Source organism: Phaenicophaeus curvirostris, chromosome 6 (genome assembly GCF_032191515.1).
Source record: "Phaenicophaeus curvirostris isolate KB17595 chromosome 6, BPBGC_Pcur_1.0, whole genome shotgun sequence".
NCBI classification, from domain to species: domain Eukaryota; kingdom Metazoa; phylum Chordata; class Aves; order Cuculiformes; family Cuculidae; genus Phaenicophaeus; species Phaenicophaeus curvirostris.
The window spans coordinates 16,565,230-16,709,408 of record NC_091397.1 but is presented as its reverse complement, the minus strand read 5'-3'; the positions used below and the strand labels follow the sequence as shown (position 1 = coordinate 16,709,408).

General features: G+C 44.0%; 3 protein-coding genes across 5 annotated transcripts in view; 2 read left to right on the top strand and 1 right to left on the bottom strand.

The window, feature by feature from the left end:
* The window catches only part of MAP3K8 (mitogen-activated protein kinase kinase kinase 8), an 18,748-nt gene extending 12,379 nt beyond the window's left edge, over window positions 1-6,369 (bottom strand). Inside the window, exons 1-3 of the mRNA XM_069859435.1 lie at window positions 6,279-6,369; window positions 3,715-3,839; window positions 2,447-2,807 (exon numbers count right to left, since the gene is read on the bottom strand). Coding sequence (XP_069715536.1) covers window positions 2,447-2,807; window positions 3,715-3,749 — 396 coding nt within the window. The 5' untranslated portion in view covers window positions 3,750-3,839; window positions 6,279-6,369. The remainder of the gene's footprint in view (window positions 1-2,446; window positions 2,808-3,714; window positions 3,840-6,278) is intronic.
* Window positions 6,370-10,010: 3,641 nt separating this feature from the next.
* Window positions 10,011-26,351, top strand: MTPAP (mitochondrial poly(A) polymerase). Its single transcript, XM_069859434.1, is given in 10 exon segments — window positions 10,011-10,155; window positions 12,567-12,739; window positions 13,262-13,495; window positions 13,808-14,032; window positions 20,201-20,412; window positions 22,375-22,601; window positions 23,728-23,820; window positions 23,920-23,993; window positions 25,727-26,039; window positions 26,042-26,351. Coding segments are annotated over 10 exon segments (1,743 nt in total). The 3' UTR covers window positions 26,089-26,351.
* A 49,592-nt stretch (window positions 26,352-75,943) lies between these two features.
* JCAD (junctional cadherin 5 associated) lies at window positions 75,944-141,377 on the top strand. Of its 3 annotated transcripts, XM_069859431.1 has the most exons (4): window positions 112,073-112,152; window positions 124,846-125,204; window positions 131,932-135,557; window positions 139,530-141,377. In XM_069859431.1, the coding sequence occupies exons 2-4, from the start codon at window positions 124,906-124,908 to the stop codon at window positions 139,562-139,564; spliced, it is 3,960 nt and encodes a 1,319-aa protein (XP_069715532.1). In that variant the 5' UTR covers window positions 112,073-112,152; window positions 124,846-124,905; the 3' UTR covers window positions 139,565-141,377. The 3 variants fall into 3 exon arrangements, with proteins under 3 accessions (XP_069715531.1, XP_069715532.1, XP_069715533.1); XM_069859430.1 differs by lacking the exons at window positions 112,073-112,152; window positions 139,530-141,377 and adding an exon at window positions 75,944-76,072 and having other exon boundaries at window positions 131,932-135,797; XM_069859432.1 differs by lacking the exon at window positions 112,073-112,152 and having other exon boundaries at window positions 125,034-125,173.
* Window positions 141,378-144,179: the final 2,802 nt, after the last annotated feature.

Sequence of the window (144,179 nt, the reverse complement as noted above, 5' to 3'; positions counted from 1 at the left end):
TACCCGCCTCTTGTTATTAGGTTTACCTGCACATGTTTGTCCTTCCTGTAATCTGCTAACTTGTTATGCCACATACCTGTTACTCAGAGGCTACCTTATACAATGTGAGCAAGAGTTTCAGCATTTCCTAATATCACATGCCCTGCTAGGGGAACACATTTTAATTTGCCATCTTTTATCAGAATTTCTGCTGTCAATTAAAAGGTCAAAGAAGTCTGCTGCTATTCTATCAGCCATCTTCTTCCAGTTTTATACTGTAGTTCAAAAAGAAAAAAAAAGTGGGAGACACACTGCTTTAGGTGGGCAATGTTGGGAGCTGTGGTTCTCTATACTATCAACAAGGAAAGAAGCAATTCAGAGCATCTAAGTCAGTATCTTGGCTCTAAATCTTTCCCCGAAACAGCTCCCTCCCTCTGCAGATAAATTCCTAACTACAGCCACGTGAGTCCTGCTTGAGGTTTGACGTTATTTCTTCAGTCTCGTAATATTTTCTCAACTGAAGAATTAACAATGTTTCCTATGAATGTGCTTCAAAATAATTCATGGATATACAGTATTGTCAGTATCTGGAATATCATTAACTTGTTTACTGCTGCTTTATAGAGATCCTTGAAGATCTGTAAAAGCACATCAAGGACATTTCTTGCTTCATGTATGTCACATGCTCTCACGTACAGCTCATCAGCTACACTTTTTAAGATAACAACACATTAGAAAGATTATTTGGTTTAGATTTCTTTTTAAGATGTAATACACACAATCTTTGCGAGCTTTAACTACCTTCATGTTTTTCAACAAGGAAAGTATCTTCTTGATTGCTAAAACTATCATTTGTAACTAGCATCCACATGAAATAATTCTTAGACGTTCTTAATTTTAGGGAGGACAAGTTCTTAACTATTGGGGAGAGCACATGTCTTTTGAGTGTTTCAGTTAGGATATGCAGAATGAGCCTTCTCTCTACTTAACAGAGCCAAAATAAAAACTCTCACAATTTGTGCATGCTCATTTCTGCATTTCAAGGGTTTGAAACTAGCTAATCCACATGGGTTACACCTATCAAGGAAAACAACACACACAGATTGGAGTGGATTTGGAGAGCAAGAGAGCAATAACCACCACACTTTTCACATTTTCAGGAGGCTTTCAGAACTACTTGCTAGCCTGGTCCTGTGGAGTGACCACTCATTTGTGGCTGTAATGCATCTTCCAGTTTAGTTTCAACTGAAAGAAATCCAGCTTGTGCACTCCAAGACTCTCCATGACGCAAGCCACAGTGCAGTCAGTGGGGGTCACCAGGCTATCAGAAACACTCTTAATCATAATCAAAATGCTGTAGCTATTTACAAGGTAGATGCACCTGCTGAAATGCATGTACAGGTAATGCCCTGCCTCCAGTCCTCAGATGCTTAATGGGATCATGTGCACCTAATGGTACTTGGTTCATACCAGTTCTATGCATCTGTAGAAATAATGTGTAAACAAAACAACCACCAGTATGTAGAACAGTGCCTATCCTGAAGTATAGGAAACATTTAATGTTAGCAAGTATCATTTCAATGCTACACAGTTTAAAAGCGACTGTTCTGCAATACTGCAATGCTCCCTCCAAATCAAAATAAAGCAATACCCTGTGCTATTTCACATCGGCATAACCAGTAAGTCTCAAGTAACCAATGTTCACTTATAACACATAATATATGCAAGATATTTAAGATGCTAGATGTAAAACATCCTAGGGAAATAAAGCAGCAGGACAAACACACGAATAAACTTCCGTTTCATGATTGCTTCCAGACCAACTGGAGTTACACTAAAAACTAACAATGACACCAATATCTACAGATGCTTGCAGAACAGTAATTATTTCAGGGAAAAAATGATCATATCTCAAAACAATGCATCTATATTTGAATTTAGAAATGTGACATTACTTAATACTGTAATTCTGTAAGTCACAGTTGATACTACACACTTTTTCTCCTTACACTACTACTTCTTCTTGTGCAGATAGAGTGAAATCAGCAACTACAACAAAGTAGTTCCTAGACCTTTATTTAGGAGTTTTCATTAATGACCTGCATGAACACAAAACACTGAAAACCCCTTACTGTCTCCTAGACCCCTAACCCATCACAGTTGTAGCTTTTGCTTTTTTATTGTGTATCTCAAGCCTGTACTCAATGTTGGGAAATGTTTTCTCATCTCCAAGGATACCAAGAGGCAACATAGAGTGGATCTTTCTAAACAAAAGATCTTTCTCTGTAGCTGCCTGAGACTGCAGAAGCTAGACTTGATAGCCTCAGAGATTCCCTCCAGTCCCAGGTTTGCACAATGAACAACAGCCTGACTGTTACTCTTGGAACTAAGAGAGATCTTCAGATTCATTAAGAACTTTTAAGTCCTAATGTCCACTAATTTTCAAGTAAAAATAACACAGACATACCATATTCAACAGGATTCCGGATTCTTGCTGTCTGCATCCTTTAAATTGTTTTGCAGTGTTAGACACCTGATTTGCAAATGCAAGCAGGTCTTCCACGGTCCCGTATTTGACAGAGGACATCAAAGAAACCTCCCTTTCACAGAACAGTAAAGATTCTGCACGTTCTTCATTTTGATTTGCCTCTTCACACACTGTAATTAAGCTGTCTTCATAGACTGCAAGGTCTCCATCTGGATAAAGGTTTTCCATGATGTCTATCACCTCAGACATATTTAAATTAGTTAGGAACAAGTCAATCTCCTCTTTGCTATCACTACCCGTGCTCATATACTCCATTACTGTCCACTTTGCAAAACCACTCCTGAAAAAAAAAAAGGCACAAATCTGAAAACGCTTCTCACCTAAGTATGTTCTAGCAAAGTAAAAATGAAAGGAAGTGATCAGGGTGATAGACAACTTATCATTATACAGTTAGATTTAAAGTTATTAATTTAGATAATGAAGAAAAAATTTGATTAGCAGACTGGGTGAAGAGGAAATGAAGAAAAAGTCTTTGCTAGTGAAGTTCTGTTTAGAAGTTACCAGTGAACCTTCTCTGTCATTCATTCTTGGATATTAATTTGATAAAGCTTTTCATCAGAGGCACTGGCATAGCAAGGAAGCACCAGCCTAGTTACATTTTGCTGGACATGCAAAAATGAAGGAGCACCCTCAATACAAATGAACAAACTGATTATTTGGAAATGAGAGACAGAGAGATAAAACCTAATCAATTGGTTTATCTCCAAGTTTGTATGAGTAATTAACGTGATGTGTTCAGAAACAGAAGATCATGGAGCAAGATCATTCCCCTAGTAATAGGCATCTGTTATTATCATTGCATAAAGCAGAGGTCACTACCTGAGACACACAACCCATCGTTTCTGCAAATAACTGACCAGCACCAGGCTTGAGAAATTTTCACCACTTTCAGAAGAAATTCAGAAATGCAGCTGTCCTAAAAGCAATGAGTTTTTGAAGCAGTTTCCAGCAGATTGTTCGACACTCACTATTCTAGCAATAACTTTTATAAAAAGCCTTGACTGTTTTGCTGAAGTGGACTTTCACTACTAGAAACTGGATTCAACATCCCAACAAGACCTTTCCCAACCCAGGTTCCTACTCTAGTCCAGAGAGAGTTACTCTATTCAAATTAAAAACATTTGCATGGTTAGTCATTAAAATACTTACACAAATATTTTTTAACACAAACGTCTAAGAGCACTTACCTTGTATTTATCCTGGTTACATCACACAAAACCATCAAAAACGTCTCAATATAATCCCCAAAGTCGTCATGTTTCTAGAACCTGTATTTATCACCGACGATAATTTCACAGTGTTCTGTAGCAGTCTATTAAAAAAGAAAACAAATAAAACCATGGCATACCAGCTCAAGCAGAAGGACTGGTTTACACTCATATGATCGTCTGCTTCACAGGCTTCATGGAAAGAAAAACTAGTAATCACAAGGCTGAGATAACAGGGGATTTTTTTTTCTTCCAGAAAGACAAAAAGATGACAGCTCAAACCAGAATCAAGCTACTGTATGATCATCCAGATTTCCAAGTAGTAGTGAAAAATAAGTTTTCCATGGTTCAGTCCCAAGTTTTATTCTGTCTGCCTCATGCTTGCCAATAGCAAAGAAGAGAACCATCCCCTTTTCCTCTAGCAGAGCATTGTAAAGCACATCCTCTTTAGAGAGCTTCCACTTCCCCTTTTCATAATCCACTGTAACCATCTAGCTTGGGCAAAAAATAACAATCAGACAAAAAGACACTTAAAAATTAAAAAAAAAAAGAAAAAAAAAGAAAGAGAGAAAAAAGAAAGGCAGCACGCACAACCAATTTATCTCAAGGACAAGCAGCAGACTCGGTCCCCTGAGGCCATGAAGCAATACCATTTACCCAGGTACAGTTTCTGGTTATGATCATTATCTTTCCTACCCTCCCCGCAGAGACGTGGAAGCTTTGTGGCAATATTTCTCATGGGTTAGAGTATTTACGTCAGCTCCAACGTTGAAGAAAACCAACTAAAATGACGCGGCTGACTTGGCAAAGAAACTCAGGCCATGTGCTGCGAGTTCGAAAGGCAGGACAGGACAGTTCAGGAGATGCAGCGTAGGAAGAGGCAAGGGGAGTGCCTGCAGTGCCACGCACTCTCTTTCAAACCCCTGGGGTGATGGCAGCAGAACAGTACCATGCCTCCTTTGCCCCCCTCCCCGCTGGATTCACACAGTGACTTTCACCAGCACTCTGCACCAGCTCACCCAGTCTCAAGTGGACCTGACAGCACCTCGAGCACGAGGGCAGCTCGGAGGGAAACCTTGTGGTCACGAGTGCTATTCAAGCGGGGAGCTCCCAGGCTATTTATCTGGGGTGCTGAGAAAGGCCGGGTTTTTCCAGCCTACACAAAAAAATTAAAGATGCTACGGGTGTTTTCTAACCCCTAGCATCCCACCTTCCTGCTCTATGCCCAAGTTAAGGCTGTTAACAAAGTCTGAAATTGTTTACTCATTTATAAAAAAGAAACTTCTATTTTTCTCCATTGCAGGACTTTAATTCATTGCTTTTTCTCATGCTGAATTAAAGGGGTTGGAGAGAAAAGAAATAGTCCAGTCATAAAAGGAACTGAGAGATTTCATCTGTAAAATCAGGTATAGTTAGAAACGAGTCCTGAGGGACTTTCTTAAGAAAAACACGAGCCTCTAGATGCTCTAGTCTTTCGTGGATAAAGACAAGTACATACCAAAATTAAACTAGTTCACTCTCTGATAACATTTTCATGCATAAGGCATGTTATACATTTAAGACCAACTGCAGCTTTCCAAAAGTGCCAGCTCTGCTCTGTTCCTCAAAATGATCCCAAACTACAGCACAATACTAATATACTCAACAGTTTCACTACCACCCCAAAAGCCCTGCAATCCAGCTAAATAAAGAAATTACATCACTAAGTATATTTTCAGTTAAAAAACTTACTACCTACCGCGGAAAAAGAAAACTAAATGTAAGCACTTAAGCCAGTTGCTAAAGCACAAGGCTCTTTCACCAGTTCCGCCATTATTTCAACATCATCACATGAGTAAATTGCAAGCCAAGACATATTTCTCTATTTATTATGAGTAGCTTTTCCTTAAATCCCTTTTTCTGAGAAGTGTGCTACTTGAGAGCATTGTTAAATCCACCATATTAAAGTAAGAGTAACTGGATATCAGCCTTCTGAGCCCCTGTGGGATTTTTTTGTGTAAAGGATCAAGAAAACAAACAATAAAACCCCCCAAAAAACCTACACACACACAAGCAAAATAAAAAAAAAATCTAAAACCTGCATAGATTGGCTCAACACAATCACACACCCATAATAATGATTACTTGTGCTGCTTTTAGGAAATAACGTTTGGGTATAATTAGGAAGCATTTGTCCAACAAGAATAGAATAGAATAGAATAGAATAGAATAGAATAGAATAGAATAGAATAGAATAGAATAGAATAGAATAGACTAGACCCTTCATTGCTTTTAAGAAAAGTTAAAAGTAGACCTTGAAAACCACAGTCCCTTCGACAAACAGTTCTGCTCTGAAGGGCTAAGACACACCAGCAATTCCAGTTTTACATCACTGCAGATCTTCACTTGGGGATAAGGACCCCCCAAGCTCTGTGTGCGGCAGGAGCCCCCCCAGCAGCGCGGAGCTCCCCCCGCCGCCCCCCGGGACAGAGCAGGCGGCGGCGATTAAGCGATCCGAGCGGCAACCCCCCTCCCCCCCCGCCGCAGCCCCCGGTCCCGCTCACCCGCGGGGCGCCGGCAGGGAGAGCCGCCCGCCCGTCCCTCCGTCCCTCCGTCCGTCCGCCCGTCCGCCCGTCCGCCCGCCGCCTCCCGCGGGGAACTCCCGGGGCGGGCAGGGGGCGGGCAGCGCCGCCCTCCGCGGGGCGCGGCTCCCGCGCGGGTTTCTGTTTCGGTTTCCTGCGCGTTCAGGGCCCGGGGGGGACGCGGGCCGAGCTCTCCCCCCGCCCCCGCTGCCCCGGGGCGGCCCCGCGCCTGCTGCGCGCCCGCAGCGTGAGCGTCATCCGAGCAGAAACCGCCTGAAACTCGGAGGTCTGGGACAACGGTGTGAAGGATTTAGTGGCAGCTGGGTTAAGATAGAAACATAGAATCACTAGGCTGGAAAACACCAACTGAATCATCGAGTCCAACCATTCCTATCAAACACTAAGTCCCTCAGCGCCTCATCCACCCGTCCTTTAAACACCTCCAGGGATGGTCACTCAACCACTTCCCTGGGCAGCCTGTGCCACTGTCCAATAACCCTTTCTGTGAAAAATTTTTTTCTGATGTCCAGCCTGAACCTCCACCATCAGAGCTTGAGGCCATTCCCTCTTGTCCTGTCCCCTGTCACTTGGGAGAAGAGGCCAGCTCCCTCCTCTCTACAACCTCCTTTCAGGTCGTTGTAGAGAGCAATAAGTAGCATGAGTTTGGCAGTTGCTAAAGTTGGGTAGGGCTACGTTTTATTCCTCATCCAAAAGGCAGGACTTTGTTGGACAATGTTGTCTGGAAGGACTGCGCTGCCCAACAGCTCCTCTTCACTGAATTAGGCTTTGTTTAAGGAGAGAAATGGCACCTCTAGATCACCAAAACCAGTTGCCACAGCACTAGGAAGTGAGGAGTTGAATCTGTGTCCAGATCTTGTGAGACATGTGCTGTGTTCTCTGTTCGTTACCTCCACTAGAACAGTGATGTGCTTGCTAAACTCAAGGGCAAAACTTCCCTTACAAAGTTTGAGGTCAAACTCTCCCCTTAGGCTTCAGTGTATATTTTCTGTATATAACTCCTTTTTCCGTTTACTTTTTCCAGATAAGCTGACCCCCTTGTTTAAAAGCTGCATCTCCTTTGTTGTTCAACATTGTCCAAAGTCTCACACAAATAACATGCAGAGATTCAGACAGAGTCACTACTTGATCTCATTTTCCTTGACATCCCAATTTAGTATGGGGAACACTGCTACCACAGCTGACCTCTTCTCACACACAGTTTCTTCTCCAAAATATACAGATGATAAATACTTTGGTAAAACTCCGTAAAGAACTGTGTGTTGTCTTTGTTGCATTCAACGTTGTTCAGTTGCACTGCTCAGTGCATTTCCTAAGGAATGTGTGAAAAAATGCAAGAAAGCTGGAGATGATTAATGAAAGAAAAAACAGGAATGAAATAAAAGGAATTGAGGGAGAAAGTAGGCTACAGGAGAGGTAAAAAGGAGAGAGGGCAGGCCTAGGAGAGGGTGGAATTGGCAGCACCTTGAAGGTGGGAAGCTACAGCTGAGTAATACATCCTTAATGTGTGGCAGTTCTCACGCAAGGATACTTTACGTACCCTTTTCCAGGAACTTGTTTTGGTTATTAGTTTTCCTAAACCCACAATTAATTTTAATGAAGTAATTTTCCTTTTTTTAGACTGGCTTCAAAGTGGAAAATGGGAGTTTCTCCCTCTCTACATCAATAACATTTAGGAAGGACAAGTCATAGAATTCCAGAGGAAACTTGCATACTTAGGATAGAGAGGTGGAGGAAACACAGGTTTCTACTCTGTAACAGAAACATAGGCTATACATTGAAATGTAGTATTTTAAAAGCTATCTACTTTCTCTCTTCTGGATCATCCTGGGATAAAAACCAAAGATGATAAAGTTATAGCAATTACCTGCAGATGCTGACTTACCCAGAGGCCACCAAGAGTGCAGCTCAGCAGCAAAGACCTGCTGACACACAAAGTGGTCACATACACTACAGATATACCCACAAGTTTTATGTAAATGTCTGTTTTTAAATAGTAAAGAAAACAATGTCTTCTCCATACCACAACCCACGGGACTATGCAGCAGGCCAATGACAATTCCCTGGGTGCCCAGCGTTTCTATGACTCAACTGCTGCCTTTCTGATTCCACAGGTCTCAACAGTAACCCTGATTTTGCATCCTGGGCATGGGACTAGAGTGTTTTATTTGACTTCCAGGTTCCTCTCCACACCCACTGTGCCCTCCTGCCCTCAGTCGCAAGTACGAGTGGTTCCCACGGGTCCTGGCAGCCACACACCAGAGGCCCAGCGGGATTCCTCGCATCTCCCTGCACCGAGATACCTGGGACATGGCCTGGGAAGCTCGGTTTGTTCTCATTGCCTGGTGTGAGCAGCTGCCTGTGATACGAGAAATTGTTATTAATACAGAAAGTGGAATATTTTTTATTTAAGCTGAAGTACAGTTAAGTTTTGCTAAGTAATTGTGTTCTTCGAAAGTTGGACAGAATGTCCCTCTTATAGCACGTTTTCTTTCTCTGACAGCATGAGGAGAAGGACCTGGGGGTGTTGGTTGACAGCCGACTAAACATGAGTCAGCAGTGTGCCCAGGTGGCCAAGAAGGCCAATGGCATCTTGGCTTGTATCAGAAACGGCGTGACCAGCAGGTCCAGGGAGGTTATTCTCCCTCTATACTCAGCACTGGTGAGACCGCTCCTTGAATACTGTGTTCAGTTCTGGGCCCCTCACCACAAGAAGGATGTTGAGGCTCTGGAGAGAGTCCAGAGAAGAGCAACAAAGCTGGTGAAGGGGCTGGAGAACAGGCCTTATGAGGAACGGCTGAGAGCGCTGGGGTTGTTTAGCCTGGAGAAGAGGAGGCTGAGGGGAGACCTCATCGCTCTCTATAACTACCTGAAAGGAGGTTGTAGAGAGGAGGGTGCTGGCCTCTTCTCCCAAGTGACAGGGGACAGGACAAGAGGGAATGGCCTCACGCTCTGCCAGGGCAGATTTAGGCTGGAGATTAGGAAAAAATTTTTCACAGAAAGGGTCATTGGGCACTGGAACAGGCTGCCCAGGGAGGTGGTTGATTCACCTTCCCTGGAGGTGTTTAAGGCACGGGTGGACAAGGTGCTGAGGGGCATGGTTTAGTGTTTGATAGGAGTGGTTGGACTCGATGATCCGGTGGGTCTTTTCCAACCTGGTTATTCTATGATTCTGTTGACTTTTAGACAGTGTTTTTTTCCAGACACTGCTCATTTTTTGAAGATGATAATGTGTGAAGCATGCTCAGTGCTGAACAGACGCCTCTTCTTCTGTCATCACCTCCGCACTACTTCCCAACCTCAAATGGAGGGTCAAGTAGAAAGCTGGAGCCAGCTCCGAATTAGCAAGTTTTGACTGTTGTGAAGTTCATAAATAACATTAAAATTAGAGTTTGGTAAGTAGTAGAATATGCTCTCTTGGAAAATTTATACATACGCCTGTAAGCAGGGAATATATTCTGTCCCGGCTCCCATCTCGTTGCACACGACTGACGGGGATCGTTCCCTCGTGTTGCTGATAAAGGACGTTCGCTTTCTAGAGCCCCAGAACGAGTCTCGGGGAGTTTTACCGGCCAGCGTTTTCCGTGGGCTCTGGAAGGGACGCTCGGGTTGTTCGGTCTGCGCGGACGGAGGAAGCTTGATCCTCGGCGGCCGCCGTCGCGGGGCGGGGCGGCTGCGGTCGCGGCGCTGCCGGTGATGGCGCTGGGCGCGGGCGGGCGGGCGCTGCGGGCGCTGCGGGGCCGGCTCCCTCCCCCGCTCCATCCGCGGGCCCGGCTCGGCTCCTCGGGCCCCGCCGCGCTCAGGGCGCCCCGGGAGGCCGGCGCCGAGGAGGCGGGCGAAGGTAGGGGCCTGGTTCCCCCAGGGGGAGGGCGAGGCCGTGTTTGCCCGGGCGAGAGGCTCCCTCGGGCCCCGGCGTGCCCGGCCGCGGTGCGGTCCCGGAGCACGGAATCCGCCGCCGTTGTCTAGGACTCGGGTTATTAAACGTGGGTGTCGGCTAGAAGTAAAGAAGCGACCGCGGTTCTCCGAGAAACCCCTTACAAGGCCATAGGAAACGTGTAGTGGGTGCCGTGTCTGCTCCAAGGAACAGATTATAGGACTAGAGGAGATAGCCTGGAGTTGCGCCAGGGGAGGTTTAGATTGGATATTAGGAAATGTTTCTTTATTGAGAGAATGATGAAGCATTGGAACAGGCTGCCCAGGGAAGTGGTGGAGTCATCATCCCTGGAGGTGTTAAAAAAACTTGTAGAAACGGTGCTTTGGGACGTGGTTCAGTGGGAATGTTGGTATCGTGTTGATGGTTGGACTTGATCTTAGAGGTCTTTTCCAGCCTTAACGATTCTATGATTCAGTGCAAGCCAGCAAACAGCGAGGACTGACTGCGTTGGTGTGCTGTAAGCTGCGTGTACCCTGTGACTTACAGCTGGTGCAGTTGTGAGCCTGAGGTCTCTGCTTATGCTTAGGTTCGTGTTTCACAGTTTGAAAAGCATGAGTTAGAAACCTTTTTTCTAAAGAGAGGAGAGGATCAGGCTGTATTGCTACAGTTTAACAAGACCAGCACTTTTTGCAGTCCATATGCTTTTACAAATACACAACAAATTAGATTAAGGAACAATTCCACATTTTGGTTTGGTGTATAAACTTGGTCATTAGTTTTACCTGGTTTGCTATGTGACTACGTGGATGCTTACACTAGCACTAGGGTGCAGATGGCAGCACTGGAATGTGGATGAACACCATGTGGAGGATGGGGCTGTTTCTTCCAGCAGCAGTAATATAAAAAAATAAAAAATAACTGCTTAAAATAACTGTGAAACTCTTGGCAGTGGCTGGAATTGCAGTATGGAACAGATGAAGAAAGCAAAGTGGACTGCTTTCCATGCAATTAAAATGCTTGTAGCCTGCATTTGGAAGTGATCATCTGCATCTATGCTGTGCTTAGACTGTGCAAATGACAGCAGAGCTGGGAAGAACTATCAGCACATCTTCTGCTATAGTAACCAAGTACATACAGGTAGTGAATCAGGCAAGAATCACATAGCTACTCTGGCCTAATGCAGTGTGCTGTGGGAGTGAAAAGATCTAGGCTTATCTCCTGTTTGTGTCACTTGTCTGTGGGACTTGCCCTTTCTGCATCTCAGTCACTTCATGTTTTTCTACTTCTACAGAAAATAGATTATCATTTTTATTAAGCATTACTTTGGTGTTCTGATGAAAAATGCTATGTAAAACTAAGATATTGAAACAACTACTTTGGGGAGTTATTTTTTGCAAGCCTGTGTGTGAGAGCACATTAAACTTGAAAAACAAAAGATTTTTTTGGAAATAAAAATAAATGATAACAGGTGTCATAGGATGACAGTTAAGATTTTTTTGAGGCTGTATCCCATGAGTTCCTCAAAATCAGAAGCGTAAAATAAAGAGTAGATAATAGATGGATGGGAAATAACCACATGTTCTCTGGCTTTCCAGTCTGAATTATGAATGGCAGCATTAACAAGGAGCAGGTTCACAGGCTCTGGAAATGTGATGTGGTTGATGGATTAGCTTGAGAGTTACGTGGAGAAGTGACTGTGATTTCACACTGGGACATGACCCATTTGTCTCTATGCAATCAAGAAAAAAGTTTGTGTTTCTGGGTGTTGCAACATGTTTCATTTCCATGTCAATTCTGTAGGCTGCCAGCAGCCATACTAATTGCCAGTAGTGTGGCAAGATATGACTGATCTGTGGGTTTATTGTAGTAAAGTAGAAGGAAGTATAGCACTAAACAAAAATTTTAAGTAGGAGTTAACTGTAAAAGAAGTGATGAGTTTTAAAAACAAGGAAATCTTGAATTGTTCCCAGGGTGGAAGTGCTGGTTTTGTGGTTGCTGAAAGAGTTTATCTTTTCAGTGCAGCTTGGTATTTCCAGACGTTTGTGTAGAGTCCAACAGTGTGTACTGAGTTTTTTGATGTTGAACAGCAAATCAAAGAGCAAAGATTCTTTTTGTCAGCTTCCTGTGGCATCACAGGAACTCAATATTGTTTTCTTCCTACATTTCCTGTGCGTTGCTCTTAGAGGTGTTTGCATTTATGAGAGAAATACACTTACGTTTGTGTCTTTCATTCATTCTTGATTATTTTCTCTTTTGCTGTAACCATGATCCAGGACAAACCTTTGTTCAGTTGCGCAATCCAGAGGAAGAGATCAAGCGTACGTTTTAAATCTTTCCGTTTATACAGAAAAAAACTAGGTGCTCATTTCTTCTCACAGATGCTGAACTCAATGGCAAAAAGAAGACATTCACTGAAGTTCAAACAGAACGACTAGAGCAAGCAGACCGGACTATTTTAATTAAATGTCCTCCAAAACTTAATGAAAAAAAACTATTGCAATATTTATCTGGTCATGGAATCATTAAGAGTCATTTCTTCTTTGAAAATCGTGTAAGTAATTAACAACATAATCTAAAATCTAGACTTAGACAAAAAGAAATAGTAGCATTTGGTTAAGGCCATGCAAGTTAAGCAAATTATGTATAATTAGTGTATTAAATAAGTTTTTAATCTTTGTTAACATTTACAAATTTCTAAGCAACACCTCCTCAAAGGGAGAGCTAATGAGCTGTTTTTTGCTAAATCTTTGCAACTTTTACGTAGCACTGTTCATTCTTCCAAAAACAGAGGTAACTCTTACTTTATGTGTTTCTTAAAGTTGTGAAGATAAGAAGATTTTATGACTTTTATGTTTAGTGCTTACTGCCAAGAATAGAATGTCTTAAATATTTTTGACCTCTTGTGGAAAAGCTTCTAAAGAGCATTGGGGTACATAACCTGGTATTCAGTTTCAGGACTGTCCAATTAAACTGTTTCAATACTCCCATGAACATCTGAGTAATATCAGTACAATCAGTTCAGAACTTGTATGAATTTACCTAACCCTGTCTGTTTTCGTTCTTAATGTTTTAGGGTATCCATGCTTTAATAGAATTTTTGGAAAAGGACAGTATAGTCTCATTGCAGGATGCTATTGGAATCCCAAGTGCCGCAGAGCATCATGTCGTCCCATTTAAATCTAGACTTTTTACTTTCACACTGAAAAACCCAGTGAGTCAAGCTGCTGAAGAGACACCACTTCACCTTTCTCCTCAGTCTCACATTCCAGTGAAAGAGCTTATTCAAAAGCTTTGTTGTGCAGACAGTGTAAGTAGAAGTTTCTAGATCTCAAGTAAAAATAACTGTGTGTATTTCAGATTTGCAGGTGGTCATGTACAACTTAATAAGCAGTTTATTTCTATTTATAAAGTAACCCTGTTAGAATTTTGTGTGAATGGCTCTCCTACCCTGAGAGAAATAAATGACGTTCATAATTTTAATTGTCAAAATCATTTTTCTGTATGAAATAAACCTGGTTTAGATTAAAAACAAATCTTCTGGTATTAAGTAGATAAAAATATATGTTAGTAGGTAGAAGATGGATCGTTGTACTTTTACAGTGTTTATTTTCTTAACTAGATAAGCAGTCAGATGTACATTCTACTGAATGAGTATCAGCTTACAGAAGAAAATATCAAGCTCCGATTTTTGGCCTGTTCTCTGGTTCGAGATTTCACACGTGCATATTTTCCAGACAGCACAGTAAAGCCATTTGGTTCTTCAGTCAACACCTTTGGCAAATTAGGATGTGATGTGGACATGTTTTTGGACTTCCATGACCTACAAAAGCATGCTACAAAAATGGTAAGATTATGCTGTGTATCTTCAGTCTGTTTATTTCTTTAACAGAGCAGCTGATTTGCTGTTTCACGCGCAGGAATCAGTTTATTTATACTTAGTTTTTACATGAGTTCATACTATAGACTGCGAACAAGTTTATTTGGATGTTTGGATTTGTAGACTTTCAACAGCTGGATGTGACATGACAGAGATCTTCCTTGCAATAAGAAGAAAATTATTTGGTATTTACTTAGGCTTTCTACTGTTAGGGTGAATTTCATGGTGAAAACCCCCTTCATGTTCCAAAAGTGATTCAGCATCAGACCTTCCCATTCTACTGTTGCATTTTCTTCTCTAGAACTGCTGGGCTTCATCCATGATGCTTTAAAGCTTGATTTTGAATTTTTAGGGTCCTCCATCTTCTACTGCTTAATAATTGTATGTGTGTGCGCGCATGTGCACTTTGGGAGGGTTGTCAAGTTCTTTTCCTTAGTTTAAAGAGTGACTTCTTGATACAGAAAAGTTACTGAATTGTGTGCCAGGGTGCATATATACACACACAAATAAGCGTGTAGAGATGTGAAACTTTAAGACTTCAGCTAGTATAGGTGAATAGTTGCAGGTAACACACATGTTTGTGTTGTCTGTCCAGAGAAGATTATCATGTTAACCTCACCTGATTTACATTGTGAAGGGAATTGATTGGCTTACTTCTGAAAGGAACCTGTGGATAAGCTGATATATGTGACATGAAGATGTTTTGGGGACTAAGTCCCAGGACTGAAACAAACTCAGCGAGATCAATAATGCAGATATTGCAGTTGTCAGACTTTCCACAAGATCCTTGATAATTATTTGAGTGCCCCATTGATAATAGAACACGAAGCACCAAGTGGTGATTACTGAGCAAGTATAGAGGCTTGAAATTGAAATATACTTACTTGAATTTGCTGATCAAAGTACAGAATTTGCATCAATACCTTGGGAAGCTGGAGGATTACAAGACTTCTAGTAAGCAATATTCAGTCAACAGTATCATCTTTTTCAGTGCACATGTTAAATTTCATCTTAATCATGTCTTGACTTGTACTATGATTTGGAAATCTGCATTACGCATCGAAGTTCACAGTTCTATTATTGGGGTTTAAGTAGCTTCAAGTTGTAAGGGTTATTTAGAGTAGGTTGCATCTCAGTCCTTATCTGTGTAGGCATAAAGAATGGGAAAGGACTTGACAAGGAATTTTTGGAAGCCTCTTACCTCTTGTGGCTGTGAACAGTGTAAATGTCCTTTCAGATTGGAGAATGAAATATGAAAGAAAGAGATGAGAGTGGGGATAGGAAGAAGGGAAGGTTAGCTCAGAAGTACCCTGTGAAGAAGTTGAAATTCTTCATGGATTCTGAATAGGTAATGAAGTAACTGATTCTGGTATTTTGAAAACGTTTTTATTTGTCTGGTGACAAATAGTTTTGGGGAAAACTAGCTTTGTTTTCTTTAAAAAAATAAATGACAGTGGGTTTATACTTTTGAAGACAGAAAATCTGCTTAGCTTTTCTGTGCAATTTGTGTATTGCCATGTGCTTTATTTTTAAAGAAATATTTCTTCAAACCTATATAGTGTAGTACTATTGCTACAATCAGTGAAAGCAAACTGAAGAGGAAGAGGAAGATGGAAGAGGAAGATCGTGCATGTGTATGAAGTGTTAAAATCTAGGAACCCTTTATATTTAAACAGTAAACTTGCCAGTTATTCTCATCTTTCAAGTATGAAACATCTGTTTTCAAAGCATATTTTGTAACTAGCTGTTTTTTTAGTATTCATTCTCTGTAGAAGCAGGAGTTCTATTGTGAAATTCAGAGTCGTTTGGTGATGGACAGGGTGACTAGTGGTTGTGATTACTTGTGGATGGTTGACAGACCTAATACCGTGGGGAAGCTGCAGCAAAAGCCAGCAGGCATACTGTCTAAGCCCATGTCTTTAAGTTATGTGACAGGTTAATAGGCTGTGTGGCACACCTACAGAATTATAGAATAGTTTGGGTTGAAAGGGAACTTTAAAGGTCATCTAGTCTAACGCCCCCTGCAGCAAGCAGGGGCATCTTCCACTAGATCAGGTTACTCGCTGCCATGTCCAACCTGACCTTGAATATTTCCAGGGATGAGGCATCCACCACCTCTCTGGGCAACCTGTTCCAGTGTTTCACCATCCTCACTGTAAAAAATTTCTTCCTTGTGTCTAGTCTGAACCTACCCTCTTTCCCCTTGACCTATAGCAACAGGACCTGCTCAAAAGTTTGTTCCTATCATTCTTGTAGACCCTCTTTAAGTACTGAAAGGCCATAATAAGGTCTCACCAGAGCCTTCTTTTCTCCAGGCTGGACAACCCCAAATCTCTCAATCTTTATAGGAGAGGTGCTCCATCCCTCTGATCATTTTCGTGGCCCTCCTCTGGACACTTTCCAACAGGTCCATGTCTTTCCTGTGCTGGGGGCTCCAGAGTTGATGGACCCTGTGCTAGGTGGGGTCTCACGAAAGCAAAGCAGAGGGGGAGAATCATCTCCTTTGACCTGCTGGCCACACTTCCTTTGATGCAGCTCAGGATACGGTTGGCTTTCTGGGCTGTGAGTGCACATTGCCAGCTCATGTCCAGCTTCTCATCCACCACTACTCCCAAGTCCTTCTCCACAGGGCTGCTCTCAATCCCTTCATCCTCCAGCCTGTATTGAAACTGGGAGTTGACCCAACCCAGGTGCAGAACCTTGTACTTGGCTTTGTTGGACCTTCTGATGTTCACATGTGTCCATTTCTCAAGCTTGTCCAGTACTCTCTGAATGGCATCCTGTCTCTCAGATGTGTCATCTGCACATTTACTGAGGGTGCAGATCCCACTGTCTATGTTGATGAAGATATTAAGGGCAGTATTGGTCCTAGTACAGACCCCTGAGGGACACCACTTATCACTTATACCCTGAGTGGTGCAGTGGGACTTACGTTTTGTGCGCAAACACAGTCCTAGTACACTAGGATGATTATCTTGTTGGTTTTGTTGAAATTTTGGAGCACTAAAATGTGGGCATATCTGCTGCATCGGTGTGAAAGTAAGTACAAAAATAGAGTACATTAGAGCATTGTCCTGTGAAGTAGTGTAAAAATCATTAGTGCAACTCTCATATATTGATTTAAGCATAGCCAGAATAGGAAACTTGAGGTGTGAGCACCTAGAGAGCTTCATACTTTGTAGGTGTGGTGAGTCAGCCTCCAAGTGCCCACCCAGTTGCTCTTCACTCTCCCCTCCTCAGTAGGATAGGGGAAGAAAATAAGATTTAAAAGGTGATGGGTTGAGATAAAGACTTACCAATTATTATCATGGACAAAACAGACTCAATTTATTGCCAGTTAATATCAGAGTGGGATAATGAGAAATTAAAAAAACCCCAAAACAAACCGACAAACATACAAAACCCCAAACCAATTAGAAACACCTTCTGACCACCCTACTCCATCCTCCCCTTCAACCCCTCTTTGCTTCTCCCCAGACTTGCCTTCACTCTCAGTACTTCTACCTCCTTTCCCCTGGTGGTACAGGGAGATGGGAAATGGGGGTTGCAGTAAATTCATAACACTTTGTTTCTGCTACTCCTTCCTCCTCATGCTGTTCTCCTCTAGCGTGGAGTCACTCCAACAGAGTATAATCTTTCAAGAATGGACTACTCCCGTGTGAGTTCCTCATAGGGTCATAGGTCTTGCCAGAAAGTCTGCTCCAGCATTGGCTTCTCTCTGTGGCCTGCAGCTCCTGCCAAGAGCCTGCTCCTGTGCGGGCTCTGCACAGGCTGCAGCTTCCTTCAGGATGTACGCATCTGCTCTGGTGTGGGGTCATCCACCAGCTATGGGTGGATATCTACCATGAACTTCCATGGGCTGCAAGAGGACAACCTGCATCACCGTGGTCTTATAAGGAATCTGCTTCTGTGCCTGGAGCACCTCCCCCCCTTCTTCTTCACTGACCTTGGTGTCTGCAGGGTTGTTTCTCTTGTATTTTTTCTCACTCCTGTCTCCCATCTAGTCTGCAATATTTTTTAGTCTTTCTCTTAAGGGTGTTATTACAGAGGTGCCACCAGTGTGACTGAGCAGCTCAGATGTGGCTTACAGTGGGGTCTGTTTTGGAGCTGGCTGGAACTATCTCTGTCCAACATGAGGAGCAGCTTCTAGTGTCCTCTCACAAAAGCCACGCCTGCAGCCCTCCCATTACCAAACCCTTGCATGTAAACCTAGTACAGTAGGAAAATAAGGTGCTGGGTATATCTCATGTAATAGCAACAATCAGTACTTTAGAGGAAGGCAAAAGTCTCATGGTTGGAACTGTGATTTGTAGGGATGATGATATTCTCCCTCTTCATAAGTTGACAGTCTTAAAACAGGGGAAGACAAGGGGAGGTAGCTTTTATTTTAAGATGATACAGCAGCAGTGGACATGGCATCTTCTGATTTCTGTGCTATTGCAGCCTTTCAGGAGGTACCAGGAACTGAAGAGGACCAGGCAATAATATTTCCTTATGGCAAACTGTTGGCTAATAGTGAATTAAAAAAGCAGGAAAAGTGGGGCAACGCAGTGTTTGACCGCAGGTACAGTGTTTTTGCCTGGGATGGGCAGTTTGGGAAATTGGTGAATGACTTTAAAAGAGAGTTCTCTGATATTTTTAGAGTAACAGTTTTTGTGTTAAATCAGTTATGCCTCCTGCTGGGGTACTACATCAGTTTACCCCAAATTAATGGTTTATCTACATTTGCTGTATTGAGCAACATGGCAAGAATAGGGGCAGAACCACAGGGTTGGGACAAGTGTCTAAGTGCGTTATCTCCCCGAGGTGACACCAAGGCTGTATATGAAGGCCCTATGAATTATTAAGAGCTGCTATCTGGGAAGGCACATTAGGATTTTTGTTACAAACATAAAGGTCTGAACACCAGCACACCTGCATGTCAGCCAAGTCCCCGTCTTTTCCTTTATTGTTACCTGCCTCAGTGATTCTTTTCACTTTATGAGCCAGCCCAGCTGTAGCATGCAGCTACACAGCCAAACGGGGTTCAGGACCTGTATCCTGATGTGTTCAAACACAGGTGCTGACTAGAGAACTGTTGGCAAGAGCAGGAACAGTCACTTCAGTGATTGCCAGAGCAACTCAAAAATTCAGCACCTAAAATGGGTTTGTGGGAAAGGTTGGAAGGTCTGCAACTTCTGGATTATTTTGCCTGTCTGTGAGTGCATGTTTTCTTTGCAATAACCTGGTGACAACAAAAGTAACCTCCTCTGTGTCTCAAAGGACCAGTCAGGTCACTGCTTGATGCTGTTTGTATAGTATGTGTTCACCCAGGACATGTTTCAAGGGAAAGGATAAGTCAGTGTCAGGTATTGGGTTAACAAGCAAGATTAGCTGAAGCTTAAATACATAAAGAAACTATGAAGTGAGCTGAGATTTCACAGATATGAAGTTATTTTATTGAAATATAAACAACAAATAAACAACTGAAAATACAAAGACCTACAGGAAAATTTGTTACATGTTGTCAAAATAAGTCTCAACGGGTTTTCCTATTTGTCAGAAAAACTGCGTCTGATATTAAATTATTATTTTAAATCTCACAGAAACTTAGCTTGATTTTGAAGGATTGAGTAATTTACATGCTAACATTTTTATCTTTTTAAATGAAAGAAGACATTTTCCTTCACACTGCTCCTCAATTCACTAACAGCACATTGTTCTTTGAGGATTTGAAATGGAATTACTGGTGGTTTGAAATTAAAGGTGGTTTGGTTTTGTTTTGGCCCTCTTACTTCTTAATTAAATTGTGTGTTCCTCTTTTCAGTCAAAGCATATGCGCTCTCTTGGGAATTCCAGAATTACTTGTCTTAGGCAACAGGGAGATGTAGTAGTATTATACCCACACCTAAACAAGTAACTTTACAGTAAGTTGATCACTATTAACCTGGAAAAATTGAGTCACTGAAAAAGAATATAAAATAGTAAGCAATGTATTTTTCCTTTTTTAAATTCTGTGGACTACTTTGGATAATTCTTGTCTTCCTGTTTCCAACTGTACAGACTCCTTTGCAAATCAATATAGTCTTTCTGAAGTAGTCTTAAATGTCTCTTTAGTTGCTGAACTAACAGTTTACCTTAAAAATTTTGTGTTAGAAAAAAGGTCCCTTTGAAATGGAGTATCAGATGAAAAGACTACCGTCTGAAAGATTAGCAACTCAGAAAATTCTTTCTGTGATTGGTGATTGCCTTGATAATTTTGGTCCTGGATGTGTGAACGTACAGAAGATACTCAATGCTCGCTGCCCACTGGTGAAATTTTCTCATCAGCCGACAGGATTCCAGTGTGATCTGTCTGTGAGCAACAGGTGAGGCCTGGTTTTAAAAAGTTTATGAGGAATACTAATGTACTTAGGTTCTGAGAACCTGTCATGCAAACTGTTTAGTCCGCTCCTTTCTGTGTTCTGAAATGTGAATGTTGGTTCTGAAAGTAAAAAGGATTTTTTTTACTTAGAGAGGTTAGGTTTTAATGTGTTTAAGATATCTTTCTCCAGCATAGGAAATACTTGCTAGCTGAAACGGAAGACTTGAGAACTGCTCTATATGGTAAGTTTGGTTTATATAAGGATTTGAAAGAAGACGGTTCATTAATCATTGCTTTCCTTTGTATATATGGGTGAATGCACAGCCTTCTTTTGATTGCTTTTCAGAATAAGGAGCTCCATTAATTTTTAGTGATTGGGCTTCTAGTTATTTTCGTATCTTTTTTTTTTCTTCTTAAGGGCCTGCACACACCTGTTTGCTACCAAGATACCTTGAGTGGTAGATTAGACTGTTTTCTGATGCATTAGGTTAAAGTGTTGCTCTTATTTAGGACCTTTTGCAGCAGTGCCCCGGTAGAGGGAGCAGGCTTCTTAGAAATGCCTCTCTTTGAATCTGTTTTAACTCTTCCAGCTTGTTCTTGTTTGGTTGATAGTAAAGCATGTAATTTGGTTTGCTGTCACTTATGTTGTTAAGAAATACTCACTTTAATCCAGTATACGTTTGTAACCCTAGCATAAGGGTTCATAGTTGAAAATGAGTTACTGACCTTTTTGTTGTTTTTAAGGAATAGTAAAATACGAGGGATTATCTTTCAGAATACTTTTGATATGGCTTTCAGTGCGGATTTTGTAATTTGTCTGCATCAGATACAATGAGATCAGAGTATGCAGTTGTGAAGGCTGTACTGAGCAGATGACTGACAACTTTATTGTAAGACAATGCAGTTACTTTTGCATATACAGCCACAGTGGAAGTTAGCATGCAGTTCTTCTGCAGACTTCCTTGTAATTCTCTGTTGACAGTTTGGCTGGTTGGGACTCTGTGTGTTTTCTTGTTATCATTTGGCATAATAATAAACCTCTATGGACACAAGGTAGCATTTCACAGTTTAAATTAGAAGTCCAGATGCTACACCATAACTTCCCCAAATGTGCCATGGCAGATCTTTAAAATTCAGTGCAAGATGGGGAGTAGAATCTCCTGCAACTGTAGTTCAACAAGCACGTTAGGCTAAAACTGACCCCAAAGCAAGTTTTTTGCTCTCACAACTTGCTTTCATTTCTTCTCTTCTTTGTCTTGCCCTTCTATTTGTACATTGCATGCATGTTTGTACAACCATATGACATGAATGTTTGTACAACCATATGAAGAAGCAGATCACAAACTGAGCCATCTGAAAACCTTTATCCTTCCAGATTAGCTGTATTTTCAACAGAACAAAACATTAGTCATTTGAAAATTACTGAATTTACTTGTTTTGCAGATTTCATTGTGGCTCTGCACTTCATATAGTTTTCAGTGCATTATTTTATTACTTTTTAGATTAAAGTTTTAAAAGGACTTCAGGTCGTATTTAATATATAGTAAGATAGAGATATTATCTAGTCTACTTCAAAGGCAGTTATGACTAAATTGTGTTTTTCACCTTGATTGTATGTAATTTTATTCCTGAATACTTGATGGTGGTTTATTGTTTTTGGTTTGGGTTTGTTTTGTTTTCCTCTCACTCTGATGTGGAACAAGGAAAAGGGAAACAGTGCAAATGCAGTATTATTATTTACCCATAACTGTATCCTCCTTGCACTGGAAAACTACCAGGTATTTCATCCTGGGCAATGTCAGGCATTCTATTCTATTTTTTTCAAACGCATATAAATTGTTGGGGTTTTTTTGGTAATGGATATCCTCTTCCCTTAAAACTGATGCTCTAGGATTGAACAACAAACACTGCACCTGTAACATCACAATTCTCTTGTTATTTATGTGTCTTTTAATTTCTTCTTCAGCATTGCTATAAGAAGTTCAGAACTCTTGTATATCTATGGCTGTCTTGACTCCCGTGTAAGAGCGCTGGTGTTCACTGTACGATGTTGGGCCCGTGTTCATGGACTTACAAACAGTGTTCCTGGTAACTGGATTACAAACTTCTCCCTGACCATGCTGGTCATCTTTTTTCTGCAAAAGAGATCACCACCTATCATTCCAACACTAGACCAACTTAAAGAACTGGCAGGTAAGGTCAGCTGTTCATGTGTTTATTGAAGTGACTTTCACATTTGTTTTCTTTAAAGTGAGGAATAAACCGAAACAATTTCCTTGTGCTTTCAAATACTAATGCATATTACATATGCCTTAGATTTGAGGGAATATGCGAGTTTTACTTGTTTGGTTGTTTTTTAGGTGAAAATAATGGCTTTTTAAAGGCAAAATAAATCTATTTTCAGTACAACACTAAATTCTACTTCAAGATAACTATTTGCTTAATGGTCCCATGCTGGCTGTTTTTTACTTATTTTGTATTTTGGTTTTTAGAAGAGTTGTAAGGTCTCAAATGTTTTTGCAGTTGCTAAGGATTTTGTGCAGATTAACATGATGCATATTGTTTTAAAGAAACCAAATGTTTAAAATAAAGGCTATGTTTTTCCCTCAGAGTTTGTAATATTCTTGACAGCGCTCAGGCTGTCTGCAAGTAACTGTCTTCAGAAACAAACTGTTCTGGCTATTTCATGCATAGCTTTTAGGGTGTATTATCTTCAGTAAATCTAATGAAAGCATAGAGAATGATATCCCGAGTTCTTGATTCCTCACTCAGGCCTTCCTTGGAAGCTCTCAGTGGAGAAGTCTGTGTTCAGTTGCTTTAAAATCAGCTTAAGCATTGGGTCAGAATTGTATAGAATTTTTAAACATAGAACAAGACATTTGCCCTGAAATTGTACAAAAATATTCCTGATTCTCTTAAGTTTTTAAGAAAAAGTGGTTACGCACTTTGGGTCTGATTTTTTGAAACTCTCCTATTGGTATTAACCTCAGGGATTTGTGCTGTTTAGTATGTAATGAAGTTCTGTATGCAGAGGTATCAGATTTGTTTCTTAAAAGAGGTGACTTCAGTGATACAAGGATGTCATTTACCTTATTCCTGTAAGCTTTTGAAAATAAGCCATTTACTCATGCTTCTTTCCCTTTGTCCATAAATTTTTTTTCTTTTAAATCTTTAACCATGTCAGTTGAATTTTTACCTGAAATTTACTTCATGTGATAGTATTCATTGAATTCAGTCATGTTCATTATCTGAATTTTATTAAACACAACTTTGTTTGATTGCTTATCACTTCAAAATGTGCCTGCAATTTTTGTTTCAGATGAAAAAGACAAGCATATAATTGGAGGATATGATTGCTCATTTGTTAGTGATTTAAGCAAGATTAAACCTTCAAAAAATACAGAAACACTTGGTAGGTAAATCTTCATCAATTCTCTTTTTTAATTTATTTTTATGAGCATATTGAAAATAAACCTTTCCTTAATGTTACTTTTGTTTTCCTTTGCCTTAGATGTATTGTTGAGTGAGTTTTTTGAATATTTTGGAAACTTTGATTTCAGAAAGAATTCCATAAATCTTCGAAAGGTAAATGAATTTTACTCTCATCATTATCCACTGAATTTCTTTGTGTGCTGTTTGATAAACTACATATGTTAAGCAACAATTTCTACAGTTTTTAATTTTATGTACAAAGTACATTTAATTGGTTTTATCCAGAAACTGAGTCCTTTCAGTGAAGGTAAAGAGTTTTCCTCAGAGCCTAATCCATTACAGCACCATTATGACAGTGTAATGGTCTCTGCTTGGAGCTGTTAGAAAGCATGGACTGCGATGCTAGACCTGTATGATTTTACTTGACAACCCTTTAATAAAAGTAGTGGTTTTAAAAAGTAGAAGCTATTTTACTTCTGTGAGAGGAAAGCTTTTAAAATGTCGTGACATATGTCATCGCAGAGGTCTATGACAAACTCTGTATACTAACAGCCTTTGCAGTTAAAGATGGGAATCCAGACCTGAACAGTATCTGCATTAAAACTTACAACTGAGTTCTGAAATTTGCTTTTGGCACTTGAGGTTCCTCGTGTGGTTTGCATTGGCCTACAGTAAGCGTACTTACAGTTCTGCAAGCATGAACGGATAACGTGATCATTCTGTGCTTGCCAAGAGGTCTGCACTATCACTTTGGTTTGCTTTATGTGTTTAAGTCATGCTGTTTATTGAGATGTGTGCATGTGTATGCAAGCATAGTAGAAATACATATAAATGTAACTACCTTAACTGGTACTTGCTCCTGCTGGGCTGCTTACAGGATGGGGGGTTTCAGTGCCATGTTGCTGTGTGGACAGTCTTGTTTGTGTTCTGTTTCCTACTTGGGCACTGTGGATTACTAGCATAAGAGCTCTTTTTGCAGGTTGATTCTAGAGACTGATTCATTAAGCAGGAAAGCTTTTGTTTGACATTAAGCCTTAAAAAAGCAAGCAAAAACGTACGTATGTTGGAACCTAAGCTTGACAGGGGAAATGTCTGTGCTGCTAGTGTATTTCTGTTTAACCAGTCAGTCCTCTTGGCTCTGGGCAAGAGTATGTAGCACGCACATGGACTATTCCTGGACTAGCATTGCCTTCCCACTAGAGCTTGAAAGGTTTGCAGAGGTTCTGTAATACAGAGCAGGTCATCTAAGGAACACTGATAAGCTCCAAGATGGAGGTGCATTTCAATAGTGAACTTGTATGGTTGTCAACAGCTTGCGTTGTGTTATACCGAGTGCCTGGAAGTGGACCATGACCTGAATAGTTATGTTACTTAAAAGATAGACTGAGCTGGGAAGAATTTCAGCCACGTGACTCATCTTGTTTTGTCTTATTAGCTCTTAACGAACACTGTGAGACGAATGATTTGAACAGTTTAAGTGCTTGTAGGAGTTTATCAGACTGTGCTATGCAGGTTAATGACACACTCGTGCTACCCATACACAAATGGAGATAGGAGTAGGAGGATGCAGTGAGTGAGGTCTGAGTTTTGTGGGAAAAGCAAATGGGAGAATTCTCAAAAAGACAGGCTAAACTGTAGTCACATGTTCTTTGCCTTGAAGGAAACTAAAGCTGGAAAACCACCGCTACGAGGATCCAAAGAACAGGAGTCACCCAATCAAGTTAACAGGAAAATTAACTTGATTAATAATGACTTTTTTTTTTACAGAAGGTTCTCTACTAGGTCAAAATACTTCTAATGCTAATGCAATAACTCGAGTGATTTGTTATTTGCTCAGCCTATAATGCATATATACAACTTTGGCTTTTTTTTTATGCTGTCTGCAGGGAAAAGAAGTCAATAAACCTGAGTCGTCTCCTCTTTATATCTGGAATCCCTTTGAACAAGACCTTAATATCAGCAAGAATGTTAATCAGCCACAGCTGGAGAAATTTGTAGCTATGGCCAGAGAAAGTGCCTGGATTTTACAGAAAGAAGATAAAACTCAGCGAGTGATCAATAAAGAGCCTTGGGGACTGGCAGCCCTACTGTTACCATTTGGAAAAAGTAGTCCCAGCAAGATGAAGAATAGGATGAAAGGAATAGGAAGTGAAACAATCAGAAGCCTTTTGGACTCTTTAAAGTTAAATAATGCAAACAGTCTACAAAAAGCAGTGGGAAAGTGACTTTCAGCACAGAAACACAGTAGCTGATATTCTGTTTAAGGAATTGAATGTGACACACAGCCCGAAGAACGTTACTTTTAACATTTCTGTTATTGTGAAATGGAGAGTCAAATGACCTCTCTTTCCCATCATGATGCTTTTTGTACAAATCTGCTTTCCTTCTGTACATTTTTCTCCTTACTCTTCACTTTTTCATCTGTTTTATCAATGAAGAGCATTGAAATGCAAGTTTTACAGATACATTTTGGAAGTAGAATTCAGTTGGGCACTGTTTTAAAAAAAAAGACCAGCAAGAGCATCATTGAAAAAAGCCTTTGGGAATTCTGTTGGCTAACATACAAATGATATGCTAAGAAAAAGCTCAAGAAACAACCACCATCCCAAACCCACAGTTTAAAAGATGATGAATGTTAGAACCATTGCTTCCATTCCAGTCATGTTCTGGAAGACAGTAAAACCAAAGTGCATGTATCTATTTTTGCAATTGTTTTCCATTCATGTAGATAGTGCCAAGACAAAATAAAGACAGTGAAATTAGATAGTAAGATCTGCAGTTTCATAAAGCGTTCCTCTCCAAAGGTAGCGCAACTGCTTTGTGTTGGAAAAATGGTTTTGCCCTTGTGTTTACCACCTGATCTCAAGTTTCTTTAGATGACTCTTGTTTTTATACCCATAGGACTGTTTCCCACCCACACTTGTAGGTACGCTCGCATTTCTCATTGTGTCTTCAGCTTCACTTCAAACCTCAAACCTGTATTTCAGGTTCAGGCAGGGGTTCTTGCGTGTCCTTCTTGCCTCATCACTCCTCAGAGTTGATGCCTACTACGTTGACACCAAAGCCTTTCTCTTACTAACCCTTGCAGAGATCCATACGGAATCATATATTATGCAGGAGCTCTTTTCTGATTCTTTCCATGTTTTTCAAATATTCAGCAGAAAGGTGACTGTCCCCTTCCATATCAGTTGGGCCAGCGAGAGTCAATGCTTAATGACTTAAAGCACTGAGTTCCCTGTCCATCTGTAACAAAAGAGTGTTTTCAGAGGAAAGGTGAGGGAAGGAAGAAAGGCAGCAATGTCAGACAGATTTTCAGGTACATTTGTGTTCTACCTGTCCAGTTTGAGAGCCACTTGTATATTAAAACTAAATGGCAATGGTGATAACAACAGACTGTTGTCTATTCTTGACAGAAATGCCAGACAAGAAATTACTAGTTCAGACGTTATCATACAGGTACAATGCCAATGGTAATGATTACTTACTGTTTAATTTTCAGTATTTTTAGATTATTTAATGTTGAGTGGTATATGATTTTGTGTAGTCTGTCTTTCTAATGATGTAATTTGAACAGCTAAAAATGTGTTTTCTCTTTTCTGTGAGTTGTTATTTGTTGGAAATGCTGTCGGCAGTAATCCAAAGTACATGTAAAAACTGAGCAAGGAAAAAACATTTTCTGGCAGTTGCAGCTTAAAGGGTTAGACTTTGAGTGGCAGGAAGACCCTCTTACAGGTCAATTCCATATTAGTTTATTTGGAATTGGAATTAATACTTGTATCTATTTCTGATTTTAAAAGGTTTTCTTGAATAATGAATCACGTAGTCATTATCTTCATCACAGGAGTTAGTTCTCATCTTAACTTCTTCAAGATTGAGCCTTGAATTTCAAACTTAGCACCAGCACTTAGGTATAAAACTATCTAGTGTGCGAACTTCTTTTTGGAAAGTGGTATGAAGTTTATTGTAACTTGTTAGTGGTGCTAACACAAAGCATTAGATAGCTTTGTACTGATGCTGTAAGGAGTCTATTGCTACCTTAATCCCATAGGTCCTAGAGGCAGATTTTTCTGCTGCTTCTCCAACAGACTTTAAAGCTTTCTGAAGATCAGGGTAGTACTTGAGTACCTGTGAGGTTTGGGGTTTTTTCCCAGCTAAACAAAATGGGAAGTACTGCAGTGCAGTATTAAGAAGATGGCTTATCAGGAACTGAAGTGTACAGCAGTGTGGCAGTGTATACCTGTTTGAATTATATTCACAGTGGTTCACTGACATAGATGGGAAAGATTTTATAAGAGTTTTGACACAGAGATGCAGGACACTTCTAGTCAAACCAAATAAACTTTTTTACTTGGTTATACAGCTGAACTGTGCAGAAGCACATGCTGCCTTTGTACATGTACACAGGCATTCAAACTGCTTTTTATTCCTTAAAAGGCAGGGCAGAATGTGGTTACTGTACAGACAGCGCCTTTCAGCATCACTTTTCTGTTTATACTGCCTGTCCCTTTTGGGAATAGTTCTGAACCCTTGTCATGGCTGCAGGCCAATTTCTGAAAAGAAAGAAAAGAAGCAAAAAGCAGCATTCTAGCAATGGAAACGCACAGGTGATTCAGATGTCCGCTAGTCCAGGGAGCTGGAGACCAGTCCCTGAGTGAAGCCTGGAAACTTCAAGGAGTAGCTGTCATTGATGATATAAATAAGCCCAACTGGCAGCTTTCAGAGAGGAGGCTGCTAAATGGGGGTGGAGAATTGTGCGCTTCCCCAGAGCTTGAGCTGTGTGAGAGAAGAGCTGTGTGACACTGGTGAAGCCACTTGTGGGAAGACACACACAAGTCTATGGGGCCGGATGGGATTCACCCAAGGGTATTGAAGGAGCTGGCGGATGTGCTGGCCAAACTCCTTTCCATCATCTTCCAACAGTCCTGGAAGACTGGGGAAGTTCCACTGGACTGGAAGCTGGCTGATGTTGTGCCCATCTACAAGAAGGGTCACAGGGGGGATTCAGGGAACTACAGGCCTGTCAGTCTGACCTCAGTGCCAGGGAAAGTCATGGAGCAGGTGATCTTGAGTGCTATCATGAAGCACATGCAAGAGAACCGGGTGATCAGGCCCAGTCAACATGGGTTCACAATAGGCAGGTCTTGCCAAACTAACCTGATCGCTTTCTGTGATAAAGTGATTTGGCGACTGGATGAGGGAAAGGCTGTGGATGTGGTCTTCCTGGACTTCAGCAAAGCCTTTGACACAGTTTCTCACAGCATTCTGCTTCGGAAACTGTCAGCCTCTGGCCTGGACAGGCGCACACTCTCCTGGGTGGAAAACTGGTTGGATGGCCGGGCCCAGAGAGTGGTGGGAAATGGTGTGAAATCCAGCTGGAGGCCAGTGACAAGTGGGGTTCCCCAGGGCTCAGTGCTGGGTCCAGCCCTGTTCAATGTCTTTATCAATGACCTGGATGAAGGCATTGAGTGCACCCTTAGCAAGTTTGCAGACGACACTAAGCTGGGTGGAAGTGTTGATCTGCTGGAGGGTAGGGAGGCTCTGCAAAGGGATCTGAACAGGCTGGACCGCTGGGCTGAGTCCAATGGCATGAGGTTTAACAAGGCCAAGTGCCAGGTCCTGCACTTGGGGCACAACAACCCTATGCAGTGCTACAGACTAGGAGAAGTCTGTCTAGAAGGCTGCCTGGAGGAGAGGGAGCTGGGGGTGTTGGTTGACAGCCGACTAAACATGAGCCAGCAGTGTGCCCAGGTGGCCAAGAAGGCCAATGGCATCTTGGCTTGTATCAGAAACGGCGTGACCAGCAGGTCCAGGGAGGTTATTCTCCCTCTGCACTGGTGAGACCGCTCCTCGAATACTGTGTTCAGTTCTGGGCCCCTCACCACAAGAAGGATGTTGAGGCTCTGGAGAGAGTCCAGAGAAGAGCAACAAAGCTGGTGAAGGGGCTGGAACGGCTTATGAGGGACAGCTGAGGGCAACTGGGGTTGTTTAGCCTGGAGAAGAGGAGGCAGAGGGGAGACCTTATTGCTCTCTATAACTACCTGAAAGGGGGTTGTAGAGAGGAGGGTTCTGGCCTCTTCTCCCAAGTGACAGGGGACAGGACAAGAGGGAATGGCCTCAAGCTCCACCAGGGGAGATTTAGGCTGGAGATTAGGAAAAAATTTTTCACAGAAAGGGTCATTGGGCACTGGAACAGGCTGCCCAGGGAGGTGGTTGATTCACCTTCCCTGGAGGTGTTTAAGGCACAGGTGGACGAGGTGCTGCGGGGCATGGTTTAGTGTTTGATAGGAATGGTTGGACTTGATGATCCGGTGGGTCTCTTCCAACCTGGTTATTCTATGATTCTATGATTCTAACAACCACACAGAGAACGACCAAGATTTCAGAAGCTGCATTTAGCAAACCAAGAGATATGGTGTGATTATAATTTCCTGAGGGCAGCAGCCTTATAACATTGAAAATTATTAGGAACAACAAATATAGTTCTGTCAGGAAAAATGAGGGTTGGATATTTGTCAAGAAAGGATTTTGGTGACAGTCTGTGGACTTGAGCACTTGTTCACATCATGCAAGAACATGTAAACAATATCTTGGAAAGAGTGAGTGAGGCAGGAAGATTTAGTCACTTCCCAGACTTGGTGCTGATAGGCTAATATTGTAGGGTAGGATTGCTGAAAAGGACACAGGTAAGGAACATCAGTGAATTAAACACATTTTTGCCCCTCTGCCCCTTCCCCTCATAGCGAAGATTTTTTTTTTTTTTAGTGTGTTCTCCCATTCCCTGTCTTTTAACTGGTTAGGGCAACTGTGAACATTTAAAAGTTCCTTGCCCTGAGAAAATATTCTTTGGGATGTTAATTTCAAGTTAACATTTGTTGTCAGGGACTTCTTTTTCCTTGTAGGTATTTGATGCTCACAGGAGTTGCAGGAATAGGTTCTGCTGCGGCTGGCACTGCTCCATCATTCCTCTAGCTTCCTGAGAATCTGTGGCCTTGGTCCACACTTAGCAGCTGGGTGAGCATCTGTGATTCTCATGGCTGAGACAGTCACAAAATTGAGACTTCTTGGCTGCCGGCAGATGCTGTGTTCTTCTGCCTCAGTTTCCAAACTCTACAGTTCCTGCCTGGGATTCTGTCCTTTGGACTTTATCAAAGGTTGGGAGAGACCTCTGGACCTAGTGAAGCCTTCTGCTCAAGCAAGATGAGCTGTGAGATTAGACCAGGTTCCTCAGGGCTTTGTCTACTTAGGCCTTGAAAGCAAGTTCCAGCCTGGGCTGCTTTGGAGAGGTGATGAATCAACAATTAGGAAGTTTCTCAAAGTGAAATCATCCTGTTCACTGGAAAGCTCTCTGTTCCAAATGCTTTGCCTTGCTTATCGCAAAATTACCACTAAGGTTGTCTTCTAGTACAAAATTATTCTAAACGTCATGGGTAATTTGGGGTCAGTTTGTTTAAAACAAGGATTAGGATTTATACAAGGCTACCTGTTGCCTGGAGGTAAAATCTCTTCCTCAATAAGTCCTCTTAGTTGAAAGTCTTGATCCACTGCTTTTATAGGCTTGTTTCTCATACTTACTGAAAGTAGAGGGGTTTGTTATCTTTTGCAGGGTCTTCCTACTGCTTTTCCCCATCCCCATTGTCTTTTCATCATCTGTCATCTGACCTGACCTGATCTGTAAAAACTGAATTTCATTTGGCCCGTAGTATTTTGTGGAGCAGTAGCAAATGCACCTATCATTCAATAAATGGGTAGTTTTTAAAATGTGGCTCTCGCATTGCAGTGCAATTTTTTTCAGCTGCTTAATTTCTTGTGTAGTTTGAGTCTCCATACTGCCTTTTCTGTAGCTCATAGGGGGATCCATTAGCTGGACTGGATGGGCCTCACTAATACTGAACATGTATTTTTAGGAAGTCTGTTCATTTCAGAGATTTGCTTAATACAGTTCACAGCATTTGAATGCCGAAGTTCCCTGCAAAATTTTTGAGAGACCCCCTTCAAAGTTATTTGTTTTCCTCTGTTGTAACAGGGAAAACTGTTCAATTTGTATCACAGAAAGGCTTCAGAGATCAGTTTTTGTTCCCATGCTGCGCTCTTATGTATACAGATTTGTAGTCAATGTAAACAGTGCAGCCCTACGCAGGAATCTTGCGTGGAACAACTCCCAGAATATGTCTTCTAGGTATACTTGCAGCCCAATGGGGGAGATAAAGGCCCCATGAATTACTAAGGCATGGCCTCCCTTTTGTGTTGCTGACTCCATGGGATGGAACAATTCCTGTAATTCTGTATTGCTTTTTCTCATAATGGACACAGGCAAACCTCTGCTTTCCTGCAGAGAAAAGGTACATATGTTAGAAGCTGTATTGTTAGGTTGAAAAGCAGTGTTATTTAATTTTTTTCTGAATATTTACATCTTAAGTTTGGTTTTCTAAAGTTCTTCTCTAGGAGTTATTGCTGGAGATTTTCAGGATGAGAGAAAGAACTGAGAAAATACATAAAGGCTTCATGTTTCAAGTAATTAGATAAATCACAATTATCAAAATTACATATTGGAAAGTAATATATGTAACAAGCCATCAATAGTGGGGAACACTGCCTTGTCTCTCTGAAACATTTTCTTCCCTTAATTTTCTCTAGTGCTCCCAGTGGTGCACCAGTTTTATAAAAAGATGGGATTCGTGAAAGCATACTGAATGGAAATTACAATATCCAGTACATGGGAGGGTACACGTTCAGCCACTGCAGTAAATAACAAAGAAGTATTACTGATTCCATCATGAAATGAGATTCAGAGATTTTGTGACTCCAAAAATACAACGTAGAGAATTGTTCTGTGGATCTTTAGGTGATTCATACTTCTTCCTTTTAAAAATGATCTTTGGACACCTATCAAAAGAGGGTTTGCTCTAAATGTGTGATATATGAGGTTGCAAAGTAATGTGTATTTTAAATGACCATGATCTGTTTTTTTGAAACACTAAAGACCTCAGCTATTATACAGTTCTGCACTAAAATCCATATTTAAGAGAGTTTGCATTGCAGTTGGCATAAGAATGTAGGATATTATAATTTTTAGCTACCCTAAAAATGCAAATGCTTACAGATAGCAACAGACTTTCACGCTTCTCCCACTTAGGCTGTATGATTTTAGTTCCCCTTTTTACAGTAGACAATATTTTCAATCATTGAAGTGTTTTGTAGCAATTAGTTTTATATTTCTTCTAGGAGATAAATGATAAAATAGAAGATCTCCTCTGTATTTGTTCAGTAAGTTGTTGTTCCATTGTGCTGTTGAAGTATTTGATGAGGTAAAGTATAAAATACCTGGTGCTTTCCTTCCTCAAATGGGGGCAGAGGTTTGTTGAATACTGATCATGTCAGTTAATGCAGCCTTGATTCAGAGACACCTAGTCCATATTTCCTACACTTTTTTAGACCCCACCCACCACTGCAGCAGCAGGCTATAAATATCAACTACTGCCAGCTGCTCGCTCCCAGTAGGGATGCTTTCCCCTGAAGTTAATCTTTCTGATTCAGTGGGAACCTTTCATTGCCGAGCTGACCCAGGGACTTGTGAAGCCTGAAAAGGCAAAGAACAGTTAAGCATCCCCATGCCCCATTCCCAGTGAGATTTTTTTTCTTCCTGACTCCAATAACAGCAGGACCCAACCATAAAATTCTTCCTAGATATAGAAAGAGCGGTCATTGATGTTATAGCAAGGCCATTTCTGTTCCTCAGATTTGTGCTATTTATGTTGTTGGGGGTAACATGGACATTTTTATCTAACATCTTTATACTGCTTTTCAAAAAAGATTGATGAAATTATGTTGTTCCTCCCTGCCCCAGAGTTTAATAAGCTAGAGTTTTCAGAGTTGTGCTTCACTTGCTCCCATGTTTGTTCTGGCAAAGAGCAAAATTTAAAGCTGAGACTTTTTTTCTGCTGGATGTTTTTCTTTTCTGCGATAAACACAAAATATGTGGTTGGTGTCTTGAGAGTAGTAGATGCAAGAGTCAACCGACACTTCCCAGCACAAAACTCTCCCTCTTGCCAGGCTGTTGAGGAGACACAACAATGATTCATTTTGGTGATAATGCAGCAGGAACACAAGTCTGATTATTTGCTATGTAGGTCACAATGGGGTATGTTGGCATCTCTGTTTGCAGACTTTACAAAGAAGTCTGGGAATGGGAAGCATGACAGGAAAAACCCCTATTCTGATACAACTTAAATTGTTCCGCTGGCAGAGGTAGGGCGTAAATAGTTTGCTGTGAAATGCTGGCTGTCTAGCTTGCATAGCTGGATACTGTCTGTATATGAGGAGCTTTAATTGTTCAGATTAAACAGCTCGTTTACCCAAGCTCTGCAATTAAAGTCTGGATCTGTGTCAAGAAGGCCCTTAAAAATACTCAGTCGTGCTGTTCCAGAATGAGTTCCTGACAGAAGTTTATGTTCATGTAGATATTTCATGTATTTAAGAGTCAGGGGAAACAGGCAGGTAACTTAGCTCAGGACTTTCTTGAAGCCATGTGCCTTTTAATATCCGTGATAGTGCTTCAGAAACTTGTTCACTTGTCGGTTTGGGTTTTGCCTATTCAGTCAACACAAGATTTGGAAATTGGCAGGAGATGAAGTTGTTGGGGGCATAATTTTTTGTAACGCATTACAACATTTTATTTGACACCCCACTGCACATGATGACAACATGTCTTGTGGGAGGCTACCGGCTCTTCCCTGGCACCTCTTCCTTCCAGGAAAGCCTCTGATTATTGAAGATGAAGAACCAAGCTTTTATCTCTTTCCCTATGTGTGTGCTTTATGGGAGGAACCTGGAACTGCTTTTGTTTGGTAGATTTGGATGGTATTATGCACTCTTCGGAGCATGGTGTGTCTCTGCACATAATTGTGCAAGCATCTCAGGCTCTGGTTTCCAGGTTCATCCCTCTGGTCTTCTGTTACTATTATCTAAACAGCAGCTCTGGAGCAAATATTGCTCTATAGCTAGGAGAAGCTGAGGCACATGTTGTGCCTTCCTGTTTTGGTGAGAATAACTTTCCCAAATGATGCATCTCTTTGAAACTGACTGTCAGCTTGTTCTCATACCAGTGGGAAAGATTTGCAATGTCTTATAGCATCAGTCAGATATATGTTATTGCAAATATTACAGCCAAAACCATTTTTTTTTAATTTCCACACCACACACATTGAAGGAAAAATATTTACTCTCTTTGTCCCGTATCTTGAGACCTGAGCAGATTTTTGAAGCAGCTGGAAGCAGTGGCCCAAGGTCAGATCACATACTCTTTTCATTCCCTCTGGAAAGATGGAAATAAATCTGATGTCTGGACATGATGTTGTCTAATGATCATACTTGTTCTTGGCATGTTTATTAGCACAATGTGGACTTCTATGAGACTGGTCTCCTCCCTCTATCAGTCCTAACCATTTATAGCTATTATTTTCTCCAAGGTTCAGTTAATTATCTTATGAAAACCTGTCTCACACAAGAAAGATACCAAGTCAGGTGATAATAAACTGGAAATAATGATATGTGCTATTAAAGATTTTAGGTTGCAACACAATTCAGAAGGGAAGTGGGTGGTAATTGATATTTTTATGTCAGCCCCTTCATGAAAATTTGATTTAATATATTTTTTTATTGCTGTTGAGGCTTAATTTTAGAAAAAGCCAGGGAAATTCTGTCTGTCTGCCTAAAGGTCACATTTCTCTTTTTGTAGGGGCTGAAAGCCTAGCTAGTGTTTGTGTATATATCTGTAATTTAATGGCTGTCAACAGAAATCACTAGCTGGGGATCTTGATTGTTCTTGATTATGAATAAAAGCATAAAGATGAGCAAAGGAAAGGGATTTTGATTTCTACTACTGCATTCTTACGTGAAATGCATGCAAACACAGATCAGAACACCATGTTCTGACACAGAGAAGCATCTGTATGTAAACGCAACCTGAATTTTCAAAGGGCTCCAATGTTGAATCCTGAATTTTTTCGGCATCATTGAAAAATTACTAAGAAATGAATTACACAGCAGTTTATGCTGGGAGGAAGAAACTGAACATGTCTTCTGTTGAAGCATCATGCTGTGATGAATGGCCAGTAGGTCTGGTGAGCCAGTTGTCCCTTCCAGCCCAGGCTTTGTTTCTGTAAATGAGCCAGTGTATATCTGGGAGAATGGGAAGTTGCCTGGAAACTTGTTCCAACTGATCCAACAAATAGCTCAGTTGATAATGTGATAAAAGCGTAGTGACTATTTCAAATGTTCAAATAATGATGATGTTTTTAATTAATATATTATAACCTCATTTGACACTGCCACTACTTTTGGTTGCTTAAAGATGTAGAAAATAAGGAGTATAGATCATGAGATACACTCTCATACATGACAGTCACGAGATACACTTCCCATTTAATTATCTGTAACAGCAGAATAAGGAGTAGCATGATAGGATGAAAAAGTATCTTTTGGTAAAACTTTACCACATACATGTTGACTGTCAAGCTTAAAGAATGTATTTATATTTGGATGATGTAATAGATACTGTTATACTAGGCTATTTTTATATGCATCCATTTAATGCACCAATTTAATTTAAATAAAACTACCTTTTAAAGTGTTGTATTTTGTCTGATTCTTATAAAAATTAAAAGAAATAAGGCCCCTTTTGATTTTTGCTATTGGCAGTAAGGATGCAGCTGACATGATGCTCAAACCATGGGTTTCTTGGTTGTTTGTGAAAGTTTTCTTTTTCCTCCCTCACAGTTCTAAGGCATTTCATACACATCTATGTGAAACCTTCTTGTTGGGCTGTTCCAGTAGCCTATCCTACTGGTACCATTTTCAGAACCAAGCTCCTGTTAGTAATGTGCAAAATATATTAAGGTTTGCAAACCCTCTCTTTTACAACTCTGGGAAGTGTAATGTTCTCCTTAGCAAGGTGAGATCTTGAATCAAGAGCAATCTCAAGGCTGTTAAACTATTAACATGGATCAGCTGTGACAATAGTCCTGTATTTACCTCACTGACAGAAGGCATATTCAAACTCACTTTTTTTTGGCATTGATGCTCGATGGAGGTAGAGTAGGGAAATTTACCCTAAATCATTAAAAATAAAAATATTTGCCTTAGATTCTGCTGTAGTATAACCATATGCAATTCTAGCAATACCAGGGAGTGATTGTGGCCACATCCTTTCAACCTCTAGTGAAAATTGCCAGCAGCAAAATACATTCATGCTTTGGGACTTCAGCATGTGCTAAGACAAGAAAATGACGGAAACTGTTAGATTTTCCCATGTGTCGGGAAAGAAACCTGTGTAGCGCTTTCCTGATAGAGCCCTGGCTGTGTCTGCTGAAACACGGCAGTTTTGCACACACTTTCACTGAGGTTAGCTCTGTTAGGCTGAGATTGGCACACCCTTTCAGCTGCCCTCCCCTTGTTCCTGCTCCTGCATTACCCTCTTGCGTGGGCACGTGTGCTTGCATGTCCATGCACCCATCACCCCTGGAAGAGTCCAGAAGAATGAATCAAAGCCTGTGGTTTCTCTGCTTCTCTATCAATTTAATGGGCACAGCAAGATACAAGCTTGGGGTTTTGTTGCTTTTAAGAGTTCCTGCAACCTTTCAGCAGTAAACATAAGAGTAGTTTCTTATGAATTATGTTTTCCTTATGCTTTAATCGGAAAAAGACTGATGTGGGCTTTATTCCCAAGGTGACTGTCCCCACTGTTGCTGTACCATGCCTTGTGCCCACACAGCATCCCATGACGCAGAGAGCTTCTCGCAGGCTTGGGCTCAGCAAACTACACTCCTCGTTGGGAAATCCCCTTTCATAAGCGAGTCATTCTTGTGCAGTAGGGTGGACCTTGCTGCTTTTGCTTTCCTAGCTGTAAAAAAGGTAACGTGGAAAACTCTGTCCTCATCCAGTGTGACTTTGGAGCTTGGAGCAATTATGTTTCAATGCTCCAATAAGCTGCAGCTCTGGCTGGGACTTTCAAAATGTCTTGTGCTCTGTCAGGAGGTTTTAGGGTATGTGCTGTGTCATGCAGACATTCTCCTGGTGCCCCTCCCTGGAGGACTCCCTGAGCAGCATTTCCCAAATCATCCAAAATCCCTAGGGATGGGGTGCTGGCTGTTTGCTAAGAAAATCATCCAAAACTTTCCAATATGGGAGAGAGGAAACTGGCTGCTGTGATGCTCCTGGGTTTAGCTCCAATTGTGAAATCCTGAAGTGCTTAATTTCTCCTTGGAAATGGAAATTCAGGGCCAAGAAACTGAATAAACCTGTTAACTTGAAAAAGGCCTGATTCCCTCTTTTGCCCATCTCCTCTGCAAAGTCTATAAGAGTGTTTCTGTGTGGCAGAGCTCTCTGAGGGGTATAATGCAAGGCACAGTTTCTGTTGGTGTAACATTTAAGGGAGAAATCCCTTCCGACACGGACAGCGTGAAAAGTGTGATAATTCTGTTTTCTTCCTTTTAAGGCATTTACACACCGGGAAGATACTTTATTTGTATCTTAAAACCAGTGAGAAAAGGCAGGTGGATGGTGGCTGTCAGTAAGTGAGAGTGACTCTGTAGTGCAGCATGCATACGGTGGGGAGGTAGGGATACACCAAATGTTTGGGTGCAGCTGTGTCTTCCCCTGCAGCCAGGGGCAAAGCATCCCAGTCTGAGCTCCTCTGCAGAAAGTGCCTCCCTGGAACTAGGGTGGTCAGCAGCAGCCCTAGGCTAGCACTGCCCTGCAATCCCCTGTGCTTCTATGCCTTTTGCATTATGCTTTCCATGATGGTAAAAGCACACAAGTCAGGGTCTGTGCTGTGTGCCGTCCCCTCCTCTGGTCTCCTCACACCTGCCTCTGAACCTTACTCTCCTCTCTCCCTTGTGATGCAAAAAGCCCTGAGTGGGTTCTTTATTGGGATAAATATGTCCTGATTTCTGCCTTCTTTCTTTCTCACCTGCCAGATTATTCATTGCTGGAGTGCTGCATCTCTTACGTCTTTCTGGTATTAACTCCATCTCCTGGAAGAATGTTGTCCCTCTTCTGCTTGTTAAACAGCTGAGAGATCCTGGCAGTCAGAAGACAGCAAACCAGCACTTCCTGCCTTGGGTTTATCCCCAGCATTAATTGAAAAAAAAAAAAAAATTGTCTGTGGAGTTAGCCATAACTAGTCCTTGATGATGGCAAAGGTAATGGGTTGGAAAGTTCTGTTCTGTAGCGCTTAGGGATGGTATGTGGACTTGGCCTCGCAGTAGCCTGCAATATGCTAAGAAAGGCAGATTGGGTGGTCTGCTCCCAGGAGGGTGGGGAAATGCTGTAAATCATAATTTTGGATGACTTCAGTGCAGCACAGAAGAATAAACTTCACACTGCTGTTCCCTGTCAAAGAACATTTACTGCTCAGCTGAACCACAGCGGAGCCTCCACAAAGTGACATGTGGCACCAGGGCATTCAGGTTGTCCTGCTGTTGGGGTGTGCAGCAGCGCACCAGCTGAGGTGCAAGCAGGTGGTGAAGCCGACCACGTCTGCCCCATGGATTGTGCCCTCCCAGCCATGCAATGACTATATTGATGGGATTTACTGGGGGGTGTTTAGAAACGTTCCACCACAGTGCTTGTAAAACATTGAAAAGCAAACAAGGTGTCTGGCTCTGCCAGAAAAAACATCTCCTAGAAGGGGAAGATAAATTACTTTTTCTGTGTGGTGGGCTCACTTTCTAGAAAGGCAAATGCTACCAATAGCAATGGGAGGGATAACAGAGGCAGTTTGTATAAGGAGGTGTTTTTTTCAGGATGAAATTATGCATCTGTTCTGCCTGCCACAGACATTGCAGCATCGGCCCACCCTCCCTCAGCTCAGCATCTTTCTCTCTGTGTGAGGCTGCAAGCTGCTGTGCAAAAAATACATATTTTTAACACGGAATACCTTCTGCAGGAACACACGCCAAAGGCAACAAAGCTCTCCTTGCAAGCTCTGCACCAACCTGCCTGGCCTTCTCTCCCGAGGCTGGAGCAAGAGGCCATTGACTAGAACACGCTTTGCTGAAGTCCTAAGCAGGCTGGAAAACCTTTCCCATCCCTCCACGGGTAACTCTAAAACTGAATTTAAAAGAGAGTCTTCCCAGGAGGTTTGTTCATATTCTTGTAAGCATGAACCAGAATAATGATATCATTTGCTCTGTGGCATTTTCCTGCAAAATTCTCATTATTCCAGGGTAATTCTTTCAAGCCCTGTTAGGTACACATAGTAGCTGCATTCTTTAACCCCTGTGAAGAGCTGTAGAGTTTTCCGTTTGGGGTGAGAGATGATAAAAATCTAGTATACCAGACACTTCTTACCAACAAAAAGCTCATCTGCCATTCACTACCAAAGTCCTTCTATCAATGACTGAATGAAGAGATACAAATCATAACAATTTGAAGCTGGGCAACACTGGAAGGATGGCAAGAATGCACTTTCCTGTTAATTCTCTGCAGTACTTGTAGCATATTTTTTAAAAAATTATTCGGTTCTACAGTATACTCCTGAAAAAAAACACCTAGTGGCAATGTTTCTATGCAATTACATCCTCTATATATCTACCTTCCTTCCCTTCCTTTTCCTCCCACTCTCCTCCAGCACCTTATTTCTAAGTCCTATGGGAGGAGGTGCTCTTTGCAACATGTTTGTGAACTCACATTTCCTGCTCCGAGGGGCACAAGGGTTACAAGCTTAAACCCTTGGGGTGTATACTTGACATTTTCAGCTTCATTTTGCAGAGGAAGAAAGCTCTGGTTAAGGTTTTCCATTGACCTCATCCCAGCCCCAGTGCTGACATCACCAAATCCCAACAAGGGTACCCACATCTTCCCAGTGAAAAGGTGAAATGATTCTGTTTAAACATACGAATCTAACTCGCTACCCAGCGTGTGTTTTAGGATACTGCAGAATTTTCCTGAAAGATTAATGATGTTAAAAAGTGCTAATGGCAGGCAAGAGCAGCTTTCAGCTGTATGGCTGTCAGAGGGTGGCACAAGGTGCTGAGCTGCTCCCCCATGCTTCTCTGCGCTGGGGCTGGAGACCCTTGCCCCGACTGCCCTGTGCTTGGGATGGCACAGCATGGCATGCAGCCCACCTGCCCACCAAGGAGAGCCCAGCGTGAGCTGATTGTGCTCCCAGCAAGCCTTGGCCAGGCTTGGGGAAGAGTTCCCAGCAATTGCTGTCAAGTGTGCTGGCACTCACGCTTCCACGGAGCAGGTGTACTCTGAAATGACAGGGTTTTTTTTTTTTCCAAAGTGCTCGTCTGCCTGTTATGTTTGCCTCCTCAAGCAGAAGAACACTCTCTGCATTAATACACTACTGCAGCTTTTGCAGAAAAATTGGCCTGGTCTTTGCCTGTGTGTATGCAGAGCTCACAGCCACCTGGTGGAAAGGCCAAGTCCCCCTCCCCATTTCTCTGCATAGGCCCACATTATCCCAGCAACCCAGCCTGCTCCCCATCTTCCTATCTGCTCTGGGTGCCAACATTCACCTCCCTGCCACATGCTGACACCTTTTTTCCTTCTCAGCTCTTCCAGTGAAACCAGATCCTTCTGTAGCTTCAACCATGGTACAACGGTTGGATTTTGGACATCACTATCTGGGAAGATTTTTCCATCCAAGAAAATATTACCCAGTGCTCTGGGACAAAAAAGCAAAGCAAAATTTCAGCAGCATATACCTCTGCCCTGGGAGACTTGTTGCAGCAAGCATGGAGAGCCAGGATTCATCTCCAGCTTGTTCCTATGTACACAGACCATATTTGCAAGCCTACAGCAGGTCGCACTTGGTGTAAACCAGATGTCTGAAGCCAAGTATGATGGGCACAATAAATCACCTAGGCAGGCAGAAATGCAAGTCTCTAATTTCAAGTCCATGACCCTGTGAATTCGAGTTTTTCTTAAAAGATTTCAATTAAATTCCATGTTCTGGAGTGTGTATTTTTAACTCGGAGAAAAAGAAAGCCCTGCCTGTAGGCTTGGCTAGAAAACTAGTTGCATCCCGTAAGGTATATTTTTTCAGCATATTACAGAAAATTAATTACATGGTGTCATCCGCTATTAACCTGCATGTGACCAAAGAGTGATTTCTATAGAACTCAGTGTGTTTATCCCACTGACAAGGCCTGTCCCACTACACAGCCTGCCCAGCAGGACACCAGAAACTGGTGTGGAGGACACCAGTGGGGCAGAAACCAAACCAACTATACAAGTGTCTCTGCTCCTGAAAGATCTGTAGGCAGGAAAGCCCCACCACGGTGAGCTGGGCAGCTCTGGCACTGCTCTAGAGGGAAACAGGCCAGATCCATACACAGCCTCTGCTTTGCCTCTGACATGGTGAAGAAGTGCTGCAGCAATCACTTGTGCTCTGAGGTTGATCATGACTGACTTGCCGTGACCACACTCAGTGAAAAGAGATGATTAGAGTAAATTCCAGTGCTTTTTGGCTCTGCCTTGTTCTGGGATGCTGATGAGCAGTGACAGTTTCACCACTGCTGTCCTTTTCCGTGGTGGATATCTGAGATGTAAGTGCAGAGATGTGGTGGTGTGTGCTGCTACTTGCAGCCCAGTTCGGGGACGCTTTTTGGCCCCCAGCACTGTCACTGCCATATAAGAGAAATAAGAATTGCACCGGAAGGTGCCTGGAAAAGTGGAATATTTGTTTGACTCTGTAGACACATATATCAGTATTTTTAACTGTATTTCCCCAGGGAGAAGTGGCAGATTGGTTGTTTGCTTCAGGGAGGTGGAGTAAAGATCAGAATGAACACCTTACCTGGCTGAACCAGAAGGGTAATTCTGTGTTTGTGCTGTGATACACACACTCTTCAGACCTGTGTCACCCTCCCAAGTGCCACCAGAACCAAAGCATTGCATAACAGCTCATGTTCCCTTAGCTCTGCCCTCCTCAATCTTCTGTCCACACAAACCCTTCACTTACTAAATGGTACAGCACAAATCGTGAGCACACCCGTAATCACACACCATTCCTCTGGAGCCCAGTGGGAAATAGTCACAACCATTCAGAAATGCAATGAAACCATAGAAACCTGCAAACAGTTGTGAAATCAGAGTCTAAATGTGTTTGAACTGTTTGTGAAGGATGCTGTGGGCAGGCCAGTGAGCCTGCACGTGCACCTGCTGCCCGAGATCTGGCTGGAGACCAGGCACGTGCTGCTGCAAGGTGAACAAAGGCTCCCAAGCAGTGCTGTCAGCACAATGGTATTCAGACTGAGGTAACCCACAGCAGGTGATCTCAACACTGGCAGCAGAGAGGTGGCTTCCTGACATCTTTGGGTTTTGTTTACAAAGCCTCAGTCTCAGTTGGTGGCAGCCATACTAATGTGGCCAGCGGGAAGGTAGTTGTATCCCAGGCTTCAAAAAGAAAATCCCATTTTCCTGTCTTCAAAGTCACCGAGCTGTATAGGCATTGTGTTTGCAGGAGATGCTCTCTCTCTTTAGTCTCATCTAGCATCAGTGCCATATGAGACAGTGGGAAATGAAAGTGAAGGACAGCACATTTTACTTTGAAGCTTCAGTAGCTGGTTACAGAGCAAGAACAGTTTTAATATAAGGTCCAGCACATCCAGATTTGGCAGTGGAAAGTGCCCAGTGCATTTTTAGCTGCCTTACATATCTAAGAACAGATGTGAAGCTGGAGTTCTGTTATTGCTGGGCATTTCTCAGCTGTTCTTTGCCATGAGACAATTCACATGTTTTATATGCCAATGCTCTTCTCTTCTCATTGGTACAGTCCTGAAACATTTAAATTAAATCTTCACTTTGTAGAACTGGAGAAAGAAAATATATTCTTTTTCTCCCATCACCATCTACTCTCTCGCCTATCTGGTCTTCACACACAAACACCTGAAAGCTGCTTGCGGCTCTCTCTTGGTCTTTGTCACGAGTAAGCTGGAAGCTTCATGATGAATTTTTTTCTGCCAGCAGAGACTATGGTCATTTCTACTGTCCACTTCAATTGTGCCAATGCAGCTGTTTTTTGGGGCTGCAGCATAAACTGTTAGTGAAATTATTTGGGTTAAGAAATAGCAAGCCAAAAAGGGAAAGCTGCATCTGTTTAACATACATTCAAGCAGAGCAAATAGTTTACTTTTCCTACCCATTATACAGAAGTGAAGTAACTGCTGGCAAGCGAGGCAAGACACCAGGCTAGCTGTAGCCAGCAGCTGTGCAGCCCCTGCGCACAGGAACTCCATTCCGGAGGCAGATGAGACGCCCCAACGAGGCCTTGGGACAGGGACTGATTGTGCTGATGTGGTAGGTTGCCCTTTTGCTCCAAATCTGTAATGAGCTGATGTCCCAGGAGACACTGGAGCCCATATGGCAGCTAATGGGGGATGGGTTTGGAGGTCACCAGCAGAAGGAAACCCAACAGCAACAGTGTGGTGAAATGTGTCACCACTGGTGTGACAAAATACAGAACAATGCCATGAAAATAAATACGCCAAAAGAGCAAGGCCATCATGATGTCTCACCATTTCTCCTTGCTCCTTACAACATGCTCCATTTACAGCCTCGGACCCTGTGTTATATCCTCCACTCAGTTTCTTTCTTGTGTGTCAACAAGAGGTGCTGTACCTGGCCATGCTGCCAGCCACTGTCACAATAATGCCTTTATGTTCCTTCTTTCTTTTACCTGCTCTAAGCTTCTCTTCAAACATTGTCAGCTATATGATCCCACTGTCATGAAAAAAAACCAAATAAAAATATATAATATCCAGCAGCCAGGAATCTGGCTTTTATCTAGTTATAAAAAAACCCAAGTGGCTGTAGCCTGATTTTACGGATGATTTCCTTTACTTAGGCCAAAAAATGTGACTATTTCAAAGCTGATTTATATTTCCAACTGAAATCCAGAACCTTAATCTCTCCTATTCTTTTCTCTGTCTGAATTATGCTTGGCTGTGTGCAGAGTGAGGAATTAGGGTCAGAGGTGGAAGTCAGAAGGAAGAAGGATCAATTGTTCCTATTTCAAAAGTAAACAGCAGTAAGTGCTTAATTGTTTCTGTATTTTTAAATCAAGTGGATTTTTCAGATTGCTCCAAAGAGCCATCAGCATGTGTAAGCAGCACAGACTGAGAACCAAGTCAATCTACATCCTCCTTCTCTCTTCAGGTGCTTATTTTTCTTGTCATCTGTTCAGGATGAGGACATGCTCTTCCAGTGCTTCTGGCCTCTGTGCAGGAAAGGACTGCAAGAAACCCACTTCTCAGTGGATCAAACCAGTAGAATCCATCCCCAAGCCAGGACAGGTTTGGAAAAGTCTTGGGAAATCCAGCTGGGTCACCTTCTGAGTTCAGCAGGGCAATGCAACTGCCTGAGCAGCTCAGAAAGCCTAGTCCTGCCTTCGTGGCTGTTGGCAGCATCAAGAGACTACGGCACAGGGCTCTGACCCTCTGAGAGCCATTGGAGGCCGTAGGAGGAAAATAGCTTTTGCACACACAAACCCTTTGGCAAACACAGCAACTACTGATGCCTCATTTCCAATGGGTTTGTGTTTTGTGCTTGCCCTGAGGAAATGGGATCTCCTATGCTATACTTTCCAAAGCAAAGAATAAGAGGATTCCCATGAGCCTTGCTCCATTTTCATACTCCATATGCCTTTGTCCTGTTGCCAGCACACAGCTTTGCACCACACATCGGGGCCAGGTTCTCTGGCCATCTACAGCAGCTGAGCACCATGGAAAGAATCACCCATTTGGGGAACAACCCTTCATCACAAATAAAGCCACAGGCTGGCCCTCTGGATGCCCATAGGTTTATAAGTCTTCCTGTCAGTCCCAGGCTGCTCCCTCCTTGCCCTCCTGGAATCGTGCTGTTTATTTTAGCCCTAGTACGTGTCCTTTAGGAACAAGTCTTCAAGTAACAGAGGGCCAAGCAGGGCTCTACTTCTATCTATTTCTAGTGGACTGGTTGCATTTAGCAGGAACGGACCCCCACTGCCCAGTTCAGCTCTCTCTTTCAGCCCCTCCCAAAGACACTGAAAGTTGCAGTTTCCCACAAAGGCAAGGATGTTTGATGCTCTGGGACTGAACTAGGTCGTCATGGTGATGAATGATATTCCTGTGCTTGAAATGGCCTTGAGATGAGAGATGGTGAAGGGCTGGATGAGTTTCTAAAGGCCAGCTGTCTTGTATATATTACAGATGATCTTTTTCCCCCTTGATAGTTTTTCCCAAAGTTTCATGTGTTTTGACAAACAACTGTAACCAGGATGCTGAGGGATTTACCAGGATCAGAAAGGCTTTCATGACTGTTGGTGACTGTGGGCTGTTACATTTCTTCTGCATTTCCCAGAGCCACTGGAAGGCTGTAGTCTTTCTGAATAGGACATAATGGATATTGTATACATCCAGACAGCTACATTGCAGGCTCACTTTGAGCAGAGCAGAGATGAAGAAAAGAGTTTAATTTGAGCAAGAGGCACACCCTTGATTTTGGCAAGGAGCAGTTCAAATTCTTGCTCTGATTCACGCTAGTTTATAGAAAAGTCTGTACTGAGCTCTTGAAGCATGTGGTAGCATTTAACTGTATAAAACTTGGAATCAGCTTCAAGTACAGCACGTGGGAAGATCTAAGATAATAAACTATATATTTTATATAGGCAATATCTGTGATGAAGGAACAAATTCATCTCAGTGATGGCCAACAGGGAGAACCTTGTTCAAAAACAAAGGCTGATGTGGTTGATGTTCAACTGTTTGCTTATTTTGAAGGGAGTTTTTTTATTAGAACCACCATTTTAATGTAAACTCTGCAAAAGCTTGTGTACTTCGAAGGAAGGTGCTCATGCTCATGAGGCTGAGACTTACAGCAGCAGACAGATCTGGGCTCTCTGGACATGTGATGCCTGGGGCAGCAGTTCTGCCTCCCCTGCCGGGGAAGGGATGGGGCACACACCTTTCTTCTCAGGCGGCACCATAGAACATACTTTCCTCCTGGTGTAGTCAGGCTGATATAACTGCTTCTGCCCATACTTTTCCAAAAGGGGAAGAGGGAGAAGAAAACCTTTACTTGGCTGGGTTTTTTTGGCACAGCTAATGAGCAGTCCCAGTTCACTAGGAACCAAAGGTGACCTGCAATGCCTGTCCTAGGAAGCCTGGGGAAGTCCACGATCCATCTGCACTCCCTCAGCACTGCTGTCATCCCTCCAGCCATCACCAGGGAGGGTTCTCCACTGTAGAGGACAGCTGCTGTTCCTGCCATCATTCTCTTCTGAAATGTACCCTCTCCCCATCCCCACTCTCTCTCTCTCACCTTGTGCAGTTCAGCTTTTATGTCCCGGTTACTTATGTGAACGGCTGTTCCATGCGGCTATTTTAGTCATTTCCTCCAATAAGTTCCTGTGATTGTTGGGCTGGCATTGTGTGAGTCACCCGCCACACTTCCTCCCAGCTCCCTCCCAGCTGGGAAAAGGCTTCTCCTGCTAGTTTTCCTTTGTCAACCGAAACATCCTGGAGTAATCCCACCTTTAACACCACGAAGGCCACACTTGGTGCTGGCAGCGCTGTGCTTTAAAGGTGCCTGCTCCATCAACAGGGCCAGAGGATGACCCTGAGCTGTCTGGCAAAGCTACTGCTGATGGGAGAAACAAGCTGGGCTCACCTGCCCCTTCATTATCTGCCTCCAGCTCCATGTTGTTGCCCTGTGCTTGGGGCTCTCATCTGGCAGCACAGCCAAATTTCAACCAGAGAGGGTAGATGCAGCCTTGCTCTTGCTCTTGCTCTTGCTCTTGCTCTTGCATGCTGACCCAGGCTTGTTGGGGAGCCCCCTGTGCAGTGACCTTCCTCATGGCCTCTCCTGCCCAGAGGACACCTGCACGTTGCAACCAGCATCCACTAGCCCCAGCACAGGCAGCGGTGAGTTTGTAAAACCAGCTGACACTGTCTGCTTTAACAGACATGAGGCACAACCAACCACACAGCCCAGAGCCACAAGTCTCTGTAAGCAGAGCCCTTTTGGTGACAGGGATGCTTGGTGCTGGCTGTCACCACTCCGTGATGGATCCGTGATGGAGAGCAGGGCTGACAGGAGCCATGCCAGCACACTGCACGTGCACAGGGTGTTGAGAGGCTCCACGGTGCATCTGGGCACCACACGGCCCTAGGAAAGCACAGCACACACCTGGCTAGGCATGCTGGCTTGGCTCCTCTGCAAATTAGCTGCTAGCATGTGAGCACTGAAAGTGTCCAGGCAGGCATCTGAATATACGCGATGGGCAAATGGGAAAGAAGCAGCTCAATACATTTCTTTTTTTGTCACATTTCTTTATAGTCTATCAGGTTTCTTTTTGTCTGTTTGGTTTGCTTTGGGCTTTTTGATGTTGTCATTCAAAATAAAAATGCATTTTTCCCCTCTAAACACCAGACTGATTCAGTAGTGGTGCAGGAGGAAGGTCCAAGCCAGTGTCATCTGAAGGGATGTCATGAGCCACGGGTTGGTCTTGTCCTGTCCTTCAGCATCTCACAGGACAGAGCCATGAAGAACAACTGGTTTAGGTCTGAAGGAAAGTGCATGGTCTAATGTTACTGGCTTCTTTTCAGCACAAATGCAAGGGGCCAATTTCTTCTCCTAAACACCGTGTCTCTACCCCATAAAGAACACAGAGCCACCTGTACATGCAAAAAGGCAGACAGCATATCCAAATGACTTCATTCATCCCCAGAGACATCAGTTGTCCCAGCACCAGACAGCTGCAAGGAAGCTGTTAGCTCCGAGCCTGGAGCAACAGCACAGCAACGTAAGTGCTGTACACCTGGGCCTTTCCTTCCCTTTTCATTTCTCAGAGCACCTGGGATATTATTTCCTAAAAAAAATCTGAAAATCACCTGAAGCTCAAAACCAGGAGACTGGGAGGGCTAAAAGTGCCTATTCACAGCTGTTCGGGGTTGTGCTGCACCTGGGGACTATCCTGGTTTTGAATTTGTTTTTCTAAAGCCTGTTGGGATGGTCATTGCTGCGATAGACTGCAGTGGGGCCCCAGAAACATCCTCCTGAATTGTGTTGCCATGCAGGTCCAGCTGAACCACTCTCTGCTGCCTTTCAGTAGGGCTATTGGGCTGTCACAACAGCAAGAGCATTAAGGAACCTACTTCCTTCTGAATTTAATAGGCTTGGAAGTCTGTGAAATCCTTGGCATTTGAGGTGAAGTAATGGTGAGCTGTAAAACGTTTATTTTACTCCCAGTTCTGCTTCCTCCAACACTTGAAACAGCAGGAGAGACAGTGAAGAATTCATTTGCTTTGTATCCCCTGTGCCCACAACCTTGTAACTTTATCAGGGCTAGAGAGGACAGGATCCCTGAACATTTTTTTAACAAAGAAGAGCTTTTCCAGTGCAGTCAATGGTTACCATTAGTTAAAGACCAAAAGACACAAGAAGACGTTTGAGAAGTCGTATCCCATATCTGCCTCACACAAAGCTCTACTTTTTGCTGATCTGCATCTACTACCTAGGCCAGCAGAGTATGTTTCTTAACTACTCAGGTAGTAAACTAACTGTAAGACTGGAGCATCTCACAATGCTGAAAGTGGTACTCACATGAACTTCCTTCTACAGGCAAGACTGGAAAAATCATAAGGGTAAGTTTGCCAAGGCCAAACAAATGTTTGAAATAGAATTGGGATCTCCTGAGTTCCTAGCTGCCACCAAAGACCCTGCCAGACCTCATCAGAACTGCACTTTAGGACAGGGATGCTCAGGTGTGGCTTAGACCCCTTATCCCTCTGTGCATTTTGAAAAGCGTAAGCCTGCTCTGCTTTAAAGCTCACCCTGTAAGCTTTAAGATTTGTTGGCACTGGCACAGGGATGCTCCAACTGACCTAATTTTGCTGATCTTTCTCATCTATAACCTCTGTGGTTCATTGACTGCAGGGATTGCTGGGTTTCTCATTAGTGGTTAGAAAGTGGTGTTATGCTCTTGTTCACTCAGCACAGAACATAAGAACAAAATCTTCCAGAAGGTTATCCTTCTGCATGGATCAGAGTTATAGTCCATAGAGGAGCAGACTCCTGCTGCAAACTCACCCTTTTTCCCTAAGAAAGGAGCAATCAAGAAAACTAGAATCAGACCTACACTGTTCACATAGAAAATTCTCCCTGTGTTGACTTCTTATTGTTTTATGTAAGCTGCTCAAACTCAGGATTTCTTCAGTCAGGCCAGTTTTCTAAGCACGTAGCCCTGAATTTTTGGGCAGTGGAGCTGCCTTTCACAGGCTGGCAGTGGAGCTGTTACTGATGTGTGTGATAGCAAAGGGGCTCTGTGTTGTTTTTCTGTCACCTCACCCTCACTATCAATCGTGGTGATGCTTTCCAGGCTTCCAGATTGGGTGAGGCTGTTCAGCTGTGGAAGGAGTGGGCAGTGTTTCCTCCAGTTGCCATGCACAGCCCTTCACCCCAGCCATCCCAAACAAGCCATCTCAGTTCTTCCAGACTCACATGGGGAGAAGGAGGAGAAGTGCAGGGGTGCTGCTATCTCTCTGCAAGGGAGTGAACATCCTAGCATCAGCGAGATAAGAAATGAGGCTGAGGGTAACGTGAAACTTCATCTCCCAGCAGTAAGCAGGCAGCAGAAGTAGTATTCCATCTCTGGGACAGCACTATTCTCAGGGCATTTACTTCTGCGGTCTTCTCTCCAGGCTTGGCCTGAAGCCAGTAGCTTCTTGTTAGTTGATTTTTCAGGTTCGTTGCTGTCCCTTTTAATGTCCCACAGCAGCCCACAGGCAGGTGGTCTCCTGGGGACCCTCACCCACTGGGTGCCAGCTTTTTACCAGGCACCACGTCACAGACCCCACAGCAGGATGACAAACAGCAACACCTCACGTTTCCTGAAGGTATCCTGCAGGATAGTTTCCATTCTTCATACACCATAGTGCTTCCCTTTACTTGTTTTGTCTTAAACACTTACTTGCTGTTTCTTAAGGGTGTAGAAGGGAAAGAAAACAAATGAGGAAACAATTAATGTTACGGCTAGGATTTCACAAATACCTTCTTGGAGGCTTTTGGTAAAGATTAAATATTTAGTGTGTCCTCTCGAAGGGGATTTGGTCTTTACATATAAAAAAGGGATGAGACTTTAATATCCAGCTTCAGTGACTCAAAATAATGATTCAAGCAGGAGTAACTGAAGAATTTGCATGTGGAGGATTAGGCCCAGTGATTAGACATCAGGGATGGAGCACAGGTCTGGGGAAGATGTGCCTTACTGAGGGTGTCTTACAGAGATAATTGGAAGGTGTCACAAGGCTGGAGAAACTCCGACAGCCTAAAGAAGAGGGGCAGTAAAAATGTGACCGCATACCTAAGCAAGGGTTATGTAGCACTCAGGTATGGTGGCCTGATGCTTTCCCAATTGGCCACTGAGTGAACAACCCATCCTATTACACTACTGTAGTATCTCTCTGTACACAATGAAACTCAGGAGTCTTTCAATAGGACTCTAGGGAGTTCCTCCTGCTAGACAATGGATCAAAAACACTGCTCCTGCCCCAGGTTGTGTTTGTGACATAGGTGTGTATATTTATACATGCATGTGCACTCGAGTTAAATAAGAGAATTTGTGAAATGTGCTTCTCAAGCAGAGTAAAAAAAATATTTCAAAAGACAGAAGAAAGTAAAATCTCAACAAAAACCTTTCATGCACAGTTTGTTAAAATTAAAGGTTAAAACAGAGGAATGCCCCTACTGCCATAAATCCTTTTCTTTTTCTGCTTTTAAGCAAGAAAATCATGAGATGAAGACAGCTCACATTAAAGCCAGTAGTTTGTTTATTTAAGCTTCTCTAGGAGGGCTTAACTAACCTGGTCTGGCAGCAGCACGAGTTACAATGCAGAGACCAGCCGAACATGGCCAGAGCTGTGGGGAGGCTGTACTTCCCTGCTGCCCTGGCTCAAGCACCTTTTTCACTTTGATCTTTCCTAAACAATGCACCTATAGTGTTTGACCTGGAAAAAAATACTTGCCTGACCTCCTGTGAAGTTGATTCCAGCTTTTTTCCCAGCCCAGCTCTATGCCATTCTTGTGTCTGAATGAGCAGTAGCTACCTACATGGGAAAAAGGTGATAGTGGTTCAGGCAAGAAAATAAGTATTCCCCAGGCTTTCCACAACATCTCAGTTTCAATTGTGTTCCATTTTTTTCTGTGGAGCAAACCCCTGAATTATTTCAGTCATTTCCCTTTCAAAAGAATTGCTTTCCTTATGTAGCCTTGGACATTCCAAGCAAAGAAATATTTTTCTTTCCAGCAGCCCTGGTGAAGGAGCAGCAGAAACTGCAAATGGAGCCGAGGATAGCTCAGCATTACTAATGCCTATCAGATCCAGTTCTCATCACTGTAATGCAGCAACTTGCAAGCCTTTAAAAAAAAAAAAATTGTACTAAAGCTTGCGAAACCTGTCCTCAGTTTGCCATTTAGATTTGCCAAATACAAAATCAGGAAAGACTTTTACAAACATTCACTCTGACTTCCCAGGCAGCTTAGGCCAAAGCTTCCCCCAACCAGTTTGTCTTTGAACTAGAGTGTTTCTGTTTAAAAATGCATTACAGGAAAATTTCTAGGTTTTGAAAATCCATTATAGCCTATGCTAAACCATTCCCATTTTTGGTTAATGTAATTCCTAAAACACCCTCCTTTTTATCTAAAACCCCTGTTGTCTGACATCCAGCTCCAGATTTTGCTGCATTTTGTGGTCCAGACTGATAAGCTGCCTGATCACATTTTTATTTTATTTAGCATCACTTCTGGTGGGATTTGCCTTGCTTTCCTGTGGATAGCTGCAGTGAGGACATCTCCAGCAAAGCAAGTCACCACAGGCTCTTAACACTCCATTGAGGGAAATAGGTACTTAGAGGATATACTCTTTGTCACCTGTTTGAGACCCGTCCTTCAGCAGAAGGAGAACAGTACAGCTAAAGCACTTATTTCTCCGCATTGACTTCAAAGGGAGTCTAAAGAATAAGTTTAAACATATCTGTGCTTAGTCAGAAAAGACCCACCCAAGCAAGTGGTGATCCCAGCCCTCTGAACTCATCTCTAACAAACTTCAAAACTGCACAGAGAGCCCCAAACACTGTTATACAAAGCAGAGTTATCACTCCTTCCAGTTATGCCCATCATCCTTCCTCCAGCCATTACAGTTTTCCAAGCCCTTCCTGCAGCAGTTGCTAATATGATTCTCAAAATCCTACCACATCCCACTAGCACAGTACCTTGAGCTAAGTAGTAATTTCCCTAGCCATGACAAGGGTGCATCACCATCATCATCATTCCTTGGGGGTTTATTTTCAATGCCTTGCCTGTGTCCGTGGAGAGCTCCAAGGTCCATTTAGCAGCTCTGGTTCTGCAATGAGATTGCCAGCTAAATAAGGCGACCTGCTCCCAGGCCATGGCACATCTCCTTTTCTCTCATAAGACAGCTCTGCTGCACTACCCCAACCACCTCGTCCAGAACACCACAACACGCTGAAGAAATGAAATAGAAAGGGAGACATTGTTGGCTCAAGGCCAGAACGGAGTTTCCTCAGCTCTCAGAGAGAATAGTCACTAAAGCACAAGCTTCTCAGTTTGGCAGGGTGAGCCTTGAGCAGAGATTAACTGGTGTGAAAGACGGTTTCTACAGGAAAACGCTGTCTTCCTGCCTGCAGAGCGAGTGCACATCTGGCTTCCCCCATGCACCACGACAGAGTCAGGCCGCTCTGCATCTGCTGTGACTTCAGTGCCAGCTCTGGCCATGCTGCTCCTGCCCCCAGGGACAGGCACTTGAGCTGCTGGGCAGTGAGCGTGCATCCCTCCCTGTTTCCCCAGACTGCCATTTCACCTCTCTGCTCTCTTCCAGGTTTTTTTTTTGGAGAGGCTATTTTCTGCCACCCTTCACCTGCACCATTCCTGTGTACTTTCCCTCCCAAGCCTCTCTCCAGGCAAACTGCTGACAAATAGACCATCTGAGGCCAAAACATGAGGGTCCCTTTTCCTTTCCCTCATCGGCTCTGGGGACATTTTGCTGCTTCTGCAAATTCAGAGCAAATCCTTTCTTACTGTGGGGCTGTCTCTGGGTTCTGTGTTCAGTTCCCAGAGTGCCTGGCATTCCCCTGGCAGCCAAGCGGAGGAAGAGAAGCTTTCCTCTTCTTTCCCAAGCAGGAGTACCTGCCTACAACTTAGCCAGCCTGCATGCAAATACACAGTCCCTAAATGAGGGACTGGAATTACCACCACTGCAAAGCAGCCGAGCAACGTAGCAAGCAGGAGGAAGTACAAAAAAAGACAATGAATGCTCCGTTAAGTGGATGGTTTGCATATTAGGAAAGATCACCTGGAGAGACTGCTGACACCCCACCACTCTGGGAAGCTCCAGGCTCTTCAGAGCAAACAACACAGATCCAACTATGAGGTAACTGCTTTCTGAGCCTGGAAAGCCTGTCCTGATCCTGCCAGTCCTGTTCCCTCCAGTGCTGTTATCTCAGCCTTATTCCCTCACATCCTGTCTTCCCCATGCCTATCCCTTCCAGCCCTGTCCCTTCCAGACCTACACTCCACCTCAGACATTACCCTTGATATTCAGACATCCTATCTCTGATGTCTGGTAGGTTGCTATTATTTATTTAAATAAATAAAACAAGTTGTACAGCCACAGGCTGTCAGCCGGTCTCATTTTAGCAGCCTGATCTGGAGATAAAGTGAATCCTGGTGAGAGATTGGGAATGAACACTTGGGAACTAAAGTGTCCCTCCCCTCCACCTGCATGATGGGTTGACAACAGGCTGGCATTGCCAACTTCTGCCTTATTAACTGCTGTTTTTTAGCATCCACTCTTGGGGGGTGGGGGCTTGGAGGAGCCTGACCCATACTCAGTTCATACTCTGCAGCTCAGCAGAATATAGGCTGAGGGCACCCGCTCTATCAGGGACCTCATCTCAGCTGGGCCACCCAGCCTCCAGACCCATAGTACTGCTGTGGGGACACGGCATGCCCTTCTGCCTTCTCACCCATTCCCATGTGAGCAGGGAGAAACTTCTGTCTGCAAATTCATGTTGCTTCAAAAGTAGTAGTGGGTTATGTCAATATTAATATAAGAATATTACTGTCACAGAACTGCTGATTTTTTTTCTTCCTGATCTGTCTTTGACAGAGCTCCCTATGATTCTGTTGAACTTTTTCCCCATTAGTTTTACTACCATTTCATCCCATACTGACTTTCCCTCAGCTATGTCTTAGTTTTTGCTTTTGCACAATTCATCAATAGCAGAGAATTCCCTTAAAAGAAAACCTTCATTGTCTGCAATTACTTATTGGAGGTTTTTTTCTGTGTATTCTTCATAACTGATCCATGGGAAGGTGAGTTGTTTTGTTTTAAAAACATACCTTTTGATGTAAAGCTAAAATGAAATCAAAGAACCTATAGGACAAAATTCTTGAAGGCAATGAAGCATTCCCAACCAGTAGATGCTCCTTCCCTTGTTGAGGAAAGCCCCACCAGTGCAAAACCTGTTGAACACAAGTCTGGAGAAATGCATTCCCCTGTTCATCTTTTCATAATACAGATCTGGCAGGTTTGAGGCTTTAGTTTTCAAATAATTTCCTTGTGTGTGTCATTAGCATTGATCCTAAAATATAAAGCAGTCCTTAAGAAGGATAATACCTGCTAAGTAATTCCATTGTCATACTAGATTTGCATTGCATTCCAAGCCTATTATGCACGACTTTCTCAAAGATAAACCTTAAAGCTTGATGTATGTTTGTATAAAGATCTCATGCTTCCTGGAATAACTGGGGAGAGTATTGATACTAAAGCTGTTACTTACAAGACAACCCACTTAAGAAATCCATCTTTGCTCTGATACAGGGAGCACAGTGTGAACATGCTCATTGCAGGGATTGAGACACCGAGACGAGGCAGATGGTTTTGGTGAGGGCTGAAAAGAGTGCACAGACTGAAAAGGTGGATCAAATTAACTAAGAGCAAACCTCAGATACCAGTATGGATAATGTTCCTTTACAAGAAGTCTCTCTGCTTGCCTCTAAGGCAGAGTCCACTAAGGTGAAGGAAATGTTTTTTTCATTTTTCCATTGAACTGCATATATTGAAGGGCCATTTAAATCCATCCCAATTGTCAACGGCATTTTCTTTTCAGACTAAGCTGTAGGCTTAATCCAAATAGAGAGCACAGTCAGGTCAGTTACATTACTTCATTTTGTGATTGTCCTTCATAAAATAAGATGACTGTATCTAGAGCAGTGTGCTGATTTGTGAGAAAGGATTTTCATGGCCTGCTAAATGGATTTTCTAGAAGTCCCATCAGCAGGGAGAGTGCAAGAACACATCATTACTCTGTCCCTGCAATCAGTGGTGGGGCTAGAGCTCATTACACCCTTCATTACAGCTTGCAGGTGTTCCCTGTGTACCAGTCTTTATCTCCTCTGTCTAGAGTGACTAAGAGTACATTGCCAAGAGACTCCATGCCTTATGTGACCAGCTCTAGGTGATGGTTTCCAGCTCACAGACAATGTGTCCATGAGCTCTGTGGCCACACTGACAGGGAGAGCAGGATTTCTGCAGTGTTGCACACATGCTGCACTGATGCCAAGTGACTTATGGAAAGAAAGTCAGCATCTTTGATTTAAGATTGCTGAGATCTGGGCTGTTCTCTCTTTAACTGCTTAATTAATAATCATAATAATAAATACTGAACTCATCTATTCTTTACATTGGTAGAACTAAAAAAACATAGTATAGAAAAGGTGATTATTCGCATTTTGCACATGGTGACAGTGAAGCAGAGATGGGTGGATTGTCTTCTCCAATGTCATAGAAGTTTACTGGCAGATCTGGGAATAGACCCTCAGCTGCCAGGTCCCCTGGTGGGGTTTCCTGAGTGTCCATGACTGCTTCAATGCCTTTCCTATTGCAGGACTTCCAGAAACTGCAGGAAACCACTTCTGGGCCAGGGTCCACACACTTCCAGTTCAAGGTCATACTGAAAACCAGTTGCTAGATGAGGATTTTCTCCAGTGGAGATGATGGACTGTCTCTCATGGTAGTACACAGAGCAAACCCAGCTCTCTGGATGGTTCAAAGGCTTTCCAAGGGACGTTTCCTATTTTGAAGTTAACTTCACTTCTTTCCGTCTCTTTTCCTTTGCCTGTGTGTGCTCTGTACCACTATCCAACCACAAACCACCACATATGTTTTTTTTTCTTTCACGACCCCATGTGCTGTTGTAGCATTGATTCCCACCCCCCACCTCACGTTTTAGTTCAAGATCCACTTTCTTTCTATGGCCCCTTCACTCTTTCCCTGGCTCTTTTGTATGAATTTGGTTTGTATCCTCAGGTACGTGTCTTGCACCACCTCTCCAGTTAGTGTTTATAGTCATCCCAAACCACAAGTGGAGGGTGGCTTTATGAGAAATGCTCTGCTCCATCCACTTGTGTAGCATAAGAAGAGACATTTATCAAATGTTTATCTGACACCTCTTATACCATTTCTGTAGTTCTCAATATCACCCTCCCTGACACTGGGCAATATGGGTTTTGTTGAATTTGTGCAGTTATGGCAAGACTTCTAGGAAGCCTATTACCCTGGACGGATTGAAAGATGATTAACTATAAAGGTATATTTGTTTTTTTTCCCCCAGCTGACATATCCTATATTACTCAAATTTGATCAACTTAATTCTTATTTTATAGAGAAAAAAACCCATAATATTCACTTTCCAGTGAAATAATACCTAGAATCATAGAATCATAGAATAACCAGGTTGGAAGAGACCCACCGGATCATCGAGTCCAACCACTCCTATCAAACACTAAACCATGCCCCTCAGCACCTTGTCCACCCATGCCTTAAACACCTCCAGGGAAGGTGAATCAACCACCTCCCCGGGCAGCTTGTGCCAGTGCCCAATGACCCTTTCTGTGAAAAATTTTTTCCTAACATCCAGCTTAAATCTGCCCTGGCAGAGCTTGAGGCCATTCCCTCGTGTCCTGTCCCCTGTCACTTGGGAGAAGAGGCCAGCACCCTCCTCTCTACAACCTCCTTTCAGGTAGTTGTAGAGAGCGATGAGGTCTCCCCTCAGCCTCCTCTTCTCCAGGCTAAACAACCCCAGCTCTCTCAGCCGTTCCTCATAAGGCCTGTTCTCCAGTCCCTTCACCAGCTTTGTTGCTCTTCTCTGGACTCACTCCAGAGCCTCAACATCCTTCTTGTGGTGAGGGGCCCAGAACTGAACACAGTATTCAAGGAGCGGTCTCACCAGTGCTGAGTATAGAGGGAGAATAACCTCCCTGGACCTGCTGGTCACACCGTTTCTGATACAAGCCAAGATGCCATTGGCCTTCTTGGCCACCTGGGCACACTGCTGGCTCATGTTCAGTCGCTGTCAACCAACACCCCCAGGTCCCTCTCCTCCAGGCAGCTTTCTAGCCAGACTTCTCCCAGTCTGTAGCACTGCATAGGGTTGTTGTGCCCCAAGTGCAGGACGCGGCACTTGGCCTTGTTAAACCTCATGCCATTGGACTCAGCCCAGCGGTCCAGCCTGTTCAGATCCCTTTCCAGAGCCTCCCTACCCTCCAATAGATCAACACTTCCACCCAGCTTAGTGTCGTGTGCAAACTTGCTAAGGGTGCACTCAGTGCCTTCATCCAGGTCATTGATAAAGACATTGAACAGGGCTGGACTTGCATCCTCTCTACCAACAAGTGAGCTCCCAATGGCTTTTTCCCAGAACTGAATTTTTTACAAAATCTCCTTCAGGCAAGGCTGTAGTGTCCTGAAATATAACAAGTTTGATCAATCATTTTGTAGCTCCTATTTCCCCTTACATATCAAACTGGTAAGGAGAGATCAAAAACAGCTTTAAAAAGCTGGGAGAAAGTGGAACACTTCTGTATTAGCTATTAGCAGGTCAAAGGCTTTTCCTAAGGAAACCTGACGATTTAAACAGAACACTGTGAGCACACACAATTTTTTCTCCATTTTCCCTGCAGAGAGCAAAGTGAAATCTAGGCATTAGTGCTAAGTTGTTTTCAATTTTTGTAATGGCTTTACATAAGTGGCTTTTTCTCCTCTGTATCAGCACACTTGACAGCCGTTAAATACCACTGTTGTTGAAACAGGCCCTTGTCCTTTCAGTCCTTATCCCAGTAAACCTCCCAGTTCCCAGCTGTAATCATGAATCCCATGCTGCAAGTGAGCTATTGCGCGGCTCTCTGTGGTCCCTCCGTACAGGCAGGGAGCAAAGCCCCTGTTGGACTGTCAGGGATAGCCCAGCATGGCCAACCTGCCCAGCCCAGCCCAGCTAGGGGCACCCTGAGCTCTCTCCCAACACGTAGCCTGTCTCGCTCTTGTGTTTCAGAGGGTTTATTGGAAAAAAAAACCCAAACAACACTTTGAGTGCCTGAAGACAATTATCAAAATAATTCTCTCCTGTGTAATAACATCCAGTGCCTATAACAGTGCAGTGCTGCATGCCACACAAGAACCAAACCAGCTCCTAACTGACAGGTTTAGAAAAAAGTACGGAAAGTATAAGTTATGAATAAAGTTGTTTCTACTATCCAACTTCTGAACAGTACACAAATGAACCTTCAATCACCAACTGAAATGCTTAAGGATCCCTTCCATGTCAAGTCTCTCCTGGAGTCTGAAGGGTCCCCAGTGCGTTCCAGGGGAGACTCCCTATCCAGAGGTCAACACACAGTTGTAGAGTCTCCTTGTGGTGGGAAGGGGTCCTATGAAGTACAAGAGATGGCCCCTCTCTGGTGTCTTCCTGGGTTTTCTGCAGTCCCTGTCCTGGAGGATTAGGTGACCCTGCTGCCATGGGTACATCCTACCTTCATGGCACCAGGCCTCCTTCCAAAACCTCCTCTCCAGCAGGTAAGATTAGCAGCCTGGCTGGACAGAGATTTTCTGTCTCCAAAAGCCCCATCAACGGCACACATGTGCAATTTGGCCATTACACTGATAGCAAAAAGAAAATGCTGCCCACTTTCTGCAAAATTTCCCCCTGTTGTCCTTTCTCTGTTATTTCGTACTTTCTCCTCACTGCAGTCAATAATTTCCAGTCTCGCATTGAAGTGAAGTCCTCTAAAGACGGCTTCCTTCTGTTTAAATTAGGCGGAGAAAGAAAGGGAAAATAAAACCTATTTTGCTTCGCTGTCAGCCCTCCAACATGAACAAGTAAAAGCTACATTCAGTGGTGCCAAGTCCCTTCACTACTCTAGTACAAGATCCTTGCCTGTAAAGGTACTGTCACAGTGCAGATTTGAGATACAGAATCTAATTGCCAGGCCAAAAAAAAGTTACCTGCTCTTCTTTCAGCAAAGTTATGGTGGTGATTATAAGCTTTTAAACACTATATTTTCATTATATTGTATTATATTTTACAATCATATGTTGAAATATGAAGGGAGTTTAAAAAGCTGGTGCTGGTGAAAGGATTATATTTCTCAAAATTAATACTCTCTATTACAGAATCACAGAATCACAGAATCACAGAATAACCAGGTTGGAAGAGACCCACCAGATCATCGAGTCCAACCGTTCCTATCAAACACTAAACCATATCCCTCAGCACCTCATCCACCCGTGCCTTAAACACCTCCAGGGAAGGGGATTCAACCACCTCCCTGGGCAGCCTGTTCCAGTGCCCAATGACCCTTTCTGTAAAGAATTTTTTCCTAACGTCCAGCCTAAACCTCCCCTGGCGGAGCTTGAGGCCATTCCCTCTTGTCCTGTCCCCTGTCACTTGGGAGAAGAGGCCAGCACCCTCCTCTCTACAACCTCCTTTCAGGTAGTTGTAGAGAGCAATGAGGTCTCCCCTTAGCCTCCTCTTCTCCAGGCTAAACAACCCCAGCTCTCTCAGCCGCTCCTCATAAGGCCTGTTCTCCAGCCCCCTCACCAGCTTTGTTGCTCTTCTCTGGACTCGATGCATTAAAGATCAATAAATAAATACTCAAGGAAACACATTAGTTTGGAAATGAGGGACAACAGCCATCTGAACAGAATTAGCCACCCTATAGGTGGGGATGTCTCAGGGATGCCCAACAACCTTTTGTTCATCAGCTGCAGATGTGACCAGTAGGATAACTTGGTTTTTTTTTGAGTCCCTTCTCTCTGTACAGCCTCACTGTATCTGCTTCTAAACCAGCAAAACTTCTTGGGTCAAATTTCTGGGGATTTTTTTTTTAATATCACTGCTAATTGACTGCCTTAGGAGATGGGGGAGTTAAGGATTTCAGCTAATAATGCTTCAAGTACACATGAGAAAATGTGTAATAATATTGGAATAATATGGAAATACACGGCTAGTGCACCCAGCTCAGTTGGGAATACAGGCATAGTTCCCTGCCATGACCTTGAACTGGTTATTTGCTTTTTGCTCACTGGCTCTTCACCTGCAAGATGACGAGGACATGTTCATCAGTGTTCAGAAAGTGCTCGGAGGTTGAGGGAATGAACATCACTAGTGAATGGGCGTTGAAGGGGCATGTGACACTTTCCAGTTCTGGTTTTCAGGGAATTTGCTCCAGCCTTTCCTCCCCCAGGACGGGCTTCAGGGAGCTCTGTGAGCTCAGGGGTTGTCATGCTGTGGCTGGATTTAAGCCGCTTAGCCTCGGAGAGTGACAGTGAAGGTACAGCATCCCAGTGTATGGGAGCAGCTGTCTCCACCCATAGCTTCAAGCATTCCCACAGGACCAAATTAGTGTTGTTTATTAGCGCTGTGTTCCCCTAGCTGGGCACGCGGCAGATTGACTCCATTATGTCCCTCCCTGACACCCAGGAAAAGCCCTGGAAGCAAATGCATCTTGCAGCATGCCCTGCAGGTCAGCTAATCTTGCCCCTGAGGGTTCAGAGCAGAGGGCTGAGCTTCAGACAGGGAAACCTCATGCAAAAAAAGTGTCTATGCAAGGAAATTTTTAACGGTTTCCATTTTCTCTGAAGTGAGGTACTTCTTGCTTGCTGATGAGACCAGCCTTGCTGGTAACGCTGAAGCTGTAGAAATGTGACTCAGGGAATTTCCCTTGCCAGCACAGCCTGAGCAGCAGCTGGTGGTGTGAAGCCCCCATGCACCCTGGCTGAGCCCCTCCCTGCCTGCAGCACAGCCTCCCTGCAAGGCTGCCAGCTCACAAGGCACGTGATCATCTTTATGCCACGCAGTTAGGAGCCCAGTAGGCACTTTTCAACAGAGATACGTGCCACCAGTGTAAAATAAGCACCATGCTGCTCTGAAGATGAGCACCACATTAATGGCAACATCTGCTGCTGGCTCATCTCTACAGTGATAACTGGCTGAGTATGTAGAAGTAAATGAGAGCACTTTGGTTTTGTCTAGCTGAAATGGGAAAAAGAGGACCCAGCGCGTGTGCTTTTGTATCTGAGCCTCCTCTCACAGGACAGCAGATGAGATTTGGACTGTGCCTAAGGCAGGACTGGTATTCAGGAGTCTCCACAGAGTATTCAGGCCAGCACAATCTCAGTGTTTTTCCCAGGCAGCTTGTGCTTCTGTTGTACCCACCACCCTCAGTAAATGGGCTCCTGCTGAGCTCAAAGCAGTGCTCCGGCTGTGTGCAGTACTATTTCACTTCTGGTGCAAATATCTCCCCTCAACTCAGCCTGTGTGCAGCTCTTTCAGTGCAGTCAGGCCATCAGTGGGGAGTCAGCCTAGCCTGATGCTTGCTTATTATTAATATGTGGTGTTGTAGTTCATGGAAGAAATGCATGTGGCCTGTGGGTCAGAGAGCTTCCCAACAGGAAAAGGAAGGTCTCAAGTGAGGGCAAGCAGAGCGGTGAGCTAAAAGAATTTACCCAACAGCTTTTTTCATTTGCCACCTGGATTTTGATCTCATCAGTTTCATATTTTTGAACATTTATCCTCAAACAAGAAAGCTACTAACATTTTCCTTAAACAAACTTAGGCATTTTCACACAATCAGATTGTTCTGTGAACCAGAGCCTTAAAGAAAAGCCAGAGCCTGATATAGAAGGTGCGAACACAGAATCCCCTTAGCGTCACAGTACTGTCATTTGGATAGATGGGAGGCACACTTTTGGGTGTGGGGGGTTATCCTCATTTTTTAATATTTGCATTTTGATCCCATTAACTTTTTTTGAAATTTAGCAGCCACTCCCAAATTTTCTCAGAGCTTCAAGGGACCAGTGCTGAGAAAGCAATGCAAGAAGAGGAAAACACATAAGGACAGCACGACACTGCAACAGATGGAGAAGGGAAACTGTGAAAAGAGCAGGGTCACTGAAAGGACAGTGCTTGGATCCTGGCTGTAGCAGGGACTCTCTTTAGTTTGATGCTAAGTTCTGTGAACTTGTTTTTTTGCCAGTGGTTTTGAGAAGGCATTGGTTAGACTGCCAACATCAAGCATCTCACCTGAATTATTCTGCTGTGACTTCTAGGGTAGCAGAATGAGATGAATCAGGTATAGGTGAAGAGTAGCTCTCTGAGTCATCAAACTAACAATGATCCACAGTGTGTCTTAAAGCCAGCAATTTAACCTCCCCTGTTTCTTTCTCTATCTGTAAAATGGAGCAAACAAAGTATTTAACTCAAAAAGCCTGAAACTCATGTTTGTGTGACATATGAAAAGAAGTTATAGTTAATCTCATATCTGCAAATGCAGATAAACAAAATGTGTTGCTCTTCAGTTTCTTAAATTTAGAAATAATGTTTAAGTTCAGATTGATGCTGGCAGCATTATGTTGCCTCTCTGTAGAAGGCATGAAGGGGCAGTGAAAGGTAGGTTGGGACACAGAATGTCTAGTTCATGCAGTGTTTTCTCTGCCATTTTGCTTAACGGGTGAGTCTAAATGAGAGGAGAAGGAAAGGGTTTGTTTTCAGGTAGCTTGATTTCCATGGGCCTTTGAGTTATCAGTCGCTTAACATCATTACCACAACACAACCTGATACAGTCATATTCATAGCACTGCCTGGATTTGCTAACTCACAGATTTTTGCTATTTTTATATTCCAACACTGGTTGGTGTTCATTTTTAAGGCTTCTCTTGGATTCATTTCTTTGTGAAAGCTATGCCAACCTCCAGTGAATGAATAGCATGTCAGTGCAGTGCATCCTGAGGACTATATCTGGTTGGAAATTTTCCAGCTGAATGTTTTTTTCCCATTCAGAAATGTCAGTTGATTAAAATGGGTTTGTTCTGCAGGAATGTGTCAACCTTGACAGACCGCAGCAGCCAGGGGAGTTAAACCTATTAGTTTTGCCATGAGAGCCCTTGCTACGAAGCCCCTCTGCACCCTAGGGCCCCAGATCTCCACAGCAGCTCAGGCAGTTGCAGGGCTGAGGACAGGAGCTGATGTCACTGAAGGGCCCTCTCCTCATCTCTTGAGAGCACCAGGAGGCTGTTTTCCTCCGAGCAGCCCTCCTAGGGGAGCTGGGATCTTGCAGGCAAACCAGGCGGGCACCTTTACTTCCTTACAGCAGAGTTTTCCTCTCATGAGTTTTCCTGAAGTGGAAAATAGTTTTTCTACCCTGCCTCAAATAAGAACCCTGAAAAATATCCCTGTTTGTAGGTTTTCTGTCATTCTGGAATACATACAAACACAGATGCACTGGAATAATCTCTAATTAACTGCTTTGCTTCTGAATATTGATAACAAGCACAAACATATATCCTTCAAATGAAGACATAATCAAAAAGGAAAAGAAAAAGTCTAATGAGATCAAGGAGAAAATCCTGACCAGTAATATAAGGTGTTTAATGGGCCACAATTTTGGCAGCACACCACCTTGCTTTCCTCTCCCCTGCTGTCCTTGGGCCCCAGCTCACTCTGAGCAGGGGAACCACCAAGCAGTGTTGAGGCACAGCAGCCTGGCTTTGTGCCCAGAGAGCCAGTAGTGCTTTGAGAAGATAACACCTGTGATATCTGACTCATCTTGTGTGGCTGTGAGCAGGGTGTAGTGCTTCTTTTTGCCCCATCTGCAAAGAGGGATCAGGATGCTGACTAGGGCTGCTACCAACCCCGCTGTGGTGTCACATCTTCTAGAGCTTGGCCTAAATAATTTAATTTTAGGTGCCAAGTAGTTCTCAGAGGGTAAGAGTTTCGAACTTGTGTTCCTAAACTCCTCTGAAGAGATTAACTAAAAGTGAAAGACTCCACATCCAGGCCACTCCCTGCATACAGCCCAGCATGGTGTGATGGCTTTTTTATAGAGGTATGAAATTCATTGCAGAGGGGTTGGTAAGGAAGGACACCCACCCATATTGTGACTTCAAGTATAAAAAAACAGTTTAAAGCCCAGGAACATCAGTGTGAGGGGGTAATGCATGCAACTAAGATATCAGTACCTTGGTTTTGCTCAGTTAAATGTTCACACTCCCGTCTACTCAAGCCCTTTTAAGTGGTGGAAAATTTCCCTTCATAGCTGTCACTGTCCAGTAGCCCTCCCTGACCACAGCTTGAATGGCAATTAAGGACTGAAAACTTACATTGCAACGGCAGCAAGGAGGCAAGCGCAGGAGTGCGGCTCTGACCTGTATGAAGACATTGTTCTTCAGGGCTTAGTGGTGGGTCCAGCCCTGGTCAATGTCTTTATCAATGACCTGGATGAAGGGATTAAATGTACCCTTAGTAAGTTTGAGGATGACACTAAGCTGGGAGGATGTGTGAATCTGCTGGAGGGTAGGGAGGCTCTGCAAAGGGATCTGAACGGGCTGGACTGATGGGCTGAGATCAATGGCATGAGATTTAACAAGGCCAAATGCCGGGTCCTGTTGTGTCCTGTTGGGGCACAACAACCCTATGCAGTGCTACAGACTAGGAGAAGTCTGTCTAGAAAGCTGCCTGGAGGAGAGGGACCTGGGGGTGTTGGTTGACAGCCGACTGAACATGAGCCAGCAGTGTGCCCAGGTGGCCAAGAAGGCCAATGGCGTCTTGGCTTATATCAGAAATGATGTGGCCAGTAGGACCAGGAAAGTGATTCTGCCCCTGTACTCAGCTCTGCTGAGGCTGCTCTTCAAATCCTGTGTTCAGTTTTGGGCCCCTCACTACAAGAAAGACATTGAGGTGCTGGAGCATGTCCAGAGAAGAGCAAGGAAGCTGGTGAAGGGGCTGGAGAACAAGTGCTGTGAGAAGTGGCTGAGGGAACTGGGGTTGTTTAGCCTAGAGAAGAGGAGAATGAGGGGAGACCTTATCGCTGTCTACCTGAAAGGAGGTTGTAGAGAGGTGGGTGTTGGTCTCTTCATCCAAATGACAGGTGGATAGATGAGAGGGTGATAGGATGAGAGGGAATGGCCTCAAGCTTCACCAGGAGAGGTTCAGATTGAACCAGGAGAGGTTCAGATTGAACCAGGAAAAACTCAGGAAAAACTTCTTCATGGAAAGGATTATTGAGCACTGGAACAGGCTGCCCAGGGAGGCAATTGAGTCACCTTCCCTGGAGGTATTTAAAAGACGGGTAGTATAAGGGCTTAGGGATATGATTTAGTAATGGACAAGTACAGTTGGACTTGATTACTTCAAAGGTCTTTTCCAACCTAGGGATTCTATGATTCTGTGTAATGTAGATGCAGTTGCTAATCTTTTTAAGATGCTTTCTCCATACTAAACTAACCACTTGCTCAGAATAAGACTTGTTGTGAGTATTCTGACTTGCTGTGCACAAGTTGAAACAGCAGGCCACGAGACAGGGCTGAGCCTGTCTCCATCAGCACTGTAAGCTTCCCAGTAGCTAGTGCAGGTACCTCTGTGGCACTGTCTGCAGGGCAGGCAGTGTGGTCCTCGGAGTGGATTTGGCCCATAAAGAGCCAGATGCCCTGGATCTAGAAGGAGCTTTCTGCGAGGCACTCAAGATTTTGAAAATAAGCACCCTATCAGCCTCTCAAGAATGGAGCTGGGAGCTCATCTGCCATCCTCTAATCTATCTTCCTTAATTTTACCATGCTTTCTTGAAATTTTTGGTGGGAAGTGTTGCTGTGAGCTCTTCAGTCTTAGTGCAAATACAAGTCCAATTATCAGAACTTTCTCAAAAATATCAATGTTTATCTCCATCGCTTCTAAACCTTTGTGCACTGCCAATCAGCGAGTGACACATATTGACAGTGTGAGGCTTGGTTTGCTGGGATACAACCACGTAGGAATGAGTTTTAATCTGCTAGAGGCAATGTATAATTTAAATGCAACTATCTTTGTAGCTTTCCTTGTGAGTAAGTTTTCACAGCTCAAAGGAGGAGTTCCAACTTCTGAGATATCCTTTGCTAAACACCAATTTCAGAAAAAAATCAAGCAGAATTACTATGGCCATAAAACAAGGGAAAGTTCAGTTTGCCTGAGCTCAGTTAAGCTCAGTTTCTTTATACTTCCTGGGAAATCCTGATGTTTTAGTCCTTCTGATACTGACTCTAGACAGAGCATGCTCATCCTTACTCATCGTCATCATTAAGAGCCCAAAGAGAATTTATACTACCATTCCCAGACAATGTGCCCTCTAATCCTCCAAGTGAGAAAGCAGAAACAGGTCCCAAGCACCCAGCATTTTACAAGAGAAAACCGATAACTGTGCATCAAAGGGGACTATGACGTGATCTTTTATGTCCCTTTTTAGTGTCCCTCCTCTGTACAGTTTGGTTCCAGTCATGTATATTTCTGTAACAGGGGCAGGTGTGTGTGTGTGTCACAGGTTCGTGCCCTGTCAGGCCAGAGAGGATGAGACACCACACGAGAGAGGTCTAACCACTGGCCACTAATGGTTGGAATAGAAATGCCAGATAAAGGGCTCCAAGGAAAGGTGGCTTCTTTCAACATGCAGATGGGAACGGAGGCAGAGAGGACTGGAGATAGAGTTTCTTAAGAACTCAGGGCTGCCAAGCGTGGGCAGGTTTTCAGAAGGGCTGAGTTCCCATTTATTAAGTAAAATAATGGACTAATACTTCCAAAAAATGCTAGACAAGGAAATGAGCTCTTCTGGGGAACTTGCCTTATATAGTTATTGTAACAACTTGGCTTTAGTGCAAAGTGTATGAAAATCTATCACAAAGTCACTTGCCAAAGTGATACTGGGAGTCTGCTATACATCTGGGGATCAAATCCTGATCTCCGGGATAAAATACATTATGCAGGCCTCTTACTTGTCTGGAAAGCACAACATTTGGCCTTGGCTTAGCTGTCTTATTTAAACAAAACAAAACAAAAAAAAGGAGTGCAAGGCAGATCTTGCAATTCCTTAGGAGTCTTCTGCACATTTCCCCAGCGTGCTCTAGGAAGAACCTGACCTCCCTAGAAGAAATTGTCCTCAGGGCTGACCTGACTGTGACAAGGCAGAGGAAGCCCCACCTCACACCCTGAGCAATGCAAAGGTCCTTGGGACTCAGTAGGATTTTCGCTCTTCAGTGCACACTTCATAATTTTTCAATCAATTTCTCCAGGTCTGCTAGACATGCAGGAGGCTCGGAGAACACCTGTGAGCAGGTTGGTGAAGCACCTTTCCCCAAGTCTCATAATATCATTTGCAGGATAGTTTTTCTTGGAAAAAAAAAAAAGGCAGAAGTCAAAAACTGCTCTGCATCAGTGTTAGGGGTAAACATTGTTGTGGTGCCATATTTCCTGTGTTTTATTCATGACCCGACTTTTTATTCACTAGGATCTCTAGCTCAGCATTTCCTTCACACATGCTTTAACACTGCAGCCTGGGCAAACAATTGGCCAACAGAAATAATAATTATAGGTAAGTAGCTGAAGGCAAAGCATGGGAACAGACACTTTCTTAACCATACAGGCTGTAGTTCTGGATGTATTAAAAACAGACTTATTCCCCTCCCAGCTGCCTGGATGCCTCCTGCCTTGCTGAAATCATCAAGAACTGTCATGTGAAAATCACCAAGGAGGCACAGAGACCAAATCACCAAGAAGCCACTGAACAAGACTCAACTTCGTGTCAGACCCACCCTTACTTTCATTAGTAGTAATTACGACTTTTCCTGGAGGAGTAGCTGTCGTGTCAGACCCACTCCCTTCCTGGTGGCTGGCTCACAGCATAGAGTGACAAGCCGTAATAACAGCAGCGTGGTGGCACCTTCCGCTAGTATGGCTCATTTCATGGTCCATGATACAGGGACCTACCAGAGGCCCCTGCACTCCTGCAATCAGAGGTGTGAGAGCAAAGAGGAACCACTGTTTTTATCTATCAAGAACCATCATATGCTTTCCCTGAATATCAGTATTTTCTCTACTAACTGTTTTCCTCATTAGCCTCTATTTTCAGGACCTCTGAGGTTCCTGCTCCAAAACCCCAATTTCCTTTCCTCTCAGACTGCTTCTTCTCCATTTTCTGCACAATGGAAGATGATATCTCCAACCAGACAAAGGCTTCTGTTATTTTCTCCTGTCTCATTGAACGCACTCCTCTAAACTAGGGACTTTACCCTGCCACTTTGCAGCTGGACAAATTTGTGGGAAAGAAGCCTCTGAGCTGTGGGGAGCATCATTGTGACTGTACTCCTCTTCTGAGTCACCAGAATGCTGCACGCTGGCCTCCCGAGGTACACCATGCTCTCACGCTACTTCTGTTCACACTTAATTTTATTATTTTATTTAATGGACGGCTTGACAACATGTTGCCCAGAGTCTGGAGTAACAACCAGCATCCTAGATATAGTACTATACAATATCATGGTGGGAAGAACAGTGCAGTCCTTGCAGACATGGGGCATCACTGCTATGGGAGCACATGCAGTCCTCACCCATACTGTGAAGGATTTCTGAAAGGAGCACCAGAGCTGGAGAGGCCTCTAGCTGCCCTGGTTTGACTTGGTTCTTCCTGATTCTGGACAAGCAGTACCATGGTGATTTCTACTGCATGTACAGAGCAGCTCATGCTACAGAGGGTACAAGATAAGACAGGGAAGTTCAAAGAGGCGTTGCTTACAAAGCAAAGCAGGAGTTGACACTTCTAAAACTACCTCCTGCACCCCAAAACTGTCTTGGTTTGGGTATCATTATGTAGGAAAATGTTAAATATACACACACCTGACTGCAAGCATGTGAATCTATTGTTAATGCAGAGAAAAACCTTAATCTCATAAATCAGAACTCAGCTGCCGTAATTTTCTATCCTGAATGTCGCAATAAGTAATCTTCCTTTCTGCAGTAAAGTTGAGTATATAAGCATTACAGGAGATGCAAACAGCTCCTCCTGCAACAGCAGAGATTTCGAATAATGCAACTTCTCTAAGGCAGAAATTTCAGTTTATAGCAGTCACGTATCTAGTGCAAATGTTCCCTGCTGACAGATGAGCCTGCCTGTTGGGATTTAATATGCTTGAGGACCTCAGAAGACGCCTCATAAACAAAGGCATATTCAACAGTAGCAATCACATCTGCCCATCTGGCGGGACAAGGGGAGAAGATAACATCTTCTAGAGAAGAAAGTTTCACTGGGCACTTCTCTGTTGCTGAGCATAACTGGCTCTTCTCTACAAGTATTTACAGATCTGCCTCTAGTGAAAATTAGCTCTCTTTACAACCTGGTTTTCAACTATTTCAGCCAAAAGTCTCCTTCATGAAATGCATATTTTTCCTTCTAAAAACAATATTCTTGTTCTCAAGCTCCAACCCAGACTAGTCTGGGAGATGGGATATAGAACATGGGCAGATACATATATGGGGCAAGGAATCTTAAATAGGACATAAGCAGATCATAATACCTATTTCTAACATGATAATAAAATTCTCCTAACTAGAAAGGATTTTTCTAGTCAGATCTATTAACCGAAATTCTCCCAGCAAAACGAAGCTCTTCCTGAAGCCAAGCTAAGCAAAATAATGACATTTTATATCCAGAAAATTAGGACAAAAATCTGCTCAATACAATTGACACATTTGTTATTTCTTCATCACAGAATTAACGCCGGTGATTAACATGAAGCGCAGTGCTCCTGGGCCAATTTGACTTCAATATCAGCAGTCACCTCAGAAACTGTGCTGATCGTATTGTGCTGTTGTAGCGCTGCCCTTGCCTCTGTGGGTACCCCAAAAGGCATCCCCCTGCCAGAAGGTGAGCTGCTCCAGGGTACCTGCCTAGTAAGTAATTTAAAAAACATCCTCCTAGGCACATTGGGGAAAGCGTGTTACCCAGTGTGTTCTGGACATGCAGGGAAATATGGAGAAACTACAAGCAGCTAAATGATTCAGGCTTCATCATCTCTGTAAGAAGTGTGTTCCTTTGCAAAAGCAACCGCTGAATTCAAGTCCATACCTGCACTGGGCCAATTAGCCCAGATTTGAAGCGACATCAAACACAGGCAATTCTGGTATGAATGGGAGGAGAGTTAGGGATACACCCAACTGGTAGGCCGACTTAGCTACAGTTATGATACGCTCTTAAGCATCTGTGGAGAAGAGTTCGTTATCCTTATTGTTATCTCCTTATTGTATCTCCAAATTTGTTAATTTAACCAAAAGAACTGGCAAAGCAACAAAAATTCCTACCTTGCTGTTAGCAATTGAAGGTGCAGGCCAGGCTTACACTCTGCAGTTGACAATTCAGATAATTAATAGTGAGCCTTGTCCAGAGGCAGCCCTGGGCACGGCTCCTGAAAGCTTCTTGGGACAAATGTGAGGTACCTTAGGCTTCAGGGTGACAGCAGCTTTCCTTATTGTGTGCTGAGCCCAACAAGTCACTTCCACTGGAGTCCTGGGAGGTCCTTGGCATGTCTAAGGCGCTCATACCTGGTCCTTGATGACTCAGTCACTGAATCCTTTGCTCCTCTCCAGTGTCCTGCAGTTCCCTGAGATCCACCACTGCAAGCCACACTCCAATACATCAGCACGCTGGTGCTGCAAGTCTTACCATGGGGTGGTAGTAAGCTGTGAAACTTAGACCTTCCCTTGCTCAGAAGGAGATTGGCTTGAGTTTTTCATCGTACCAGAGCTGTGTCAAAGCCTGCAGGGCCTGGCTTTGGTGCTCATCCCACCACAGCATGTCCTTTCTCCTGCTCAGCAGACCTGTATCTCCTGGGTCCAGGGTGGGGGTTATCTCTGCTCTATGTCCCCTGGACCTGCCACCTCCCCACAGGTGCCTCTGGCTGCCTACATCGAGCAGTGTCCCACAAAACCCTGAACAGGGATGGGGCCCTAACACCATTAACTGGGAGATGCTTCTTGCTGGGGTGAGCACCGACTGGAGTGAGTTCTGATGGATTTAGAGAGGGGGCACAATGCCCAGGTAGTGTCCAGGGCTGCCAGCTCCCCTCCTCTGTCAGCCAACAGGGCCTGGATCTTTCAAACCAGGCATGCACCTGTTTTATCTTGGGCTTGTAACTGAGAGCTGCACATGCTTCATTTAAGGAGAAAATCTTTTCTGTAATCCCCTGGGTTAACTTGCAATTAGCTGTGAGCCTGTTCAGTTTTAGCTTGTCACGTTGTTTGGTGGTTTATGTTCACTGATGGTTGCGGTTGACATAATTTAAGAAATAAACAGAACAGAAACAAGCAATGAAATCCAGAAGGAAAATAATTCAAAATGCATCAGCTTAAATCCACATTTTCCTTGTAATTTTTTTCTTTTTCAACAGCTATCACCATTTTGTGTCTTATGGTACTTGATACAGGGAGGGGCTGGCTCAGGGTCTCGGTTCCTGGAGTACTTTGATTAAAGAAAACATTTGCTTTCTTTTACAACAGAAGTAAATACCAGATGTCAAAACTGCAGAGCAGAAGTGTGAAAAACTGGCCTGCTACCATTCCCAATAGGCTTTCTTCCCAAAAGCTTGTGTTTTCTAGATCAATCATATGGTTCTATGCAGATTCTAATGGAAGATCCTTTAATGGTATGGATTAGCAATACCATTTCTAGAAGCGGTTTCCAAATTCAAAAGAAATAGAACTTTTTATCTCTAATCCTCTTATAAAAAAAGTGAAAAATTATGCAAAATAGATGGGCAACAATTCTGGTTCCTTTAACATGTCATTTCCCATTGACAATATATATTATGAATTCTTCATTCCATTATCTCAGAAGGGGAGGCCAGTGTGGGAGTTCGTACTGCTGCAAAATTGTACTTCTTTGTACTGTTCATTGTGCCTCACATTTCCTTTCATTTGTTGCTTGATTCGTCTAAGTGCTGACTGAAATGCAAAATTGAATCTTTAAATAATTCCAGCATGGGCCGTATTTTATTATGCAGGTTTTAATGGAAGGCAGGTGAGCACCACAGCTTGCAGTCCTCAGCCCACTGTGATTATGGTGCAGAAATATCCAGCAAGACACAGAGGATGCTGAAAGGGAATGTTCCTCTCATGGGCGAGGAATTATTGGTTGCTGTTTGCACTCTGGAAACAACCATTCCGGCTAAGGTCTGTAATGTTAGGGTTCAAAGGAGAGGGAGAAAGCTCTAAGAAACTCTGTGGCATTGACTTCATTTAGGAGGCAGTGGGCATTTGTGATCTTCACTGCATCACGAGTACAGGCCAGGCAGGGAGCAAGCCCAAGCTGCCTCAGGGTGCAAAAGAAAAATAACAAAATTTCATCAAAAGGAAGGTGTTCAACTTCCAAATGCTGCTGCTGTGTTAGGGCCCAAGCCTGGCAAAGATTTCAGACAGAACAATTTTATTTACTTCTTTAATGTTTTTTGTAAAAATATGGACCTTGAAAAACTAATTTGTGAATTTGTGTCCAATTTCTTGACTTACCTAGGGAGAAATGAATCAGGCAGTGAACCCATTCCTCTCTCACTACTTATCTCTTCATCCTAAGAAACAGCAGTAATGTGGAAGAGTGAAATGCTTCGCCTTGGCATTTTAGAAATGAACCTTTTAATTTCCTTTATGTTTGTTTTTAAAATTCTGTTTCTTTGTAAATCGAGTGCAGTCTGACCTAGGAGACAAACTAGAAAAAACAAACCACGTGTTAGGATCAAATGCTTTCACTTAATTAAAAATTATTTTTACTTTCTTGCCTCCCACTGTTTGTTTTTTTCAGTTTCTCTGGAAAAATGGACTCTTCAGGTCAATCTGCAGAGCAACTTCTGCTGCCCTCTCTTCCTGCTGCTGTTTCCTATCGAGCCATCTAAGCAAAAATGAAAAATACACCCCTCTGCAGCACAGAAACTTCCTTTGTGCATCCAAACCTCCTCCATGCAGGTGGAGCAGGGAGCACAAGAAAAGGAGTTGGGTTGTTTTACTTTTTAAGTCCTCTCCTGAAGCTTGCACTGCTGGTGCAAAGGTCTGGTGCCTGTCATTCCAGTTTCTCTGCAAACAGGGAGCCTTGTGCTCTTCTAGATGGTGATTCCCCCAGGAGGGCTGTCGCGACATCTCCCCCAGCCTCAGGAGCATTGTTCCTGCCTGTTTCCCATGTGGTGTCCCATAGAAGGATGAAGCACAACCTGTGGCTGGGAAACAGCAGTGGGGTTTATCTTAACAGCAGTTACAGCCGTGCCAAAGAGAGCCAGCTGGGAAAGAGCAGGCTGCTCTACTGGTGAAGGAGAAGGCAGTTCATGGGTCAGGGGCATGTTGATGGGAGGTTTGGGGACATTTACTTCTAGCTCAGGTGTACATCACACATCCTTGGGATCCCAGTTGCCCACCCTGCAAAAATCCAAACTCAGGTGAGCCAGGCCGAGCCAAGCATCAGGGGCAGCTCGGAGAGTTCAGTTGGAGCTCTAGGAAGCAGGCTGGCATCTCCAGAGATGACTCAGACTGTTCTGGAAACCTACAGGGCAACATGTACATGCAAAACTGCTCTTAACCACTGCTGGTTGTTAAGGACACCAGAACTGCACATGGGAACTTGCTCTCCTGCGGGCAGCTGGTACCCAGGTGATCCAACAAGCTGACACCCCGTGCTCCTGGCCAGCACCCCAAGAGGAGGGCACTGGCTCTGATGGCCCAGCCAGCTGCTAGATCCTGCTGACAGACGGGAGCTGACCAAGCTGCTGTGAGGTGCTCCGCTGCCTCCCTCCTGCCTAGTGCAGGCAGCTCTGCCGAAAGGTGCTGTTCTCCACACTGGGGTGGGAGGTCTGCCCACGGTTTTCAGATGGGATGATTACATCTGCAAAGCATTCAGGAATGCTTTGGGATGAAGACTGTTATGTAAGTGTAAGATAATGTTATTTATAGAGCCAGGTTTTATTCAAAATGGAATTAAACGTGTGTTCCTGAAGCCTCTGTTCTCAAAGACAAATTGGAATTTGTCCTCTTTCCTCTAATGTTTTTCATCCAAATAGTCTTCCTCAGTTCAGCCCAAAGTTAAAGAACACATTTTATTTGCAAATATACCTCTCAGTAAGTTGGTAGATCTCTTTTCCATCAGCTGTGAGGTGGTCTTAGAAGCCTGGACTGTAGCCATGCTTTGCAACCACAGCAGCTGCGGCACCAAAGTATCATAAACCAGGAAATGAAAGCAGAATCTGAGCTGGATTAAACAACAAAACCCCTAAACCAGTTTCCTGGGCACGATATTTTCTCTGTAGCAATCCATGAGCTACAGGGCAGGTATCAAGCTTACATCTCTGTTTGTGATGGGACTTCTTCAGCATGCTAATGCCTGTGTTCCTGCAGAACTACAGACCTCATGGCCTTTTAAAATTTTTCCTTTTTACCCTAAAAAGTTGTATTTTCTCTTTGAAATATTAGATTGAAATCCCTCATATCTCTACTTTTACAAGCCATGAAAACCCAGATTTCTTGGATATCTGCTGAAATCCATGCTAACAGGTGTTGGTAAGACTTTTTGTGAGGTACAGCACCTTACATAGGTTACTTTGCGTAGTTTGTCTGCTGCCTCTCACTTGTCATAGTATCTAGCATGAAATTCCACACATGCCTTTTATTTAGGAAAGAACACAAAAGTATGTTATCTTACTCCTCTGGAATTTTCCACAGTTATTTAGCATGTTAGTTTAAGCACAATTAGTTAGTGGGCTCCTGAAATTTATATCTTAGAAGTACTTATTTACATCAGGCTTTAAGTAGTTCATTTCAGCTGAGGTAAATGTGAAGCATTAGATTGCAAATGTACCTAATCCATCTCTCCTCCCCCATGACTAGAAATCCTGTGGTTAAAATAACACAGCCTCTATTCAGAGCACAAACTTAGTGCTGCTAGCGGGAGCAGGCTTGGGATTTAGACAACTCTCAGCAGATGAGTCTGTTCAAGGGTCTTTCTTGGGTTTGCTCTTCATCCTACTTCTGATCCCTGAGAGAAAACCAGGCTCTGTCCTCCAGGCACACAAGGTAAAGATTTTCTGCATTCTGTGTGCGGTTGCATGTGCATGTAAAGGAGCTACAAATGTGATTGAGAAAATGTTGTTGCAAATGTGGTTGTTAAAATATTTCTTATAGAACAAGAAGTGTTTGGCAAATAGCTTCGCAATCTTTAACTGTTAGTTTGGTCTTGCGGTTATTTCCATATGGCAGTGAAATGATGAAATTATAATCTTGCACAGAGAAGCAAGCAGCAGCAATTCTGCATCACATGCTAGAGAGGCTGAACATGCAGGCAGTGTAAGAAATAACAAACACAGGTACCATTGTGATCGACCCAGATTAAAGCAAAACTGACATTTTGTGGGCAGTCAAGTATAGTCTCTCCTGGGTTTGTCCAGCTGCTCTAGTCCCTGTACAAGAGGCTGAGGCTGTGCTGGGGGATGGCACTGAGTGTTTACAGAATATATGCTAATGATGTTCCAGCGTGACTCTTACAGTAAAGGCAGAAGGATGCTCTCAGAAATGTTTAGATGTGGCGTGCCAGATAATGAACTGCTTTTATTTTCTCTTATTGCTTTCCAAGTCACAGGGGATGTAGGACAGCATCATCTTTTCCTTGAATCCTTATTTTACATGAAATCCAGGAAAGAAGTGTGATGTCTGTCTTAATGCCAGTGGAACTGTACTCCCAGTGCCAAAGCTTGTTAACTCTCCCTGTCCCAGTGCTCCTACCTCTCCCTGTGCCGTGATTCATGGGGTATCCTGAGTACAAAATCAATGCTCTTGCACTATGGTTTCTAACACAGTGGCTCACACCACTGGATAGAACAGAAAAAATGTTACTCAGATTTTGTTTAATTTAAAAAAATGCTGCCACTCCCTGCCCCTCCCTGCCTCTTGGCATAGGGGAGTGTGTGTTTTTTGCAGGGTATACTTGTACTTTCCCTCTGTCAAGATAGAAAGAAATCATTAGTGAACAAACTAGTAATGAGCTAACGCTGCTCCCGGTGCTACATTGACAGTGCTGGAGAGGAACATGCCTTTCACCCAGAGATGCTCCCTTTCCTCTTTCCCTTCTTTACACTCTTCTTTCGCCTCCCTAAGTGAGGCAGAGCGGTTTCACGGTGTCCTGACTGCACTAACTGACCTTCCTTGGCCCCTGCTGCCTCACAGCCATGTCACCCTAGCAGCACGCACTCTTTCCCTTCAAAGAAAAGAGGACGACCCAACTTGGCATGCCAGGTCCCTCATGGCACAGAGCTGCCCCACTGCAGGGAAGCCTCTTGGCTGGCAAAGATGCCCTTGTCCTTTTGACCCACAATGCTGCTTTGTCCTGGAGGAAGAAATGCAGCTTTATCACTTGTGCCCCCGGTGCAGGGAGGGGCAGGCAGGGCTATAAGGAATACAAATACACAGCTTCTCATGAGATTCATCTACAGCATGCGATGGCAGAGAGGCAGCTCAGAGGGGAGAGAATATGCGCAGAACAAAGCAAAGCAGTCAGGCAGCAACTATAAAATTTCAGTATAGAAAGTGGAGCTGATGTCATTTTAATGTCCCAAGCAGTGCCAAGAATTCTAAGCTCCGTATCAAGATTCAGTGCAAATCCCCCACATACTCACAATTTGTTCATGTGGAAAAATGGACTTTTATGGAAAATATGCATGGGAACCTGCCAGAGGAGTATGTTGCTTGATTTCTTTTATTAATTTTGAATATATTAGTTCAGAGAGCAATCCCATTTTAGCATCAGCTGCCTCTATCCAAGAAGCAGAAGCTCAAATGCAAAAACTGGAGGCAAAGAAACTGTGGCTTTTTTGTACAACCGGTTGTTAGATGGGAAGAGCTGCTTGTGTAGGAAGAGGTGTGGGAAGGTCGGTGGGATGACTGCGTTAAAGCTTTTTTCCTGGTGACGTATGTGAATCGTGATCCACCTGAGTGCAACAGCATCATCAGCTATTATAACTTTGAATTAGTCAAAAGGTGGGCCTGCATGTAGCTCCTATGGTTAAGGTTACTTATATGAGTCCTGCTATGAGACTCTATTTGCAGTTGGTTATAACTTTGCCAGACTTGAACCGTTCAGACTGAATTCTTCTAACTTGACTGTCTGCCTCGGGCTAAGTTCTTTTCTGGAACATTTCAGCCAAAACTGTCCAGCCATTTCCAAGAATGAGCACAGGGGAAAAGGCATTGTTGTCCAACTGGAAAAAAAAAGAAGGAAGAAACAGGAGGAGGGAACCTAGTGATCCTTTCTTTGGATAGTTCTTACCCCTCTGCACTTTGGAGTAGAGATCTGAAATCTGGCAATTTTGTGTCAGGACTGTGATGATTATGTGTTTGTTTTTTTTTTTACTTTGTAAATCTCCTACAATTTGGCTCAGTTAGAGTCTTTGAAGGGAAAAAAATAGCAGCTTACTAAGGATGCGCTAGGGCTGAAGAGTCAAAATATGCTGAGATTTCTTCCCATATGAGAGAGGTCAGTGCAGCATTCCAGCAGCTCCCAGAGATGACCCAAGTGTTCCTGTGCACCCAGTCAGTGCTACCAAGTTCGTGCTGCTCCTACTGACTTCCCACAGCTCTGCAGGGACCAGGCTACTCACGTCCTGTCTCTGCAACCCGAGAGCCATGCCCAGCGCTAGTAGAGGAGGGAGTTGTCTCTCCCTAGTCTGCTGCTCAGGCCAGAAGGGTTGGGGAACAAAAAGGCAGACAGGGAACAACACTCCTCTTTAGACACCTTCCCTGAACAGCCAGGAGGCAGCCAGGGACCCTGGGGATTCTGGTCTAAGGGAAGGTCTGATGTGCTAAGGCTGAAAGATGGTGTGGGACTGGAATGTAGCATGCATGGTAAAAGTGAAAACTCAGGGTGCTCAGGAGCAGAGCAGAGAGGTGTGTATCAAGGTGTGAGCCGTAGGGAGAGTTTGGACATGTCAGAGAGTGACATGAAACCTTAACTGCCCCATCCACGGTCCCTTCTGGAAAATGAGTGTTCCCTTGCAGAACTGGCTTTATTCCTCCTTTCCCTGCAGGGTGTTTTGTGTCATCTCTCACTGAGGCTTTCCCCAGTCTGCAGTCAGTAGCTGTAGGGTGTTCCCCTTTCTCTGCACATGCCACGAAACTGTCACACTGAATGTCTGCTCCTGGGATGGAAGCTGATAGGAGCTCTGCCTCAAGCGTGTGCAGTGCTGCCTGGTGCCTAGTGCACAGCCCCAGCTATATCTATTGATCATCCCGTTGTCTCAGCTCATGATCTTGAAGCACTGGATTGTGGGACCTGTAAAGCCTGCAAGGGTGGATGTGGACTTGTGTCTTGCTGCAGGGAAGGCCACAGCGGTGAGGGAAAGCTGGGATGGTGGACCAAGCCAGACCCCTGATAAACTGGTGCATGATGAAACCAAGCTGGCTGCTTGCATATCTGTCTCTTTCTTGCATTTCCACTTCGTTCAAGTGGCTAAAGCATCACCACACCCCTGTCAGAGCTACCAGAGCTCAGTCTCTTGTGAAGCACCCAGATTCTATGAGGAGGTGTGCCACTGGCATTTTCCTGGTGTTGGGAAAATCAGTCATTTTTATTCAGAGGAGAACTTGGGTAGCAAATAAAGCCAAGGACCACACTGAACACCAAGGAAAAAAACCCTAAAGTTCTACATAATATTTTCTCCAGTGAAGACACTCAATCCTGCACCATGGGATAAAGCTGAGGTCTCTGGTAAAATACTGAGTGATCATCTAACGACTGTATTACAACACATAGCACAAGGGAGGCCTAATTCTGGCATCTCTTGCCTCATGGGTTTCTCAGTCTTAACAATATTCTTATAGCCTATTTTTGTATGCAATACATATGCAGCATTTGCAGACAGACGGTGAAATGTCAGGGTTTCCATTTTGCCACTTGACGTGATTTCCACATTGGAAGGTGGGAGTTGCAGTCTGCTTGTTTCCGCTCCTGCTGGAGTGTCAGGGAGGGGCAGTTTCCTTCACTTCTTTTATGGCTGTGGGCAGTGAAGCCTCCTGTGCGTCCTCTCTTCCACAAAGCCAGACAGTGAAGTTTTCTCATCTTCGTCAGCTCCTTGGAGCCCCTCACGTACACTGAGAGTCAACTGTGCAGGACTGCCTAGAAAGCAGGACCAGAAGAAGAGGGGCTGACAATGTGAGAAGGCCACAGCTGCTGAGAGATGAAGGAGTTCCAAGAACTGGGAGATGGTGTTGGCCAGCATGGCAGGTAGCGATTGCTGCAAAGTGACAGCCTTGCTTTCATCAAGGTTGTCACTAGAAGGAGTTTTAAGCAGGGATTTGCAGTAGAACTGAAACAGAAAAGGAAAAGGAGTGGTGGATGCTTTTGGGTTTCTGCTCTAACTGTCATGGAAGAAAACAAGAAAGTTCTTATCTGGACACTGTGTCAAACAGTGCTCTGAACTTCACTGCTGGATGAGAGTAAATGGGTAGAGTGGTGATGGACAGTAAAAAGACCAAAGATGCTTTTTTGGAGATGCAAAAATAACAAATCTGGGAAACTGCTGCTGTTACAGCTTTAACATGATGATTACAAATGGGGAGTAACATCATGAATGTAGCAGTCAGGTCTGTGGATGAAGTTTCTTGCACAGCTTGGGAAGAGCTGCCACCTCCTAATGTGCAACCCTGGCTGATCCAGCCAGCGGCTTGCACTGCACACAGTACAGGGAAAGAACGAGGTCACCTCATGGGTGCTAACCCAAAACCTTCACTGCTTGATTAATTGTTTGACCTACATGAGACTCAGACCCTGTTCCTATCCCAACTCTATTCCCAGACAGCTATTGGCTATATCCCATCATTCTCTTTCTATAGTTTTGGTCTGAATTAAACCAGTATGTGACATGACTAGTTCAACAATCACAACACTGTGCCTTGGGTCTCAGCCTTTTCTGGAAACTAAAGTAAATGTAATTAATTCTGTGGTTCCTCGATGAAAAAAACGGGTCCTTTGTGTAATTCCTATTTCTCATTTGTTTCCAAATAGTCATGTATCATGAAATATTTTGGTTTCGATATTAAAGCTTTTTTTTTTTTCTCCAAAATATGTTCTTTGACCTGCTCTGCAAACCGTGATGTCTACACAGATTATTTGGGCCACTTCTTCTGTCCTAGGCCATGCCAGGGTCGTCAGTTTCTGGAGGTGGTTATACAGTAATATTGAGATCCCCAGATCCTGTGAGTGGAGAAAACCATATTGATCCCAGCCCTGAGAGAGGCTTCTTATCTTCCTGAAGTTTCACCCCAAATATAAATTTGTCTTCTTGTTATTCTGCTGCCTAGTGATGTGTGTAGGGTGAAACATCAAAGAAGTTTGTTGTGAATGGTTGTATAGACTTCGCCTCCGACCAAGATACAGCCCTGGCTGAGTCGTTTTGTAGTGACCATCTTGATAATGAAAAAAAGTGTTCAGCTATATAAATCGTCTTACTTCAAACAGGGGATCTGCCATGTACTCAGATGTATCCATGGAAGGGGTGTCACTTGGACTGCATGAACTTCATTGAATCCTTCTATTTCAGACACACTTTAAAAAAGTAATTTATTTGGTGCTCTGTTGGCTTGTGACTTAAATTCAGAGGAGGAGTGAATATGCAGTTATATAACAAAAGAAAAACTCATTTGTAATAAGGCAAAGGCCTTATGTTTTTCTAAAGGAGAAGATTAACACAGGGTGAGGAAGATGAACATTTCATCCTTTTGCTCTAGTGAAGACCATTTGGGAAATATTTACCTAGACATAAGTTCAAATTTCTCACCCCGAGGCAAGTGTTGTGGGTTCCTCTAAGTCATTTTCTATCAATTCCTTTGTAACACTCTTGTGACACCCATAGTCCAAATCTATGTATGAAACTTAGGATATACATGGATTCCTAATAACCTCAAACTCACTGAGGGGTTTTTTTAACTGCTTACAGCCTTTTAGCATCTTTTCACTTTTATTTAGATGTCTTGTCCCTCAGCAGTGAATTTCTCTGGTTTTCTCTTCTTTTCTGCTACTGCCTGTCGGAAGTTTATGCCCTTGGCATTTTCTACCTGCAAAGCAGAAGTCTCCTCCTTGTACCAAACCTCTGACAGCACACGGTGTTGAGCTTTGGCTGTGTCAAGCTCACCCTACGAGGTGATCCCAGCTCTGTAGCCACAGAGCGCAATGAACTCTCACCCAAGTTGCCAAGCCTGAGCCACAACCTAATCAAGCAGGGGTTTGAATTGAATCCATGTTGCAATGTGCAGCCCTCTAGTATCAAGGCTATGACTGTGTGTTTATCAAAGACCAGCCAACATGTGTGATGGGTCTTGCATAGAATCATAGAATCATAGAATAACCGGGTTGGAAGAGACCCACCAGATCATTGAGTCCAACCATTCCTATCAAACACTAAACCATGCCCCTTAGCACCTCGTCCACCCGTGACTTAAATACCTCCAGGAAAGGTGACTCAACCACCTCCCTGGGCAGCCTGTTCCAGTGCCCAATGACCAGCCATACCCACCTTTGTCCCCTTCTCCTCGGGCACACAGTCATACTGCTGCATTTTGGGCCACTAGCCACCAGGCAGGGTATTATCTGTGGGGTTCAACCCTGCACTTATTTCTGCTTCCATCCATCTCATCAGACAAAACTCCAGTGGGGCTTGTAGAAGGGCTTTCTTGCGCAGCACATCTACTGCTGGGACTCCCAGGGTTTGAACCCCTTCTGCACTAGGCAGAAATGGTGGTCAATAATGTATCTTGGAGAAACAGAATTCCATGAGATTTCTTTCTCTTCCTCCACCGCCTTTGTCCATAATGGTTTGCTTTGGCCTTTTGCATATGTATAATCAATCATTGCTGCTTTCCACATGCTGCAGCTCACTGTGCTTAAATTGGGAAGAATCTCCATTAAATATTTCTTTAAACGATGACATCATTTGAGCTCTTTGTAAACTGCTGTACAATAAAAGGTCTCTCAATCTCTCATAAAAGATCTCAACCTTTTTTTTTTTTTAATTATTTCAGCTGTTTTCCTCCCTCACTGTTGTGCTGTGGGCCAGTAACTCCTTCTGCTGGGATTGCAGATCCACATGCTCAGGAAGCCAGTGCCTGGCCACAGTGCATATAGACCCATCCCTCAACTTGTGCCAGCAGCTCCCAGAGCCACATAGCAGAGTTTCAGCAGTTGTATTGTTTCTGTCCCAGGAAGTCAACAACCCCATAACTTCCAGGAATAGGTTCCTTCATGGCATGGTTTAGCCTGGCCCAGCCCAATCAGCAGCTAAAACCAAGCAGTTGGGCTCCCAATTCCCTTTCTCCCCTGCTTCCCCCAGGAAAAAAGGGGAAAGGAAAATGAAAGGAAAATATTTATGAGCTGGAAACTATAACTACAGCTTTAATGAAATAATAATAATGACAATAACAATAATAGTAATTAATAAGAAAATATATAAATTGCATCCCAATCCACCCCTTGATGACTATATGTCACCACAAATACTGTAGAGCAGACATGGGAAAGGGTCAGCAGTAGGAGGGAGCTGGATTCTGGAACTGGATTCAGGAATGCATGGATCAGGGGCAAACAGACAGACAGAGTCCTCACTGGATGCTGGCCACTGAAGAAGAGAGCAAGACCCTCTTCATCCTTCAGTTTTATAGCAAGTATGACATATATGGGATGGAATACTCTGTTGGTCAGTTTGGGGTCACCTGTCCTGTCTGCACCTCCCTGCAAATGTGACCCTTTTACTTCCTGACTTAGGGCACCCCACTAGCTTGAGGATGGCCTTGGTTACTATAGGAATAGGTATAAGCCATGGCCTTTGTGCATATCAGTGCCTCATGTTAGCACTTCTAGAGAGAAGCATTGTCTGAGAAACATGCAGTTAATTTTCAGAAAATGAAGGTGCTCAGATGAGGCTGAGTCGAAGTTAGAAAAGTTATTCTACTTTAGGTCAAACCAGAACACTTCCAGATGCAGGAAAGCTGCTGAGAGCTGTCTCTTCCTACTGGTACCCCCACACAAAAGCTGAGGCTGGAAACATACGGATGCCAACCCTGTGCAGCTCTTGCCAGGCAGTGGGGTGAAGCTGAGGTTGCTGATACCTTTCCATAGTATTTTCAGAATTTGCTGTTCTAGGATTTTTCTGAGCAAAAGACCTCCAAGATACATAAAACATGCTCTGTACAGTTTAGTTGGAGTCCACAATAATAAGGACTAACCATCCAAGATAAAAATACTTTTCCCTTGCATATAAAATAAAGAACTCAACGTTTTCACTTGGCAGGCCATTTGTTTCTGTTTAATTTTAGCTAGAAGTGGACTTTCACCAAAGTATTGGTTGCGTTTATGTTATCTGTTAAAAAGTTTGCTGAAACTTATCAGTGTTTAGGTGGTGGAGAGTGGAAGGAGTGGTCCTTCCTCTGCATTTCTAATTCCACATTCTTCCAGTATCTTGATGAATCAGATATTGGCAAAATCCCCGTAGTCAACATGGTTTTGCATAGATGTTGGATTACTCACCAGCTAAAGTGCAAAAGAGATAATTCATTATGCTGTTTCTTAGCTATAATTGAGGCTCATCTGCCCATTCTAGGCTCTGTGTGGGTTTAATCACGGGAGCTAAGCAGGGGAGGCATACTAGGGCTTCTCTGAATAAGTTTTATTCTTGTCCCAGTTCTTTATCATTAGTTACATCCAGTCATACTTCCATGGAGACCACGATTGGTGCCATCAGCCTGCTGAACCTCAGGTCCCGCTGAAACCTTCACTTGCTTTTCTAAGTGCAGTGTGCCTCTGGAGGGTCCCTTGGGAGGAAGAGGTAAGCTGCATTTTGCTCAATATCCTTCTTGTTCTGAATGCAAATTTGAACAGACTAAATGAAAAGATACATCCTTCCAAGAGCAAATGCTGTTGGTGAAGCTGGGGGATCAATTAGCCTTTTCTGGTGGCTGAGGATGATTGCAGAAACAGTTTTGAACATCAGAAGAGCAATAAGTATTTCTTTCCTTTCAAGGTGAATGCAGTATGCGTAAAGTCTGCCTCAGACATCCTGTTCCTTTTTCCAGTCTGAATTGGAGAGACCCCCTTGTACTTTTCTCTCCACCAGACAAAGCCATCATCAGCAACGTGGATGTAGTATCACAATTTCATAATTTCGAATCAGTACTTTGTTGCTTTGCAGTGTTTAGAGGAAGCACATTTTCCTCTGTGTGGATATGTGGCACTTTTATCCAGTTTACACCCACCTGGCCATCTTGTGCCAGTGTTAGGGTTAATTCCCTCTTTTTAATTCCCTCTAATTCTTTATTCACAGTATCTGACTTAGACCTCTGACAGTGAATGTGTCTGAAAGGGTATTTCCAGAATAAAGTTCTTAAATAATTTTTAAAAATTTCTTGCCTGTACTAGTCAATCTGAACAACTGCTTGGCAGCATGAAAGGACTCTCCCTTCCTCTCCTTCTAAGCTTTTGCCTTTCAGTAGCAGTCCTTGCATAGCTCCTGCATTGCACATGGCTGCACTGACCCTAGTGTTTCCACATCATGGGAACTTTTGAGAGCCAAACTCTTGTCTTTGTACGCAACCAGGTTAGAAAGTTAAATCGCAGAAAATTTGAGGGAACTGCATGGCGCTGAAAATGTTACTGAATTCCAGAAACAAAACATTTTGACGGTTCAGAACTGGAACAACTTGTATCCGTTTTGAACTGAACCAAAACCTCTGACTTCCTCTCAGTTTGACAGTAGTCCACCTCCTCCCTTTTCTTCTCTGGTGTCTCATGGGGTCTTGTGCTTATCTACATTAGCTCTGGCTCACCAGCTGAGCTGCATGCTCGCACAAGCCATAGCAATCATGCACCTGTGTTGCTCCACTGGAGGTAAGAATACCTCTTCTACCAAGAAACAGGCTTTTCTTGTGATCCTGCACACCTGCAGTAGAAAGTATTAGCCCAGAAAAAGGACTTTGATTATGTGGACAAAAGCACTGCAGCAGAAATCCCATCTTCTCCTGGAAGTCTCTGGAGACCTGAGGTAAGGCACTGAAAAATTCAGGACTGAGGAAACACACTGATATACCATGACCTGAAGCTGTGCTGAAAGAAGCAAGACCACTAGTGTCACTGTACTCTACAGAGGCAGAAGCTCCCCAACCTCTAACCTCCTAGACTTGGAGAAGGGGCTTTAAGTGTGATGCCTCACATCCACACCGGCTGCCCTAACCACAGACCCAGTCATTTCCCTCTGCCAGGTAAATGCTGGAGCGCTGTGGGCAGCATAGACACAGGGCAAGAGCAGAGCTGGGCACTGTGACTGCTGTACTGGGTACGCTTGCAGAGGTCCCTGATGTTTGCCTGGCCAAGGTCTGCTCATAGACACATTGGTTTAATTCAGCCATGTTTCTGTGGCTTTATGAGCACTGAAACATCATGAGTCCAATCGAGTAACTATTGCTATTTATTAGGCACAATGCTGCCCAGTCCTGGGGCTGAACCAAAGCACAGTATACACAATCAGTCTTGCTTCTCTCCAAACAGCACCTAGCATCAATCATGACCCTGTAAATCGTTTACACAAAACTGTAGACATCATAACTTACTAAATAACCCTCTTGTCAGACAGATAAGTAAATATTTCGAAAGCTTGTGAACACCGTGGTAAATTCCAACTGCACAGACCAACTCCAAATGAATCCAAGTTAACAGGGGACCAGATTTGCCTTTCCTTTGATGTCCCTGCTCCAAATTGTGTTGAGAAGGGATCTGAAAACAAGCCTCCCTCAGGGATGCTAATGCAGTTTTAAAGACGCTCAACTTTCTGTAGAGCTAATGGAAGGAAGAAAACCAGGGAAATTGTTCACAAAGAAACTATCTTCCTGAAGCTGTAGATCTGTACTTTCAGGTATCAGGACCTCCCCCTCCTTCTCCATGTTCTCCTGAACATGGGTCTTGTTAACCCAGACAAATCAGGTGCACGCCAGCAAACATCTGCTGCAGAAGGGATGGAATGTTCACTCCTCGGGGCATAGGTAGAGACCTCTGTGCTGGGTCTTTAACGCTGTTGGTGTTAGAAGGTGGATGATGGTAGTGTCTTTACACAACCATCCCGCAGCGCAGGAGGCAATCCCACAGGATTTGCACATGAGGAAGGGAAAAGCGTTGGCATTGACTCCCACAGCTCTATTGCCTGCCCGTGGTTAAGTCAATGTGTTTTTGAAAACACACCATTTAATAGCTAAATGCTTCTGAAACATTCAGCTCTCTGTTTTGTTTAGGATGTTGTTTTATGAGATATTTCTTTCCAATCAATTCCAACAATTATTCAGGATCTTTTTCCTTTTGAATCCTTTACAAAAGGGGTCCTGTTACAAGAAGGAATGTGGAATTGAAAGGGCCTGAACTTTTGCAATAGGAATTTGATTTGGAAGCAAGCGAGTTGGAAGGAGAGGAACTGGGCAGCCCATCAAGGGCTTCAGCAGGATTATCCCACCCTTTCAACAAGCCATAGCTGGGGCAACCCATGGGCTGGGGCTGAGCCTTCTTGCAGAGGAGGCAGGGATGGACAGATCACTCTTACCAGCAGTTTTTATACAGCACAGGGTCTTGTCCTGTTGTTTGAATCCTCATCTGAAATATCCACTTTGGCACAAACCTCACTGATGTGGTAGCCACCTCCAGCCTTGGCAGATACCTTTGTGCGGGTGCAGCTGGCTGCACTCTGCTGCTGTTGGGAGAGCCGAGAAGGACAATCCTCTGTGCATATCCCCATTGAAGGCCATGCATGAAGTTCATTATCAGCTGAAAACTCACTGACCTGAAGCTAACCTGATGCTGAGTCATTTGCTCAACTGCGTGTTTGGTGTTTACTCATTTGGTACCTTACTGGGACTTCCTTTCATGCAATTCCTTTAATAAGATTTTAATTCTTTGTCTTTTGAGTTCTTCGATACTTCCTTGTTGCTGATGCATCTGGGTAGTTATATTAAAATATATGTTTCTGTGTACTGTGTATATTAGATATTTAATGTCAGAGGCATGTGTGAGGCTGTCCACATTTGCAAGAAGGCAGGGTTTTCATCCCAGGGCTAAATCAAATGCTGCCAAGATAGCACAGTACAGACATAAATAAAACATAGGTTGTGGAGACAAACTGTCAGGGGTTCTTAGCTCCTTAAATATCTGTTCATGTTTGTGCACAACTATACTTACTGGAATTCCTGTCTGAATGTATTCAGTATAAACTCATGACTGATTGAGAAAACAATTTTTTTTTAAAAAAGACTAATTTCTTACTGTGGTAGCACAAGTGGGTAGATGCAGAGGGGAGATGGGGAAAGGGTAGAGAAGTAATGTTGTGCAGATGCCAATGCAGAATACAGTCAATACAGCCAATATGTTCATGGCCCACAGGTGTAGAGAGTTTTCACACATTGAAGTAAACATTTTCTATAATAATTCCAAAATACACATGATAGAAAAGGACAACACACAGAGTGAAATACATTCAGGAAATGTGCCAGAAATAAAGGTGCTATTTTTTTGAGAGAGAACTGGAAATACTCAAGCTCTGGATCTAGATCCAGCTCTAGCCTGCAGCCATGGATACTAACCCGTTCTAATTTGGACACCACCTGAGGGACACCACTCTTATGGACTACGTATGTATACTGCATCGCCCATGGCTCTTAGTGAACAAGGAGTTCTAGTGTGCTGTATGTAACTGCAGATATTACAAGAGGAATATTCTCCCACTGCCCTGAGTCTCAAAGCCCTGGGACTCCCATACTCTGCAAGACCCCACAGCTCACATGAACTATCACAGTCACATCCTCCCTCCCTTCCTGGGGGAAGGGAAGCAGTGATCCATCAGCCATTGCTTGCCCCTGGATGCATGCCCCGCTGGTTTCTTTCTGAGTAGGAGATGTGTTGGTAACTACGCTGCTTGATGTTTTTTTGCAAATTAAAGATACAATGCAGATGTTTCAATGTTCCTATTGACCAGCAGCTGCCATGGGAAGTCTGCAATGGAAGCAGATTTACCTTGAATTAAGTGCATTTCTTTTTCTTATCGTCATTGCAACATGTCACTGTTTTCTCATCCATTAGTGATTTTTTTTTCCCCCTACTCAACATTGTCTCTGATTTCTGTGTCATGAGGGGGAGTACTGTCAGATTGCATTCTCATGATGGGAGAGGCAGAAATCCATTCTGTATATCATGTGCCCTTGGATCCCAACACCAGAAAGGATTTCTTCAAGCCTTGCTCATTATCTCATTTTATACTTTAAAATAAAAGTTAAAATGCTGGTGACAAATGGCCTCGTTTATCACATTTAATTGGCTGATTGTTCTTTTAAGCCTCTGAAATACACACTTTGGGCCAAACTGGAAAAAGAACATGCCACTTACCCTGGTCTGCTGCCAGGTCACATTAAAAAATGTTCAGGAGGTGTTTGCTAGACCAGTACATGGAGTGTAATTTCTCCAGCACTGTGTTTCCAGCTGTACGAGTTGCCTTTTGAAAAGGAGACTGAGAGGTTGCATCAGAGATACTTTTTAGTCTTTTCTAGTCACACTAGCAACTTTACTAGATACTTGTGCAGGGTAGGACTTGGCAAAAGGTGCAAAGGTCCATGAAGTAGGAACATAACCATTTTGGAGGCAGCCAGGCATACACACAGCTCTTACCACTGTGAGATCACTTATATTTATTACAATAGCAGAACTGGGTTCTATGCAATGAAAGAGAGGCACCTTGCTCCTATGCCGTGCTCTCTAGTCCCTCACATGTTTTGCCCTGCTGCAGCGAACACCTTTTCCCATCTGAATCCCTGGCTGTTACAGCTTGTGCCTGGCCTTGAAGGACCCCAAGACAGGAGTCTACAAAGCTTTCCCACAGCAGGGCTCATGCTTTAAGCGTCTTCTCCCTTCTCTCCCTGCTCAGGGCAGTGCAGTGAAGGTGGCAGCTCCTGTGGCTTCCAGACTGTGGATACCACCTGCTGTGCCACCCCAGACTTTGCCTGTAGTGTAAGTGGGATACACTCTCACCCCAGCAGCCTTTCCCCTTGGTTTCTATCAACCCTGACAATGTCACCCATTTCACGAGCTTGCAGCAGAAGTGAGGTCAGAGAGAAACTGTTATAAGAAGAGTGAAGCCATTACAAAGTTGTATGTGGGAGGTGTCAATGCTTCCCTTTTGACCGGGGGGACTGCTTTGAATGGAAGCCCGGTGATCTTCCTTCATCTCAGAATTAACAACATTTTCTCTGTAAGCTTGGGCAATGGAAAAATAGAGCAATTATCTTGTTGCACTGGTTTACATCACAGGAATGACAAACTAGATATAGAGACTGAAAAGCCCAAAGATGCAGTTTGGGAGGGGTGAATGCACATCTCTCCGCAGGGTCCCCGAGCCAGGCTGGGACTGATTGCCTTGGCTGTTGCTCAGGTCTGAGGATCTGCAGGTTGTGATGGATCATGGGCTGACTGTGTATCAAGAGAACCATATATTTGCAACACCCCCCACAAACTCCATTGCGTAGTATGTAAATAGAAATACAGCATGCACAACACCTCCCTTCCCTCTGTTCAGCTCCCTCCATTAGAGTGAGACTTAACCTACTGTATTTTTTGTGGATGGGGATGCTCTTCTCCAAGAAAAGTGTATGCAGGTGTGTGGAGGAATGTAGGGTAAAGAAACTGGGTTTGATTAAAAAACAGATGTCTGAAGGGAGAAATAATGACTTTCAGGCATGTAAGGGGTTGAGCAAAATAAACTGCTCTCTGTCCCTGCTGTAGATAGCATCCACATGCTAAAATTTCCATGAGGGTGGACACTGACTCTGTGCTGGTTTTGGCTGGAATAGAGTTAATTTTTTTTTCCTAGTAGCTACTATGGGACTATGTTTTGGACTTCTGCTGAAAACAATGTTGATAATACAGGGATGTTTTCTTTATTGCTGGGCAGTGCTTACACATTGCTAAGGCCTTTTCTGCCTCCCACGCCACCCCGCTAAAGAGAAGACTGGGGATGCACAAGAATCTGGGAGGGGACACAGCTGAGACAGCTGATCCCAAGTGACCAGAGGGATGTCCCATACCATATGACATCAAGATCAGCATATAAAGCTGGAGGAAGAAGAAGGAAGAGAGGGATATTTGCAGTTGTGGCATTTGTCTTCCCAAGTAACTGTTATGTGTGATGGAGCTCCTGCTTTTCTGGGGATGGCTGAACACGTGGGGAGATGGGAATGAATTCCTTGTTTTGCTTTGATTCTTTGCATAGCTTTTGCTTTACCTGTTAAACTGTCTTTATCTCAGCCCACAAGTTTTCCCTCACTTTTACTTGTTCCAGTGCTCTACCCCATCCCATTGGGGGCAAGGAGAAAGCAGCTGCGGGGTGTTTAGTTGCTGGCTTGGGTTAAACCACAGCAGTCTGGCTGGGAAAGAGTTAAGAAAGATTTAAGGCAGATTTAAGAAGTATTCCTAATAACAAGAGTAATAAAACACTGAAATACTTCGTCTCAGGAGACTATCGAGGTTCTGTTATTCGAGGTTTTTAAGAACAGGTTATCCAGACATCTGTAAGACTGACCTAGCACAGGGTGGAGGGATGGTCTGTGGCCAGCCTGAGTCCCCAGGGACGCTTCTGCATGACATTTCCATCACATTAATCTGAATACAGAAGCCTCCTCTTACAAAGTACTAAGAAAATTGCACTGCTTTCCAAACTGCCCCCAGAAAAGGTTTCAGGCTCAGTTGAGCCCTTCTCCAATTAGAAGATGAAATTTTTGACTCTTTCCTGATCCTACCATCAGGCAAACCTGCTGCAAAGAGACCAGTGAACACCAAAGTCACAGAAATTGTCTCCTCACTCTTGTCCTCTGCTGGCCTGGGAGAATCAAGCTGGAAAGTATAGTGCAGGACACTTGCCCTGAAGGGCACCAGGGTCCCGTGCCTTGGGAAAGTCATTCTCACCTTCCTGCTCCTCCTCATGTGGCACCCTGGAGCACATCCTGGGCACCCCAAAGCCCTGCACAACCCTCACAGCTGCTCACCCCTGGGAACACCCGTTCTGTTTGCAGCTCCAGCCACCCCACACTGACCGCTGGGGCACTCAGCATTGCATCCTAAGTAAAAGATTGACACAAATCCCACTGTCCTGATTAGCAGCCCATCTAATCCCTGTTATGTCAGCAGGGTTTTGTGTGGCAGGATTTGGCCCACTGCCCTGGTATGGGCACTGACCAAGAGCTTTGGTCTCTATTTCCCTGTTTTCTGGCCAGTGGCAGGCAGGAGGAGGCTGCAGGTGTGAGCTCACAGTAGGAGCACGGACTGGTGGTTTAGCCACCCAGCAAAATTCACTGCTAGGTTTTCTTTATCCCAATGGGAAAATGGGACAGAGAGATGGTTCCTGAGGAATGCACAAAAACTCCACTGTGCAGTTTCTCTTTCACTGCACAGCATATCTCTATATATGGGTTTGATTATATCTATGTGTGTAAATATATATATTGCAATTATATTGTTTTCGTGCTCCCTACAAGCACAGTTCCCGGGGCTAAGACAAGGTACACATGGTGGGGGAGGAAAGGGAGAGATGGGAGGAGAGGAAGCCGCTGCCGGACATGGTGGCTCTGCTCTAACCCCCATTTTTACAGTGATGGAATGCACCCAGTGACTGTTTCTACTATTTAAGGAAAAAGGTTCCTATACAAAATTCTGTGGTTTTGAAGTGATCCTTTTATAGGCATAAAGAGATTTTTCCACATCCCTCTATTTGATTTCTTTTTTTTACTCAGACCTGGCTACTCAGATAGATATTTGCAGAATTTCATGCACTGGAATCAGACACTTCATTCCTATTCTTGGTACTGGAGATCAAGTATCCCACCAGTTTACCACATAAAGCCACATAGATGCAAACTGAAGTCAATTTAGCTGTAGGGCAGTGCAAGGCAGAGTTGAATTTGGTCCCATACCCATCCCAAGGGATTTTGAGCTGGCAACACCCCATCACAGAATTGAATGTTCTGTATGTTCTGTGGTGGATTCGCCAAAGTCACAGTGCATGCTAATGAATTGTTCACTCTTGTGCTTCTCAACAGTGGTGATTTTTAATAGTATTTGGAATCTCCTCAATTTTGAATAAAATTAACTGTATGTCAACCTTGAATTAATAATACAAGTTTTTAAGGCGTGCATCCTAAAGTATTTGGATGCAAAGTACAACCTGCATCTGGGTCAGGGACTTGAACACTCATCTCTCCTGTCCTAGAAGTAGCAGATGTGGCATTCAAATATGTTTAGGCCCAGAAATTAGTAAGCACATCCCACATCCTGGACAGCAAGTTGCCAGTGATGATGTTGGACGGGGAGGTGAGGTGCAGTGCCTGGGCTGTGATTGCAGGTGCCTGCTTGGGAAGGCTTGGCCAGGTAGTGTGCATCACACGTGGGGTCTCAGGTGGGAGACATCCTGACTGAGGGCAAACACTGAGCTGCTTTGTTCTGCCAAGGTACTGGGATGTGAGAAAGCAAAGCAACCTGTAAGAATTTGCAAGCAAGCCCACAGGCACTTAAGAGCTCCCTGAACCCCTCTTAGGGCACCAACATCTTGGGGTCACCTGGACACAAGTGCTAAACTGAGGGCTTGAAAGCAGCATTACACAGCTCAGTGCTTTATAAAGACAAACACAGTCTTTTATTTTTTACTCCAGACTATACAGTCCTATACTGTGCTGGAGGTAGCTTTTCTGCATGAAACCACGAAACAAGGGATTTATAGAGTCCCAGTAGCTGCTCAGTGCCAGATGTCTATTATCTCATCACACATATATCTACACAATGATGCTGGCGCTAATACTTTCCTTCATCACCACAGAGACATGCCTGGTACCACCAGTTCGTGCTGACATAAATAACGACCTGTCCAAGCACCTCTCTTACAAGTGTTGGGAGAAGGGGGAAGGACGTATGTTCCAGATGGAAACTTAGCTGGGGGCTGTAACCTCGGTGGTTTCACATTGTGTAATTTTATCTCAGTGAGACCTGAGTGGAGTGATTCCTCCATAAACTGCATCATATTTGGCTGCTTGCACACTTACTTTTTTATGAAAGTAGGGGGAGTGGTAATAGTGGCAATGACAAAACTACTGCAAAGCAGCTGAGATTTGGTAAAAAATAAATTAACCTGCTACATGGTTTCCCTTGATAGAGGAGGCAAGTTCACTTGTTCTTGCATTAAAATGATGAGAATCTATCACTTCAGAAGAATTAATCCTCATTTACTCCCACACTGAATGAATGGAAAATGCTGAAGTCTGATTTTGGATCAGTGGTACAGTTCTCAACTCTCCAAACTTTGTAGACTCTCAACTTGAAACCATCTTTTAACTGCATATGAGGCCACCCTAGAAAATTATGTGATCCAGCTATGCTTCCAGCTTGTAGAAGGAATGGTTAAGGCCAGGCTGAAGATATATTGACAGAATGGGGATGGAAATCTAAGTGATGCCTGCCCACAGAAGGACAAACTCACAGTGCTCTCCCAGACTGTGTGTGGCCTATTGTGCATCACTCTAGTCATTGAGAACATTATACTCATACATACAAACCTAATTTGAAAAACTATTATTTAAACTGAACAATGAGTGTATTGTAACCTCATCATTTGCATACGCTGAGCCTTAGCCCTCTGTTCTTCTCCAGTACATAGTAGCCTCTTCAAAATCCTGCAGTTTGATTTAAAAAAAAAGAATGCTGTGGGTGTAAAGTTAGCACAGAAGTACACAGATCACTGATGACTCTGTTTTCATCCACATAGAGCATAAGGCAACCAGATGATTTATTTTTATTGGCACTGCAGTCGGATAAGCTTCCACTATTATGAAGGAGAGAAGTGTGGGTTGGCCTGGGCTGTCAGTCAGATCGTGTCCAGCAGAAAGACAACAAAACCTAATTCAGTAATTACATCCTCCTAGAGGATGTATTGTGGAGGAAGGCCAGGATCTCTGCTTCACTCATTGCACTCAGAAATAACTAGGAGTGCTCCTAGACAGCAAAGGTCTTAGACTGTTGTTGATTTTCCTGAGTATCATGACATGTCTTCAGACATCATGGCTACTTTATAACTGAATCAAAAATATCCAACTTAAAATAAGAACTGGACATTGAAGCTGAAAAATAGGAATCCTCTCTAAAGGTGCTGAGTGCTGGTGCCGCAAACACCCTTCCCAGGCTTTGAGGGAGTGAGGGCAAGGGAAAGGTGGAACATCTTTTCTTGGAGATCTGCATCCCAGGGAGGTTCATCAGCTCCAAGGGAAGCTCACCAGTTTCTCCCCCTTTCCCAGGCAGGCTAAGCTTCACGAGATCCACCCAGTGCTTGTCAAACCTTTTTGCAATCCCCAGGCAGCCTGTCCCACTGCCCCCCTTGACTGCCTTACTGCTGCACTTCACCTGCTGCCTCCCATGGGCAGGGAAGGCAGCCTGTGACTACTCTGATTTTTCCCCTGTGACCAATTCAGCAGGGCTTTCTGCTGTACAGAGCTCAACCAGATGAATCTTTTCTCATTGGTTGTTTCTCTCCTGGCTCCTGCAAAAGAGCATGTTGTGGTCAACTGGGCTTTGGAATCAAAGGAACAAACTTTTGGTGGATATTCCCACTTTTGCAGGGTTGTGGCTAATTTATCCAGATCCTACACTTTCCTGGGAGGAGGCGCTGATCATCATGCAAACTACATTTTTATCCTGTTCCTATGAGATCTCAAGGGTGAAATGAATATATATATTATATATATATATTATTAAAGATTGCTAGGGGATACTAGCATATAAAAAGACCATGAATACAAATGCATGATCAGAGGTTAATATCAAATGATATTAACAACACTGTACAATTGTTCCATGGCTTTAAATTTCAGTGTTGTGGGTCTCAGTGCCTCCATGGTTGTACTCCCATTTCTTGGATAGTAGCATGATATTTTGTATCCCCTTCTGCTGACAAGGAAACAAGGCAGATCTCCTGCAGCTTCAAGGCCAACATTGAAGACATCCCAAAGAAGTGCAGATGACAGCTCCATGTACACATGGACATGCTTTGGGCGTTTCCTAAAGTATCTAGAGTGGGGAACAGAGCTACTTAGAATTTTGTGACTTAAAAATGATCCTCTCAAAAGAAGGGATTTTATAATAGTTTTTAAGTCCCTTGTTGCGCAAGAATGTTGCTTTTGAGTAAGGTTTTTTTCCAGTGGTTTTAAAATGTTAACTGTAGTGTAAGTTTCTAATTTTTGAAAAAGAAAAAAATATCAGGAAGTTCTTTCTATTTCTTCCTTCCCCTCCTTTGTTTTTATCCCTCTCTATTTTACCCTTAAAGCCTCTGCAGTTTTCCAGGTGTCTGCCTGGCCAAATCAGTTCGCTAGAGTGGCACCAGCATCTTGCTGCTGCAGGCTCCCCTGGCACAGTCTGCATTTTGGTGGGGGCCAGCAGCCCGTGAGTGCCAGACATGAAGAGGAGGAGCTCTGCCCCAGGTCATACACGAACACCCCAGGTCAGACCTCTGGTCAGTGCTGTGTCTCAGGACTGCTCTAGTGCTCCTTCTTCTCCCTGTTTTGCAGCCAGGTCTAAGCAAAAGTCTGAGTTTCCTTTAGCCAGAAGCTGGGCATGCTTGGTGCTTTCTGCTTCTGGCACTGAAGATGAGGTCTCAGAGGGCAATGTGCTTTCCGTGATGAAATCTGTTTGGAAATGGCAGAGATCTGAGGGCTCCCTCAGCTGGAAAATCAGATTCAGCTTACCTGAATGTCAGATCATCTGGGCTGGAGTTAATAAGCAGCTTGGGACAGATGGGGACAAACAGTCACGGAGTTGCTCATAGGAGCCTGTGAAGCTGGTTTCCTTGAAACACCTCCCCCATCAAGACTGGATGAATGTGACCAGCAGAGCTGCACATTGCCATAGGGAGACGGACAGACAATGAAACCTCACAAGCCTCCTCTTAGTGGACAATGCAGCTAAAACTTCTAACTGGTAGGACACCAGAATGGACTATCTTGTGTTCCCAGAGTCATCCTACCTGCATCCCTAAACACATAGCTAAAGTCCTTGCTTTTCTGTCCCCGCCCCGAGATGTCTGTAGAGGTGGAAAAAGGTGTATTCTGCAAGAAAACCTTGGTGTATATTAGCTCTGAATATGCTGAACTGCTTGTATAGAGAAGTTCCTGCTATGGCTGTACATCCAACTCCCTGGAGTATCCCATACATCCCCAGCACAGTCTGAGAGCCCAGAGTTTCTTTCCAAAGTGGGAGAAGACAGCCTCATATGCTGTGGGTCATTTCTGGAACTGCCTGCACAGGCAGGGGTTTGCTCACACTGTCAGGAAGCCATGCTGCAAGATACCTTGCTTTAGGAGAGGAGACAGGGACAAAGGCAAAAAATGCAAGAGAACCATGCTGAAAATGTGCCTCCTGGTTGCCATGGCTGTAATCCTTCTCCTGATCCCACATTGCCACATCCGAAAGAAAAAGAGAAGGTGGTTCAAGGCAGCCAGGGGCTTTGTTATAAAGATGCCATGGCCTTCAGAGGACACATGGAGGGACGACAGATGTTGTAAGTGTCTCCTCCTGGCAGGCACCGGTTATGGCAGTGCTCTTTCCCGTAGAGGTTTAAGGGCCTCTACATGACTGGATGTGGAACCCTTCTGCTGCCAAGGTATGAGTGCCCCCAAAGCATGGACTACATCCCCTACCCCTCTTCTTTGGGACTTCATGGCATGAATGGGTGCCGTGGGAAGGGACCTCTGGAGGTCATTTAGGGACTCAGGTCACCAGCCCTTACTCAGCTTACCCATCTCCTTCTAGTCAAAGCTGAGATTATTCCTTCAGCTGCCAAAGGCTGATAAAATATGACTCAGATCTGATTTTGTACTACTGCAGTTAGATTTTCTGTCCTGTGCAGGGGAAACAATGAAAGGTGAAATCCCTGTAGGGAAGGATTTACGAAATTCTATGGGAAATTGGTATTACAGATGATTGTTTCCTGCTGAGGGAATCTAATAGAACTTTAGAGAAAAGATGCCCTTTTCAGCAATAACCACTGCAGTGTACCTAGGCACAGAAGTCTGTCTCTATCATAAATGTGCTTTGCTGCACATTTTCCTGCTGCACCTGAAATCTAATATTGGTTAATTCCACCAGGACTTCTTTTAAGAGACACCATAGTGTAAACAATAAACCTGTTAAATTGTAAACAAAGTGAAATGGTGGGTGCTTTGGCCTCTGAAGAACAGACTTTGATTCATAATGGTACCTATTGAGATTTACTTGTTGAAAACATGTAGGGAAAACTTATTTACTATCAAAATAAACCCTGCATTCCTAAGCAGACTATTACTGCCAGAAAGCATCAATTTGTTTCATAACATTTGTCTGAGGATAAAAAAGACACTTTTGAGCAGCTTCTTTTGTGTAATTGGCTCCCAGGACTTTGACAATGAACTTTATTTCTCCCTGTTGAAGGTACCCCGTAAAAATAAGACAGCATTAACAGAATAAGAAATATGACAATTTTACCATTGTATATGGTCATTGATATGCTTGTACACATCCAGAAACATTCTTCTTTTTTTTCCTCTAAGCTAAGACACCTTTGGTAAGCTACCCTGAGCTGCAGTAGTGTTAACAGTGGATGGGGGAGTAGGTTCTCAGACAGGCTCTGCTCTTGACTCTTCTACTAAACTTACCAAAGCAAACTGATGGCACTTACTGGATCCAACATTGCTGTCCACTGTCCCTCTTACTCAGCTGCCTCTGACAGCTCTATACTTGAAGCAACAGAGACTTTGACCTAGACGAAAGAAAATTTCTGCTTATAATTATCACAGTTGCAACAAAACCAAGAGCATTGTGACTATTTTATTAATAGCGCACTTTGCTGCTCCCAACCTTTGCAAAATCTGTGTACTTGGCTCTCAAACAATATTACTACTTGGACCTATTTCATATGGATTGTGAAGGATAACGATACTCCCCAAAGCTCACTTGCCAGCTCTGCTGCTCTGCCAGCACCAGTAATTTGAGAAGGAAAGATGGTCCATGTGAAATATGCATCTCAGCATGGCTAGAGCACAGGGCCCAGCCAGATACGCATGCATGGACAGTTCTATAGATGATTCATTTTCTGTCCCACAGTAGTCCTCATCTTCTTGCTTCTGCTGCTCTACAGCTTCCCTGCTGAGGATGTATGTATGCAGAGAAGACACCAAATCTGATCTTTGAAATTATTTCAGAAATGTGCCTCCACTTCAGACTCTCCTCCTGATTGTAGGAAGAGGAGCCAGTGGCAGAAGGCTGGAGTTTGAAGGAGCTCAGATCTCATGCTTTCCTTACATGTCTCAGTAATAGCTTTATAAAGAATTAGAGCTTTTTTTCAGGAAAGAATGGCAATGAAAGCATCTGGTTTAACATGATAAACCTTGCTTGTCATCCCAAATTTACTTGCCATCAGATCAGCTTGTCTGTTAGATTGGTATAGTGGCTCTCTGACATCATCAGGAGTGAATGTGTTACATGGATTAAGCCTTTTACAGTCCAACATGAATTTAAGCAAACTGCAGTGACTGAAAGGTTTAATGAGAAAAACAGCCTGTGTGTGTAGAGCCCTACCCGAGACATCTCTTAGAAAAGTGCAAGTGTCTGTTACATGGACCCCTAACTGCCTCTTCAGACGAGAGGAGAAACTGGCTGAGGTTAATGGTCTCATGGTAAGACATGTAAATGTGGTTGAAAGGTGGGTGACTGATCACCGAAACAAATATAGACGCTGTAGGAAGAGCTGCTAGGGTCCCAAATAAGATGTTCCCAGCATATACACCTCACTTCATCATTTACCCAGAACGCTTCCTGGGAGGTAATTGGCTTTTTGAGGAGCAGGGTGTATAAGCTGTAGAATAGCAACTACACTCTCTCTCACTCCCTGTAAGTTAAGGGAGTTTGATAACCAGTTTTCTGCAAACATTTTGAGCTCTTTCTTGAAGAAAGAGGCACATGGACAGACATACTCTGCACTGTAGTAGAAGAGTTGGTTAATGAAGGAATTTTATACCACGTTAGGTATACCACTTTAAGCTGTTCTCAAACAGCCTTATTGATGAGTGGTAGTACGAGTGGCTTTAAGCCTGGCATCCCATGACCCACCCAGCTTCCACACATGCAGCAACAACCAGGCTGCACAGTCCACCTGGCTCCATCATTACCTAACAGGTCATCAGTAGCAAGGACAAGGGAAAAGGGAATATCTGTTTTCTGCAATGGTTCATCACTTCTATCCTGGGTTCTTCTTACAGAGCAGGAGAAGGGGAGTGCTGCATGGGAGAAAACTTACCCAAGCCTCTCCCCCTGCCACCTTTGTGCCATGCTCACCACAACTCTCCAGCTAAAAAGAACCAGCCAGCTCCCCCCTCTTATAGCGGCTATTCCAATGGGGAAGAACAGCACCAGCCATGGTTTGAGTAAGAACAGCTGCTGCTGCTGAATTCAAAGCTGAGGGAAAAGCCGCAGAGCATCTGAGCAACCTCATCTTCTGGGCTTGATGGCAGAGAGGCAGGAGGCAAGCTCTGCTGGCCAAGTCCAGCTAAGATGGCAGGACCTGGAGTCACCTCCATTGCAGATGTCCAAGGTTTTAAAGAGATTCTGGAAGGGGTGTGAAAAGGGGGAACCTAAGTCCTCAGGCATCTGTGAATTGTTGTCTTGGACTTAGGCACCTAAGTGCTTTTTTGGACCCCATCCCAAACACTTCATTGAGTGAGTGTTGCATTAACAACAGCCCAGTCAAAGGATAAGCAGCAACAGAAGTGCTCCAAGCTGCTCTTTCAAAGTGTACTAGGATATGAACAAATGATCACTGCAGAAACAGCTGTGCTGGGTTATGGTGTCATTGCCCCAACCTGTTTCCTCCATGACTTCTACAAGGAAATACCATTCAGCAGAGCTTTCCTCTCTGGCTTTACAGCAAAACCATCAGCCTAGTGCATGCCAGAAAACTAGCCAGGCTAGTACCACTGACTTACTGTTAAAATGGCTTTGCAGCTCTGGCCCTCCATGCCTCTGACCCTCTTAGGGAGGAATGTGGCTCCTGGCCAATAGAGAAGGACAGCATCTTACAGTCGTATTTTTGTTTCTGTAGCAATGGTTTGCTTCTTTCCTTTAAAATGGAGGGGCCACTTGTAAGGACCTGAGCTGTGCACTGAGCTTTGCAACTCACTCTTCAACTTCTCTTCTGAGACATGTCAAGTACTTACATGGTTTATGATGCTGCTCATGACCACTAATTTCATGGTGAAGAGGGGAGGAGAGGCTCTTACAGAAATGATGGGAATTAAAAAATAAAGTTGCGTGTCCCATTTTTCACTCTAAGCAAGTGTTCACTAACTTTGGAGAACACGCAGTCTAAGGTGCACACTGCCTGCAGGACACAACAAAAGGCAGAGCTGAAGTAAGAAGACTAATTCCTGGTTTTGTCTCCTTAGAGAGGATGCAGCTTGGCTTCTCTGCCATTGTCTGCCTGACTAAAGTTTAAGGTTTAATCTCCTTTCAAATGGCAGACAAGGCTGGCTAGCTGATAGTCCTCCAAAGCCTTCCTAAAGACAGACAAGGCACTCCAAAACAGCTTGAATGAAGGATCTCCTTCTAGGTTCAGTCATTTGTAACACTTGTGAGATGAAGGGGGGTCTTGTGAGGTCCCTCCCCATTTGGACAAGGGGGTGCATGGTATAAATGTCCTGCAGTATCCTGGTCTTTGTTTAAAAGTCTGACACCTAATGACCCTTCTGTATCACAGCTCTGCAGTATGCCCAAACATCAAGGGTGAAGCTTGAGCCAGTGATACAAAGGATATGATAAATTAAGGCTTCCATGGCAGTTGTTTCACATGTAAAGCAAAGAAAATATTGTTTAAGTTGAGGTACACTTTCCACTGATGAATCTTAAAGCCCTCTACTGAATCTGGGGACTGCATAAATTGTACCAAAGGTGACCTTAGACCAAAATAACCTAGTAAAATGCACACAGATGCCTTCTTATTAATCTGAATGAGGCTTTGCCTAATAAAAATCATCTGTTAATCTGGGGTTTGGTTCTATTTTTCCCTCTGGTCCTGGATAGGAGGGAAATGCGAGAATTCTGCTTGACAAGAAAAGCATTTTGGTATGACAGCTTGGATTTCTCTACTTTCCAAGTAAGATTCCTTTGTAATATCAGTATCAGCTTCTACAAGATAATTAAAATTACTTTCAAACCCAAATACAATACCCACATACCTGCAAACCTTTATGGGGCAGGCTGACATTCTGTTGCCGGTGCTGCAATACTTTGCACAGTTGCTGTAACTTAGAAGGTTACCGAGGAAAACCATGCTTCTGCATGCTGCTCAGGTAAGTTCTTGGCAAAAGCACTTCTCCAAAGAGCTGTCTCCTTTTCAGTCTTTCCAAAAGCAAATCAAGAGGAAAGCAGGTTAGAAATAGGGATGACAGCAGTTCCTGCAGAACTGCATACCCTACTGTAAAATAATAGGTGAGCAAATACGAGTTAAATTTGAGAGTAAAATATACATGCTCAAGCCAAGTTTATTACTGTTGTCTAAAGACACACCCTCACTTGCTCCTCTAAACCTGTCCACCAGTGGCTGTGATGGTGGAGGAAAGCAGCTTAGCAAGTATGACTCTTTGCAACAGGGATGCACATTTATACATTTTCTTTTTTTGGATTCCCACTTGAAGCAGAGGTAGGTCTGTACCACCCCCAGAAACAACAGCACACTCCTTGTGTGATTTCATAGCTTTAAGTAAGGCATTTGGAAAAGATTTTTCTATGAAGAATGGATTTGAGCCATAATCCTTTGACCCCCTGGCCCATTCTAGATGGCCATGAGATGTCATTGCTCTCTGATAACAATTATCCACACTGCCTCTGCCTGCTCCTGTGGTGGTGAGCTGCTCTGGGATGAGTGCACGTCCCTGGCTTCACTCCAGAGCTCTGGGATCTGTATAATCTCCAGTGTCAAGATGTGTTTGGATACAGAAAGCCGCAACACTCTGGTATATATCAGCTAGATAACATGAGCATCCTCTTGCCCAAAGAGACAGATGCCTGATGCGCGCTATTGAGCCACTGAGGGCCCGTCCCTCTGTAAGCATTCTGCCTGCTCTTTAACCCTAGATGACAATCATATCTTCAGGGGGCTGTTCTTTGGAAGATAAAGTTAGCTTCTCTGGTTCAAATATTAGAAGTCTTTCTCACTATTTTTCTCTTTAACAGAGAAGGACTGTAATTTCAGCTTTTGGGGCAAGGCTTCTTGTGGGAATGCACTGGCATGAAGGGGTCTTGCAAACTGTTGTTGAATTTTTTGAGTACTCCTGTCACAGACAAGAATTTCTTCATGCTCTGCCCTTGCTACTGTGCTCAATTTCTCTTATAAAAAGTCCTAAGCAATCTGCTCTAGGTAGTTTTCTCCCCTTGATCTCATAAAACTAGCTCATGTAGACCTACAGGAGGGAGGCAGTATTTCAGAAAGGACAGAGCTGACTTTTGAAACACAAGATTTAAAAATTAATATTACCACAGCTAAAACCTGAAATTCATAACTTAAATAGCTATTACTTAAGTCCTTATGGAACTAATAGGAACTATGCCACAAAGCATTTATGAAAAGAGCCTTTTTGTTGTATGCTGTGGTTTTGTAGTAGACACACCATTTCAGCAATGCTGAATGATTTTCACAGCCCCATTATATCAGTGGAAATAAATAAGAATCTGTACTGTATTTGTATCTTATATATGTATACATATACCTTCAGGAAAGGGAGGAGACACTCTCAAATCATGTCTCATGTTTCTATACTGTTTCACATACCTCTGTCACCCTTCCGCTTGTGCATCTCCTTCCCCAGATGCCCCACTATTTCAGGCTCTATTGTCTCAGATAAAAAGCTGATTAGCACACGCTATTTGTTTGCAAATTATCTACATTGCTAAGAATATGTTTGCAGCTGTTTTGAAGATGAAGAGCCCTCTTTTTTCAAAGTAGATTTGCAATTCATTTAATGAAAAAGGCAAAGAAGTTTTAGCTAATGCCTGTACATAACCTGAGTTTGCTCTCATCTTTTGCTGTAACGCCAACAGGTCAGTGTCTGAACGTGCCACCATAAATCTAGAGCCACAGCTGGATGGGCTGAAGCGTAGCTAGAAATCTTGTGGGAGGACAGAGTGGATTCTAGTGCTTGATTAGACTTACACTGGTTGTTTTCCACCACCACTAGTCCACACGGTGCTGTTAATGGCATCCACAACTCTTGCTAACTTCTTCTTCATTAGAGAAAACATGTTAAAACTTTGCCTGTGCTTGGAAATAGGACCACTTCCTGCCAGCACACTTCTCATCTACAGCCTCGCTTCCCAGTGTCTATGAGACTTCACTCCTCAGCAAGTGATACTCACATTACTAGCAGGAATAATGATGTGGCATAGAATCATAGAAGAGTTTGGGTTGGAAGAGACCTTAAAGTTCATCTAGTTCCATTCCCCCTGCCATGGGCAGGGACATCCCACTAGATCAGGCTGCCCAAGGCCCCATCCAGCCTACCCTTGAACACCTCCAAGGACGGGGCATACACGACTTCCCTCAGCAACCTGTTCCAGTTTCTCACCACTCTCATAGTGAAGAAATTCTTCCTTATATCAAGCCTAAATCTGCCCCTCTTCAATTTATACCCATTCCCCCTCATCCTATCACCACAAGTCTTTAAGAATAGTCCCTCTCCAGCTTTCTTGTAGGCTACTTTCAGATACTGGAAGGTCGCTATAAGATGTCCTTGGAGCCTTCTCTTCTCCAGGCTAAACAAGCCCAACTCTCTCAGCCTGCCCTCGTAGGGGAGCTGTTCCAGCCCTCTGATCATCTTTGCAGCCCTCCTCTGGACCCGTTCCAACAGTTCTGTATCCTTCTTATGTTGAGGATTCCAGAACTGGACACAGTACTCCAGATGAGGTCTCACAAGAGAGGAATAGAGGGGCAGAATCACCTCCCTCGACCTGCTGGACACGCTTCTTTTGATGCAGCCCAGGATACGATTGGCCTTCTTGGCTGCAAGCTCACATTGCCGGCTCATGTCAAGCTTCTCATAGATCAGCACCCCCAAGCCCCTACCAGTCACAGTTCAGCCTCCACATGTACCCTCACAGAGATCAATGGAGCTGTGACAGCATCTGTATTATACCATTTGTGTACCCTTGAATGTAATGCATCAAATCTGTACTACTTTATTAAGCAAATGCAGGGATTAGCCATCTCTAGAGTAGTAAGCATCCAAATTTTAAGCTACAAAACACAGGATAGATCCAACAACAATATGCTTTACTACTGCTTAGCTATTCCTCTTCCATCTTCCACAACCTTTGGGGTTGAATCTCTCGCTGCTCAGTCTCAATACCTTGCTGGGAGGACAGCTGGAAGTCCTAACCCTTCTCGAGAGTTTTTCAGCTGAATGGCTCTACAAGTATTTTGGTCAGGAAGTTCTCCTGAAAAATGAAGCCTAAATGTTCTGTTCCTCAGATGGGCAATGAAGGTAATTACTGTGATAACTCCCCATCCCTCCTGGGTGTTATGATGAGAAACTCATTATTATTTGTTGAGTACTCTGAGCCAAGTCCTTGAATGAAAGAGCTGTAAGGATTGTTTCAAGAATATTTAGCACTTCAAAAGTTTTGAAGCACTACCTAATTTTTCCCAGTATAAACCTACTAAATTCTGAAGTGTGATTTGTGTGCCACACCTTTCACCTTTTTCAGCAGTCTTCACAATGTTCAGGAACACGCGTGTTAAGGGAATGCACCTCCTCTGTGTTAACTAGTCTTTTTTTTTTTAACTTTTTTCTCCCCATTATCCCTCCAGCACACATTTGTGTGCCATACTGTAGGACTCTGAGCTATATCTAACTGACATGACAGCTGAGTCTTTACATCTAAAGGAAAATATTCTCCATCAGTGCACTATTACGCCTCCCCAGCAGCTTATGGACCAACCCCTTGCACAGACACCAACTGCTGTGTACTAAATCATCCTTGTAGAATGGTCACCACCCAGCATTATGAACTATTTCCCTCTATTGAATACACAGCCATCCCATCTGCTTCTTTGGGATGCTTAGGAAGCGTTGAAATAGTGTAAGAATTGAATACCAGAATACCAGGTTAAAATACAGCTAAAGAAACACCAAAGAACTGGCAAATGAAAACACCCCCTCTTCACGGCAATGCTTATCATTTCCCCCGATGAAGCAATAAAATATTTGAAGCTCCTCTGTTCTCAACTGAAAAGAGGGGCCAGTCCTAAAAACTGGTGATTATTGGCAGGATGGGTAATGTGACATGTTTTCTTGCAAAATGATAATAGCTGTTTTACTTGTGACTAGCATCTGTTCTAAGAAAGTTTAATAAATGTAACATGTCCATAGGATAGACCAGAGGAAAAAATAAGCATGGGTTTACCAGCACATCTGTGACTAGTTAGTTATGGTAAACTTCAGGTATGTGGTGATTTCAGCATATGTTCCTAAATACATTCCCAGCAACTGGATCTAAGACAAAAAATGTTACAGTCTTACAGGGAATAATTAATGCACTTAGTAACTTCAAATCACACCAAATTATGAAGAAATCTGCTTGATTTCAATGTAACAATCACTAATGCATTTCACCTCCAGAAATGAGGCTCCAAGTCTTCAACAAACTCAATAGGAGTGACAAGGAACTCTTGCCCCTGGCAGCAACACTGATGATGCGACATAAAACATAAACAGAGGACTCCCATTCAGGGAGATTTTGAGGCCAGAGAGAATTATAAAGGCATAAAGCAGTAATAACATGCACTGAACGGAGCAAGACTTCCCACTCACTCATCACAGCAATGGCATGCATCAGTGCTGTTGCTGGAGAACTGGCTGGCACGCAGCATGCCTGTGTGTTTTCCATTTTCCCTTCCCTGTGCATTTTCCCTTTTCCCTTCCCTGTGCATTAATTCATCTGTATTTCCCCCATCTGGCCTGTGTTTCTCATGTTTGTGTGTTTCTGTTTTCCATGATTTCTGTCCATAACGGCCACACACTCAGACTTGCAGGCGCTGCTCTTCATCTCTAGAGGAGTTGAACCCTGGCGTTCCCTGCTTGCTCAGGCACATGGGCCCTCTTTACCATGTCCCATGGGACACTGATCTAAACCTGACCACTGTGACATAGGGGACAGCTTTACTACTTGCTGGGTTCATGCTTCTTTCCAGATACCCGCTTTTGTCACACACAGCCACTACTGAGCCAGCCATCTCAGGAATGCTTTAGTGCTCTTCTTCTCTTCTGCAGAACCCAGTTACACACTTCTCTCACAGCCACATTTAGTTCTTCCAGCCTTTTCAAGGCTGAAACTCTAAACTGGAACTCTAAACTGAAGAACTATGCTCTCCTTCTCTGGAAACAGCCAGAAGAGGCACATCTTTCCAGGTGGCTATAAGACCATGGGCTTTGCAGAGAGGCAATGCTCCATCAGTAGTGCATATTTTGGGCATCAAAAAGCAGAACTGCTTTTTTTGCCGCCCCTGCTTTTCTTCACCTTTACCCTTCTCCTGGCAGTCACAGTCTGCCTTGCAGCAGCCACCTGGGACCACAATCCCATAGATCTGGGCACTGAACTAAGGCAAAACCAGAAGCAACATCTGGCCAAAGAGTCTGGTCTCCAACAGGCAGATGATAAGATACAGCAGGAGCAAAGGGAGTCACTGAAAGCCATTGCCACTGAGGAGCACAGTACTCTGACTTCCCTAACTAATGGCTTCATGCATTACACTAGCCCACTGGGCAATCCTGCTCAGACATGATCCGGGGCTGCCAGCCAGCATCCATCCTTAATTGTGAATCCAGCCTGAAAGATACATCAGATTGCCTCAAAAATCAAGCAATTTGCTTTCAGGTGTCTGGATGCAGAGCTACATTCAGTTCAGGTTTTCAGGCTTTTCTCTGTAACAGGAGAGCTAGAAGAATGGGCAGCTGTTTCCTTATTTTAGGAGGAAAGCTCTGTTTCTCAGCTTGAGGCCTTTTGGATTGATTCCAGGGAAATCTTCAGTGACTGTAGGACTCCAAACAAACCTGCAGAAGTGCCTCCTTCCAAGGACTGCACCTCCCTCGGCAGCCCATTAAATGTGCTCTGAAGAGGTGTAACAAAAAATAGCCCCAGGTGTAGAGATACAGCTCTGAGGTATGTTGACCTCTATGCTTTTATCATTGTCTGTGACCTCTCAAAGACTAAAAGATGTCCCTTCCCTTCATCTTGACACAAGTAAGTAAATGATCCAGATTTCCTACACTGTAGTGGCAGCTCCAGCCTGCGTCCTCCCTCTTCCCATCCCCTAAAGCCAGTGCTACAGCAGCTTTCCCAACTGAGAGCCAAGAGCTCTGGCAGCAAGGACCTGCTCTGTGCAGTGTATTGTAGCTACCCATCAGGGAGCAAAAGCTTTTTGGCTTGTGAGGTAGTGATGCAAACAGGACTGCCTCCTGCGACCTTGTTCTCCTACAAGAAAATAGCTCTGAGCTGCAGCCACACAGATGAGAAAATCATCCTGGAATGTTTTTCATACAAGAGAGTAGAGACAAAACTCCAACAGCTCCCAATTTGCCTGTCAGTCCAGATATTCAAATAATAAACCGTAACTCGTTACAGCATGGCTTCCTTGATGGAAACTCATGCTATCGTCACGTCCATAAGAAGATGCTCTGTGACAAAAACTAAACTTCCTACTGATTGACTGTGTCAGGTACAAGGCTTTGACATGGCAAAATATGGAGTTTTCCCAACTAGCAAAGCCATGGAGAACTCTACAGGTACCCTGCAGGGGTAGGGTATAAGGTGCCTGTTGGAGGGTCCTGCTGGAGGTCCCCCTGCTGCCGTTGGCATTGCCCTTGGTAGATGCTTCATGTGTCAGTGTCTGCAGTCTCAGAGCTTCACTGCTGGAAGACAAAAGGAGGTGTCTGTAGGAAAGCAGGTCAATGTCAATTATTCCCAGTGCCCTACAAAACTGGGCCACCAGAAAACTTGTATTCAGTTCTTGGCTTTCCTACAGATTTCTCCCATGACCTTGGACTCATCATGTAACTTCACTGCCCTTGTTTCCCTGCTATTAGCTAGAGCTTGTATTGAATAGGACTCAATTCATGGACATATGTAAAGTGCTTTGATAGCCTAGGGTAAGAGTCTGTCACGGTCGGGGCAATCCATGACACGTAGAAGTTGTGGGCCAAAAGACCATCTTTATTGATTTTACAAGACTTTTTATACCCCTTCCCGAGCTGCGCGTCCATGCATGATTGGTTTAGCTAAAGACCGGCAGTTCATAATTGGACGACTCCTTCTCAGTTGTAACTTGATAATTGGGTGATTCCACCTGCGGCCTGGCAGCTTCCTAATCTTGTTTACTCAGCTCTTCTTGGCGCCTTCCAGCTTCTCCAAGGATACATGGGCATCTATTCAAGGCCAATGTTTAAGTTCACACACTCTAACTCCTCAGACCAGCCGAGGTTTCCCACAGAAGTCAATTAAGGTATGGTGAGCAGTTGATGGGCTCAAGCAATTGCTAAAGTAAATGATTCACAAACACATACTTCAAGAGTGTCATTAAACCAAAACTGATTTGCAAATTATTCACCTGTTTCTAGAGGCTGAATAAATGATGGGGAGGGGAGAGGGAGGAAAGCAGGCAACCAGCAGCACTTGAAAATGGTTTGCAAATATCACAGTGAATACCATGGCAAGGAAAAGCCTGCCCCCGGCAGGTACAGCAGTATTTCAAAGGGTATACCCTGCTCCCTCTCCATCCTTGATGGATCCCAGTCTTCCCTTCTGCAATTTTTCCTTGTGCAGAGAAAGTTAATGTTTTTCTTTTTAGCTGAGCCATGAACTGAGCTCAGCTATGAAGAGAGAGTGGACAGGAGGTGCCCATTCACCTGTTTGGAGGAAACAACCTCCTTGATGCAAGTGTGTTCTGCTGGCAGGGCTGCTGCTCTTGGGGTGAGCTCCTGGGTCAGGCCCCTCTGAGTTATCTGAGTGTGTCTTGTTGAACCAAACACACTCCAGAGTCTCAACATCCTTCTTGTGGTGAGGGGCCCAGAACCGAACACAGTATTTGAGGTGCCGTCTCACCAGTGCTGAGTACAGAGGGAGAATAACCTCCCTGGACCTGCTGGTCACACCGTTTCTGATACAAGCCAAGATGCCACTGGCCTTCTTGGCCACCTGGGCACACTGCTGGCTCATGTTCAGTCGGCTGTCAACCAACACCCCCAGGTCCCTATCCTCCAGGCAGCTTTCTAGACAGACTTCTCCTAGTCTGTAGCACTGCACAGGGTTGTTGTGCCCCAAGTGCAGGACCCGGCATTTGGCCTTGCTACACCTCATGCCATTGGACTCTGCCCAGCGGTCCAGCCTGTTCAGATCCCTTTGCAGAGCCTCCCTACCCTCCAACAGATCAACACTTCCACCCAGCTTAGTGTCGTCCGCAAACTTGCTAAGGGTGCACTCAATGCCTTCATCCAGGTCATTGATAAAGACATTGAACAGGGCTGGACCCAGCACTGAGCCCTGGGGAACCCCACTTGTCACTGGCCTCCAGCTAGAGTTAACTCCATTTACCACCACTCTCTAGGCCGGCCATCCAACCAGTTTCTCACACAGGAGAGCGTGCGCCTGTCCAGAGTGTGCCCCATCCCTGGAAACATCCAGGGTCGGGTTGGACGGGTCTCTCTGAGCAACCTGATCATGTTGAAGATGTCCCTGCTCGCGGTGGTGGGGCTTGGACTAGATGCGAACTTTAAGGGTCCCTTCCAGCCCAAACCCTTCTGTGATTCTAAGGGCTGATGCCTGCAGCGGGGCGGGGGGCGGTCAGGGCTGGGGGCGGTCAGTGTGGGGCTGGGGGCGGTCAGGCTTGAGGTGCGGCCAGTGTGGGGGGGGGCGGTCAGTGTGGGGCTGAGGGCGGTCAGTGTGGTCCGGTCAGGACTGTGGGGCGGTCAGCGTGGGGCTGTGAGCGGTCAGGGCGGGTCTGCGGGCGGGCAGTGTGGGGCAGTCAGGACTGTGAGGCGGTCAGTGTGGGGCTGGGGGCGGTCAGAGCGGGTCTGGGGGCGGTCAGTGTGGGGCTGGGGGCGGTCAGGGCTGGAGGCGGTCAGTGTGGGGCTGGGGGCGGTCAGGGCGGGTCTGGGGGCGGTCAGTGTGGGGCTGGGGGCGGTCAGGCTGGAGAGTGCGGTCAGGCTGGGGGGGGGCGGTCAGTGTGGGGCTGAGGGCGGCCAGTGTGGTCCGGTCAGGACTGTGGGGCGGTCAGCGTGGGGCTGTGAGCGGTCAGGCTAGGGGGGCGGTCAGTGTGGGGTTGGGGGCGGTCAGGGCGGGTCTGCGGGCGGGCAGTGTGGGGCTGGGGGCGGTCAGGCTGGAGAATGCGGTCAGGCTGGGGGGGGGCGGTCAGCGTGGGGCTGAGGGCCGTCAGTGTGGTCCGGTCAGGACTGTGGGGCGGTCAGGCTGGAGAGTGCGGTCAGGCTGGGGTGGGGCGGTCAGCGTGGGGCTGTGAGCGGTCAGGGCGGGTCTACGGGCGGGCAGTGTGGGGCAGTCAGGACTGTGGGGCGGGCAGTGTGGGGCTGGGGGCGGTCAGAGCGGGTCTGGGGGCGGCCAGTGTGGGGCTGGGGGCGGTCAGGCTAGGGGGGCGGTCAGTGTGGGGTTGGGGGCGGTCAGGGCGGGTCTGGGGGCGGTCAGTGTGGGGCTGGGGGCAGTCAGGCTGGAGAGTGCGGTCAGGCTGGGGGGGAGCGGTCAGCGTGGGGCTGTGAGCGCTCAGGGCGGGTCTGCGGGCGGTCGGTGTGGGGCAGTCAGGACTGTGGGGCGGTCGGTGCGGGGCCGAGGGCGGTCAGGGCGGGGCTGTGGGCGGGCGGGGCGGGGCTGGGGCGGTGATGGCCACCGCCTCCCAGCCCGCCCCGCCCGCGCTCGGCGCCTCCCGGGTGCCGCGGGCGCGGAGCGGCCCCGCCGCGGCTGGAGGTTCGGCCGCCCTCCCGGAGAGGTGAGTGCCGGCCGGCGGGGCGCGGGGGGAGCGGCGGGGCCCGGCCCGGCCCGGCGATGCCCTCGGGCTCCCGGCTGCACCTGCTCGTCCCCGCCGCCCCGTCTCTCTCGAGGCTCCCGGGGAAGCGGCTCGGAGCCGCTCACCTGGATTTCCACCCGGGACCGGGCGCCGTCGGGGCGCGGCGTCGCGGGGCGGAGCGCCGGCCGTTCTCGGTGGTTATTCTCATTCCGAATAGATCTTCGGGGTTGTTTCCTTTCGGGTGGTTGTTCTAAACCCTCTGCTGTTGCAAAGAGGTGAAAGCGAGCTGCTCTGTCAGTAGGAGATCTGCGCTGTTATGTCATTTCATAATTGCCTCGGAATTACAAATTATGGCCTTGATCTGGCGCTGGATCTCCGCCAAAGGACTCTTGTGTCTGTTAAGGGATTTTTTTTCTCCTTTCTTATTTTTTGTTGAGAGTTGAAAGTAATGTCTTTTTTTTGTGGTGTGGACCCTACGCATTAAGTTACTGTGGTTCATGTCTTCAAGTGCGAATGTGATGTGGCTGTTCAGAGCAGTCGGTCTGACCTGCACAGCCAAGACATTAAATCTTGGCTAACGACAATGAGAATTGTGTCCTGCCGAAAAGTGTTGGGCTACAGTTCTTTGCAGGAGCTGAAGCACTTTCTCTTTGTCACTTTAAAAGTTCTGATTCTGCCCAGAAACACTGTTGCTGCTTGTGGGTAACAGACACATGGAAACTAGCAACCTTTTGTCTTCAAACTAAAGAATATCATATTAATGACAGAGAATAGTTCTGCAGTTCGGAGATGCAGCCACTGCGAAAGCCTCAATCTGTGGCAGTGCTTAGTTTATAATCACAGAGGCTAGATCTGCCCTGCCTTGCTGTGCGCTTGAAGTTCTACCACTCACCGTGGTACCACTAGGAGGAAAAGAAGTGTTGTCCTACCAGCTGTTCCCTTTGCCAAGGATGCTGAGAGCAGCACAGCCCAGGGGAGCTCAAGGCAGGTTGCTGCCACCAGGTTGAGAAGCTGAGCAGGGCTGTCCCCTCAAGGCAGGGTGTTCTCCTAAACTGTGCCACCGGGGCGTGGTGTAATACCAACTAAAATACCCGTTCAGTTTGTTGTTTTGAAGGCTGGGTCCACTCCTGCATCCTCCCTTCCTATGGTGACGTTCAGGAATTATCCATGCTGTGACATGTATTTGCCAGCCCTTGGAAAAGACAGATCTTTCAGGGTCTGATGAACTGTGTGTATCAAGTGGCATGCTACAGTAGTATATTGTTCTTTAGATGCATAATTTCACTGGCTTTTTATGACCTAAAAAGTACACAGAAAATAAACAAGGGCGTATTGTTCTATAGGAAGGATGCAGAAAATTCTCCTGTCTTAGCTGTTAGTTAGGGAAAGATTACTTTTAAGTGTTTCTCCTGATTGTCAGAGAAATGACATGGCACATGTGAGCTTGGTTTCTGCCAAGCAGACTTTATTTGGAAGGTGAGGCATTTCTGAACTTCTCGGTCACCTTGGAACTAGTTACGAGTGCATAGCAAAGTCCTGCCCAAATCTTCTCTTCTAATTAATTTGGCCAGAGGCCATCCTAATTAACCTTGAGGGAGTTCAGGGGTGGGAGAGCTTGGTATGAAACAATTGTTCTCTTGTAATTTGCTGTTCACAATGTGTTGACCAAACCACGAGCCGCATCTCTAAAATCCTCTGGGTCTCTTGCTGAAGCCATTAAAACAGTTTATTTGTTTTTTTTAACAGATGTTGTTTTCCACTTCTTCAGTGGAAAGGGTTATCTCACTTTCTGCAACCTTCTCATTGTGCTTTGTTTCAAGAGCCGGTGGACTTGGGCTTGCTGGGGAAGCTTACTCACCAGTTCCAGCAATGAAGGAAGGGGTTGGTCAGCCTTTCAGTGGTCTTGATGGGAAATTAAGGTCTCTATGTACATAAACTGATAGCATCTTTTCACATCTACCTAGAGATAACCCGCGATTCTTCTGGTATTGGCAGTGCCAGCATAGAACAAAAATCATCAGCAGCCTCTTTGTCACCCAAGTGTATTGTGGTTAGGATATTAATAGAACTTGTCAGCCATAACTCAGGCCATCTCAAATGGTGGGGCAAGGGAAGGGGGTTGAAATCTAAGCTAATCAAAAAAAAGAAAAAAAATGTTAAAGGCTGAGTTCTGCTTTTTGAAAGTGCCAAGTGTGTGATGACCAGGACAAAATGAAAAGCCATTTCTGAAATTTTAGGGTAGTCCCTCTTCCCCTGTCACGACGATGGCTGCTCACCTTGTTGGTCCAGGGGGGCTCCTCCGTGCTTAGGAGCTGGATCACTTTTCACCACCCTGGGTTTGCCATATGGGCAGGGGGTAGGCAGACCTGCCCAGCACGCACAGTGCCTCAGCAGTGTAGCAGGGCTTGCACGTAGGCTTCTTGAGCATCCGTCTTATTTTCTTCTACGCCAATGCATACAAATGCTACTTTGGCATTTATTTTCTGGTAGTGTGAGGGGTCAATGGGAAATCCTGCTGAGACTACAAGGCAGGACACACAGATGCGAGAAAGAAAGATCAAAGGCATCTATAATACAGGAAGAAGCAGAGGGTCAATCCAGAAGAGAGGGCATTTGATTATACGTACAAGGGTGATATAAAAGGGATAATAACACAAGAGAGGATGGTGATGTCTGAAAATGGGTAAACAAACAGATGCATGAGGCTATACTGAGGACTGATTTACTCCAGCAGACGCAATCCTTATCTCTTTGAAAGAAGAGAAGGCCACACCAACCTTGGAGCGCCTCTGCTCCCAGACACGTTTGTGAGCGGGAGAAAGTGTTTGTTTACGGATCTCTCATTGGTGACTCCTGGCCTGATGGGACGGCCTGCCCTGCTGTGATTAGTAGGATGCTAATGTGTGTAATCCTTTTGATCGGAGAGCCCAGGCTCTATACATCATGTCACTGTCACCTCAAAGAAGTTCAACTATATGATGGATCCCTTATTAAAAACCCGTACTCTGAAAGCTTTAATACAGTTATTACTGAGACAGAGAGGTTTTTTGTTAAAAAGATGCAAGCAATAATAATGATCAATGTAGTCCTAGCATGAGAGTAGCTTACTAGTTCTTTGCCCATAGGACTTTTAGGTGGGATGACTAGCCCATAACGTCTTGATTTTAAGATGTGAGAAACAAGTGTGATTCCATGTGCTTTGTTCCACAAGAGCAGATTGCTCTGTACAAAAGTGTCGTAAGCAGCATGGAAACATTTGTCCGAGTCCTAAAAAATACCCTCTTCTGCAGTTTCTTTTTGGGAGGGAAAGAGTTGATTAATTAGACTTTGTTTAATAAATCTACTAGTTTGTTCTCTTGTTGTGACAAACAAAAGCTGTCATTTGAGGAAATACACCATATGCTGCCAACTGGTCTAAGGTCTGGTTATATCTGGAGCACAGGGTAGCAGTGAGTACTCTTTAACAATTGCTCCCTCTCCAAAAAAAATCTGGACCAATTTCAGTGCTCTGTCATCGGTGGAAGCAAGCTGTTGACATTTTGAAAAACAGCTAATATGAGCAGTGGTGTCTGTGCATGCTTGGATGTTTCTGCTCTCCCTGTATGCGCTTACTTCTGTTTGGATGCTTATGAGCCTCAGCAAATCAGTGCTCAGTCAGGTCTGGATTGGTCCATGGCAAATTTAAAAATCAACCTTATTTCAGATACAAACTCCTTTCCATGCATCGTCAAACACATATTTCAGCATTGTGTGAACCTAATACTCAAATACTCACGTTGCTTAAAAAACATAATCTCGCTCTCTGCCATTTTTTCTTGGCAAGTCTGAGAAGGCAAACTTTGAAATACAACTTGAAACCTAACAAACGGGGCTGGCAACCCCTGGAGAGCAGCCATCACTCATTAAGGTCTCCCCCAGGAGGTGCTCTGCGCTCTCTTTCATGCCACAGTGGGTTTGCTGATGCATCTGCACCGGTGAGATAAAAGACAGGAATATCTACCTCCTTAGAGTTAAATAAACTCTTTAACGCTCGCTCCTCTTCTCCTTCCCACTTCCTATTTTTTATTGGAGACACGTATCATTAATTTATTCTCTGGCACAGTTCCTCTGTGATTTCAGTGAGGACTTTTTGCTCAAAGAATGCAAAGAGGATGTGAGCTGTAATTTTCACTGTCTGTGAAGCTCTGTGTTAGAGAAAAAATGTGAACCCTCCTGCCCACAGATAATGAGGGTTAAACACAAAAAATCACAGATTTCTTTTTAATTTCTGTGAGATGAATAGAAGATACATGCAGGTCTGGGAAGGTGCATGGAGCCAACGTAAAATTGGCTTTTCTTCCAGCAATTACTTTGGCACATCTTATTCCTGTGCAGTCAGCAGAGATGATTACGTGTTTAGCTTTGGTGGCTTTGAAGCCCTTGCTGGCTGCAATGGGAACATCAGGTCATGTGTAGATTCCTTCCATGTGAGCATGTCTCTTGTGTCTCAATCTCCCTATCCCTCCCATCTGTGGAAGAGAGGCAAAGATTCTCTTCCTACTGAGTGGTGTTTGTTGCCTTGCCAGGCCTTCCTGCCCTTGGCATCCCCTCACTCTTCCCTGCAGAGCAGAGGATGTCAGGACAGGGGGTTACAAGGTAGGTCATTGTTGGCATTTTGTGATAAGGAGTTCATTTTACTTTGCACAGTAGTATCAGGGGGAAAGCTACAAGGCCAGGTGCTATTTATAAGACTGGGAATTTTGCACAGAGGGGGTTTGATTTTTTTCGAGAGAAGATCATAGAATCATAGAATCACTAGGTTGGAAAAGACCTCTTAGATCATCGGGTTCAACCATTCCAATCTGCCACTAAACCGTGTCCTTGAGTACCTCAGACTGGTAAACAAAGTCTTGTGTACGATGTATTACCTTGGGAAGTTGTGCTTACAGTGCCACTTCTTTGTACATCCCTGGAGGACTTCAGCTCCCAAAACTCAGTGCACTGATCCTCCTCAGCTCCATGTGGCTCACCACAGAGGTTCATGTGGGCATACAAAACCTAAGATCCAGCCCCTTAGAAGAGAACAGAGGCCAACAAACTATAACTGAAGATTCAAGATGGGAAATACTCAATATCTGAAGTCTGGAAACTCCAGATGTGTGGCATACCTACAAAAGAATACTTTTATAGGGGAGACGAAGAAGAAGAGGAATGTAAAAATGTTGTGTTTCCATCCCAAATCCCTTGGTTATGAGGCAGGATCTGCTTCATCTGCACTGTTCCTGATACAGTTTAATTTAGCCAGTTCTTGAAAACCTCTGTTAATGAAGATTCACAGCCTCCCAGTGTAACCAGTTGTTAACTATCATCATGGCTAGGAGTTCCTCCAGATATCTAATCTAAATCTCCCTTGCTTGCATGCTAAGCCAGGCCCTTCAGTTTTCCACATCCCCAGGGAGCAGGACAAGATTATCACTGCCTTTTAGCAGCCTGACATATTTGAAACTTGTTACCATTTCTCATTCTCTCACCCTCCTCCCTCCTTCCCTTTCTTTCAACTAAACAAGCCCACTTCTTGTAACCTCTTCTCAAGGAGTCAGACTTCCTATACTAAATTCTTGTGAGCAAGTGGCAGGGAGCAGCATCTTGCTTGACATAGGGTCCAAAACTGAATGTAGGGCTGAGTGGACTAAAGAGCCTGATGCGTGATGCTCCTCTTGTTATATCTCCAAGCATATTCTCCTGTGTGCACCAAGCCCTGCACTACTCTTGATGTCTTCTTTCTTTGTGGATCTAGTACCCGAGAGTCTTTTGCCGTACCCCTCCATTTCGCACTTTTGCATTGCATCCTTCAACGTGGTGCTTTATGCCTGTCTATTGAATCTGCAGTCATTCATTTCAGACTGGATCTATAATTCATTAAAATTTTATTCTAATTGTAATCCCTGAAAATGCTTGCAGCACTCCCTACAGATTTGTAATTGTAATCTTTATTCTAATTTACAAGCCATTAATGGAAATACTGAATATAGCAAGACCCTAGGCACAGACCTTATATGTCTTTTCAGGTTGACATTGAATTTGCTACCTCTTCCTTTAGTACAGATTCAAAACATTTATATACCCACCTAGAGTAAACCATACCTAAGTTGTGTTCACCTCGTTTGCATATAAGACTATCACATGTGTCCATCAAAAGCCTTCCTCGTTCCAGTGTGCAGCTGCGCCTGTTTTTTCCTCTCTAGTCACTATGCTTCCAACTCCATCAAAGAAAAAAATCAAATTGATTAGACTTAATTTGTTCTTGACAAGTCTATGTTTTCTGTTTTCTCATGACTTTATCATGTGGGAGTGGATGCAGCTGCAGTGTGGGGCAGGAAGCAGGGAGCTGGAAAAGCCGCTGCTCCTCCTGGATCACATACTCGCTCCCTCCTGCTCTGCGATAAGTTGACACCTGTTATAAGTATTTACAAGTGCGTTGAATAATAATTTATCTGAGTAGATACAAAAGCCAGACTGTTTGGTCTATGATACCTCAGAGCTGTCTCCTTCCCCTTTTTGTTTGAAGTTAGTTGATATGTTTGCCCTTCACTGATCCTTTGAGAATTTCTGGGAGGTATTTACTCACAGCTGGAGGCTTCCCTGCCAGCTCTCTACTCCTTCCTTACTCCTCGCCTATGCTTAATTAAGCCCTGCCGAGTTGAATGCATCCAACTTACATTAATGTTCTCTAATCTCTTTTTCACATGTTCTAGACTATCTTTGTATTAAATGGCTATTACTTGGTCACAGTGAACATTATTGTTGAAGGCTCTTCAAGCATATGAATTTTGTCTTTCCTGATGGATCATGTGTCTCTGAGCCAGTGAATGTGGTGGTGGTTGTTTCCACAGTGGAGGGCAGGAGCACGCTATGCTGAGGCAGCTGCATGCACAGCAGGCTGCCATTTACAGGCCCAGCTGACCTTATTGTCCTCCAAAAAAGATGAAATGATCAAGGTAAAAGCCTCATTTAATGTCTTTATTTTTGATAAGCTGGGTCAAATACACACATGCAAAACTGGAGTGAGAAAACAGGAGCAATTACAATGGCCAAAGACTTAGATATTCTCCTGGGATGTAGCTCAGGGTTATGTTTAGACTGAACGAGTAGTACCATTTAGTATTAAAAATTCTACTAAAAGAACCTGTTTTCCATTGCTGTAGTCTGTCAGGCTTTTATCACTTGATCTGAGACTTTCAGGTTGTGTCTCTCAGGCTAAATTTATTTTAACATCATCAGCTAAACCAATTCAACTATTTCCAAGGAAAAATAGTGGCGAGGAGGGAAGGAATGTTGTTTTACCCACATTAAAAAGGGGAAAGAAAAGAAATCCTCCAGCTGTTTGATTGAGAGCTGCAGTGCCATCATGTTCAGGAACAAGATCTATGATGACAAGGCTTGGAGATGTCTGCGCATGTTCTCACCAGACTCATCTCAGTTTCTAGTCTCTCCATTTTCCAAAGTTTTTTTCCTCCTATCCATCAGCACCTCACAGCCTCTGGTGCTGAACAGGTCAATTGTGATGCAGTCCTGCACAGGACGGTGCTCATGCCCTAACTGCCCCAAGAGCTGTTCAAGCAGAGCGTGTCTGAGTGGTCCTGGCACAGTGCACAGTGCACCTCCCCAGGGCTGTGGTGGTGGAGCTTGATTGTTCCCTTAATGACAGCTGCTGCTTTTTCCAGGTACAGGTGAGATGGAGTCTCGGACCTGGGAGTGGAGAGCACACACAGAGGTACTTCTGCTGGAAACAGATGAGGTAGAGGCTGGTTATCAGGAGGGAAGGAAGAAAATTGGGGTGAGGGATTCAAACAGAGGACTGGCAGGGAGAAGCTGTAAGGGCTGGAGGAGGGCAAGGCAGGCTGGCTAGCACAGTGGTAGGCTGTGTGGGGAGAGCAACCAGACTGGTGGGAACAAGGAGACAGGAAAGCAGGGAGGGGTTGTTGGGAGGTGATGGGAAGGACAGGTGGCTCTGACCAGCCAGAAGGCTGACAAGTGGGAAACGAAGGCACTTGAGTCTATGGTGGTGAGGAGCTGATGGGGTGGGAGGGAGATGAGGATTGCCTGGACAAAAGCATTGGTGCTGAATTAGATGGGCAGAAGGACAGATGAGAGCAAGGCAGATAAATGTCTGCAACTGATTTTTTGGCTCTTCCCATGTCTTCATTGTGTGGGCACCGGACTTGCTACACTTGGCTTGACATGCAGAGGCACTACATTCATACAACAGTTGCTTAGAATGTACCTCGTTCAGTCTTAAGGTTAAATGTTTTGAAAAATCAGATTGTAGACACTTTAGACTGGGTGTCTAGAATGGAGAGGGTTGTTTTCACTTCAGTCTATCAGCATAAATACTTAATTCTGGCACGTGTCTGTTATGAAATGGGAATAATGTCACCCAGACATGAATGAAGATAAGCTAGTTTAATGTGTGGCCCATCTGAATTATATGCTTTGTAATTCATATGCCTGTTAATAACTCTGTCTTCAGAACAGTGTTTGGATAGCTGCTGTAGATAAAGCCTAGGAAGACTACCACCACCTAGCCAGCACATCAAATGAGACAGGAGTCCTGCAGACTTCAGTAGCCTGAAGTCATGTAATTACAGACTGCGGCAACTTGTGTCCATGCAGGGTGCCTTGATTTTGGCAATTCATGATCTTTGTGTGCTTCATTTTGCAGAATCATGTTCCTTTGATGTTTTCATTTCCATAAAGTTGTACAAAATCACTTACAAAAAGGTTATAAATAGTTCTGCAGAAGTGTGTAGGGCAAATCATGCACAAGAAGGAGTTTCACGGGTCCTATTCAAACAGTTAAAGGGTGCCACCTTTCACTTTAAAAGTAGCAGAGGACAGGTGAGATGTAACAGAGGGCAGCCAGGGCCAAATCCTTTGTCATTTCTGATCTTCCACACAATGTGTGAGTGCTATGCCAGGATGCTCTCTGGAACCAGGGCTAACCAAAGAAGCACGTTGAAGGGCTGCTATAATTGCCATACAGATAGGATTTGGCAGCGCACAAACCTTCTCAGAGCACAGAGGTAAGAGCTGCTTCTGCCACTGCTAAAAGTGTTGGCATTCATCATTGCTGGTACTGGTCATCTCATAGGTGGTGGTGGCAACCCCCAGGTAACTCCTGCCACTGAAGAAAACCCAACAAATCAAGGCAGAGCATCAACAGAAACCAGGATATTTCCTCCGCTGAGAATGGGCTCCGGAAGCAGCTCAGAAGAAACTTCAGCACCAGGTTTCTTCAAGGTGTTCTTCCAGGGTGCTTTGGGCTTTTCTCAGGGCCAGTGGCGAGAGTCCTGCTCTGGGACAGACCACCCTAAGCCCACATGCTCTGATGATGTTTCCATCTCTATTGTGTCACACTTGCCGATGCTGCAGGCCCCCATTGTGTCTGCTTGTGCTGAGGCTGATGCTGGTTTCCACCAGTCAGCCTGTGCTTGGTTTTTTGCATCTGAGAGTGCTGCCGAGAAGATTCCAGAGAAAAGCTTGGCCCCCATTTCCAGTGTAATGTGGAGTTTTACCGGTTGACAGGGACAAGTCGGAAACACTGGTGAGATAGCAGGCATCCTCAGGAAGCAAACCCTATCAGAAAGCACTGATGTCATTGGCAAACAAAACAAATGAGTGCTGGAAAAACAAACTGTTTTCCAGCATTGTTGATCTTCTCTCAGACTGGAAGCTCTGCACAGCCTTTACTCTTTGGCCCAGTCTGACAGATTATTTACAAGACAGTGCTGCAGCAATGGTTTTGTTACTCCTGCCAATACAATCCCTTTGATTTTATTTTTTGGATTTCTTTATCTAAGGAAGGGTGGGAAGAGCATCCCAGCACTGCAGCCAGATTTAGAAAGCTGGCCAGCGTCCTTGCAGACGTCAGGTCCTGACATACTTGATGTCCTGCAGGCTTTGCTTGAGCAGGGCCTCTGGCTCCCCTGCCTCCAGCCAGATCAAATGCAGGGGAACAATACCTGCCTGTGACTTCTGCACAACCCTTCGAGGCATGTGTCCTGACAGCATCCCAGCTAGTAGCTGCTGGCCATCATTGCTACCAGCTCCTGGGGCGTGGAGAATTTCTCTTTCTGGTGCACCTGGAGAGAGCTAATCAGGGGTCTTCCTGCTGAGGGCAGTTCAGCAGGCAGAGGGGTGCTGGCTACTCTGCCTTCTTTGTTTGCATTCCTGATCTGCAATGGGCATAGTTATAATGTCCTGTTCCCAACTGGGCCTTCCCACTGCCTGTAGCACTGCAGGGTTTTTCCTTCTTTCCACATGTGATAAATTTGCAGAACAGGAGGAGATAGTCACACCAGTTCCTCACAGTGCATTTTCACCCCGTTGCTTTTTACCACCAGTGCCAAAAGTAGGATCAGAGTAGACCTCATGGATTGGAGGCTTCTTGCCCACTCACCTTTGCCTTTTTGATGGCACCATGGCTGCAGCGAGTGGCAGAGAGAGGGTTAAGCTGCACTCCAAGCCAGCCTGACAATGGCAGCAGGAAAAGCCATTTCTTCCTTGCACCTGTGAGTGCTACAATGGGCTTTCTGCTGCTTATAGTAGTCACATTGGATCTTTCTCTTCTTAGAAGCTGAACAGCTCTAGCAGCCAGCTGTTTCCCTTGTACCTGGTTCCTTGCACAGTCCAGGGTGGTGGGTGGATGGAAAATCAGCCTTTCAGGTCAGCATTCAAAAATAATCTACAAAGCCTTCCCTTGCTTCCAGGCGGGAAGGGTCTTGCTCCTCCCTGCTTTCTGCCTGCTTGCACTTACTGTTGGCTCACTTACTGGGAATTTGGAGTCCTGTTTCTAGCAAAGTATACTTTATTTCTCTGTTTTGAAAGGGTGTGTGGAGAAGGGATTCATTAAGCTCCAGAGACAAACCAGTTTAGGTGCTCAGCAGGCTCTCAGGTTGAAAAGCCACTTCTGCAGCGTTCCAGGTTACCAGTTAAATTATGGTTCTGCATAAAATATGTTCATGTTTTTTCACACTATCCTTGGGCAAATGCTGTGGCTGCTGTAGGCAGTGCAGGGCAGAGGCGGCTGGTGGGTCCCTGTGTGCCCAGGAACCACACACCAGACTGGCCCAGAGTGGCTGGTCATACCGGCTCCACAGTCTGCAGAGCATCCACGAGACAGGGTGGGAGCAGAATATGCATGGGCTGCTGGATAGGCACAAAGTGGCCATTAATACATGGAATGCTGCTCCACAGAAATTGGTTTGTATGCTAAGCCAACCCATCAACTCCTGCCTATATATAGCCTGGGAGATTCTGTACTAATAAATGTGTAGCAGCCATCTCAGTAGTTGCTCTATCTAAAGGCAATTATTATAAACAACAGTGAAGAGGGTTCTCCCTTTCTTGTTGCCCAAGAAAGCCCAGTGTAGAAAATGCGCTTGCTCTTCTTTGCAGAGATGATCTATGTCCTTTTAAGCAGCTGCCAATGCTGGGCTCCTGTCCCTCAGGAAGACCTGCTACTACTAAGGACACATGGTATTCACCAGGCATGTTAAATGAACTCTACATGCAGGAAAAATCATCTTGAGTGTTTTATGTTTTACATAATCAATCTATTTCAGTATGATTTACTTCTTTTTTATCTACCTTTTTTTTCCCCCTTTCTTTCTTCTGTAACACAGTTTAAGCAAGGAGGAATACACCAGAATGGGTTTGTTGCTGTGCACAACCTACAGAATAGATCATTACCTTCCACTCATTTTAAAACTCTAGAAGAATGGGCATTCCATAATTGCTGTAACAAGCTGCAAGAGTGGCGTAGACAATAGAGATTGTTTCCAGCCAACTAATTCAGTTTGCTGAATCTCTGCTGTAGTCAGTGAAGAATTGAGGGCTGTCACTGGAAAGAAAAATCTTGCCTGTCCTTTGGCTTGAAAATCATTGGGACACAGTAGACATGGGCATCTCAGGTTGTTTCCAGTCATTTTATGGAGTGGATGTGTGCTGTGAAAATAGACCATACTTAAAATTTTCGAGTTTGTATTATTCCAGTTGAGGATTACTGATTTCCAACAGGCCAGCAGGCCAAAATGAAAGTAGCCTTTAAAAAGGACTGTTCATCTGGGGTATTGCATGACATTACCTGGGTTTCTCATGTGGTTGCATAATTCATTTTTGTTCTCATGCGTATTTTGTCCTTGTTCATGTGAACATTTTTTCTTAATTTGAATATGCAGAGCTGTAGGGAGAGGCATATTGCCCTGCAACCTGCCTCCTCCTCCTACAGCAACTAAAAACGTAATACAGAACACATCTTTCCATGATTGGGAAATTTTTTTTTTTGAGGAAATGCCTGACTCAAACTGTGGGCTTGCCTCCGGTGCAAAGATTTTTTTGAGATCTCTTAGTGAAATCTGAAAGCTACAATCACCAGTGAATTCTTCAGTGAACAGACTGAGTCAGCAGCAGCACGGCATCTGCTGCTTGGCTGAGTGCATGGAGGTGTATTCTCTGGGGAAGGTCAGCACATGATTCATCAGTGTCTGCATGCACTTTGCTTCATCTGTTTTATTGTAAGGATGGAAGATGGAAGCTGGGAGGTGAGACTCTCAGCTTCAGCAACCTACCAGCTGATCAAAGATGTTTTTCCTTGTTTAAAGAACCCTTCTATTTGTTTTTGGTTTTGTTTTCCAGTGATGGATCCTGCTGGAAAGTGCATTCTGATGGCACAGCTGTGAGTGGAACCAGCACAACATGTTCAGTGTCGAGGACCTCCTGATTTCTCATGGATACAAATTGTCAAAAAATCCGCCTGTTTCATATGAGAACAGATATGGTGGATACCGGCATGAAATCACAGGGAACAGATCTGCTCAGAGAATGCTGAATGGATTTGAGGCAGAATCAAGAGGTGGAGCTCATAGCAAGAAACCTCTGGTGAAAACCAGCTCAAGCAGCACTGAAAGCAGCCATGGGAGCCACGGGAGGCAAGCAGGTCCTGGTTGCCACCATGACCGTCAGGGTTTGTCCACTTTTCATACTTCAGAAGGGGGGTAAGTTTCAGCATCATGCCATGGCTTTGCTTTCTCTTTCTTTTGGTCCTGACAGATGACTAAGCATGAATCTAACCCTTGACACCATCTTCCTGTGATCTTTTCCTGCTCCCATACTTGTGATCATTTCCATGCACTGGAAACCTATGTGAAGCAGTGGCTCATCCATTCGTTCTGCTAGCGCAAGGTCTTTGAGATTACTAGGATGTTGGGAAGTGGCGAGGTATGGGAAATTTCATTTACTAGTATGGTATGTATCAGAAAGGCCTTTCTGATGGGCTTAGAAAAGCTTAGTTCAAGTACAATTAAAAAAGGGGGCAAAAGCTCTTCCTCTTCTTCATTTTTAAAAACTCTGAACCTGTCTTCTACCACACACATGCTTAGGCTCAGTTTTGTGCAGCTCTCAATGGGTGTTCCTGTACACGCTGAAGACTTTCTTTGTTTTTTTTTTAAGGCCACTGTCATGGAGTAAACATGAGAAGGTTCCTGTATATTTCTTTTTAAAATAGCTCAAACCCAGTAGAAGCTGTTGCAGTCCCTCCATAAAATGTGCTTGTACAACCGTGGCTTGCTTACTGTGGAGTACGTGCGTACTGGGGCAGGGGCAGGCTGGGCAGGAAGAGCTGTGTGTACACACCATGGCTCGGCCATTGTTCTACGGCTATTTGAGTGCTGCAGATGAACAAAGGAAAGGGGCTAGAGCAGAACTGGAAGTCAGCCCAAGAATGATGATAGTTTATGAGGAAAAGCCCCTTCCTCCTGCCGAATGGGCTTGAAACTGAAAGCTGGGCAAAATGCAGCTGGCTTGGGAGGTTGTCCTGTTACGAAGACCTTCAGTAACACGTGGCAAAGGCACGTGTCTCTGACTGCTAGGCTCATCTGCTCTTTCCCTTCATATCTCTTCTCCTTGTAAGCCTGCCTGCCTGGAGCAGGAATGGCTCCTGGCTGCCAGTTAGGATAATGGGCAGAAAGAGATGTGAAGCAGTCCTATGGCAGCAGGTCCCAGCTGCAGTGAAGGTCCCCAGATGGACCTATACCTTCTGGAGAAGGGAGGAGGGGACACAGGTTTGAAGGTAATAAGAAGGATCCTTCATGGTGTGTTTTGGGTGAAGTAAACTGGACAACTGTAAAGTGAGAAAAAAATACTGAAAAAGAATGAAAGAGAAAAAAGTTTTGAAGCAGAGGAAGAGAGTGCTCAAGTGTGTCAAAGAGGGCGATGCTTGGCTGAATTCACAGCACAGAATAAAACTGGTGTGAAGACGATATGGCTGTGGAAGGCTGGAAGCACCGACTGTGCTGCTGCTCTCAGGCCCTGTAAGGCAGAGCCTGTGTTGGTGCATGGCAGGGTAGAAGGGCTCCAGCCTTTCTGCATCCCACCTCTCCTGGTGCATCTGTAGGGGCTCACCTATCTGCCCCATATCTCAGATGTGGCAGAGGTATCTAACTGCTAGTGTAGGCTAAATACAAAATAATGCTCTCTGACAGTTTAAATGTCTCTTTCTAACATCTAAGAATGTAAGGGGCGAAGCCTGTCAGTCTCCAGCATAGTTAAATATTAAATCTTCATTTTTAAAAGTGGCTTTTCTCCATGAAATAGGGAATGCAGCCCTCAAAGTGGCTTTGTCACAAAAGTAGAAATCTTTTCTTACTATTATTGTTACCGCAAACTGATTCCCAGTGAGCCTATCAGGAACTGCTACAGGGCACTAGCAACTATGAACAAGGGAAAACCTTAGTATCAGGTGTCCCTTTCTTGCCATCCCTAGATGTAAAAAGTACCTGTTGTGCAGAGTGATGCTGCCACTCTCCTGCTGGTACAGAAAAGGAGGAGCAAGCTCTATGGGCCAGATATAGGAAAGCTGCCTGCAGCTCCAGTGCTGCAGCACCTGCGTTGTGGTTGCTGAGCTCCAGGGTGACAGACCTCTCCAGGCCCACTCCCCTGCCCTGGGGAAGCAGCCAAGGCACAGGGCTGCCATGCAAGTGTCAGCTGTTTTAAAACTGAGGAGAAGATTTTTATGATTGCTCATTTTGGGATGTTTTGGCCTGCTATGGGTGGGCTGTAGTGAACTCGACCAGGGCTTTTAGTCTCACTGTCTCTTTTCTGGAGTGTTACAGGAAACAGGTTCCTGGCTCTCACGCTGGGACAGAACTGCACGCTGCAGAGACTTGGTGACAATTTGGGCCTGAAGAGGGGACAACCACCTAGCAAAGTTGTGCATGAAAACACTGCTTTTTGGACATCATAGGCTTCTTGCAACCATCTCCTGGTGCTGCCCTCCCAGTGTGGAACAGCGGCAGGAGAAGGCCAAGAGAGGCAATCTGTGTCCCAACTACCTTCACAGACCTTGACCGGCTCCATAGCAATTTGGACCATGACCCAGGGTCCTCAGATGAGGAATTAACTATACCACACTCATGCTCAGACTGCTGATGTAGAAGAACTCATCACCCTCCAAACACCACAGAAATGAGTGATGTTGCCCACCTCATTGCTGCCTTCACAGACAAGTTTGCAGGGCTCAGGATGTTCCATGACAGCAGGGGATGATGCTGTTATTTCCACTCATTGGAACCGTTCTGATGATCAATCCCTGCTGAGGAGGAGGAGAGAGGCTTCTTAGCAACTGTATGTGGGCACATCACACTGCCTGCTGTTTGCAAAGGGGGAACGACGCCCTGGCAGTGTGGGGAAGTGATGTTTTGCTCCATCCTATCGTTCTTCAGGCAAAGCCTGGGGGAGCAGATGGTGGGAGGGCTGTCCTGGCTGTCCATGCTTAACTGAACATTAGGAGGCCACCCAGTAAAGGTTTGGAAGAGGAGACAAGGCAAAGAAAATGGGAAAGCTGACCCTATGGGTAAAGATGAGAGGGTTCACAGAAGGAGAATTCCCTCCTGCTTTGCTTCTGAGTGAAGAGAAGAGGCACTTTGCTTAGCCATTTGTGTGGGAGGAACTATATTGGTAGCTAGCAAATTTAGAGATAAATAGATAGCATCATTAATGAGATTACCTGATGAAAAAATTAGAAAAGTGTACTGGTGTTTCCCAGTGTTGAGGCTTGGAAGAGATAATGTGAGGATAAGATCTCAAAACAGAACAGAAGCTGCCAGTGTTCAGAACAGCCCTCTGAAAAATTTCCCCCTTTGCTACCAAATCCTGGAAGTTTAACAGTGCCTTCTTGTTGGGAACAAGGTCTGTCCCAGTGCCTGTGGCTTGCTCACCCTGAACTGCAGTGTGCATAACACTAGCATGCTGGCAGCCAGAAATGGGGACAGGAGCTCCCATGGTATTGCTAGATAGCCTTGCAGTGGCCTCATTCTGCAGGGTTTTGACTTCATGCCCTGGCCTGTGCACCTTCACTTCTAGCCCTGTTCTGTGGCTCAGTGCAAGGTCCTGTTGGTCCAACATTGCCCTGGGGATGCTGGGCACCTTCATCCCATTGCTCTGAGATTGGCAATTCAGTGAAATGCAGTCATGCAGATGGTGCAGGATGGGCATGATTGGCCTCAGTTCTTGCAAATTCGTAGAAAGCTAGCAATAGTTTATTTTTTTTAGTGGTATTCATTGGAATAATTTTAAATAGAATCAATTCAAAGCACTTTATGACAGCAAAAAAGATATTTGTTAGAAGCAGACCTTTTAGAAAAGAGTACATAATGTTAAAATCTACATCCTTGGTACCATGGGCTGCTCTGTCTGCGGCAATTAAATCTTCCTATTTGGTCCCATGGGACAGCTCCATCCTTGGCATCCCTCTCAGCTGTGAAGCACTTGCAAGCTGCCGTATCCAGGTGTGCATTTCTTCATGTGCCAGCACTGGCGTATCATGGAGTGAGACAGAATTGTGTAGTGGCATGGTCAGAGAATAGCTGCTGCTAAGGGGGACTGTGCAGTCCTTTCATTGATAATATATCATGGACGCAAAGAGTTCAGTATGACTGGTTTTCACCATATAGAGATGTAACATTGCTGAGGCTGTCGTGAAGCATTTTGAACTTGGAGTGGCTCCTGGATGCTTCCTTTCTCACCACTTCATTTGATTGCAAGACCCAAAAGTTTCATATGCCCTGGAAGGAGGTAGTCTGTGCTGCAGCTGTGGCTACAAGCAGTGTGGTTGTGCTGTGCTGCCCCACTGCCTGCTCCCTGCCTCCCTCTCTGCCTGCCTGCTATGCTGGCTGTGTGCAGGTGTGCAGGAGCTGCTCTCCGACCTTGGGAGCAAAGGAGTCTTTAGGGTGGAGCTAAGCTGGAGGGTCCTTGCGGGGATGGTCAAGCATCCCCTTCCTGCGGCGCAGTCCTATCCAGAGGTTTATGGGGCTCACAATATAGGTAGTCTGTGTAACCACCTCTAGCACCTGAGCCAAGAGCTGGAGATACTGCTATTGTCCACCTTGTGAGTAGATCATAGAAAAGATTATGTTTACAATGCTCTCAATACCTCCTTTTAAATGTCTTTTCTGCACTCACATTGCAATGATGACATAGTACAGGTTACATGGTGGATTGTGTCACATTCTGAAGTTCATTACTGAAGCCTAGTTCTTAATATTTCAATCTTTAAAAAATAAATGTAATCTTTTAAATAACTTTTAATAAACGGAAGAAGATCCTTTCTGTAACTGAACTTGTCCTAACTTAGGGCTAATTTATTTTATGAATGTAGGAGCTTGGGATTTGTTTGTTTTTAAAAAATCAAACTAAGCAAAACTGTTCTGATTTGGTGGTTTCCTAGGAAAGAGTCCAGTAATGCTTTCTTCTCTATTCCTGATTTCCTATTAAACCCTTTAAACAGCCAATCCATTTCATTCCTGTGTTGCTAGTTGCAACTGTTGCAAATCTCAGTATTATTAGGAGGTCTACCATACCTCCTTCCCCTAATGGTTTTATATTTGGGTTGATAAGAATTTGGTTAGTTTTTTTTTAATGGTGAATTAAGCTTTGCAACAATTTCTCTGGAAATTTAAAGATCAAGATTTTTAGATGTGTTTCTAAAAGACATGCTACCATTGAAGCAGGAATCATTTTGTGGCTGTCTGATGGCCTGCTTTGAGCAAGATGTCAAACTTAATAATCATAGTGGTCTCTTCTGATCTTGGAATTTAAATGACTCTGTATTTGCTACAATTTCTGTAGACTCTTTTATGATGTTGGGCAACATCAAACAGAAACAGTGATCTGTCTATTCTCTCCTCACTATTACTAGATCCTATTTCTTAACTTGCTTTGTAAACACAGATACAAATGGGGCCATAGCAGCATGCAGATGAGATGCAAAAGTAGATTTGGTAATCTGGAAGAAGGCAGCATATTTCCGATACAGGAAGTGTCCTGTTATATCTCCCTGATTAATGAAGATGTCTTATTACTTCCTGGGGTTCAGGAATCAAACTGTACTTTGTGCTTCAGAGGCAGAACATTTTGTTCAGATATTAAGTCTTAGTTCAGTTGAATTACTATGAACAAGGTGGTCCTTATCCCAGTTTGGGTTTTAAACTATTATAGGATGAAGTTAATATACATAAGATAAAATAACTGTGGATTCGGATTGTTTAATTTTCATTCCAAATTTTGAATTGTATTATGTTTTCCCAAACTACTATTTAACTAGATCATTGTTTTTAGTAAAAAAGAGCCAGATAATACTGCTTATATATATATATATATATACATATATATATACCTTGGGGTGTTGGGGTGGAGGGAGAAGAAAGAAATTCTTGGGTTCTGTCTACATACTTGTCCTATTTCTGTCAATTTTGATTTTTCTTTCCAGTCTTATGCTGGTGGCAGCCACACAGTATAAAGTCAGATATATTGTTGGACACCTTAGGTACAAGAATAGTGAAACATAGTTCAAGTAGATTACCTGTTTATATATAGAAGGGCACCAATTTTGATCTGTAGCAATATACACAGTTTGCAGTCTGTCCAGAACACATAAAGAACCTGTTCTGTTTGTGTAAATCTGTGTTCTGAATTTCTAATCCACAATAAAATGTCTAATGTCTTTCATATTTCAGTAATAAATTACTGAAGTTAACCTCTCTTATATTTAAGAGTTTTTACCTCTCTTGAGGTATATTGGCTTTTTAATATTGGTTCCATCATTATCAGAACTATGCTGGTATATCATCACTGTTGTGGCACATATCATTTCATCCTAAGCACTTTGAAAAAATTAATTCCCTTGGAAAGGTGAAGAAGAATCAATGCTGGAAATGACATGTTTAGTTTCAGCTTTTATTCTAGGATGCAAATCATGTTTCTTATAAAGTACATATTATGAAATAGCCCTCTACTTGTTCTCTTTACCTCTGCTTTTTAGCTTTAGATTTCTATTAAACATGCGTACCACAATAGTCCCCTTGATGTCTATAGATTCTGATGTAGTGGAATGCAGAACTAAGTTCAACACAATCATTTCTGTTTTTCTGGTGTCTGTCAAGGAGGTCTATGCATGCTTTCACAGCATGTAACTGTGTACACTTGTTTCTCTTTCTAACAGCTTTGCATAGCTAATAACATGCTAGACAAGCATCAATCCCTTCCTTTACTCATATTAATGACTGACTTTTAAATCCTCTCATTAAAATCATGAAGTCATCTGATTGCATATAGATTACACAAACCCCATTGGCATAACTCAACATTTGACCTCCTAATGACCTTACCCATAAGGGAAAGAAAGGGCATCTCTGCAAACTGTCTGTGACACTGCATTTCTTTTTTCAGGGTTTATGACAGACCTCAATTAGCATGGTCTTCCCAGCCCAAGACTGATAAAGACCTTGCCTACTGGAGAAGACGAGGACAGGACTTTAGCGTGCTCTTGAGCTATTCCCAGAAAGGCAGCATGGAAATGAAAGGCCTGCCTGCAGCCCCAGGGGTACCTCGGCACCCCAAGGAGAGTCAGTTGAAGGTGGCGACAGACGCAGGGTATGTCAGAAGAAGCGGCTTGCAGGAGAGCTGCAAAATGTCCAGTGATTGCAAATGGCAAAGTCTGGGAATGGAAAGCTGGAACCAGCCAAAAAAGGTAGGGAGGCAAATGTCCGAGGGTGATAGGGAGAAGCTGCTTCAAGAGCTTTATTCCCTGACCCTGGGGGACAATGAACTGAGCACTCGTAACAAGGGGAAATCGCAGTCATTGCCAAGGGTCCTTTCACCAGAGAGCATGAGGTGTGTGGAAATGCCCTCCCTCATCAACAGTAACAACTCACTCAATGTAACTAAAACCCCCTGCTATCCCCTGACCAAACTGAGTGTGGAACAAGCCAAGCACCCCGAAACAGGAGGCCATTTCCTTCCTTTGGTGAAACCTAAGTATGGGAGACCTCTGAAGCCTCCATCCTATGAACTGCAGCGGCAGACGAGAACCCCTGCAGAAACTGTGGGTTACCAGAAAGACGAACCCATCTCCTACTTAGCCAAAGTTAATGAGCCAAGGCAAGATGCTTGCATTCAAGACTCTGGTTTGGAGCCCCCTGTCTATGTACCTCCTCCTTCTTACAAATCTCCACCTCACAAAAACGTGACCCCGCATGCCCTCAGTGAAGTGCCTAACACCGACACGTATGCCAGCAGCGATCAGCAGGTTGTCTCCTGCCAACGACCAGCTGTGAATACTTTTGAAGTGGAGAGTGACCCTTGCAAAGACAACCATCTTCCTCATGGGAAACCAAGCCATGCAAGGTGCCCTGCTGACTACCTGCGTTCTGTTCAGTATATTCCCTTTGATGATCCTCGGATACGACATATTAAGCTTGCACCACCAGAAGGTCTGCAGAACAGCACTAAATACACTGAAAATGCATGTAGTCCCAGTTCTGGTGCTTTGTGGGAGAAAGATCTTGAAGTACAGTACAACAGTGCCTTTTTGGATACATCAAACTTGTCCGATATTGCAAAGGGAGAAAGAACATCTGACAGTTTGACCCATAGCAACAGATGGTTGGCACCATCCATCCAAGATCAGGAAAATTGTGCCTTGCTGGACCAAAGAGACAGTTGTAGCACAACTAATCACAGCCCCCGTAATGAAGCCAGTGTGGAGTACACAAAAGGCAAACTTGCTGTAAGAAATTCACATATGGACAGCACCTGTGAGACTGTTACAAAAGTGAAAAAGTTTGAACCTGGAACTGGGATGCAGAGCAAAAAGAGTTCAAAGAAAAAAATGAATGAAACTATATTTTGTTTGGTCTCTGTCCCAGTTAAATCAGAATCCAATCTGCCAGATACAGATAGGAACAACAACATAACCCAGAGCCCTGATAAGAATGGGTTTGATAACAATGGGGCTTTGCAAGAACAAAGTCTCTTAAGTATGTCTTCAACGGACTTGGAGTTACAAGCGCTTACAGGAAGCATGACCAATAAAAATGAGTTACAAAAACAAGAGCTGTGGAGACCAGAAGAGTTCAAACAAATGAATGACCTCAGATTTATTCAGCCTGCAAAACACAGAGAGCTCAAATACTCTGGCTCCTGGCCAGGTGATCAGTACAAAGACCAGCAGACACAGACCAGTTTTACCGAAGAACCTAATAGCCCACAATTTTCCCATGGTGCAAAGCCTGGGCAGCCCAGTAGTAACAACCTGCTGTCTCCGAACCTCGTTGGATGTACAGCATCCACGATAGGGTCAAAACAGGGAGGGTTCCCTTCCAATGCGAGAACCTGCAGGCAAAGTGCTTACAGCATGAAGGGTCAGATGTACCTCAGCCAGTCTAGCAACAGTGCATTTTCTAGGACTGTCACTTCAGTCCTTCAGTCCCCCTCCCCGAAAGCCCGCCAGAGCCAGCCCAGGGCTGCCCAGGAGAGGGAAGATGGGTTTCTTTTCAAAGGAGATGTGGTTAAGGGCGAAACAAGGACTCTGTGCAACAGTAAAGAGCTGTTCGGGCAGTTCCTGTTGAAGCCTGTAAGTCGCCGTCCCTGGGATGCAATAAGTGAGCTAGAAAGTTTTAACAAGGAGTTGCAAGGGCAGGAAGAGAGTACAAGCAGTGAAGAAGATTTGGAAAGTGCTGCGGCTCCTCTGCAGGCAGGTGCCCTTACACAGAGGAGGGCATCCAGAAATGAGAAGTCGAACCAAGAGCCAAAACATGGTGGGAAATCAGAAATGATTATGCCAGAGGTGCCTGTTTTTAAGTCAGGGAGAGTTAAAAGTAAGTCTGAAAGTTGGAGTTTGGGGACAGAGCATGGTGGTGAGCTGGGTTGCGTTGGTTCTCAAGGCTCTTCACAGCCAGGAGGGAGCAATGAAGGAATCAGGCCAGCAGATGGAAGTCTGATAACAGAAATGAAGATGGGGGAAGCTGAGAGCAGAACAAGCAAGCAGCCAGTTCCTGTGGAGCCTCTCAAGAGAGTTTTGTCCAGTAGCCCAAGCAGTTCATGCAACAGTAATCCTTTCAATAATCCTGTCTTACAGGAGATGAGTGAAGACCAGAATTACTTGGACTTTGTTAAACTGAGCAAAGGTGCAACTCCCACAAATGATACAATATTAGAGAGAGGCTCAGTGGTACGCTTGTCTCTAACAAAGAGGAACCAAGGGCATTCGGAGCCAGATTTGAGGTCAGTGGGGCTTGATGTAGCCCCAGGACCTGGTGCTAACAATTCTGATCACATTTCAAATACAAATGCTGTGGAAATCCCTGTGAATGAGTCGTTGCAGGCACGAGCTGCAAGAATTTTAGGTATAGATATAGCGGTGGAGTCTCTCCTTCCAGAGGACCATGTTGGGCCCCACCCAGGCACTAGCCCTGCAAATGGTGCCCAGGTCTTTGAGTCATCAGTGGGGAATGCAGTAAGTGACAAAGTAGGTAAAAAAGATAGTTCTTATGAAGGCAGACGAAAGTGTGGCTGGACAGAGAGTGCTCTCTTTGTTGGAGCAGGAGGGCAATCTTTATACCCTGATGAATGCCAGACCACTCATCAGGAAGCCAACACTAAACCACAGGTAGCTGAGCAAGTTCCTGAAAGACCCATGAGTCCCAGCCAAGGTGAGGACCAAAACTTGGTTTGCAAGTCAGCTGCGTATCCACATTTGGAAAAGAGAGTGAGAAGCACCTCAAAAGTGATAGAGACTCTCCAAGGCAAGCTCACTTCTCCACCGAGCCGGACTGTCATGGATCGCTTAGTGCGAATGAAAGAAGTTGACTCTGTGTCCCGGATGAGACGTCTGAGCATTAAGAGTGTAGACCCGGGAGAGGAGGTGGATCAGGAGAAGTTGTCAAGAGTACAAGAGGAGAGAGGAAGCAAACTGGCAAGCTCAGGGTCTGTTTCCAAGCATGTTATCTCTCTAAGTGAAAATGGATATTTAGGTGGAATGGACAAGAAGAAGATGGACAGAGATTTTTCTTTAGGTAAGTCGCTATTATGGGAGTTCCAAGTGGGTACCGTTTCCTTACATAATGGGCATGATCGGTTTGCTTGTGCCCACGTAATGCTACTCAAATAGTAACACACTGCAGGTGGTACTACCCCCGTCTGGTTGCCGCCCCCATTGCTCTCCCCGTGGAAGAGATGACATGAGTGTTCACTGATCCCATTTTAGGAGAAGTTACTGTGAAACTCACTTGTGATACTGAAACTCATTCACAGAGACTGGAGAACTCCCTGAGGCCTTATCTCTGTCTAATTGTTTCAGGGAATGGCCAGCTTCAAGCGGTGAAGTTCAAAGATAGTCACTCTAGTGCCAGTGTTTGGGAACTCGTGGTGATTTAATCATAGCCTCTCCCTGAATACCCATTTCTTTCCTCTCTAATCCTTAAGTAGACATGTATTATATCAGAGTTCAGAAGAAACTAAAAATAAAAATCTGATGTTCTCCTGTGAAGCCTCCGGGAAGTGGCTGCGTTAAGGGGCCTGTAAAATTCTCTCATGAATATTTTCCAGATCAGATGTTAAGATAATTGTTATCCCCAGGTCAAATGCAAGGTTGATTTTTCCAGTGAACACCTTTTTTTCTGGTGTTCCTCATTTCTCATAATTTTTTTAAACTTGTGTAGTCCATAAGCATCCCCAAAGCAACATGAGCTGTTCTCTCTCCGAAACTGTTTTCATATGGCATTGTGTTGAACAACTGGAAGTCAGTTGTTGCCATAGATCTGTGTAAGGGGATAAATCTCGCAGGCCACCTGTCCAGTCCATTAAATTAATTGGAGTCAGCAAATGTATGGCGTGAAAGTTGCTAAATTAATATTAATCTTCTCCTTCCTTTCTCCATCCTCTCTGTAACGGCTGACACTGTACCTTGAAATCTGCACTGGTTATTCATTAGATCTCATCAATAAATCTGTTCACAGTTTTCCAGTACAAGGAGACTCAAATCAAATGGAGTATACTTTAAACTGGATTTATATATTTCCATCTGAATAAAAATATTTGTATGAGCTCTTAAGTATCGGCTCCTGCAATCTTGCAGTCTTTCCCTTTGTGTTTTTTTTTCTGTATCTCAAAGCTCCGTGTTTCTTTCTGCTCTGAACTGTATTTTTCTAGACCAGATTTTCCAAACAGGCTAATTCAGCTTCCTTGTACTCATCAGGTCTAGTACGCCCCACATGCTTTTCATATGCTTTCCTTCCATAGGGTTTCTGCTGGAGTGAAGAAAATAGCTGTTGTGGTGACATAACTTCAGGGATGTATCAAAACAGATTGTGTGTGTTTTATTGAAGAGTCATTCTGCAGTAAATTAGGTCCAAATTTATCCTTCTTGCTGACAATGGCGGGCCTGTATTCTGTGGTGTGTTCCCATTGCAGCAGTTCCCTCACAGTTGTAACAGCCCTCTCTACATCTGAATAGTGTGGATGTCCCTTCCTGCTCTTCCCATCCGGTACTGCAGGGTAACACACACTCACATGGGGAGAATGGCATCTCCTACAGTGGCTTCTTCCCATCCAAAGAGACTCTGATTTGTTGACAGCCATAAGATCTTCACCTGAGGTTAATGGGGCAGGACCGAAGATTGATGTTTATAGAGAAGCATCTATTAACTCTCATTCCAACTTCCAGACTAGCTCACTGGTACCATTGAAAGCTAAAAAGAGACTTAATCCTGGAAGACCATTGTAATTGTTGCATTTATAGAGAAAATATTGCTAAAGACCATTCTATTTGGAATGAGGTAGGGCGATGTTAGTCTTATGACTGCAGACTGGGCCTATCACAGAGGCTGGAGCTCTTAGCAGAAACAGGTTTTCACATGTATAATGCAACTTGGCAGATGAACAGTCATCTCAGAGTAAGAGCTCTGCTGGAACTCAGTATAAGAAGCTCATCTTACTATGCAAATACTGGCATTAGAAAAATACCTCTGAATATTCCCAAATGCACTGGATGTCTTCTCTCCTTTGCTGTTTGAGGACTGCTTCTGTGAGGCTGCTGATCTGGCTTTGTTTCTGTAGACAGCATTTCAAATGAGCTTAACCAAGCATTCAATAAACATTTCTGTATCAGTGCTAAAACGCCAGTGTGTCCCCCAGAACTGTGATATATCCTGGAAGTCTGGCCCTTTTGTGTCCTTGTTTTAGGTGTTGAGGGTGTGGGTAAGTTCTCAAGGAATGAACAGCCATGTGGAGGCTCCCTGTCTTGCTGCCTGCTTTACTCCCACTGCCCACTCCCTGAAACAGTGAACGCCTGCAATTCTGTGGGGAGTTCTATTAGTGTGTCTGACCTTAGGAAAACCAGGTTCTGAAACGTGAATCCATTTTTATTCTTAGGTCAACCTCACACAGAATGGTTCACCTTTATCGTATGTTCTAGCAGTTTAGGTGGCAAAATATTTACAATTGAAAAAAATGTTGCTGCATTAGAGGCATCTTCCCACACCATCAGTGCATTAAACTTAGAAAGATGCAGCATTATCATGGAGTGCACTAGCCCTCAAAACAATTTTTCCTCTTGTTTTTTTCACATTCATGTGGTGTCTGTTCTTGATGTTTGGAAATGTCAGAAGAGACTGAGTAGCAATAAGCAATTCTGAAAACTGAGGTGTTTCTGGCGCAGACTCCTTTCTTGGCTGGCCTAACAATTTGAGAAGAGTGGGCAAGAGAAGTGAATAAAGGATCCTGCACCAGGAATCCAACCACTGGGGCCAAATCCAGAAATCATTTCTTAGCCAGTTCTCCTTTGAAATGATTTTGGATGCTGCAGATGGGCACTTGTGCACAGGAGTAAAAATTTCCCTTTGAGTATTTTTATGCTTGTTTGAATGAAGACATTCACTCACTTCAACTTAGAAGTCCTGAGTGTGAATGTTTTACTCTAGTGTGATATTTCTGTGATCAACTATTTTCATGCTCAACTGTTTAAATGCAAAAGCTGTGGGAGTACAGCCTACGTGAGGAACGTTTAAGGTTAGCACAGATACCCAGATTGCATAAGACCAGCAAGCAGCACACAGTAACACGGACTGCAGTGCCAGTTTGTCCAGGCCCCTGTGTGCCTACATACTCATCCGTGGGTAACCTTTGTTCCTCCACACCATGACTGTTCATCCCAAGGAGCCTAGAGTACATCAGACATCTCACAAGGAAAAGACCTTTCATTGCAATCCTATCCCAGAATCATAAGCGTGAAGGAAAAAGCTCATATCTGCTCACTTTGTAGCCAATGTTGGGATAAATCCAATTAAAAAATCTAAGAAAAGAGTGTCCTTGGGGCTTCAGGAAAAGAAATACAAACGAAAGTGTGGTCTGTCCTGTGAACTGACAAGAGGTAGGCTGAAAACAAAGACCAATGTCAGTAAGCCAGTCCAGTCTTTTAGTGAATAACATTCAAAACCTGAGCTGCAGTTTTGCAGACTGAAGTGAGGCAGTCTAAGCATAGTGATGTAACACAGCTGTGCTTTCTTGTATTCTGTTGAATTAATCTGAAACCAAGGATTTGCAATCAAATTAAAAGACTCTGATGACTGGATGCATCATCACTTCTTCAGCCAGCCCTAAATACCCTCCTAGGATGCTTCAAGCATTTACTTGTCCTTAGTGTTCAGTACAAGGAGTGTGTGTGTGTGTAAATCTTATGTCTTTCTCTCCATGTCAAAGCATTTGCAAGCTTGAAGTAATCACTCAGTATTCAATGCACTTTTCCTACCTACCCAAGACTTCCCAAATTCTGTCTCCATATGTTTGATCCAAGTTGCACCTGAATTACACTGGTGTAAATACAGAATTTGGGTCAAGAATGTAGTATGTAACTTTAAGGCTGTAAATCCAGTATAAGCTTCTTTCTTCTAGTAAAAACTGGGGGAAAAGATATCTTATTTCTACAGCTAGCTAAGTTGAATAGATTTCATAATACATTGTTAACAGAGTTTTCTTGTGGGTTTTTTTAGATATGTATGACCCCACCAAAGTTGAAAAAGTGTGAGAAGAATGAAGAGGAGAACAGAGAGATTTCTGCTCTACTAAGAATGTGTCACTTATTTTTTTTCTGGGTGCTTTTTGTTTGAGTTTTGTTCTTTGATGTGTGGGAATTGCCTCTACTTGTGGTGTTCATGGTGTATTGATAATGCCTTTACCACTGCCACTAGGACTTAGCTATTCGTATCTGAAACTGTTGCAGAGAGCACAGAAAAATCTGACTTCTACATTGGAACCATCTGGCTTTGTAATGTTAAGACTTAATACCTACCGTTGGCAAAGAGTTTTTATCGGAACTCTATTTCAGTCTTCATCGGGGACAATGAAATGCATGATGTGAGGCTTTTGAGCTTTCTCTTTGGTGTAAATGTAAACGTGGGAGATTAGTGAACTGATTTTTGAAAGAATGTGAATTTATAAGCTAAACTTATAAGTACCTACAGTCTAAACTTTGTTTAACTTAAGGGATTTTTGGCCATGAGTAGGAAGTTCTACTGTACTACATGGAGGAAGGAATGCAAGAGAATGGTGGCAAAGACTGATTGTGAAATTATTTCTTACTTCTAGAGTTTGAATTTACTCAGATTAAATACTTAATTGCCACCTAGAGAGAAGAAAAGCAAAACTCCCAAAGCTTCTGAAGGATGGAAGACTTTTGTAGTACAGTGTACCGAACGTGTAATTATAGTAGCTGGCAACTAGTGTTTCAAACCAATGCAAAGTATACCACTGGCTGTTTTGCACTCAGTATTACCTGTTTTTGTTTTGCTGTTTAGGAATTCTTTATATGAAAGAATAATAGCTGGTTTAAAATAGCCCATTTTAACAAAGTAACTATATTTCTTGTTACAGAATACTATCTATTTTTCTATGATGTAAACAATTGCTAACAAGTGGCAAGTATAAAGAAGTATTATTATTATTATTATTATATTTTAAGAAGAATTATTCCTCTGAGCGAAGATGCCCCAAGCAGATTTCACTTGTATATCCTAATGACCACTCTATATCGCCACATAGTCAGTAGTGCTACTTTATTTTCTTCTGAAAAGAGTCACCTATGTATGTATGTATCTACTACAAGGTTATTTTCTATTTTTCCATACTCAACCCTTGGAACTCTTGGAGCCACTTTCTGAAACACACCTGAGAACTCTTCGGGCTGGTGTTGCTGCCATTACATTCCACTGATGGTGATGACCAAAAAGTGGGTTTGAATCTTTGCTTCAGTGTCTCTGAGTAGCTCAGAAAAATTCCTGGTCACTTTCTTTTACTTTGTTCCCTTTTACACATTATGGCTTTGGATTTGGCCAGTGTATAAAAATAAATAAAACTGGATTTAATTCTTCCCTGAAGTCAACTGATGTTGCTGGGAAGGAGGTTCAGATGTCTCCTTGATGGCATTTAAATACATGGCTTTAAGTGTATTTTATCTGCACACACAAATGCATGAATTTCAGAGTTTATAATAAAGCCTACGCATTCTGCTCTTTGATACTGAACTAGCCTGCATATTATCTGTATCTTTAAAGCCTTTATGTTCACTCCTGTCTGGTTTTTTGTAAGTACCTGTGTACTAACATTCTTCTGATGACTTGTTCATGTACTTCACCGGTCTATTCTACTGGCTTTTTCTGGTTTTTAGCATAATTTTATTTTTTAAAGTCCTCTAATGTCTTGGAGTATTTTTTCCTTAGTCTGTAATTCGGAAAGAACTACAAGGAAAAACACTCACCCTGTGTTTTGGCAGCAAGAATTTCTTGTCTGTAACACATGATTCTGTTACATATGGACTATTTAAAGCTTGTTTGAAAAGAAAATGTGGTCTATAATTTATTTTATTAACTCTTGTGCATGCTGTGTAGCAATACTTGTTGACAAACTGCTCTGCTGGTCTTACTATATCCACCTTTTTTCATCACTGTCTAGGACATCTAGGGGCTGGGAAATAGCTACAAAAAATACTGCCCCTCTCTTTGCCCCCAGTTCTGCCCATAAAAAGCAGTTCTTAAAAAAGAACTGCTTCAGCTCTCATCATCCCACTAACTAGTAAAGCTGAGATGCCCAGCAGTCACTTGAAAGTTGTAATTTATCCCTGATTCCTGAAGAACTGTAAGTTGACCCATATAACCAGACCTGCTACCTTTAACTCCTATCTCTGCAACAAGTTTCCTGTGCATTTTATTTTCTTCTCATGAAGAATGGGTTAATTAAATCTGCAACATGTCTGTTTCGTCAGTCATGTCACGTAATTACTTTTCCACTGCATATAAACAGCCAAGACCTTTTTTGAAGCAGTAATATTATGGGGAAGGTCTTACTCGCTGAGAATGAGAAATTAAAATCTAGAAAGTTAGTAAGCAGTAATATGTGACAGTTGGTATTGCTCTCTAAAAATATTGTATTTCTTCAACAACACTGGTTGTTTGATTTGACACTATGATACAGACAACTGGGAAGTCCACGGAGTATGGTTTTATGAATTATCGGGCCTCAGTGTTTCTGCGGCACTTGTGCCATAATTAAAAAGGCAGCTCTTAGAACAGGCTGGATGGTACCATAGCTGAGCACCTTTCCAGAAACCTTTTCCCAGTTGCAAACAGCAGTCAAGAGAAAGCTCCAGGTGTATTTATAAGCCAGTAAATGGTGGCTTTTAGTGCCCCAACGGGTACATAAAACTCATGGCAGCAGTTGTTACTGGTAATGGCAATGGCAGGAGCTTCGGCTGTGTGGATGCAGAGGAGGAGGATGTGGCAGTCTGTTTTCAGTGCCTCCTGCAATGCAGTCGTGTGACTGCAGGACAGCAGTGAGGAACTATGCATTTCACTTTATTCTCTGGAAGAAGAGCAGAGCTAGAACCTCAGAAATCGCGTTAGAAACTGTTGTGTCTCTGACTCGTGCTGTTGCTGTACTGCTGTGGCTGGGGAAGCTGGGGGTGGGTGACAGGCTATCAAAGGGCTTGGCTGGGAAGATACAGGTTTCACAAGCGTTCTCAGAAATTCATGCAAAAGAAACATGCCTGGTTTATACATTTAAACATTAAAAATGTTTTAAACATTGAAAGTGTTTAATAGGGATAGCTAAAGGGAACCTGCCAGCTCCCCATTTACCCTGCTGAAATCCTGAATGGACAGTCAGCCTAAGGGGTTAGTGGTAGTAAAAGCAGGTGGTAGCAATCCTAAAATGGCAGAAAAGTAAACAGTGAACGCAAAAGTTCAAGGCTGTTATCTTCTATCTGAGAGAAAAGAGTCACCGTGAGCTCCAAGCCCACCAGCCGTTCGACTCCAGCTCCGCTCCCCGACAGGAGCGGCGGGCGAGGTGCGAGGCGCTGCCCGATGCAGTTCTTGGAGGGGAAAGCGCTCCCTCCCGCGGTTCCCCTCGGCATGGGCTGCGACTCTCTTTCCACGAAGAATCGCTGTTGTCCTTTCTCGCCCCCGTCTCCTCGCTAGAGGCATTTGGAACCACACGGAAGTGTGGTCTGAGAAGAACTCCTCAGCCGTGTGCTTCAAATCCCACTGCCCGCACAGCTAAACAGGGTGGGGAGGGAAATCCCTTTGAATGACTCAAGATCACTGGTCGTTGAATGCCTGGAGTAGTGCCTGTCTAAGCATTATTTGTCAACTCCTAACTCAAGACACCTTCCCTAGGCATAAGAAGGACTGTTGTCTTTCATGCCACAGGTTTTACAGCAGGTGAGTCTTTACTGCAAACAACTCTATCACCTGTCAAAAATAATCACGTTTCCTTGGTTCAACTCCTGATGTTGGGAGCAAACAGTCTATGAAGCGTCCCAATAACTCTTGAAAAACATTAAGGTCATCATATGTTTAAAGTGGTCAAGTAGAATTAATCTATCACTCTTTGAAAATGACCAGTCCCATCAAGCTTATTTACATATAAATATTGTGGTTTAGTAAGATAATTCTGTATTGTCAATAGCATAAATCAATATTAATATCTAGGGTCAACATTCTGTTGACTTTGCCACATGGACAGCCAGATGAATGTTATTTTTATAGTACTTGAGCTTCTCTTTGGGCTAAAATGTTGACATTTTCTTCATTGCAATTGGGAGAAAAGTGGAAGTGAAATGTCTTCCATTTTAAGTGGTGGAAGTTCTTGCAATTGCAAAGTGGGCAACTTTTGTTCAGGTTCAAAATCTGACAGAGTCAGGTATATTTGAGAAGTGAATCCTTACTTGGTAGGAACCATCAGCTCAAAAAAAAGAGAGGCAAAATGGTGTTAAAAGGAATGGAAAGGATTGACATCTTGTTAGCTTTTTGAATGTTTTCTGTAAAGCTATTCTTTTGGAGGATGTTGGTATTTTCTTGGTTGACGATCAAATGATCCCCTAATTTCCCTTTGCTGGTAATAAGCCATGATGCTATGGTCTTAATTTAGTGGAGTGAGATTTAACTACAAGTGGAGTCTACAAAGTTTAAACTTCCATTCTTCTGCATGATCCAAATGGAAGATCAAGCCCAAGATTTCACAAGATGATGAATATTTCATTGAATCCATTAGAAAAGATGAGTAATTGTGATTTAAATCTTATTCAAATTTGCATGAAAATGTTCACTGAACCTCCCCTGGGGACTAAATGAAAGCTGTTTGCCATCAGC

Coding starts and splice junctions, on each gene's coding strand:
- JCAD (XM_069859430.1), top strand. CDS start 124,906: ATGTTCAGTGTCGAGGACCTCCTGATTTCTCATGGATACAAATTGTCA. Junction 125,205..131,931: donor TTTCATACTTCAGAAGGGGG/GTAAGTTTCAGC, acceptor TTCTTTTTTCAG/GGTTTATGACAGACCTCAAT.